Source organism: Cyclopterus lumpus, chromosome 4 (genome assembly GCF_009769545.1).
Source record: "Cyclopterus lumpus isolate fCycLum1 chromosome 4, fCycLum1.pri, whole genome shotgun sequence".
In the NCBI taxonomy this organism is placed as follows: Eukaryota; Metazoa; Chordata; class Actinopteri; order Perciformes; family Cyclopteridae; genus Cyclopterus; species Cyclopterus lumpus.
This window is the reverse complement of record NC_046969.1, coordinates 17,400,684-17,544,862: the sequence shown is the minus strand read 5'-3', so window position 1 is coordinate 17,544,862 and position 144,179 is coordinate 17,400,684. Positions and strand designations below refer to the sequence as shown.

At 40.9% G+C, this 144,179-nt stretch overlaps 1 protein-coding gene across 1 annotated transcript; it reads right to left on the bottom strand.

Moving 5' to 3' along the window:
• Positions 1 to 29,562: 29,562 nt before the first annotated feature.
• Positions 29,563 to 118,880, bottom strand: adgrl2a (adhesion G protein-coupled receptor L2a). The gene is made up of 23 exons (XM_034531389.1): positions 118,488 to 118,880; positions 98,784 to 98,968; positions 80,729 to 80,942; positions 70,466 to 70,575; positions 63,324 to 64,124; positions 52,629 to 52,925; positions 51,881 to 51,984; positions 51,168 to 51,353; positions 50,578 to 50,616; positions 48,488 to 48,671; positions 47,712 to 47,834; positions 47,070 to 47,275; positions 46,254 to 46,427; positions 45,638 to 45,847; positions 44,659 to 44,879; positions 43,978 to 44,044; positions 40,208 to 40,299; positions 37,674 to 37,842; positions 37,417 to 37,545; positions 36,602 to 36,698; positions 34,890 to 35,018; positions 34,166 to 34,183; positions 29,563 to 32,074 (listed from the first exon to the last, which is right to left on the bottom strand). The coding sequence occupies exons 2-23, from the start codon at positions 98,857 to 98,859 to the stop codon at positions 31,212 to 31,214; spliced, it is 4,509 nt and encodes a 1,502-aa protein (XP_034387280.1). The 5' UTR covers positions 98,860 to 98,968; positions 118,488 to 118,880; the 3' UTR covers positions 29,563 to 31,211.
• Positions 118,881 to 144,179: the final 25,299 nt, after the last annotated feature.

The window sequence follows — 144,179 nt, the reverse complement described above, 5'->3', positions numbered from 1 at the left end:
TGAATGTTATGGACACTAGAAACAGCTAGTTTGCTAAACAGCTAAAATGATGGTTGTAAGGACTTATGTCAATCTGATTTAAAAAATGGGGAAATGTTGGTTCCAATTTAAAGTGACATATTAAAGTATCAAACGTCAAAATTGAGGCTGACCTCAGTTAAAGTTCTTTGAGAAGGAACGAACAACAAAACTTTTGATTATTGTATGCTGGTATCGCATATCTAAAACCTAAGTATAAAGCAATGGAATCAGTTGAGGAAAGACAAGTAGATTTATGTTATGGGAATCCTATGATAATCTTGAAGTACACTGATGGATGTCTTCGGTAGAGACATTTTGAAGGAATCATTGGTGATTTTATTGCCCTATGGTACAGAAAACATGCAAATGAAATGCTATTGGTAAGCAAAAGTTTTGCATTTGGCTTTTATCTTATCTGTTCCAGCGTTTGAAAGGCAGAGGAGACACATGTGATCAAACAGCTGGAATCTGATCCCAGGCTAGTTAGGAAGCACATGTTTCTTCAGAGGTGGTAAACTGAAACATATCTCTTAATGCACAATATGCCTGATATCACATCATGCAGATGTGAACAATAAAGTAAACATCTGTAAGAGATATTCCTCCAACCTACATTTCCATGCTGCACACAGACTGTTGCTGTTTGACTGAACAAAAACTGAAGAACTTCCTGCCTTTTATTTTTCCATGGACCATTATCTTGTTTAAGTGCCCCTCCAATTGAGCCTGCAAGCTGTAAAACTGGATTCTATTTATATTTTCTGGGACTGATCATAGAAGCAGCATTCAAGTTTTCCATTAAAAACTATGTCTGCCAGTCCACCAAGGAGGACTGAGATGGAGCTCTCACGCATTGGAAAGGAGTTTAAAAAAAAGGGTTTGTCTGAAACTGTGTGATGAAAACATTATAACAAATAAACCAGATGACACAGTCAAAGACATACTTGTCTGTAATAACAGGAGAGTATTGCACGAACAAGTATCATATCAATGGGTGGCATTAATCCTCTGTCTAAGCCAAAATTAAATCCTCTGTTAAAATAATCCCCTAAAATTGTACTAAGCACACTTTTCTGATAGATTACGCCTCTTTATTCTACAAAGTCATAGTGTCCATAAGGAGCAGAGCGTTTGTACAGATATTGTCTCAACTTTAATTTTCTGTTATCAGTTACATTGGATGTGTAAGTTATCGTCCGACCCTGTATGGTCATGGTTATAAATAAATACATATATATATATATATATATATATATATATATATATATATATATATATATATATATATATATATATATATATATATATATATATATATATATATATATATATATATATATATATATTCTACCGTTTCCTAATATAACCATGACCATGCTCAGATAAGAGGGGCCCTTAACCTTGTAACCTTGTAGTTGTTTTAACCCAAACTATAAACTTTTTCCTAATCCTAAGTATTTTTTTAGCATACACTTAATCAAACCTTAATCATCTTGGTTTCAGAAGCAGGTTTGTTTTATTTAACAGTGATTTGTAATGTTTTTGGAAGGAACTGAAAAATGAAGTTCTGCTTATAGGGGAGTCAATTACAAATTATCAACCCTGTCTCCTAAAAAAATACCTTTTCATACAACTAAACTGCATTCTTAATTACCTTTGAAGGAAACCACTTATTCTCACAGATTGTAAATTGAAACAAAACAAAAAACGCTGAAAAACTACTCGGTTAGGTTTAGTACCAAACATCAGGGTTTGGTTTGAAATGACAAAAAACATTTAAACACAAAAAAAACACAACAAATCTACTCGGTTTATGTTTATTTAACCAAACTGCCACTTGATTATGTTTAGGCTTCAAAAGTACTGGTTTCACAAGGGACCCAGTCAGCTGCCTCCTCTGTTGTTTGTTTTCTTCACCACCCCAACCTTCTGCTTGCATGGACATTTGCAAACTGAGTTGAAACTTCAAAAACAATCATAAATCCCAACAAAATACCCTCGGAACGTAATTCACAATGCAGTTTAACGTCATTTCTAGGAGATTTGGTCATTTGACTTTAGGATTGCGATCCTCCAACATTGTCAGACTCATGTTTTAAACGTATGCAGCAGAAACAAATATATCATATTCTTATTCTAACTCTTCTGTATTTCTATCTAATGTAGCCTCGAGACGCTCAGAGATGAGGAGCGGACCATGGAGGTCTGGTAATTTAACTTATCCACATCCACATATTTGTTTCATTTTCAAACTTGTAGTCTTCAATAGCATAGTCAATTTACCAGACCTCACACAGCTCTTACTGGAGCCTCAAAAGGTTTTATACAACTTTCTCCAAGGACCTGTAAAACAAACTTTGATACACAGAATCGACCTTCTGCAGGGCCAAGAAATGATTGGTTACCTTATTTGGAATCTAACATAAAAAATTATCTCTTACTTTTGTTTTTAAGTATCAGGTAAGTGCTTATGGAAATACATTCTAACCCACTCGCATTCACTACCTTTTGTTTATCTGGCTTCTCGATTTGGGACCGAATTTATTTTATTGGCTGGCAAGGACTGTTGCACGTACAAGAACCAATTAAATCTCTAGCTATGTGGCTGAGCAAATACGGCATATAAAATTGACAACCCAGACTAAGTGGAAACAGAGCCAAAGAGTTAAATGAATCCCAGAGAATGGATTTGAGAAAGTGTCTCAGGAAAAACAGTCACAATATTGAACTCTGAGTGTCTGACAGAAGGGAGAAATTACAGATCTCTTTGTATCTCCCTGAATCTTTCTCAGACATTTCCTCGCTGGTATAGTGCTTAAATACAGTCGTGACACATGCAAATAGATTCCATGCCCGGAAGATTATGAGTTGAATTGAGGACATATTCTTGGCCATGTCATCAATGGGAAAACGCACAGTGGCGTCTTATAATTGTATAATGCCCCTTTTTGTAGATAAGGAATTAAATAAATCATTGGCCGAAGAGATAAATTAATTTGGATGATAGGAACAATTTATCTTCACTGCTTCACTGCACTTATTTACCAAATCTTTGCTTTTACAAAGGCCTCCAATGCTGGATTTAACCAAGAAGGACATGTCAGTGAGGCTTCTGCGGCAGGCGCGGTCATCAGTCATCTCAGCTGGATTTAAATACTCCAGAGAGACCCGTACATCTGAAACGGTTGAGGGCAGAGGCTTATGATGCCTTACAACTACTGTGCTATTTATGCACAGAGACGGGAGTAAACTCATGTCTCGTGACTGCATTTCCATTCACAGAACATTTACACATTTCTTTAAAAGGTTGGAAAAAAATAATTACAGTGAGAAACATACATTATGTGACAGAACCACAGATACATTTCTATTACTGCGGAACATTTTTGTTTCATAACAGGACTTTTAACACTCTCCTCACAATTTGTCCCGACGTATGGGCGGTGGATCATTTTACTCACTTTATCAAATGATTAGAAGCAGGCACTGGAACTGGCAGTGGAGACTATTTTGGCTTCTTGATTTAGAAATACACCCAGATGAAATATAGAGATGAAATGTGAACAGATACAGGTTTAAACATTAAAATAAAGTTGTTTCTACAGTACACAGTATTATTTTGTTGAATAATAGCATATGCTGCAACATGGAAGTATTTTCATTTGTATAGCCCTTGAAAAAGTTATATAAAATATGAGATCTCTAATAACTTAAATATTTGTGACTGACCAAGTACTTATCAAAGATAAAGTTTGGAATAACTGCTCATTGCTATTTAACCCTCAGCTAATGTGCTGTATCAGGACTGTGTGGTTGCGGTTTGATCAGATTTGATTGACAGCAAAGATAAGCAAAAGAGCCTACAGCGGTCATCACTTTTTAAAATGTAAGGGTCACTATTAGATAGTAAGAGCATTACTATAACTGTAAACAACTATTTGCGATGTCAATATATAGTGGAGTAATGTCTACCGGAGGAGAGAATGAAGTAAATGTTGTAATCCGAGCTTGTCCTTGCTTTGTTGATTTAGCCGGCGTGCATTTTAGTGCAGGGTAAAGCATGCGATTGGCCCCAGTTAGCTCACTGCCGCCGATCTACAAAACAATGTTAACTTTGTCAGCAGGTTTGCTGTTTTTTGCACTGTTACCGCTTTTTGGACTGTTTTGCAACTGGCTCAGCTGTCACTTTTCTAAAATCTGTGTGGAGGCACTAGATATGCTCTGAATCTCGTGTAGAGCACCTTTTAAATATTGCGTAATTCTGATTGGTGCACAGTATGTGACATCACTTAAAACAGTAAGAGAGGCACAAATAAGCAAATCAAATACAGAAATAGGTGATATGATATAACCAAACTATGACAGGATCTAACTTTGACAGAAAATGCTGAGTGAAAGGCTGATTCAGGGCATTTAAATATTCATTGTTAACTGTAAATGGATACAGTGCCTCAGTTGTCTTCACAACGGGGTCAGCTCACTGATGTGTGCCTTTGATGATAGGAGTGTGTGTCCGATGCATAACTTGAAAGAACAAGCACATGCCAGGGCATGTTAGCCTTATCAAAGATCTATTGATCACTTTGTGTGAACATTTTTCAGCCAAGAAACGGCAGCTTGCCAGGGCTTCACCTCCTGCTGACAACACAACCTTCGCAGCACTACCTCGTCTTAAATAGATGAAAATGTGTCTTCTTCTTTCTTTTACAGTCGATCGGGCTCCCGACATTCTCCAGCATGAAGAATCTGCACCCATTTGTTCAGAGGCCTCCCCGTAGCAGCGCTGGCAGAGGACCAAGTCCTGAGAGTTCGATTGGCCTGACCAGACAGATGGCCTTTGTGCTGCAATGGCAACGTTCTTTGCAGAGCTTTAAGCTTTCATCAACAAGGCCCTGACTGATGGAGTGTCTTCATCATTCTAGGTTAGGAGCAATTAGTCAAAGTTTGTGTCATTTATCTTATTCTTGAAATGCCTGCATTATTTTAGATGATGTCTTGTGTTTTCAAACTCAGAAAATTCAGCGTTCTTGGCAACTGCAGATAATCTTGCAAGTGAGATCATAGACTCTTACAGGATGCAGCCAAATCATCTACCTATTTATATGTTATACGTTAAGCAGAACTCTGTGCTTTCACTAAAAAGCACTTACTCAATGGAAACACTCTTTCCAGTTTAAGCAGCAGTTTGACATGATTTCACCACTGAAACATGCCGTTCAATAAAAAAAGCTTTTTCTGGCTTTAATGATAAAACCAGAAGTTTATTTTCTCCACACATCCACAGGGTATTTGCTGCAGTGTGTATTTACGATGTATGAGCCGTTCTGTCAGTGATTTGTGTTAAATTAAAGATGTTTTACTCATCCAAACTAAATAGCCACCTCTAAAACAAGACATTTACATTCATTCCTACTTGTCCACAATCCTTACTTTCGTATGTCCTCTTCGAAAGAATTCATAAATCAGCCCTAGAGTGGTCTAGGTCCTTTAAGATGTTGAAAAGACAGCATACTGTTTTTGTATTTGAGGTTTTTCTTGCTGAATTGAGTCAACTCTTGTCGAGACAAAGCAGATTAGAGTGAAACCCGACATTAATCTTGTTGAATGTCTGCAAGAGGAGTGGGCCAATGACGTCAGGTCAAAAGGTGAGATTAGTTGTTGGTTTCTGTGGGAGATGGGAGAGATTTAGTTAAATTTTAGAAGTGCAGGTTGTGGTCATGTTTAGTAAGTTATCTGACCTGCACACAAATTGAAATCATAATTCAGCTCAGCTTTTAGCTGTCATACTCACTCGAGGTTTAGATACAACAGCCTTACTTTGTGATATAACATGTAGCCAAGAATTACAACACAGAATACACCCTTCACATCAAAAATAGATTCAAAGAATGAAACCAAAGGCCTCGCAACCCCAGACTATGAACTTGTTAAGGAAACAAAGAAGCTGCACAATCAGTGAAACTTTGGAGTTGTCAATCTGTGACTACAACATAATTATCCAAAGATTACAAAGCAGCAAGTCAAGAGTTGATCATCGGGGGGTTATGGGCTAATTTCAGTCATCGACTGATGACTATCTTTCTAGATAGATTTTTTTTTAAAACACGCCTCTCTTGATCATTCTCAAACTTTTGGCAGAAGTTGAAAGTCTCAGTAAAAACTGCAGACTCCTCCTAATCACTGCGTGGTTTGCTTAGGGATGCCAATGTTTACAGAGAGGAGACTGATGAAAAACCTTTGATTGCACGATGAACATCCACTTACTCAGTCAATGTTTTGGCGCTTCACCATCGACTCAAATTTCATCAAAATGAATGTCCAAAATTAAACTTTAAATTCACGAGGGATTCCTTTTCTAATTTTTACACTTATAAGTGTTTGACAAATGCAAAAAAAAAGCAAACACCACCTTTTTGGGATAAAAGAAATCACAGTGAGCTGAGTTGGCAAGTTGTTTATCTTCCACTTCCTTTTGTGCCATGACATCACTGGAAGACACGCTAATCTTTTCCCAAAAAGCCTAATTACTTTCAAATTCAGATATTAACATACCACTACACATTCCAAATAAGCCTTCACTTCAAGGTGATGTACAACATTCATATTTGAAATGATAAACAGTGCGTTGACTGTAAATTGCCTGTTCACAAAGTTACAAGCCAGAAATATAAAAGATGAATGCACAGTCAATGCAAAAAGGACGAAAAGGTGGTCGCATATCTTAAAAAGTTGCTGCACCTCAGGGAGGGTGAAAAGAAGGGTCGGCTGCACAGCCATGGCGCTGCAGCGCAGAATCAAGAAAAACTAAACAACTTTGTACTTATTGGAAGTGGAAGTTTAGTATGACCTCTATACAACATTACAATTACAATAATAGGCTATAAAAAAGGAGGAATAGTGTAATTAGTTTAATTACTCAGACCTCACAATTTGCCACGATTGTTGCCTTTTCAGTTTACTCGAAATACAAACTCATGCACACTTTTATTTTCCTTTTATTGTAGTATTGTTTAGTATTGGAGTTAATGATTCTATCAAATCCCTTAGTGTTTTGTTGTGTAGGTGTGTTCTTTAAATTAAGCTAGCGTGAGATGCACGTCTTATTAACTTGAGGACACTAATGGGTTTTATCGGTCCTCCACACTTCTGCAGCATTTGTTCTAATTTCCCTTTGTTCCCGACGTTGTGTCCATATGTAGCATATGAGCAAATAACAACATGGGATGTACAGCTGAATTCACCAATAACTAAGGCTCAACAATAAGCCAACTAGTGACAATGCTCCTGGGGGGAGCAGATCTTACAGTTAAAACACCTTGTGTGATCATAACAACTAGCTAGCTAGCTGTTTCCAAAAGTGACAACCAAGAAAGTAAATGTAATTTAATTTACTTTGTATTCTTGTCGAGAGAAAGAGAGAGAGAGAGAGAGAGAGACAGAGAGAGTTGTAATTACTAAATCTATAAATTCAGTCATTGGCCCCCATATGTTTACTAATGGCAGTACTAATTAAGTCGATGTTCATTACCCATTTTGCAATAGTTCTTAATAAATAAATGCTGTGTATTAAATACAGACTTAGTACATTAGATTTAATGTCGATAAAGTATTTCTAGTGTTTCATCATAAAAGATAAAGTTTATATTCCGAGGCATTACATTCATTCTTAATAACAAATGTGACAAAAACAGTGATGACAATGTCTTAAATTGAGTGAAATAGATTGTGAAACAATTTTACATTTACAACTCTCAGCGGAGACATCTCAATAGCAACTGTAACAAGATATTCTTTAATGCATGAACGCTCCGATTCTTCAAAATGGAATATAAAGTGGTTGAAATGCCTGAACACAGCATTTGCTGTTCGCCAAAGTAGACACTCCTACCAATACCTGGACATTTACGGGTCACCTCCTAATCAGCCTCCATCGTCATTAAAGATCCCTTCATCTGAAATATCACTTCAAGACTTTGAAAGTGCGTGCACCAATTTTCAACACGTTATTATTGGGACTGTTGAAACAGAAACGTGGTTCTATCAAAGCAAATGGCATCGCAAGACACATTAGACTTGTGAGGCCCAAACGACTCGGTGAGTGACAGAAGGACCACAGGAGAGTCATTATTTCAAAGCTTCTGGATACGAGCCAAGATATTCTGAATTGTTGTCCACCAGGAGATTAGGACAGAATCTATCAAGGTCTTGTCATTTCACATAACTTTTTTGCGAGACTTTGTCCTCTATGATGAGTGATGAACAACTTTTGTTGTGGGCTGAGTGGATGTCAGACCGAACCACATCGTGTCGTAGCTTCAAAAGCACCTGCCAGCATACAGAGTTTGTGGACTGCCGTCTTGAAGCTTTAAGGTCAGCATTTTTGCTGTTGCCAGCTTTGCTTTTTTGTCCGTTCCCATCTTGGATTTTTGGCACAAGACATGAGAGGGTGGAGCTTCATTAACTGAAAACAGACATTAAGAAGTAGGTTCATTTTCTCATAGATTTCAATGCAATCAGACTTCTTTTTGCAACCAGAAGAGTCGCCCCCTGCAGGCTATTAAAAAGGTTTACGGCACAGCTGCATTAGCTTCACTTTTCAGAACCGGAGGTCATGTGACTTTGCATATTCATCTCTCCATATGTTCGGGGTCGTCGGCTCGCATCATCGGAGAGTTCTTAAAGAAGTGGCCAAGTTAGAAAAAGAGGGGTCAAATCTGTTAATGATTGGCCTACTTTGCTGCACGAGGTGTGGAACTGGCGCCCGTGCCCCCGTGCAGTCATCTGTTTGAACCGCTCAAAAGACTTCCCACCAGGAATGTGGCTTATACTTCTGTGAGAAACATAGTGGTTCATTGTTCAGTTCTCAACTGGAAATAATGTATTATTTATACATTAAATAAGCGTCTTTAGATGTTGTCATGTTAATGTAAATAATACTTAAAACACTTTGACATTTTTACCATCAAAGTACATACATGCTAACACATGTTGGCTTGAGTATTAACATTATATGCGACATATTCATTACATATAATCTATTTGACAGCCATGGTTAATTGTTACCATGTAGGTAACAACAGTGAATGAAGTAGTTCATATTACATTAAAAGGATGTTTACACAAAAGTGCACATGATATTACAATCATATAATAATATGGCGCTCTGGAAGGGGCCACTCTGCATAACGAATATTCTTGATACATTTTACTGCTTGCTAATAATACTGCCGTACTTTTTTCAAATTAAATTTGAAATAGAGGACAGAGAATACTTCTACATATGTCTACTTTTACGTAAGCAAAAGAGTCACATTTCATTTCCACCACTGCAAGAACTACACTAGATGATTCACAACAGAAAAACTAAAGAAACTAAAATAATCTTCGACCACAAAAGTCTGTCAAATCTGTGATCCATGAAAAGTGGAAACTCGAGGCACACTGAAGCTGCACAAACAGTCCTCCCTTTGACGAGGAAAACACAACTTTGAGTTTGATATGAATTATAATCCCTACCGTACTCCGTCCCTATTTTCAAGACAGATCCACCAATATTCACACACATGGATGGATCCAACATTGAACAAAATGAGACACAACAAAACCATGATGATTATGTTGTTTTCCCCCCCATCACATTGAATTACATCCTTCGTGCCTCCATTTCAGCTCTCAAATGTCTGCGATCCAAGATTTCTCCCCTCAAAGTTGTATATCCATAGACATTACATTACATTACATGTAATTTAGCTGACGCTTTTATCCAAAGCGACTTACACTAAGTGCATTAAACCATGAGTCCAAACTCAGAACAACAAGAATCAAGCAAGTACAATTTCTTCAATAACGTTAAACTACAAAGTGCTATCAGTAAGAGCCATTTAAGTGCTACTAAAGTGCTACTACGGCTCTACCTTCCCTATTCAAGGTATAGTCGAAAAAGATGTGTTTTTAGTTTGCGAACGAAGATGTAGAGACTTTCTGCTGTCCTGATGTCAATGGGGAGCTCGTTCCACCAATGAGGAGCCAGCACAGCAAACAGTCGTGACTTTGTTGAGTGTTTAGCTCGAAGTGAAGGAGCTACAAGCAGATTGGCAGAAGCCGAGCGAAGTGAACGGGCTGGGGTGTACGGTTTGACCATGTCCTGGATGTATACCGGACCCGATCTGTTCGCAGCACGGTACGCAAGTACCAATGTTTTGAAGCGGATGCGGGCGGCCACCGATAACCAGTGAAGGTCGCGGAGGAGCGGAGTAGTGTGGGTAAATTTCGGTAGGTTGAAGACCAGTCGAGCAGCTGCATTCTGGATGAGCTGTAGAGGTCGAATGACATTAGCAGGTAGACCTGCCATAGCTCTTCTCATGTGTGATGGACACTGTTTACCATGTCCATGATAAACTATTTCCTCATAAACGATGTTGTCACGGCCTTCTGCAGGCTGTCATGTGGGATACCGCCCGCAGACTAAAACAACCATAATTCACTGGGTGTATTTACCTCCTCAGAGGACAGAAGCTTGACAGATGATAAATGGCCACTGCTGACAATCATCAACACATAGCGCCCTGTGTTTGCCTTGAGTATAAGTGGCGCCAGGACATGGAAATAAGACTTTGACATATCACACATGGGGAGAGAGACATGGAGAGAGGAATAGGAATAGAGAAACAAGAAAAGAGAAGCTGTGGAGACTATTAGCGACTAGTCTAAATCTCTGATATGTATGTTTGTTTCTTTTTTTCCTCTTGTGTTGACTGTGTAATATTTCCCTACTGTGAATGGATTGATGCTGTGCATGCAGACCCAGCAGGGAAGACGCACAGCTGTAAATTGAAGAGCTTTTTTTCTCTCTGTTGCTTCTGTGTGGCATACTCTTTGAGCATATGAGCGTATGACTCAGAAGATAACACAGTCAGGATGATGAATGTGTGCCTTCTTACAGCATATTTTCATATAGAGACGTTTCCACATGGCCTAATGACATGTAGCAAAGTCACCTGATGCACAGCCAGTGAAATATTTTATGTTTTTTGTGTGCGTGTGTGTGTGCGTGTGTGTGTGTGTGTGTCTGACATTGCCATCCCTCTAGCCATTCTGCTGTAGCTTGGCTAATGACAGTAAGATAGAAAAAGTTGTCTTTGTGTCACAGTGGCTTCTAACTATGTAGTAACTGTAACCTCAGATGGGTGAAGCAAAGGAAGCACTTCTCAGCCATACTAAACTTGTGACAAAAAAATGTATAGGCAGTTCTACTCTCTTGGCCTTCAAACAGCTCCTTTTAAAACACAATAACCTATTTTATTCTTGGCTGTGCAACATGTCTTGAATCCCTCCTGTACATAAAACAAGGATAATTCCTCATCATCAAGCCTTTCATCCAGGTAAAGCACACCCCTGAACACAATATTAATTAGCACCGAGTCTTTGATCTTCTTCTAACAAGGAAGTGTGGAGTGTTGTGTCTTGAATAAAAAGTGTAGAAAAACACTGCATTCTTTGGATTGAGGTCTTATTTAGCCGCCTCATAGCAACTGTAGCTTCCTCAGTGTTGTTTTGAAGAGGTTCCGCAGTATCTCGGACAGACTAATGTGGCTTCGGGTGGCATTTAGCCTTTTGCAACAGAAAAAAAGACAATTATAGTTTTCATCTATGCAACACTTCAAGAAACACTACTAAAGCTATTGGAGTGTCTTTGTACTCTATCCTCCTTCTTCCCGCTTTGTGCCACACATTATCCACTTGTCAGAGAATTAGGAGATTAGTTGTGTCAGACCTTGTTTCCTTTGTGGGCTATCTGTGAATTAGGCGCAGTGAAGGACATTTTCACCAGCCGGCAGTGAAAGAATCCTTGGCATATATTTCACACACACATACTTTTCTTGCTAGTTGGGCACACATGGTGAGCTTAGAGCTGTTCCCTACCCTCAACTCTGCCAACTACCATTACCATGGATCTGAAACCTAACACTTGGTTGCATTAGGCTTACGCAAGAAAATGTATTCCTTGTTTATTTAAGTCTAACAATTACAGGGCCATTAACATGGTGTGATTTTAACGTTTAAACTTCAGACGAAAAGGCAATTCACCCACAAAATTGAACTTTTCCAACAAAATGAAACTCAATCTATCCCTTTAGACAGTTTCAATAGGGTCAAAGTCAACAGCATGACATGTGGAGGCACTTCTGCTAAAAGTTAGTGATGCATCTCATACCCAAATAGTTAGAAAAGGGCTCTGAGGATTTAGATCACTGTCGAGATACAGTATATTTGATTTGTTCAATATTCCCCCCCCTGTGAAAATCCACAGAACTGGCTGTTTTCAGAATGTCAATGTTCTGTATCATGGCCATCGTAATGCTTACATATCCTGCGTCTGGACTCTAAGGTCTCTTCAGAATCCCGTGGACACGGTGAAACGGATGATTCCCAGAGATATCCTGGGGATATTGGATTTCCCCCGGCAGATGAAACTATTTGTGACCAATATGTCAATTTTCTCTCGTCTGCTTGCGAGGGGCTGGGAAGGCAGGTTCTGACATCTCTCAGCCTAAGCAGACACATGTTCTGCTGACCAGCAAAAGCTTCACATCTAGATAAGGAGAGATTGCTCTGTGGCAATTTATTAACATCCTGTCCAGGTAACAGGGTCAGCTCAAGACCTGGCTCACATTTAGAGCAAATTTAACCGTGGCACTGCTCCCTGTCATCAGATTTGCAGCTCAAATCCACAGACGTATTTTTTGGGATGTTATAAAAGCTGTGATTAATATGCATGAGATTAAAAAAAAAAAAGAAAAGAAAAAAAAGACTGACTCACGAACTGAAATGCACTCTGCTATCTCGGGTCAGTGTTATATTTGCAAAAATTCAATTCAGACAGGAAAGATATGAAAGATCTTCCAGATTTCATTAAGGTATTAGAAAACTAATTTCGAAAAAATGCAGACAAATATAGCCGCCTCCAGATATATCACCCAAAGATAACATTTCCAGATCGATCAGTGCTGGCAGCAGCCCAGCCCTTGGGCTTATTTACCATTCACAAGGCATTTCTGTTCGGACCGATGCATATAGGAGCAGGCAGGCAGAGGCAGTCATTGTTGGCTCCTCTGTGTCCTTCTCTGTTCCTCTGTCAGACTTGAGAAAACAGGACTTATTGGCTACGGAAATGAAACCACTTGCTCGTGACACGAGTGTGCCTCCCAGAATTAGTTTATTGTGCCAAGTTTCATTAAATTCACTTTAAAATGAAGGGATACTTGCAGTGCTCCCTGTTTAGTCGCATCACTTGAAATGCTTAATGCTGAAAGGTGACACCTGCCGCCGTGACGTGCCTCTGAACCATTGTCGTGGTCCAGCTTTCTGTCAGCCTTAATTTTCCACACGTTTCTTATTTACTCTAAATCCAGACAGATCACCACCATTTAAAATGAGTTCTTGAGCATGCCACTATTTAGCATAGTAACATAAACATGTTTTATTCAAATGACGAGCGATAAGAGCACGGGAAGAAGCCACATCCCCTTCAGTGCCTGCCGGCAGGCACGGAGACAGATCTAGCCTCGCCGACTAAATTGTGCTTTTTTCCTGAAAATTGGCAAGCTCTGGCTCACTAGAGGCACACTATGGTGTTGTCAATAACAATGACTGCCTGTGGCTTATTTATTTTCTTATCGGCTTTAATCAGTCTGTGTTGACAGTGACATCTGCGCTCAGCAATATCCAAATGCTACCAGTTAAGATCCATGTACATATTTGTGTTGTTTTGTGTCATATGGCGGCAGTATATAATTGGAAATTTGTGTTTGAAGATACAATTGACCATCTAATTTGGGGTAAAGTCACATATGTTCTTTAAGAGCACGAGTTACACTCTATATGGACAGTGTGTTTTTAGGGATATGTCTTGAACCACAGCAACACAAAATACAGTGTTTGTCCTAGTCCATCAAATCCTGTCTTCCATGTTTTGGCCGGTCACCCTTAAACCAATAAGTCACCATTTAAATTTGTTTTACATTAACAAAAAAATCATCTTAAATCTTGAAGTGAGACTTATTCAATAAAACTATAGAGTGCAATTCAAGACCATGTATTTTCTATCCCTGAATGATAAAAGTACTTCATTTGAGATGATTTTCATAGCTGACAAATGAATGAAAGTTGAATAAAAAGACTGTGGCCTTTTGCCCTCTGAACAGATAGCTGCTGGTTTTGGACAGCTGGAGGACTGACTGCATCTCCACTGAGGAGCACATTTTCCCACTTTTCTGCCCGGCTCAACTGCCGGGTATGCCGAGAGGAGTTTGCCTGTCTGGAGAAGCTACGTTGCACTTGTGAGCAAATGTGTGTGTGTGTGTGTGTGTGTGTGTGTGTGTGTGTGTGTGTGTGTGTGTGTGTGTGTGCGTGCGTGTGTGTCGTCCATGTCTACCTCTCTCACTTGCTGAAACATATCCGTCCAAATTTGACAGCGCGAGGGCAGACAGCCATGTAGCAGAATTCTGATCATTTAAATGCTCAGAGGCCTGGTTGAATAGCAGAGGTGTTAAAAAAGAGAAAAAAAAACACATGAAGAGAAAGATAGAGAGCAGCCCTCCGCATGCCTCCACATCACATAAGGGACTGCCTGCCACTTTCCTGTGAAAAATAATGCTCACTTGTCAATCTTGCAAGAGCCAGTCTGATAGTCGGCAGTCCCATGGAGACCTATTGAGGTGTATGCTTTGTTTCATTTGGGGCACGCCTCAGAGGAGATCAGGACTCTTGTATCTACGAATTGCCTCCAAAATATAGGGTAGGAAGAGAAGGGCATTTTTGATACAACCCTTGAGCTGATGTGCTTTCTTGCTTCAAGTATAGTAAATGACATATTTACGTATTTACTTGAACAGAAAGAGACGAATATGTGATATGGATTTTAAACTATTTTTTGTTTTTCTTCTAATGATTACCACATTTGAAAACTTAAAATACAGTATACAGCATTTTCGTTCTGCAGTTACTGCTACGTTGTGTAAAACACTCCTTGAACGTCTATTCGATAGCACAGTATTGCCCCTAAACCTTTTAAAAAATTAGATTTAGCACTGCCCTAATTACTTAATTTACTGTCTGATGATAAATCGAGAAGTACACCAGTTATGTACACAAAGGTATTGCATTCTTCCAGAAAAAGCAATTCTCTGTAGTCCATAGCACAAACTATAAAGGTGTCAAGTGATTTATCTATGCGGCAATGCAAATAAAGAAAAACAGCAGCTTGAAGACGAGGTCTGCATATCTGTCCACACAAACATTTTCATGTCATTTTGAAATACACTTTCCTATTACAGTTTCATGATGCGTAGCACTGAAGCAAGCAAAAAAAAAACAAAAAAAACTCACTTGTATTACTGTTGGAAACATAACTTTACCACCAGAAAGGCTTTTTCCCTCTAAATAAAGTAAATAACTAATGACAATGCTCTTAACAAGCCCAGAGCAGCCGACCGTGCCTCCAGCCTGCAGCGACCGCATTGAAAGTGATTCTGTCCTGAACATCCCACGAGTCGCCTTAAATGAGGAGGTTTGTATCAGTGTATCTCGTACGGAGAGAGAGATTGAATGTTTTGCAAATTATTCACAGGGATTATAAATCACAGCGGTGTCAGTGTTTCCAATGATGGGAGAGGATGTTGCCTCATTCCTTAATACAAATGACATGGAAAACAACAGCTGCAGCAATAAAGCGCCGTGCCATAAAAGATGGATAAATAAATGTACAAAAAGGAAAAGCCAGGGCTCATCATTAAGCGTGTCTGCGCGTATCTCAATGTCATCTCAATGACTTGATGCCTGTTTTATTGTTGTATTTGCTGGTTTCAGTCTTGTCTATTCAATTGTCTAATTCATTTATCTATTTCATGTCTTCTTTATGTTTATCTTATTGGATTTTAATTGTTATTGTTTCCATGTCTGTAAAGCACATTCTCACACTCTCGAGAAGCCTTGTGGTGAAATGTAAAGGGAAAGAGGATGATTTCAGCATCTTGATATTGGTCAGTCAACAAAACACACTGCATTATGTGACAGATTCATATTTCGCAGGCATCCAGGTGTCGTAAAGTGACACATTTTAATAATACGTTTATATAAACAGCAGATTCCCAGAAACACATTTACAATAGTTGCTGGCAGATGGAAGACTGTTTATGTTCAATCCAGGTTTTAGAAAGAAATGTGGGCCGTCTAGATGTCACTTTCTCAGTATGAACAAATGATACGCAGCCTCAGCCTTTGTTTTGTAGTCAAATGTTCATTTCTGAATGACAAACTAACAGTAAATGTAACATCAAGTTTGTTGTTGCTCTAATGTGAAATGTGTTTTTGTGTCAGCTTGGCCAGTTTCCTCCATTTTGCATTAAAGGGAACAACAATGCCATAATTTACTCAGGGCAATCTTAGACTGTATTAAATAAGTGGACATAGTCACAATAATTTACTAATCGGGCCGTATTGGAGAAGACCTGGAACCTGAGAATGAGACTATAAACTCGTGCTTACAATGTTTACTGAGGTAATACATTAAATGGGAATAGGGTCATCCTCTCATGGACTTCTATACAATATAACTTGTTTTTGCAACCAGAGGAGTCGCCTCCGAATGGCCATTAGAAAGAATGCAAGTTTAAGGCACTTCTGCATTGGCTTCACCTATCAGAACTGCGAGTGAAATTGCAGTAATAGACTTTTTCCACTTCCAACATAGTCACCCATAACTCATTCATATTTTTTTCTACATATTTTTAGGGCAGTGGGCAGCTGACAGTGTAGACCAGGGCTGAAAACCGTAGAAGAACCGTCAGACCAGGGAGGTTGGCAATTGTATGCGTCTTAATCAAGGCCACTGAACGCACTAGGTTTTGCCAAGTTTATTTCTCTGTCATCTGATTTTTTTGATCTATTAATAGGTTTTACGCTCCACCAGCTCAGTATTGATTCTAAAGTACAATGTATTGCCTCCCAGAACGAGTCAAACATCAAACACAAATTATTATTTTTAAAATCTTAATCCAAACCAAGATTTATCTTAATTATTTTAACAAATGTGTTTCTGCAGCTAGTACACCGTGACCTTAATCCTCAAGTCTGAATCAGAACATTAAAAACTCTGAGAAACACAGCAGTGACAAAATGGCTAATAAATGAATGATGAGGGATGATATTCTTCAACAGTCACTCCCTCCCAAGGCCACTGTCACCCTGGGTCTCTCTCCATTTACTGCACTTAGTGATTATGCAAGGAGATGGTTAACTACACTAAGGCCAGGTGAGAATGTGTGGTGACTCTTGTTAATGAAGGTGAATCACAATGACACTTCATTTCCACATTAGCCACCCTCTTTCCTCTCACTTTACTCCGTGTGACACAAACCTCCCCATTCATCTGTGTCCTGTGACGGCTTAAACACAGGCTCACATGCACGCTCTGATGTTTTTTATTAATATACCTATAAGAACTTTCTATAGTCTTTTTCCAGCACCGTGCAGACATTTGCAGCTAAAATGAACCGCAAACAACAAGTAAAATCCTTCAACTGTCGATTACTTTCTCTTGTAACCTTTGTTTTCCAGTTGTGCTTTGGTTGACTTGTGGCTTTAATACAGACTTGTGTTCGCAGTAATCCAATTTAAAGTGGCAAAGCTTGGCAGGGCAAAGCTGCATGCTCTGTGGGATCATGGCATTAATGCTTTAATTGTGATTTGCTGTGTTTCAACTACAAATATCTGCAGTTTCTAACCCCGACATTAACCTCATGCTAAAAAGGGCTGTTTGGATTTTATGTAATGTTCCTACTTTGTGTGAAGTGCTTTGTTTTTATTGTCTTGGGATTGCTTGGAAGTGTTGTATTCCTTGAGTGGATGGATTCAATGGTTTAAATTGTGGTTTAGGGTCTATGATGAAGTAGACATGCTTTGAGTGTTGAGCAAAAGGTAGTTATTTGAAGAGTATAACAATATGCTCAGGAAGAGTTGAGTTTTCTACATTCCACATTTTCAACACATTTGTTTTTCTCCATTTTCAAAATAGACAATTCTTAAAAAAAAAAAAAGTTCAATATGTTGCGAGCTATAATTGAAATATCTATCTGTCTGCAATACCGCTCTTGGCCTCTACGCAACTCGGCGCTCTCACACTTGCCAGGCAAAGGAGGGCTGAAACGTTCAGACGCAACACTGATGACAAAGACGTTCAAAAACAACAGAATGTTTTATGTTTACGTTTCTGTTTCTGGCAGACAGTGTTCCCAACCAGCTGCATTCAGGGTCCAGCTGAGCTAGGCGTGCATAGTCTTGTTCTCAACTACATTTAAGTTCCCTGTTATATGCTCTTGCAAACAAGACTTTTTGAGGAATTTTTTTCAAAATTCCCCTAAATTCCCGAGCCCCTTTGCAACCCTAGTCCTGACCAATGAGCGTGCTGGGAGGACCGACTGGCAGCGACAGCGTGGTTTAAGGATGTGAGAGGAAATGGGGAGACTGTTTGTTCAAAACAACAACGGCGGATTTAAATGAGGTTAGCGTAGAAATAGCATCAGTTATATGAGAACTGTAGAGTGTTTCTTCATTGAGAGAAGAGCAAAGAATGGCACAAGAATAGAAAACGTGTTTTTTGCTATTCTACTGGCTGACCAGTGTTTGGAGACAGATGACAGATGGATGATTCATCAAATCAAGTGCAGAGTATTTTTTTTAAGTGCCTGCCCTTTTCAAAACAGTATCCAATGACATCTCATGTGATGGTTATGTGTAACAAACCATCTGGTGCATCAGGTTAAGTGCTTATGGCAGTAGGGCCATATGTGTGGGATTAAATAAATCAATAAACTACAGCACTCATCTGCATTACAATGAAGGAACTGACATTTTTGGAAAACAAACCACATTTAAGGCACAGAGAAGTAAACTATACTGTATCTGACTTTGGATACATACTTGTTACTAAATCAATTCATTGTTGGTTTGCCTTTGGAATTCTGCTTTGATACCTTATGAAGACATGACTTGGAGCATTCACATATAGCTACCCCAAGTTAGTGCCCAATCTGGAAACTGAATTGAAAAAGTCTGGTTTTATTGTTGTGTCAATGTTTAAGTTTAAATTGTGGTTTAGGGTCTATGATGAAGTAGACATGCTTTGAGTGTTGAGCAAAAGGTAGTTATTTGAAGAGTATAACAATATGCTCAGGAAGAGTTGAGTTTTCTACATTCCACATTTTCAACACATTTGTTTTTCTCCATTTTCAAAATAGACAATTCTTCCTCTTCTTTGGGTTTTCCAGACAATTTGTATTCTTTAAGTTTCATTACTGCCTCCTACTGGGTTCAATCATCCACTGTTATCCTATCATCTTACAACCAAGTAAATAGTCTGGCTGCTTTCCAAAACTTCCCTTTTCACCCCTTCACTGTGTCTCCGCTGTCAGTCACCTCCTTAATCTTGACCTCTCTTCATCCTCACCCCTATAGTCCTGCAATCAAAGCCCTTCTTTCCTCTTCAAACTTCCTGCTCGACATCCGGACGAGTTCCGACAGTCTCCTTCTCTTGACACAGACTACTATGACCAGGAGGAATACTACTAGTGTACTATCCAAGTTGCTGTGACCAATTTGTATGTACTCATGATTACTTGTTCTTTTCCGTTGGGTCCACTATACTTCTGACACCTCCTATTTTATTTTGTATTCCATCTAAGTACCTTCCTTTTATCCCAATACTGTGACCTGTGACCTGGCACACAGGTGAGTCAGATCAATTAGCAATCAACATAGAATCACAATCGATAGAGAGGCCATTCAAATAAATATAAAGAAAGTAAAACTTAACTCTCCTTAATTTGAACCCCTGTAGTTTTTGAGATAAAGTTAGATCATGTTGAGAAATGCAAAGTGAGGGCACACGGTCCTCACATCGAAACTTTTTAATGTACCACAAACTGTTTGTTGGTTTAAAACTCATCGGTCCCTCACAGAGCTAGAGCAGGCAAACACAGCCAAGTTTAATATATGCAACCCGTGGGAACAAGCTGTTATATTAGTCAAACTCTGAATTTATGTCTTCAAGTTGAGATGTTATTTGCCCCGTTGGTCAGAACATTTCCCCTGTGCCAGGTATTGATAATTCCCCATTCAGCCATCACATTGAAATGTAAAAATAAAACTCAACGAGGTTCTACAACAACAGTCAATGAGTGCTTACTCTAGAGATGGATACACAAACGTGGAAACCTTTGCCTTTCTTGTCCCTGTAACGTCTACCATACATTTGTGCATCACACGAAGGGCAAGTATGCTGAAACACAAATGTTGAATCCACTATGACCAGTTCAAATGCTCGAGGAATGAGTTGTGCGAGCACCCTGTCACCTGCTTGCACTGTTACAAGATTAATTTCCTAATCCCTGCTAATACTCTCACTTGCAAACATTTTTAAGTGGCGAGCACACGGCACGGCTGTTCTAATATTCATTGACTGCTGTCAACGTTTTCTAAATGATGTAATGGATTCTCCAAATTGACTCCGAGCCGACTACTGATACCATGTACATGATATTATAAAGGCTGGGGAATTAAGCATGGAGTATATGACCCCAATTAGCGCTTATCTCCATTACTCCGAGCGCTGCAATCCCGTGAGGCGGATTTTAAACGATCATTGTCAGTCAGTAAGAGACGTCAAGGAACTTTGAGAACGACACTGTCTCCCTCTGTCAACTTTATCTTGAAAGATTTGGCTTACTCGTCATAAAAGTCATTTTAGCATGCAGAGAAATGTGGTGTTACTATGAAAGGATAAGTCAGCAGTTTCTTTTACTGAGTTGTGGCTTAATAACACTGAGTTGCTGCTGAGGGTGTTGATTAGATGCAAAGGTGAAAATCTAAGATGCTGGAGAAACTAACCAACCAATATATATTCATGAGGTTAATTACAGGAAGTGCTAAAATGATACCTTTTCATTATCTTGCTCACTGTCAAACAGCAACTAGCATTGAAAGGTGTCAGATTACAAATCAGAGACAATTATAAAGATATTACGAGTCAATGCTTTTTCTTAGGTTGGCAGGTTTGTGCTGTCATTGAACTGTCGTGCTTTACAAGTACACTAAATTGTTTTGAGTCTGCTGTCAGAGAGTGTTTTTATTTACTGTTTGTTACTTTCACTGTGAATCAGCTTGCATTGGGTGTTAAAAGATCAAATGAGTTGTGGGGACAGCTGTTGGGTAAAGGTGAATACAGTCATTCAAAGTACTGACTGCCAACTGCAGATCGATTTTCAGTGGCTATCAGGAAAAAAAGAATAATAACAGCAATGGCAGGCATGAAATAATATACACAATGAGTACTTGGGGGGAAAAAAAGCATATTTCATAGAATCATGCAATGATAATCCTAATTTGTGGGGCAGAAAATTGTGTTTTTAGAGTTTATATATCAGCAACAATAATCAGACTAAATCAAAGTAAATGGCACAGCAAATTGGACATATTTGTGAAATAAAGTTAAAATTCAGCAAACAGTGAATCAAATGCTAAAATGTTGTTCTTTAGCTTCTTTTTGTCACCAATCTCTGATTTCTTGCAGGTGCTAAATAACGGCATTAATCAAATCATGTTATTATTAAAGGTGCACAATTCAAGGTAAACGTAGCACACTGATTGCTCACTGATTTACTATTGTGTTCCACAATTGGTGTTGTTATATCACTTTCAGCCAACAAGTGGCTTGTAAACCAGCTCTTGCCAAGAATCCCCAAAAAGAGCGGCATTTCCATGCTGTATAATCACCTCGCTTATTATTCAGAGTAGTCTATCCACTGTTGATTAATGCCTCAGAGCAAATGTGTACAGAGGGTCTGGTTAATCTGCTGTGCTGTTTTAATCAAGTGGACCTTTGTCTGGTCCAGCCGTCTAGTTTGCCCACCAGCCGTGCACTTTCACATGGCCATTATATATTGATCACAGCAGAGTTAGAAATTCGGTTGGACTTAACTGCTTTCTACCTCCTGCCTCACTCATCTGTCTCTGCATCTCTCCTCCGCCCAGACGCATTCAGAGTCACAAATCTCCTGAGCATTTTATCATGCAGCGGCGGCAGTGGGCACCCTTGTCAGCCGGCCTGACCCCAGCGGACCTCTGCCAGTATCGACCAAGTGACCCAGTGTACTGTTAAGGGAAAACATTTCCTGAAATCGCGGAGGGGTCCCTGAGCAGAGAGAGTGGAGGCAGCAATGTGACTGACACCGGGTGACAAACACTTTGAACTCAGACAACAGGAAATTAATGCAGGGAGCGCAGCTCAAGGCACAACACATTGCATGCGGCACACTTAAATTGACACGTCTATCTAGATGACACATGCTGATACCATGGCCGTGGCCTCAGTTCAACGTGTGAGTCTCTGCATCTGGTTGTCTTCCAGTGCTGCTGGCGCACCGGCCACATAAAGACAGGCCCTGCAGATACTGGAGCTTTCCCCACGAATACAAATGTAAGTGGCTTAGCTTTTCCATCCCACAACAAATCTCAGCATGGCATCAGCAGCTCTACAAACTTAATGCAAAAAGGTGCGTTGGCAGTTGTGCAATGAAATGGCCCCATTTAAAGCACAGATGGCAATCAGCCAGTGAACAGTCTATGCCCATCAGTCTTTACTTTAATACTAAAACACTTTTCAGTGTGGGCAGTGACAGCATGTGGTTTTTGGCCTCTGGAATTTAGGTGTTTAACCTTGCATGCCTGTTGGGCTAAAAAACTCTACGTTAGTCTTTTTCACTTGCCCAATTAACCCCTTCAAAAAGACCCACACTTGTTATATGAATGTTTAATTTCAAACTTAGTTCATCCCACAACAGCTCCAGAATTTAAAACACAAAAATATGGCCTCCCTATGGTCCTTCCAAATATCTAGTGAAGATCTAATTTCACTGATCTGCCAGCCACAGCTGTCAGCTATAACACCAAAGTGAGTCGTAACGTGGCTCCTACCTGATGTCTCCTTCAAGATGAAAAGCCCCCGATGTACTCAAGACAAAACAACCATTCAACATCTGTCGGCATCCCTCTGGCTCTGCTTTAATGCATTTTAACAGTGCATGTGCAGGGAGGAAATATTGTAGGTTCCCTCAAGACAGGGAGCACAATGAGCATTCCCCATAATGATTTCAGTGCACCGTAGGCTCATGCATCCAGTTGCAAAGTCAGGCCACAGCCCGTCATTAACATGCTATCCCAGGAAGGACATCTGCAGTAGCGGCCTGACTTGTGCTGTACATAAAGGGTGAAAATAATCAATCAGGTGGCAGCGCCTCCATAATCCATTACGCTCAACATTATTGAAATACATTCAAATTAAAAGTCTATTTCCAGGGTCTCTGCTAGAACATGTAATGGGCACCATTCATACCGCTGAGTGTCAATACTATGATTATCACAAATAAGCTCAAAGCAATTTACCCCTTCCGTATTAACAGGGAAATGTCTGGGAAGGTGGAAGCAAGCCTGACATTGGACCATCTGATCATTTAAATCTATTTTTGATTGTTGGAGATATGAAACCCCAGCTCAGATGTCATTAATTGCTTGTCCTTCCTTTTTCAGTCAACGGAATGCTTTTCCCCTCATCCTATCTGCAATGTGAGCCATTGATGTAATTTACATGATTGGCAAGACATCTTATTGTTATTTGTAAGACATCAGAAGTTTAAAGAGGTCATACCAGTAATTTCATTAGCTAAGAAGTGTACCGTGAATTGATTTCAGGTCTTGCCTCGGACAAGAATACAACGGCACTGCACTGTTGTTCTCTTCTGTAGCGACATCCCACTTACAAAAGGTCCTATTTATTTAGCATGTGATACACAAACTATGTTGGATTCAAGATCATACTTACCTTTCATGCCTCGGTTTAGAGGAACTTCTGTATATAATCAGTATTTAATCCTTACTTGAAGCTGCTTCTGTTTCTATATTCCAAATTGGTTATTTAAAATCAAATTTGCAGACCTTCAATTCGATCTATATTTACAAGTAGTTGTCAAGCGACAGAGTGGTGCCCCGCGCTGCGACTGCAGGCCGGCACAAAGGAGTGAAATGAACTGTTGATATGAATCAAGAAAAGTACAATGATTCCTCGAAATGCATTCTCATTTTAATAACAATGAAATCAGATTAGATCTCACAACACTTCACTCATGCTATATTGAAAGTGACCTGCAGTTCAGTAGACATTAAATTATACAGCATACAGTATATTTCTCTCTTTTTTTTTCCCAGATGAATTTATCCATCTCGGTTTTGTTGCTTTAGGTAGAGGAATAAATGCATTTCAGCACGTAAACTAGAGGATTATTCATTAATAAAAGACAAACTGAATCCAAATTAATTCCTAATCATGAGGAACACTTGTGGAATCCGTACCGATTCTAAAAATAATATCAGTTTCCAGAAGTGGAGCACGCTGTCTTAACCAATTATTTGACAAAGACAAACCACTCCACAAATAGGACAATGACAACACAAAGGCAATGGAAGCAATAAGACAAAGATCACCGACAAAAAAAAGAAGAAAAAAAAGTTCTTCGAGATGTATGCTTGGATGTATGCTTGCTCACAGTTGCCGGGACCCTCTGGGACCACTTGGTCAGGATTAGCATGACAAGGTTCCTCCTGCAAAGGCCTTCCTGAATCCTAATGAGAAACTGTCCAACAAAGACACTCATAATATATCTTATATCTTGTCTTTATAGTCTCTTTTCACCTTCGCCACCAGCAAGGAAACTCTGGATCAATATTCAGTTGCACTGCACACCTGTACTCAAGGTTACAACTGTGTTCCCCCTGCCTATCAATTATAAAGCGTACTGGGCTGCCTTCCGATCGTTTATGTCCCACTGTGAAGGCTTATGTTTCACAGGCGAGGTGGATTGATGCTTCGATTTCAGGGCCAAAGTCCAATCAATAGATCGGAATGCCATAATCATTTAAAATAGAAACTCAAATGCATCATGCATAATGTTTTGCATATAGATTGCACCAACAGTTACAGTTCACAAATTCATGTTTATAGTAAACATAATAATAGCATGCAGTTAAAATACTTTTGAGCATATTTTATGCTTTATTCCTGGATGCATAAGAGCAGGTTTGACCTATTATTGATTATATTTTATTTGACTAATGCATAAGACAAGATTCATTGTAGCAAACAGGGGAAATCTGAAGTGTCTCCTTGATGCTTTTGGAAGTGAGCCAAACCAAATGGTGGGCTAAAGATGGTCGTCAGAACTCTATATGGTTGCTGCATTCACATAATTCCCATATGATATTGAGTGGTATTTAATCTTTTTATGAATGTCTTAAACATTGCCTGCTCGTGTGAAGGAGATAACAGGCCGAGCCTCAGCATTGTGCTCAGCGTGTCTTTGATAGGACAAAGGGCTGCTGACATTGATTACCAATCCATTGATTTTCAAGATAAAAGACAGTCCCCTTAGATTTCATCTGTACTGCAACCGGAACAACCATATATTACTGCGAGAAAAAGTAACACACTTCTGTTGTGTCTGATGGTTTCGTTTAAATGTAGATATCTGAGATTGCTGGTCCACTCCAACTTTTCAAGTTAAAGTGCATTGTTCCATATGTCTGAACTTGCCTTCGACAATAACAACAGTGCTCTGAGTGTAAAGATGGACGTATTTACACTTAAGAAGCAAATAGTGTAGGTGAGCAGCCATTAGGTTGTTGCTGGATGATGAATGGAGATGCTGATGCCGTGTGATACAGCCGCATAATGGATGAGTGTGCATGAGTCTCAGCATATAGTAGGTGCATGCTGAGTTATCTCTATTGTTCTGCAGAAGCTCGTACACGGCAGGAGATCCCGTAGTTATCGCTCGAGGCTTCCCTCCAGCGAGTGCCAATGAGTTTATCAGACGCATGTTAGATTCACTGATAAGACAAAGTCTCTCACTACAAGTACAGAATGCATGGGGCCTATTTACTGAGAAAGAATGGGATAACTTGTTCCATTACGTAGGGAAAATGGTGTGATAGGCTATTTGATGTTTCTGATGCGTAATGTTCTGCGCCCAAGGAATGAGCACTAGAAATCTACACAACATATTTATTAGTAGTGTTTTATGTTTAGATAGATAGATAGATCATTTAACAGATTATCTCAGACTACCGATGTGATCTGAAAATAAATAAATTAAGTCACAACATTTCCTAAATATATCCTGATCGTCAGACAATACAGCCATGTTTGTCTTACAGGATGAATTAAATAGTTTATTTTCGTGTTTGGAGGTAAGCAGCATTTAATTGATAGTAGAGGAATTAATGATGCTTTTTTTTGTGCGCTACATAGCTCAAATGTAATGGCCGACGCTAAGGGCAAGGTAAGACACAGAAGCTCTTTGAAAAATATAGAAGTCCGTCGATGAATGGATAACGGTTTTGCAGGACTCGGTAGCAACCCTCACAACTATTTCTAAATGGACGAGCAAATAATGCATCAAACCGTATTTATTTTACTCCGCTGTTTGAATAATTTAAATGCAATAAAGAAACGTCATACATTGCTATATACTTTACCTCGGTGCTACTCATTAACGTGTTCTTGTTCTAGTTTCAACACCCTGAAGAATGCTGCAGGAAGCTTAAATGTGTAGGTGTTTTGATCTGTTTCATTTTTTCCTCTCAAATAAAAGGTTTTAATACTCACACTCAGAATACGTGCCTGCACCGGAGGTCCCAAAGCGCTCACAGTACCACAATTTGTCACTATATTTCGTTGGGTAGTCTAGACTTAAATGGTGTATTTATATACTGCCACTTCAAAGGTCTATGCACAACATGCACGAGTCTATCCATTAATCTCATTGTCTATTTCAAGATTGAACCATCCTCGGAGATGTCCTATTCGGATTACAAGGGCTTCTGCAGGTCTCACCTTCAAACCCAGTCAGAAGAATTAGCTGTTCCCCCTTGAGGTAAATTGGAACTCTGTATACTGGCTGAGAATGGTTTATTTCATCCTTTTTTTCTGAGCCAGTCGCTCTCATCCCTTTTTCATTTGAAATCCTGCATCTGGTAATTTCATAATTATGGGAGGGAATTATAACGAAGGCAGCTGGAGCTGCAGGTTAATTGGATTTTTCACCTCAACGAGACCGGATCTAAGTCGCCCACGGGCCGCAAATCTGCACATTTGAAGTTGGGGACAGTACAAAAGAGGCTGGGGAAAGAAAATAGTGAGCCGTTAAAGGGTCCCCTTTGACTACAAGAGTTTGGGAAGTTACTTTTGTGCTGCCAGTTACTGTTTGTGGCTAGAGAGCTTTTCCTTTGCTTGTACACAATCATTTTCATCCACGTTGATGGCATCTATAATTGCCACTGTGTTCCATTCACAGGCGCTATTGATAACCTCACAGAAATCCCCAAGGGTTTGAAAATGTAACTTCTTACACTCAACTTTCCACAAATACATGAAGTTAGACCTGTAAAGATGGCCAACCACCTCCACAATCTTTTATGAATGATCAAACTTGGACTAGACAATTTTCTTTTAATAAGCATTCATGTTTTCTTTTCTTATGCGAGGATGAAGTGGAGATGGTGTGCACATAATTATTATTTCATTAAAGTTGATGAAGCTTGTCATGGTTGATCTTGATGATTAGTTCATTATATGTTTGTTAAATCTCTTTGTGACTAAAATACCAAGTGCTTTTAGAAAAAGTCTCGTTGCTTTCCGTCCCCTAGAGGGGATGTGGGGGACCTTCAATGCATTCCGGATTAGTCAAAAATATTTCATCCAACAGGAAAACCTCATCTTTCATGCAATTGCATCATATCTTACAGAAATTCCTTGGATCCTTAAAATGACCTCTGACTTGACAATCACAAATATCCATGTTTGTTCACACGTTAGGCTCACGCCTGTTTAGTCGACAACACATCCGTCTTTAGCAGTTTCACCACGATTCTGCTGACAGCATTCTTTACCTCGGTTTCCAGGGGCCGACTCGCTCCTCTGTGGGAGCAGCCGAGCTCTCAGCCCCTCGGCTCCTGGCCTACTTCTGAATCAATGTTTGACAAAGGGCGAGTCTCTCCCCGAGCAAAAGACGGGGCATTAGAAAGGCTCTTGCGTGGTGAGAAGGCCTCCCGCAAAGCTAGAGGGTGCCGAGTCTACATTCCCTGTCACAGACAAATAGCCAACACAAGCTCATATTTCCCAGCCCTTAATAAGGAAAATAAACCTGCTTACCTGCCGCGTTTATCCTCGTCTAAGGTCACAGTGTTAGGATAAACAAACTGCAGTTAGAGAGTGGGGTGAGGAAAGGGCTGGCAATTATGTTTGTCTATATTTGAAGAGAGCAACTACCTACTCGTGGTGTAGAAATGTTAGATGCCGCTGTTAGTGCGGCCTTTACATTAATATCCTGCACTGAAGGTTTTTTTTCTATTTCAGTTAAATAGAAAATGAAAGGGAGAAGTAAGTATTGTGATTTGTGCTCTAAGAAACAATGGACACATATTTCCTTGTGTTAACTGCAGGAAGTGTAGCTTCACGAACAAAGGCAGGTTTTTCTACGACTCTCAGGGCCACTAACATGAATTGACACTTCAAATTTACAGTGCAATTTGTTCCCGTCAAACATATTTTCGTAATTATATATATATATATATATATTATAAGATTATTTTCTGGAGAAAAAAAAGAAGCATTTTCAAACTTTTGGGCTCTCACGCAGATAAAAAGCTGTTTAACGTTGAACAATTCAGATTGGAAATCAATATGATTTTTCCCCTCCATTGTTATGCATGTCATTACGTCTGCCATTTCAACAATGTCAACAATCACCTCAACACCTGATTCCTAACTGACATTCAAGGTGTCAGTTAGAAAAAAAGAAGATAATTTTTCTCCGACAATTTGTAGCCTCAGATAATTGCACATAATGTCCCGCAATTGTGGAAGAAGTCAAACCAACACACAGCCCACACAGCATTATGTGCACCGGCTCTGACAAAGTGCATTTTTTTTTTACAAAGTTCTGAGTCATTTCCTTCAATGCCAAATGGTAAATTTCCAGCTACCCTGCTGTCACTCCGCCTCAACTGGTGTTGTATTAAAACGCTTCGTAAATTAGCATTACCTGAGGCATAAACCGTACAGGAAGTGACTGTGGGCTTCAGCAGCAGACATTAATTAGAGCAAATACGTGGCATACTCGGACATATTATGTGTAATATATTTATACAACTGCAGCCAAGTGTAACATTGACCCCTTGTTAGGACCATGGATACATTTCCACATTAAAGCCAACATTTTCTTTGATTTTCTGTAGCGCTGGGTTTTTTAATGGTGCCAAGACTAGTGCTCATTCAATAATATACTAAGTGGACAATGCTGTGAACCAGTGTCATTTCCCAACCTTTATTAGTGTTACAACCACACAGAGGAACATATACAATGCAATTTTCCTACCTGAGTATCTCATCTTTGAATCACATGGAAAGATTTGGCTTCTCTAACACATACGGTGAAATGAGCTCTCTACTCTGCAGCGCTTGGAGAAAAAGCACAACAATAAGCAAATAAATCCCCCAGAAAACAATTCACCAATTTTACCTTTCAAGGTGCTCTGGACTTACTTATAACCTGAGTCAAAAGTATATTTTGTCCATAGCAAAACAATTAAACCTGTTTTTTTCCAATAGTAACAAAAACACAAACCATTAAAAAGCAACTGGCATTTGACAAAAAATCTCACATTTATTTTATTTGTTATACAAGTGTTGAACTTTACATCAGTCTTAAGTGATGAGCCCCTTGGTAACATGTTTACATAAAAAACATGAGCTACAGTACAGCATGTATACCAGTGCTGGAAAATATTCACACATTTCCCATTTCTTTTTTGGAAAGATTTTAATAAATAAAATGTCCAAACCCAGGCGGAAGAACTACATTTATGATAGAAACTTTATTTTCAAAAGTCCTTGCCCATTACTCTGCTATGACCGTTAAAAAGATATATTTCATTCAGAATTACACAACAAAATGTGCAATGCATAAATCACTTTAACTGGGTTTTTGCATTCCCATTCTACTGAAGTTAATGCCAATTTGGCAAAATCATATAGACATATTTCAATGGGCGATCAATTGAACTCAGTAAGCAAAAAACACTGTTCACAAGTGGAAAAAAAGTGATAATGCATCTTTGTAATTTGTTGAATCCTTTCTTTTCATAAGCCTTTACGTTCAAACATACTACCATGAATGAAGTGTTGAACCATAAACACACTGTATAACATATGTGCAACTTCTACACAATAGCTTCTCAAACGTTACATTTTGCAATTAAAAGGTTTCTTCATATTAACGTTTTCCCATGATTTTTTATTTTACACTAGCAATACAACAAAATATATATTTTAGCCATTTTCCTTGACAACAGTTCAATGTACAGCTGAGAAAATATAAGGCCAGGGGCTTGATTGCTAGTGGTTATACAATCCAAACTTCAAGGTGACGGAGAGCGACGCTGGGCAACCAGGACCTTATATTCCTATTCTGACAGTCTGGAACATTTTACAAAGTCCACATCCTGGTCCAGGGGTGTTGTTTTGTTTACAATAATTATAAAAAAACAGGCTTCGACAAGGATGTTGGGAAGTGTATATACAACCTTTTGACCGGGAAATTGCTGATATGATGGAGCCAGTAATGTTTCATTTTTTTGTCTTCTTTTTTTTTTTTTCGTACCTTAAATTTTTCTACATTTTTCAACAGCAGCAGCACATTTAAATACATAGTTGGCTTGTCTCTTAAAATTGAAATTTGACTCTGCATTTTATGTACAGTCTCATCTGAACCTTGCACTGCCATCTCTGTGCATCAAGTCTGTTGGTCTGCAGGGAAGGTAGGAAGAGTGGCGTGTCTGGGGGGAAAGGAGATTGCAACGCAGTTGGAGGAGGAGGGTTTGTAAATGGCTAGTGTGGATGACGGGATTTCTCAGCTCTCTTCAAAAATAAAACGATCACTTCCCTTCCTTTCACCGGGGTGTCCTTTATGATGTCAGGGCTGCAAAAGGGCAGGAAGAGGTTTGGGGATGATTTAAACAGCCTACATTTAAAGGCTTGTCACCAACTGCATCTGTCCTTCCCGTACGTCGCCTTCAGGGAAGCAGCCATCTTTAGTGATAGGAATAATGTAACCGTCACTGCCCCCTCGGCCTATCTGGTAATAGGCTTGGAGCTGGTGGCCGGCCCCTAAGTTAGGCATGCTCTTGTAGTAAACGTCCTCATTCTCGCTGCCCTTGCAGGGGGACAAGTCCTCCACCACGTCAGGGCTGCTCTCGGGGTATGGAGAGTCCCTTAGATTAGGCATACTAGTGTACAAGGAGTCTCTGTTTGGGGACTGCAGACTATCGTCGGGGTTGGTGGGCGTCAGCTGGCTGACAAAGGTTTCAACTCCCCCATCGGTCCTCACCTTCTTCTGGGGTGCGTACAGAAGCGAGTGAGTCCGCTGGGGGATGAGCGGCGCCTCCAACTCCTGCTGATGGTGCAGCTCAAGACCCACCGTGTCGCCCACATGCACCAAAGATGAAGCGTCGGCTACGATAGCGTCGTCTTCGCTGCTGCTGCCGCTGCCCACCACCGTCACCTTGGGCGGAGCCCGCTCCGTGTGGTGGTGATGGTGGTACTGCGGGGGCTGCTGGTGGTGGGGTGGATGATGTAAACTGTGGTGCTGTTGTTGCTGTTGTTGCTGCTGCTGATGGTGGCTTTTGTTACAGGCACGCAGGTTGTTGTGTACTAGCTCAGAGATGATCATTTTCTCAAAGGCAGCATCGTCCAGACTGAGGCCGCAGTCTACTACCTGCACGCTGTCGCCAAAATCCCCATTACGGAGTGAGTAGCTATTGTTAAAGTTACCGTTTAGCGGTAGAGTATCCATTGCACTTGTATCCCTCACCACATTGTTCAGTGAGTGCCCTGGAAAGAGGGGGAGATGTGAGGGGATGTTACATTAGTCAACAGCAATAACCATGATATAAAAGGAGCAAAAGTGAGTTTAATGCTGTTTAGGATGCAGTTTCACATAGAAACTCAAATCAAATCAAGCCATGCTGTAAATCCGTTAGTTAGGCACAATAGTTATATATATATATATATATATATATATATATACACATATGGATATACACAGATATACTGTATATATACTGTATATACACATATTTATATATATATATATATATATATATGTATATATATATATATATATACACACACATACATACAGTATGTACACACACATGTACATATATACATATATGTGCATGCATTATTTGCAATGAGAAATCATTTTACTTTCTCCCATATACATTTTGACTGTCCCTTTTAAAAATTGCCTCATAATAAGCAAAGCATTGTGTGTGTTTTAGTCCGCCACAAAAGTGACAAAGCAACGAAAAAGATCCCAAACAACATTAAGACACATACTGGAACAGTAATCACCATCACAACACACCGGGCAAAAGTAGATGTCCACAAGTATGAAGCCACAAACGGGCAAGCTACAACACTTACAGCTTGTCTAGCAACTAATAGGTTGGATGTGCCAACGGAAAGAAAAAGACAGAGATGGGAAAAGATGACATAGACAGAGAGGGGAAGTAGTCATGTATCAACAAGGGACAGCCATCTTTGTTCTCACTACAAGGGGAGCCCACAAGCAGCACTCCACCATCACCACACACAGCAGGTGAAAAGACTCACTTTAGACAACTCACATCATGTCTGTCTGCTCAGGCTATCTGGTCTAAGAGCAGCTGATGTACAAAAGAAAGTAAAATGATTTATTGTAACATGAAGAAGAATCACTCAAAAGAACAACAAAACGTAAAGTAAAAGTCCAAACTGCAAATTAGCAAGAGCAAGGGTTCAGCAAAGAAAACAAACAAGCATTGAATAGCTTTTACTTTTGTGAATTAGACGACAGCTACATTTTTGTGCATGAAGATTCTTTTTTAAAAAAATTAAAAAAAATGTTTTGCTCGTGTTGGTACACTTTCTGTCCATTATTTGGCAGCTTGTGTACCCAAAGCTGGCAAAGGTCAGAGCTTGCCCGCAGCCCAGCACTTGGCATCCGTCACAGTGACAGTTCCCAGTGAGACCCGGTCACTAGCAGAACAGCTCAAGAATAACACAGCCGCTGCAGAGGTCATGTTAGGAATTTCTGAAAGCATGGAGGTCATGGAAAACAGTAGAAATAAGGATAAATATTAGCCACGCCATGATGGAGAGAGCAGATACAGGAAAAATGTGCTCTGCTATGGCTAACATGCCTCCTTGAAGAACACAGATGTAAAACATTAAGATGAAGACAAATAGGAGATGTTAAAGCAACGTTTGTCTTTGTCTAAAATAAGGGGGGGAGTGTTTGTGATTGTAGAGGCATGTGAAAAGTGCAGCTTTCGCAGAGCCTATTGGAAATTAAGGGAAATGACAAGAAAGTTGTGGGGGAAAAAAAAAAGAAGGAGAATGAGGAAAAAATAAACAGCTGCTGCCATGACATCCATGTGCTTGTGCCTGCTAGAAGGCAATTTAGTGTCCAGACAGGTGCTGCTTGGAAAGGTGTGAGGGGAATACTACTGCACGCCGAGGCTGCGGAATGCCACGGGAGGACAGACATTTTGGGATGAAAAGAAAAAGGAAGAAAAAAAGAAAAGAAAATGAAACCTTTTGAATAAATGCTTCTTTCTGCCAGAAAAAAAAGCGACCATTTTTTTCGCTGGAGAAAAAAAAAAATAAATTCACAAATTAAGCAGAAGAGAGAAAAGCAGAGCGATAAAGCTGTCAGATCTGGAAGATTTCTTCAAATGACGAGATAAATCTTTTCATTTCTTTTTTCAGATTAGAGTAAAATTTGGGTGGGTAATTTTGTGAACCACTTGCTCACTGAGTGTGTGTTAATGGACTAAAAGTAAACCAAGTGATTGTGCCAGGGTTTTGGTTGTTTTTAATAAGCATGCTGAAAAAAAATTTACATTTGATAGGCAAAATTAAGTTTTACTCCCATACTTGTCTCTCTGAAGGTCACTAGAGGGGAGCACAGGGAAAAAGCACAAGAAATGACAAAAGATGCCATTTCAGTTTCAAAATAGAATAGCAGACATAATCGCAGCGGTCTTAACAGTGATATGCTTAAATGCCATGTGCAATTAAGATTTTGAGATTTGGTTTTACATATATCAGCTATTAGCAAATATATCTATACACAGACAACGTAATGCCAAAGTTGCATTAAGAGGATCTGCATTAAGCAGCATATAATTTGATTGCACTGTAACACGTTTTAATGGGAAAGCTCCCTCTTAAAACACACACAAAAATAACAAAGCACCTGACAAGTTTAGGAGCATAAATCTTAATAATCATGCAGTTTATACTACAGCTTCAGGTCAACACCACTGTTTACATTATCTCAAGGCAGAGCATGTAGTATCTCTTCCCCATCTTAATCATTATGTCCCGCTCAGAGTTTAGATAAGAGAAATATGAGAACAGAGAGAGTGGGTCGAGACGAGCCACGAAAATCTCTGTTCTACATGAAAACATGTGCGCACAGTATGGACTGTATCAAGTATTTGGGAGACAATGATTCAGAAGGAAAGGTGATACTGCAGAACATCCTGCTTTTCATTTGGCCTCTGTATACTCAACTAAAGAGACAAAGAGGGAGAGAAACAAAGGCGGCAGAGAGAAGAAAAGCCTGAATGCAGGTGAAAGTATTAAGTAAGCACACCTGGCGAGTTAAACACTGGAGCCGTGGGGGTGTTACACACGATTGTCTCGGCCAGTAAGGTGTTATAAGGGTTGTTAGTGCCTTGTGGTCGAAGAAGAGGATTTGTTAGTAGATAATTCCCGGTCATTCCTGGAGTGGCAAGACAGAAGAGGAGTTAAGTGTGGCGCAGTCAGCTGACAGTGATGGAAAAATAGATTTCAGCACGTTTGTCTTTCGCGTGTCGTGTCACCCGAGTTGAGAACGCAGATTAAAATTTGAGAAGCTACTTCTGCATGCGCAGAAAAACGTTTGCGGGCCTTCCCGACATTTAACAGCCACTAGGTGCATTTACTTACTGAGCATTTATTAATTTACGATGTGCGTTGCATGTCGTTCATTACCCATTCATTTAACATTCAAATCTATTGTGCTCATTACTGCATTTTCACAATTTTTCATCATATTTACTTAATTAATAATAGTACAAACCATTCACTGAAACCAAACCAAATATTTCACTGTTTGAACCAGGTCCAAGTATAAAATCAAAGAGCAGAATCCTTCCAAGTATTTAAAAAAAAAATCTAAATCTTTATTCATGCTCAATTTTGGCCAAATCCATGCAAACCTCATGTTACTTTCACTTTTTCCCCCCTTGTGTTTTAAGGATTCAAGGTATTTCCACTGCCATTTATCACCTGTGCTAAATGCCATCTGTCATGTTGGGAAGTCTCCAGGGATGTTTTTAATGACAGGGAAGTGCCTCCAGGAGATAGAGCCCTCCTTTAGTGCACTGACACTCCAGGGTAACTAGGCTACTACACCCCGGAGTGATCAATATCCAACCTTTACATTAACATCTCCAGGAAACGGGACTTTAGGGGATAAAAAAGAAAGCCCTATTTCTATATTGTTACAGTTGTATATTGGCGAGTCAAAACGTGCTTCAAAGCCCTGGGTGTAATGTTTTCCTTGTGTGAAGTGGTAGCAAATAAAGAAAGGAAAGGCAAAGAGCAGCGGCGACAGGAGTCGGTGGAGGGTAGAGAGGGGGGGCGGGGGGGGGGGGGGGGGGGGGGAGAGTTAAACCACCTCGGTGTAAACCCTCTCTTCCTTTGCATGCTTGGAAAGCCATTTCAGAGGCAGCAGAGAGCCTAACATCACACTAAGCACTCCAGGTCAGTCAGAGTTGAACATCATCTTCTCATCATCATGTTTGTGCTCAAGCTAAATAATAAATGGCAGTTTTTTTTCTTCTCCCTCCCTCATAAATCCCCCTGTAAAGTAACAGAGGTCACCTTACATGCCAGGCAACAAATGGCCTCTCACTGCATTTTAAGATTTTTCTGAAATAAAAGTCCCCCCCCCCCCCCCCCCTTGCCTTTTTAGTTTTGTCTACGTTTCCCCTGAGCCTGGTTATGAACTTTAGACAGCAAGCACTTACATTAAAAAAAAACGCTCCTCTAGTCTTGCCCCAATTTCAGACTGACGTTATCAGCCAGAATGATAGAGCGCGGAGTATTTGAGGACGGATTTTTTGTAATCCTTCGCTGGCAGAACAGGGAGACTACACTAAAGGTCTACATCTTTTTTTTTCAAAACTGAAAGCATTTATTACGATTAGGATCCTCTACCGCGTGTGTGATATCATTGGAACTTGGAAGGCGGTATTTTTAGGCGCATGATGAAATGTGTGCATAGGTGTGCATGTGGAGATACATGAGGTGTGAACTGACCTTGGTTAAGGGTGGAGGTGCTGTTGATGTCACCTGAGATAAAGGAGGACTCGGATTGCTTTCTTACGGTGTCATTCCACATTCTCCTGATACGACTCTGTCAGGTCAACAAGGGACAGTCATTAGGACTTTAAACAAGCCCGCTCACCTTTCAGACCAACTTTCATTAATTTTCTATGTACATACTTCGGACGTTGCCCATCCGCACATGCATACTCATATGCAGCGAGGCAAGGGCAGCACTAATGCTCACTTTCTCTGGATGTCTTTCAAACCTGATTAATGCGAGTCCACTTTTGAACGACTTCAGCTCCAGCCACAAGTACCTTAAATAAGGCTGGAGGTTAAAGTATAAAAGGGATTCTTCTCCATAAGCACTATACATCTGGAGGTATTGTCTAATAAGGACTATTGGCTTTTAACAAGAAAGGGATTTTGCTTGTTGCTATTTTGGCTCTCCCCGCAGTAAAATGTGCCTGCAATGCTCTTTAAACAGTGCAGTACTATTTCCCATGCACATGACGTTAGTGAGAAAAAAAGATAAAAGCAAGTGCTAAAGGGGGCAGAACAGAAGAAAAGTACTCATGCAGTACAGCAGATGCTGCTCGTATAACGTGGCATCATGTGTGTGTCACTTGATCTCCCTCTGAAGCTAAAATGCACGATGTGCATTTTCTTTTTTTGGTCACGCTAATGATGACAGGATACATTCTCGTGAGCAATTGTTTAAACTCGGGGGTTCATTAACAAAGTAAATGAGCTGCATGGTGAGAGTGCGTGTGCCGGTCTTTGACAGTATGAAGCTGCTGGTCTACCTGTGTACCAGAAGAGTAGCGTGCGCTGGTCCGTGTGGTGGAAGTCTTCGCAGAGCCGTGTGAGCTCTCGGTCGGCAGCCCTCCGCAGCAGTACGTGTGGCGGAAGCACTTGCTGTACTCTTTGCGGACCTGCATGAGCAAACGGCCGAGTGTTTACCTACAGTACGCTGTTGACTTTACATACGACTTAGCCGAGATCTTTCACCTTGAGAGAGAAATCACTCGTCTTTGAGCACTGTGGATGACGAGGAACTTACTTTCTTTTGGAGAAGACAGTGGAAGATGAAGATGAACATTCCCTGGAAGGTGTTGAATATGGTGAAGAGGTACGCCATGACAATCGAGGCCTCGTTGATGAAGAAGAGACCGAAGGACCAGGTGAGACCCAGCAGACACAGCAAAGCGAAGGCCCCCATGACCCAGGACCTGACGGACGGCAAAAGAAGAGAGCAGAAACAAAAAGGAGAGGACGAATCCAGCATGAGAGGCATTTAGTGATCCGACAGGAGGATGAGTGGGACTTGCAATCACCATAACTATGAGAAACTAGGAAAAAAGGCTGTAAACCAGGTGAGAGGAAAACAATAAAATGACAAACAACACCTATGCCATCCTCACAAACCCTTTCCCGACCGTCCCCACCCCTCCGTCCACACACACTCAGCCCAAACTGGAATGCAGTCGCTGCCTTCAAACAGACAAGAAGGTTTTCTGTAAATATCTTATGTGAACATACAGACCAGACCAGACACAGCGTGTTTAAAAATAAGCTACACAAAAAAATCATTTGATACTATTATGTACTAAATATTTATCTAGTGAGTGTGTTATCAGAGCTGGAGAACGAGGCAGATGTGGAAAGAGTTCAAGGAAAAAGAGGAGGTTCCCTGCCTTGTGTGTGAAGGTCCCGTGGACCTTCACACACAAGCAGCGGTCACAGGTCAGCGCTCAAACACACAACAACAACACTGAATTTCAAGATGATGGACACGGTGAAAGTAAGCAGTCACAAGGACAGTGGATGAGCAGCTTCGAAGCTGCAGTTTGGGAAAGTATGAACCGGCGGGGGAAAAAGGTAAAAGAAAGACAGAAGAAACGGGGAGAGAGAATAAACTACAAGCTGAAAACGAGACTTCTGGGCAACATGTCCTTACTTGATAAACCGTTTATTATCTTCATAGCTAGAGAGCATGATAAGCAGGAAGAGAGAAACACAATTAGATCAGAGCGCATAACAGTCTGTGTTAGTCGGCATTTGATTACGATATCTTTAACTTTGATCCAAGGGAAATCACGGGAGGCAAAAATGTAATTTGTGTTGCTGTTGATGATTCAATTACAAAAGTCAGAGCACGTTGTCTGTGGTCAAATTTGCATTTCTGCTATTGAATGTGTGGGTGGTGATGTGTGGGTGAAATAAATCATCTGAGGTATATATAGTAGAAGCTTACCCAGGCAAATCTGTATTATAGTAGCCATCACAAACGCGATAATTACTGGTGTGGATCGCAGAACAGAGAGAGGAGGAGAATGACAGGAGAAGAGAAAGGACAGGGTGTGCGTTAACTTTGCCTTCTCATGCAACATGCAGTGACACTGGTGCTGAACGGACATTCAGACCAAACATCAGCACAAAAAAATACACAAAGAAAAGAACCACAAGGAAACGGCTAATAATACACCATGTCTTTCTGCAGTAGGAGCATAAGAGCAATCATTTCATCCAAGTGCAAGTGGACACCATGTTGAGTGCCACCATGTTCAGGGCATGTGTTCTGTTGTGGTTTCCTTGATAGGGGAGTAGCCCTTCTCAAATAAGCCCAGCAGTCTAAATAAGAACTTTTCGAACTGTTCTCCCAGATTGCAGTTTAACCACAGTGCTGTAATGCTTCGCAGATTCATTAAGGAAAGATGAAAAATAACAAACACTGGATGAAAATAGAAACACCGCTGCTCCTTATGAAGTTGGAATATAAAAGTGTGCAGAATGACATGGGGCTGTGCTTCTGCGAGCATGAAAACCATACAACCCCAAATGAAAAAGGCCCTAATTGTCAGCCTGCAATAAAGAGCAATACATATAGTTTTCACAGAAAAGAAGAAAGAAAAAAGAAAAAGCGGAGAAAAAAGAGTGCTTTAGAAAATAAATTCCCGAAGCAGAAAACGTCATAATTGCTGAGGCGACTCAGAAAGCGGTGGAGGGGTGGCTGTCGGGTAGGGAAGATTTTTTTTCTGACGATGAGATCTTTAGAAAATAAAAAGGTTTGACATGTTCCAGCGGCAAACACACATGGTTACACTTCCACTGCACCCCACCCCGGCAGAGCTAACAGCGCATCGCTAAGTTGCAGCCGTCGAGTGATGAGTGCGTGTCATGCCCCTGTAATTCTGTGGCTAGTGGCTTAGAGCAAAACAACAAAAGGCTAAAAAGATGACTCAAGAGTACGTGTCGTCATCACGGCAGCTATTGCGTTCCAAAAGTCGTATGAAAAAACTGTGCAAATTTGAAATCTCGAGAGTGAAAATAATGCATTCGTCTGGTGGACCTTCTGATCTGGATAATTTCATATAAAAATGTCACTTGCTAGGACAGCACTGACATTTGGCTTGGAGGTCGGGAAGGTAAAGCCTTTAGAAAAAAAGTAGTAAGAAAAAAAAAAAATAGAAATTCATTACCTCAAGAGTAAGTTAGTTTTCCTGGAGCTGGTGGCATAATATCACAAGTATTATATGTCTGATAAGCAGGAGAATAGGTAAGAGGGGTGGGGTCAGCATATGACCCGTTACTTACTTTATATTCTCCAGTCGGCTGGAGTCTGGTTTCAGGGTGGTAGAGTGCTTGACCATTTTGTACATTGTGATGACCAGGAAGATGAGATTAAGCTGTCAAAACAGAGTAATGACAGTGTTAATACATGAAGATGTATGACGCAAGATACAGCCGGCAAAGAGAGAAACAACTGTTCATTTGTCTATAAGTATTAAAAGAGGAGAGCCTTCAAATTTCTGCATGTCCGCAGACTAATCCAATAAACATCCATCGTTCCAGCCAGGCTCAGACGGGGCCGACTGGCGCCAAATCTAGTGTCATTCTATATCAATAGGAGCAAGGAAATGCATTAAAATCCATCAGAGTAAAAAAAAAAAGAAAAAAGAGAAAGAATGAAACAGCCACACAGCAGCAGTCTGGCAGAAGGGGATGAAATGTAGCAGGAGAAATAAGAGACCCTCTTGTTGTACAAAACAACTGCATATCATTTTATGCACATAGTGAAATATTATAAGGTGTAACCAGCTACAAAAGGCTTAAGGGAACATGGTATATTTTGTTCGATTTTTGTGTGTGGACAGATGAAAAGAGAACAAGAGGGAGATGGAGCTCTCTTGTTTTAATGTATTAAATCTTGAGGGAGTCAGTGGCACATATCAGGTTGAGACAAGGATACTGTGTGCTGTGTTTCAGAGCGCATTTATTCAGTACCTTAAAAATCAATACCGTGATTTAGAGACACAAAGGCTGGATGGGCCAGCATGGAGCCGCTCCAAATAATGTACTTCAAAAAAAATGTATTTTGGGTTAAAGTAGTCCCTGACACAGCATGTACATGCACTCACTGCAGAGGAACCAGACTGTGTTTGTACTGCAAGCCAGGCATGTATAAATAATGCCATGGAATATCGAAGAAATGGAAGTCTGTAACGCCAATAGTGCACATCACAGAATCACAAACAGAAACACCGAAAAATACAGCAGCTACTATACCAGTGGCACGTGAATACAATTGTCTTATAAACAGTATATTTCAGTGGTATCTTGTTATCAGAAGAAAAAAGCAGACGCTTTGCCCGTATGAGAGCCTGAAATAAATGAATGACCTTTGTGTGCTGGACTCAGACCATTCACTCTTGAACATAAATTGTCTGTGTTATGGAGCACGCTGCTATCAAAAGACTGCCTGTGATCAATACATCACCCCTCCACATGCAATCAACTCACAGAGCGGCTCACAATAACCCGGGTAGTAAAAAGGACGAAGGGAGTGGGGTGGGAGGCAAAAATCCTGAATTGTGAACCTTCCTTTATATCACAGACAGCACTGAAACTATGTATTGTTTCGCAGGTATCAGCCACTCTTTCTATCAGCCGCCTGCGCGGGGAGGGGGGGAGGGCAGGAGGGCAGGAGGGCGAGGACTTCTGAAAAACCCTTTCACACAGCCTGAAGTGGTGACATGGATCCAATGAGACAGAGGAGGGACACTTTAAAGTAACACAGCAGTACGGCACATGTTCCCTCCCCCCACCGAGATGCTCTCGCAGCCCTTCCTGGGGGATTCCCTTGCTAGAGCGAAGTTGCCTTGCTTCTATCCTTCACTCTGTCTCTGAATCATCACTGCAAGCCATGCAGAAGCACCTCGCCACACTGGGACTGAGGAGAAAGCTTTTTTTTTTTGGGTACTGAAATGGATTGTGTGTGTACACACTGAACTCTAAATGAACTGCTGAGGGATAAAATATTAAAAGGTGCAGATGGAGCTGTCCAGATGATAAGAACTGCTCCCGACGTGTCATGATCCAAGAGGTCTTGTGTTGAAGCTATCTCAAGCATACTAATGGCTCCCCCCACCACTCATTACTTCCATGTTCCCCTTTCATGGAGCTAATACCCCCTGTGCCCAGAGACAGGGAAACCTCTGCCAAAGAACAATAATCTAAATGCCTTCCACCGGCTTTTGTGTTCAGTCAGTATTCAGGGCCTGTTTCAGCCACAAGCAAAAAAACAACAAAACAAACAGGAAAAATAAGAAAAAGGGGAGAAGAAACAAAAAGCATGAGAAAAAAGCATGACCACCCTAGGTCAAAACCGATGTTATTTGGCACAAACATGGCTTGGGAGGCGGGTGGGATCCACACACTGCAGCCCTGTTTTCTCCTCCTCTCCCTCATTGACAAGGACAAAGCCAATTTGTAGAGAAACCAGGGTCACGAATGGTGTAGACAAACCTTGCTCCTGCATGCTCCCCTGAGATGCCCCTTTCCACAGTACTTTGTCTTTTTGAGTCAATTGTTGCACAGAATCAGAGGAGCAGTGTGCGAAGCCCGAGCCAGGGCTGCACAACCTCATTCCTGTGACACATTAGCTCTGCTACAATACATTAGCTCCTCACAGGGTCATGATTCTATCTCTCCGGTCATCACCACCGGGATCCCGATCATCATTTCCACTGCAGATGCATTTTTCATGCAAATCGTTATGGAAGCAACACGCGATTGGAAAACAATGAGGGCCCAATTTAGGGAGAAGAAAACATATTCCGGTGTGGCTGACGGAGCATTTGCTGAGATAAGGAAGAAAAGGAGTATTTGTTTTAATGCAATGATAGCTTCCCCTCATTTATGAGCTCACACATACACATCGGGGTGCAAAGACCAATGAAAACCAAAGAGAAACAGGCATTTCAACATTTACTCAAAGACATTCTCATCCAGTCAGCTCTGTGCACTTCCTCCTCCATTTTTAAATGCTGCATCGATGGGGCAATGTCAAAACTGTGAAATGCAGTGCAGTGAGCAGATTCGTCTTTTATCTATTCTGTTCCAACACAGACAAAGAGACGTACTATGTCTTTACTTCAAAAAGGTGCTAGCGGTCTGCCAATGGTGTGCACAGACTTTCTGGAATTTGACATGGGTGCCCCCTCTCTGTGCTATGTTTTCACTGTCAGTTTGATGTTCAACAGAGGTCACTGCATCTGTAGATACAGTACTAACCATTATGCCGGATAATGAACATAGTGCTGAACAAATACCACCCGCTTCCTCATCCCTTCGTGTGCAGTAGGGCAAAGAAATACACGGCGCGGTGGGCTGAGAGGATATATATGAGGAATACCACCTGCTATTTTCTTCTTTTTTTTGCGCAGGAAGGGAAGACTCCCTAAGGTCTCATTCTTCTGAGCCTCTCTGATGGAGCGGGAGATAATAATGTCATGACCAGTAAATAATTGCATGGCTCAATGGGACATATGTCATTATGATATGCTATATGTCCTTCACCCCTGACGGTCCTTGACCAAACAGAGAAGTGCATTTGCTTTTCTTCTCCTCCCCAACGCTGTCACCTGCTATTTACTGGAGGTGGAAAAACACACATCGAGGCTGTTGCAGAGGAGGAAAAAATAAGCTACAGTATGGGCTGTAAAATGCACACCGCAAGGCAGTGTTTTGTTCCTTCATATCACAAAGAGTTTAAATGGAAGGCCATCAGGTGATGCCTGTAATGTGAGACTTCATGAGAATTGCGTGGAAGTGAGGTTAAAGTGGATAAACACATCCTGATCCTTGTTGGGCGGTTAGAGGCAGAGAGAATTGTTAGATGCCTCGAAATCTGTCTTTGGTGTAAAATTCATCACCGAGTCATCACCGAGGAGCAAAAATCCTGCTGACTTTTCCTTCAGTTCAAACATCTCACTTCCTTTATCTCTCTCCAGCATCTCTTTCATCTCAAACTCTGTCCATTCCTCACTCAGTCGCAGTATTCAAAGAAAAATGAAACGGCTTACCATGATGATGAAGGTGACAGGGCCTATAAAACTCCATATGAAGTGATTGTCCACACTTAGCCAGCACCTGTAACGAATAAGAAGCACACGCTTTAACTTGGGGCACCTAACACTTACACAAAAAAAATAATCATCCTGTGGCCAAATATTAATGTAAATAAATTCATTTTTGGGTTGCTTGGGCTGATGACATTGAATGTGTAATTTCTAGTCAATATTTAGCTTGGAGCGCTTTCAAATGCTTCTTTAAATTAAAACAGTTGTACAAAACACAGGGAAGACCCATCGTAGCTCGTCTTGATGGCCGGGGCTGAGATTAATCTACGTAAAAGCCTTTTTCCGCACAGTGCTCTTCTCTTTAAGAGAGCATTTACAAACAAGAGGTCACAGGAGGGTCTTTAAGCAGAAAGGCATTAACGCAGCCGCGGCCCCCCCTCCCTGAAACCACAGTGTTGAGTCTGTCAGCCACTTTCAAACGCCATAAAAAATTGAACAGCTGCCCATCCCTGGCAAAAAGGAGCTCAAATGTTTCAGTAGCTCCGGGGGTGCATGTGAAGCCCTGGCAGAAATGATGAGGAGATTTCTTTCAAAAGCTGCTACATACAGTCACAGCAGGTCCGCTGTAGCATCCAGCGTGTCCGCTCTGCATTTCCACGGATTTGTTCAGAAAGCTGCACTTACGCCTTCTTGGTCCCGTAGCTCCGGTAGTCGATAGCTGCGGAGACCCCGACCACAATGGCAGGGAAGAGGTAACCCGACACGTAGTAGTACTTCTTCCGGGAGTATTCGCTCTCAAAGACCTCTACGAGCATGAGGTACAGCTGGACCCCCTCGAGACACATCCAGGAGAAGGAAGCCAGGAAGAAGAAGTGGAGGATCCCCGCGATGATGGCGCATCCAATCTGAGTGATAACAATAACCAAATTAAACCATCAAAGAATAAAGGTTGAAGTAAAAAAAAAAAAAACGGAATAATCCCTAACGGTGTGAAAACAGTTTCTATAAAATGGGGAGATTTTTTTTAGATGAATTTGTAGTACAAAAATGATTTAAACATGACAAGATTAATCTCTACAGCACTTTCTTTATTGAAAATTGTATATCATATAACCTATCTTTTATTAAACCCACTGAAAAGACACCGCTGCCTCCTCAGCCATTCAGTGAAATTGATGAAAAAGGTAATGAATATTCATTCACCACATGGGCTCCGACTATGCACTGGTTTAGCGTTCCATCAGCATGGCGGAAATTTAAATACCATTTGTATTGTAAGGGTAGAGTAAGTAGATTTAATCATGTTCACATTCAGCTGAACGCAGAAAAAAAAATAGTTTCTTCTTCTACAGAAAATGTATGTGAATGAAAATAAATAAATGGAATGGATGCAGGGTCCACCGTGACACGGTGGATTTAAGTGAAAGAGGAAAAAAGAGCTGTCAAGTGGAAGACATGGCCCCTTAGTAATCTATATTAATGGTGCTGTCCCGCTCACGTCATGTCGCGGACAAGCAGAGAAGGTTACAAACAAACAATGCTTAACGTCTCATCCATTTCACTCTGAAAGGGTCTTTTGTTTTGTTTTTTGGGGAGGAAAGGAGATGAAGTGAGAGAGAATGATTCAAACTCAAATCAATAGGGTGCAATCGTTCCAGCTTACCCTGGGTTCCGTCATATCGATACCAATTAGGAATATTAACTCTGCGATGAAAAGATTAATGCACAGGTTCTTGTGGATGGTGTTGCGATCACTCTGCAGGCCCCGGAAGAAGCAGAAGGTGAAGATGCTGATGGTGAGGCAGACGAGGGACACCACGATCCCGACGCGAGTGATGACGGTCAGGAGCAGTTCATGCTCTCCGTCGTTAACCTGGAAGAAATAAAAGATAAACGGACAATTAAAAAATATGTTTGGCAAAAGAAAGACGTCAACAGCTCTGTGAGGAATGTTTGATCCTTTTCTTGTGACCTAATTAGAATCAGTAAATATTCCATTAAATGTTATCATTTAAGCTTGAAAAACTAAAATATAAATCTTCTACAACTGAGACTGAGAGCAAAAGCCTTCTAATGTGCGAGTAAAAAACAGGTGAACAAAGATATATATCAAGGGCGCCACAATGAAAATTATGAAATACTGTATACTTTCACCAGTTCAGGTCATTCTGGAAAATGGAAAAATCTAGGATTTTGGGTTTGCTTATGAAATAGGAAAATACTTCAGGTGAGTTTGAAAGAAAACTGGAGGATATAAATACAAAATCTACGTGACATACTGAGATTTCACGGTGCGCCATGAGGATGGCGAAGTTGGTGAGATGGCTGCAGGAGCAGGTGGTGTGTGTTCTATTGGAGTCCAGGAGTTTGCAGCCTTGGGTGGACCAGTGGCCCATCATACTCCTCTCAGAGTAATTCCAGAAGGAGCAATTGGAGTTGAAGTAGTGCTCCATCTGCAGATAACAAGAGATATGGTTAAGTGTCCAAATAATTGACTGCCTGAAATTGAAGTACATGTAGAACACAGGGGCCATTTACCCCCTACTCATAGAAAGTATTTTTCCGCATTGATATGGATGAGGATTTTTCCACTTCACAGCTCTTCTGAAACAATTCATATGTTGTTTATCATTTGGCACATGCTTGCCAAATCAACCGAAGCATAGTTGAGGCCTTAATAACAGAGACGCATAATTGTTTGACGGCATGTCTTTGGAATTGCACAATTTCTCTGATAAAGAATGGAGTCACGCGTCGCCCTCTGGGAACCCTAGTGACAACTTTAAAAGACGAAAGATAATTGGTGCTCCAGTAATTTCATCCTAGATTGTACGGCTAATCTAGGAGTTAATTTCCCCCACTATAAAAGAAAATGGGTATCATTTATATCCCAATGTTGATTAAAGAATTAGTTTTCATTAAGAATTCACTTAGGTTCTAAAGACTCCTTTAATTTGATGTTCAATGACTTAAATAAACTGCCGACTGACCTAGCCTGACATTCAATTCAAATTGTAGATCTCTGTCTACTCTGGATGTTCCCTCCTGGAGTTTTTTATTATGACCTCTTCATTCACACTAGAAGGGAGACTCACATCAATGTGCTCCAGGGTAAAAATCACTGGGTCATTGATGAATACACGGCTGGACTCCTTGTTGATTGAGGCAGCAATGATGTCAGAGTTGACGGCCACCGACACGTTGCGGCCGTAAGCCTCGTTGGCCATCTTGATCGTGGAGTTCTCTGCACTGAGGAACTGGCCCAGATTTTTGTAGAGCACAAAGACCAGCTTGGCAACTCCTGTAGAAAGTGCAAGAAAAGAAAATCAAGCTTCCGGAACAACTGTGACAGTCTATGAGGAGAAAAAAAAGCTGTGGTGACAAAAAGAGGACAACAAATATTTAAACAATCCAATTTATTCCAATGTAATTCCATTAAAAACATTCAACAAAAGGCACTGCAAGAATGAGTGAAAGATGAGCGGGCGATAAAGACACAACAAAATTAAAAATAAAATTCTCTTATTTTTCAGCCTAATTCACATCGCTTGGAGTTTTTGAGACAAACTCCTTTTGTTGTGCACCGACACTAAAACAGACTCTTTACTTTTTCACAGGAGCAAAAGTCATACACACATTGAACAAGCACTTTTTCAAAAAAAATTTTTTTAGAGTAAGCAGAACTATCTGGAGCAAGTTTTTCTTTATTTTCTTTCGGTATGTTGAAGAGAGCTTACCGTTGCGACTGTTGAGCTTGACGGTGTTGGCTGACAGCTGGATCGAGATACCGCTTTTGCTGGATTGGGGAAATTTAAAATCCTGGACCTGGCCATCGGTGCTGAGTACGTACACATCCAGGACTGCCGGGTGCAGAGAGGCAGAGGATGCATTGATGGTGAAAGGACGAGAAAATGAGATACTGGTCATCACACACTGTTGAAAGCTTTCTTCCTGATATTACAAATCTTAGCACAGACCGTCGAACATTGCAATGGCTCAAACGCTAAATCCACGCACTAAAAAGTGATCACTTCATCCTTGCAAGACTCTTATTAATATGAATGAAACAGAACTGCAGAGAAAGAAATGGCGAAGGAGAAGCCTTCCTTATTTGGTCTAACAGCAGAAGAAAATGAGAGACGGAGGCAGCGGATAAACAATGTGCTTTTCATGACTCCACAGCAGGCTAATGTTCACATTAATGTATAGAGTTACAAGGTCTAGACACATACATTTATAAACTAAACGTGCGCAATCAGAGAATCCAGTCTATTTAATTGTCTGATATTCATCACTTTGTCAGTAAGCGACTCGTTAAACCTAATATGCGTTGTGTTTCTTTTCCCCTGAGGTTTAAACGCTTATTATGAGAACAAAGTCCTTTTTTATGTGGCGGCCTTGTTTTCCCATCACAAGAGTTACTCTCTCAATGAATTGAAAGTAATCGAATTAAATGAGCTTGCATCAATCAAGAAGTCGTGTCATTTGCTCTCCACAAACATGGTTTACTTACTTATATTGTCGGCAGGAACTTTGACAACAGCCGGTTCCATGAGGTTGTCGGCAAGGACAAAGGCACCTTCCTCCAGGGTGTCGAGTAACATGGTGGCGGCGTGCGTTTGCTCCGTGCTGTTCATGTCCTGCCATGACTTCAAGGCCTCTGGTCGCAGAAGGTTATCTACCGTGTCCACAATGGCCTGTGTCAAAGCAGACAAACAAATACACAAACAAACAGAAACAAAGCTCCTTGAGTAAAAAAAAAAAGAAAAAAAAGAGAGTGTGTGTTCGCAAGCATAAGCAGAGACATGCAGACACTGAAATGGATGAAAGGCTGAGCCGAAGCGTCACATCTGTGAGGATTCACGTGAACGTGATGGGGAAAAAATGAATAATCTAAAGTGACATTTTGTCTTTGGTTGTATTTCTGTCAAGCTTAATTACAGACAGTTACAGAAGAAGAAAGACATAATTTTTGCAAGGGTATCTTTTTCAAGGACGTTGCATCAGGTCTGTCCAACAGCGGGATATTAAGACATGGCCTGATTAAAGTCAAATTGCAAAAATGCTGACCTCAATTAAAATTCTATAATTGCAAAGCGATTTTAACTTTTGACCTGCAGCCAACGTGTCCTCAAGTTCAAATACATAATTGTACAAAAAAAGTCACTCTGCAAAAATCACTTGCAACAGGACAAGGAAATGTGTGCAAAATTAAACAAAACAATTATATGTCACAGTTTAATTGAATTGTATCCTTTTTTTACGCAAAATGTTTTCCAGCCTCACACTTTCTGCCACATAAACAGCTCAGGACAGACAGAGGATAAATTGTGCGTGGGATCCAGACGACGCTGACTTTTCTGCAGGATATAATCAAATCAATATGTCTAATCTGGTAATCAATGCCGGCGACGGCTGGTGGTGGAAAGGTTGGGGGGGGGTGCTATAGTGATGTTGCGTCAAGTATGGCAGATGTCAGATACTGCCGACTCAACGATCTCTGTCCCAAATCCTCTCCCGCTGTCATTAGTCAAATAAATGCTGTCATTTACATGGAGACAACCTCTGTAACACTGGGTTTGGCACAAATCGGCTTTGACATTACTACGTGACGTTCAAAACTAAATGATGATGAGATGAGTTTTGGGGAGGTGGTGTAAGCACAAACATGTGCATCTTCGTCCATTCTTTTTATGAATATACGACTGTTGACTGGTTAATTAGCTCGATCCATTTTAACGCCCTCCCGGAGCAGAGATTTGGATCTCGAGGGGTGACTTTGTTGGCAGGTGGAGGACACTGATCCCCCTAACGGTTGGGGCATATATATGACCAAAATACTTGATGCATTAATCCAACCAGTATTCAAGAAGAGGAAGAAATGGTTTGACCTGACTAACCCTATTAAGCAGATAGAGCTGAAGATTTGCACCTATAATTTATGAGACAAATGACTTCTATGACCTAAAACCGATGTCCTTGTTAAACAAGAGACACCATTTTCACGGTGAAAGGCCAGGTGATCGAACCTTAGAAGTAGGCTGACATTGTGCCAGAAGCACGCGGGGGCTGCTTCTACAAATCACAAGTGAACTGTGTTCGATGCAATATTCAAGAGGGTTTTTATATTGAGTGGAGCTCTTGTATGAAAAGCAAAAACAATGCAGGAACTCCTTCAGCAAATGAATAATGAGAGGGATGTGAGAACAGGTTGTTTGTTTGAGTTGTGCGGTTATGCATCCAGACGTGCAATCTTGAGTAAACACTTAGAGAAAACATATAGGGAGAAATAGGGAGAAACAGAATGAATAACAAAATACACCATCGCTGTCAACGCATAGGAGGGGTGGGAGGAAAGACAGGGACACATCCATGTAAGGGAGCCACCTCGCTAATTGGACACGACTTCTCTTTGACTTTCGGAGGCACTTTGTGTACGATTGCGTCTGGTTGTAAGGCAATTAATCCACAAAAAAAAAAGCAGGAAGCACAGGGAGGAGGGAGTACATGACAGTGCAGAGGGTACATGCTGCTGAACTCGGACTGGGGCATATACAGTAGCACAGGAATGGAGGAGGGGGCGGCAGAGCATTGCTCCTGTACCTTCATGTACGCCCTGCATGTCCTTTCTCGTTTTTGAAGCTTTTTTATTAGAAAAGAAAAAGAAGAGATAAAAAATAGAGACACATAATTTGCACAGGTTCATGAGCTTGAGTAAAGGCTTCGTGGAAAAAAAAGGCCCCGACTGAGTGGTCGAGATACAAAGTGTCCCCATCTCATGTACCGCTGACCCACTTACCTGGAGGTCGAAGGGTAAAAGTGCTTGATGACATGCTGTATTTGCCCCCCAGAGACACCTTACACATAATAATAACAATAATAATAATAATAATAATAATACACATGTACAAACACTGCCATTAACACAGATCTCTGATTCATGCCAGCCTGGAATAACACAACTGCATATTTTGTCTGTCAGCATTCCTGAACTTGAAAGGAAAGAGATTGACGTGACAAAAAAAAACGTGTCCCACTTTTCATACTACTGCATCACTTTGGGGCACACTGTAATCCCGTCTGCATTTGTCCTTATTAACTTGTCAGTGCAGAGCGATGCAGCAAGTGAGAATTGGTGAATGATTTCAGTATTTCTGTTCCATTTGGCGTCTTAAGTGGCACACGATGTTTACCTTGTTGAAGCTGCGTCCTGCAGAATCCTTCTCGCTGGGTCTGAGCTCCTGCAGCTGAGCATCCAGGATGTCCACCAGCTGCTCCATCAGGCGCACCGAGGAGCTGACGTCCCCGGCAAAGATGGGGCCTTTGGTGTGCTTGGCTAACTCGTTGGCCAAGTTAGCTGCATTTTCACCGCTGCGGATCTGAAGGGGGGGTTGGGGGGGAGGAGGAGGAGGGGAGAGTGACACATGTTCACAAGAGTGCTAGATGACAGCCCAGTTTCTGACATCAAATCACATTTGAGTAGGTCCTCAAAATGGCAGTTATGAAGAGGGGTTTTGTGTTTTTATTCACGTTGGAAGAGCTGCCATCCCGGCAGTATTTTATTCTGTGGCAAATTAAAAAAAATAGGTGCTTGCTACAACTAATTCATACCCTTCATGCATGTCATATCTCCGTCTGACATCATTTTCCTTGACCTATCATTTAGCAATTATTTCGACTGATGCGTTATGACACATTCTTCACATTTGCACATTTTTTGTTGTTTTCTGAAAACACAGACTTAATTTTCAGACCTCTTTTATGACTGATAAATTTAGCTTTTTACCTCATCTCACAGACCTTTGCAGCCATCTTTGTAACAAGGGTTTATTTCCATTATTTTGTGTATCCCCCCTCTGTTTTTTTTTTAAGGAACACCTTCCACTTCCGCAGAGCACATACAAACCTTTTGTGCTACTTGGTTGACCCAGTGGGAGGTACAGTTGCTGAGATCAGGGCCCTTCGGGTGCCAGGCCCCAGTGGAAAGGACACATGAATAAGAGGCCGTGCCTGACAGGGAAAACAAGAACGGAATAGTCAACTTTAATCAAGTCAAGTCGGCCGTGGAGTATATATATATATATATATATATTTTTTTTTTTTTTTTTGTTGCTAATCTGGTAACACTGTCTGAATGCTGTCAAAGGACAAATTAAATGTATATTTTAGGATACAGTAAAATCCCAAATTTAAGTTATCAATTTTGTTTCTGAATATTTTTTCAACAGCTCTCTCCTGTTTTTGCAACAAAGTGGCAACAATTCTTCTCCTGCCCTGATTATCCCCCGCGCCTGTTGAAACTCTGAGCGCTAACACAATTTCACACGCAATCAAATGAGGGATGCTCATCTCCACGCGAGCTGCAGGAGAAGCAGCTGCGCCTCCTCCTCTGCAAAGCAGCCCTCACAGATTGCTGAATCATGTTTCGACCTGGAATGGCACAGCTAAAACCTAACACCATTATACACAGTCTGACACTGATTCTCTGAACAGCGACTTCAACTGATGCTCTTTATAGATTAAAAAAAAAAGTTGTATGCAAGATTATCAGACACATCTCACAAACTCTAACAAGGGCTGCTCTCTTGGGACGCCTCAGGTCATATTGAAAGCAGAAAGCACACGGCCCGGCGGTGAGAGGGAGCCCTGTTTACCTCGTGTTCCCTTGGGGCAAGGTCGCTCCACGAGCATGCCCCTCTGGGTCTGAGGCCACATTATGTCTCTTTTCTCGGTGGCCTCGCAGAAGCGCTCAGGTAAAGGGAAGGTCTCGAGGGGCGGCGGGGAAGTAGTCTGTGGAATTACAGGAGGCGGCTTGGGCGCTCCCCTGCTGCCCTCCTTGGGCCCTGTTGTGGTGGTAGTGTTGGCCACGCCCCAGTGCGCTGTCGTTGTTGTGGTGGTGGTTGTCGTTTTCTGAGGCTGAGGGGACGTAGTGACTTCTGACAGTGGCGGAGCTGTGAAGAGACAGAGGGTACAGAGGCGTCACATTTTGTGGAGTCATGTGATGGGTGTGCAGTCAAGTGAGGAAAACAGGATTTATGGAATTTGGTTCTCTCTCGGACACATTTGGTATCAGTCTTTATAAAAACATGATGCAGTTTGACCTGCGGTTGCTGTGTGAGGTCAGCTAGTTAGCGTGGCACGCCCGGGGGTGCATAATGTGGACTATAGGAAGTATTTCGCTTTGGCAGGTATTCAAACCATGACCTTCTAGTGGGCAGATGCCCTCATGTACCACGAAAGCTTAAATCTGTACCCTGTAACTAACATTAATATCTTTTTTTTTTTTTACCTCTACTTGTCATGCTTATAAATCCAAGGATCCTGTTGTGTAAATTGCTGCTAAGTGCTTTGTGCAACAAGCGTATTTGCATTCCCGTTGACTATGGCTTATCCAAGGCACTCAGTCTGCAGTGAACAAGACAATAATTACAGTAACACCCTCCTGCCTGACAATCATTCTTGCCTGGGAGATTTTGTTGCATGGCTGATTAAATTTCACTTACACAGAACCCATATATGTAGCCACAGTGCCTGAACATTCATTTTACAGTTCTTTCTTCCTACAACTCATGCTCTGATATAGCAGGTGTGCAGTAACTCATGCAATGCCTCGGGCAAAAGCAATATGTTTCAGTCCTGGAAACGAGAAAATAGTTCGGTCCTTATATTTGAGTCACTAAGGAAAAACTATGAAGACATTTTTCATGTGATACGCCATAGAAGTGTAGGTAGCAATGCAAATACATTTCATAAAAGTTGAACACAAGAGAATGTCCTAGATGAAACGTTGATAAACACTAACTATTTGATATGAATCTGCTCCACATCTATAAGTAAAGACTAACAAAAGATGACCCCGTCTGTTGGTTGAATTCAAAAGGATACGCCATATCAATCGAAAGAGCTCTGATTAGAATGCAATGTGAGGACTGAATCTAATCGCATTTGAGTTCTCTGATTTCCTCCATTAGGCTGCTGTAGAGCATGCACAGAATGTGAAGAGGTGCGGTTACACTGCTTGAGCCGAGCACAGTGGGCCTCAGTAGAACAACCGACATTGGAGAGACAGAGCGGGGAGTCAAGGGCCGGACAGGGGAAATGGAGAAAGAGAGAGGGGTGATGGAGGCCCACATAGACGACGATAACAGGAAGATTCAGGAACAATGGGGCTGAGCTGGAGACAGCTTCTGTCTTCCAGTGGATTGAAGCAGAGGCAGCCAGACCCCAGGCAGCAACGCCTCCATATCTATTGCCTCCATTGGATAATGGGTCTTGCTGATAGCGCACACAGTACACACACACACACACCACTACTACTACTATCGCTATAGGTCCCACGGTGTGGATGAGAGGCTACAGCACAGTTGAGCTGAAGGGAAATCACCTTTGAGGCTGGCTGCTACCTGTGGCGAATTAGGCTGTATTGACCAGAGGAGATGACTCTGCGCCCCCCCTGTAGGGGGCTTTAGAACCACACACACACGCACACACACACACGCGCACACACACACACACACACACAGGTGACAAGAAGGTGTACACAGCTGACTGGCTGTTTTGACACCGAGATGAAGGCAGATTTGGCTGGCTGGCTTCACCCCAGACTCCTCCGCTCTTGTCCCTCCTCCCCTGCCTTTATCCTTTTACTCAACACAGTGAAATTCTCGGCTGCACGGGCTGTCACAGCGGTTGTGCTTAGTGTCCTTTCAGCACCAGCATTTAGCTGGCTGGGAGAAATTCTCTATTCTGCACCAATACCATTGTATTGCTATACCCCTTATTTTTTCATGACTCACTGAGAAGACTCAGAGGTGAAAGTAATAGTCACGAGAAGGAAAAAAAAGAAAAAAGGCGTAGCAGATTTCCAGGTTCAGCATGTAATGTTGAAGCCCAGTCTAAAGAAAATGAATGTGTCGACATATTGTGTAAATAATTATCATCATTTCTTTTTAAACATCTGGGTCTGGGTTGCTTGGCAAACCTCCAGAAGATCGTGGGGCCCTTTATAGGTTTCTCTTTTCCAAAGTATGAAAGATGATGAGATAAGATACCGGTCTCTGTGAATGGGGAGTTTAGAATGACGACAGAAATAAAATGAAAATGAATTGCTGCTCGACAGCATGATTTAAGATAAAAGGCTCGCGATTCCAGACGATAAATCAAAGGGGCATCTGCTGTAATCCAAGCACATTCCTTGAGCATGTCAACTAACAACTGTATCTTGTCTACACCCCTCACTCAAGAGGGCTGCTTGTCATGGCTCGCTGGGATGTTGAGCTCCACGCTCTAGTTACAACGTGTACAACTAAACCTCTTTGAAGTTTGTATTTATTATTTTGCTACCTGCTATCAGCGGGGATGATTAATGTTGGTTAATACGAGGCTAGAACTAATGCGTTTGGCTCTCCTAAAGCCTTTCATTGGGGAGGGTTTGCCCCATAGATAACTGGAAGGGCTTGGCTTTGGGACAGTGGTGGGGGTGGGGGGGGGGGATTTGCTGAGCCAATGTCTGTGCTGCACGAGACAGAAAAGCTGTGTAGGTAGTGCTAAAAATTGTTTTGCTCAGTGAGCACCGTCATAGAATAAAGCTGAACGATAAAGAGCTTCATTAACGAGAACTAATATGAAAAGGACATCAGCAAAAGGGCTAAAATAATCCTGTCGGGAGTTTCATTCCATGTCTGTGATTCAAACTAATCCTCTTTCATGTGTGAAAAACAGGCTAATGTGAATGTGGGCTACACTTCCCAGGGATATTCGTGCATAAACAATGCGGCCCCTCTGACCACCGCTGTTCCTGTGTACATAGCGCGTCAGCCCGTAATCCTGCCAGCAACACACTAATCTTATTACCTTTATGCCATAGCTTGGTTAAATTTGATCCAATGAGAGCTGGGAGGAATCAACCCAAAGGTATTAAAAAGGACACTCCTCTCAGGTTGTCACTTCCTCACAGAGATGTCTAAGTGGATGAGTTTATAAGCAGCCACTGTGAGGGATGGTTATTGATCTGTTGGTAGTGCTGCCGCAGTCTTTTCCATCCTTTTTGTGATTCATAGCGTGGACCAAATATTTTAGTTTTCCACTGTGGCAACACATGCCTCCTAACACTTGGATGCCTTGCCTGTGCAATATTCCTTTGATAGCAACAAAAGAAGCAAATCCAAGGTTTGGGCTATATAGTGGAAACCAGGACAGGATCCTTGATTATTATGTCTCTGCTGCACTCAGCCCAAGGGGAACCTTCAATTAGCTGTCACAGAGTGTGAACACACCGAGTGATATTCTCCAAAGTACCGCCGATAGTCGGGACAGACTTATTCATAACCTCTTTGTGAGATTCGACGCCCACACTTTGTTGCACTTGAATGTATCTCAGTGGTTCTGTTATTACCGCTGGGGTTATAGGTCTGGGATTGATGACAGACAATGAGACAGGAATCCAGGGGAGGAAAAGGCGAGTGGAGCGCGGCTTGCCGAGTGTTGCCAGAACATATGCATACACATACTGTAAGCACTCAGGAACACCCACGCTCACACACGCACAGAGCCCAGATGAGACTTTACCAGGACTCAGTAGTCATGCCGGGGTGACAAATGAAAACCAACGGCGTGTGTGTCTTTTATATTATGCTTAATGACTTCACTTTCAGTAGGCACCGCATGGTTGTTCATCAGGGTAATGTTTCATACACATTACCAGGTGCTGTTTATCTTGCGAAGGATGGGGGTAGAAGAGGGGGGACGGGGAAGGGAACACACATTTAGCATTCGTTTCAGCTGATTTGCTGCGTAAAAAGTTACAAAAAATATTATTATTAGATCGCACTGCTCTGTTATGGAATACTCTCATAATGATGTGAAGCGAGGCTGCTTAGGAGATTTATGTCTGTGTTCCCATTTTGTCGGAGACTTGCTCCTTCCTATGGTTAAAAAAAAATAAATAATCATGTCTTTTGTACCCTAAGAAATGCTGCTCCTGGGTGGCAATCACGTCCTTGTGGAGGAGGAATCGTGAACGTTAACAAGTCAGTTGAAACTCAAACGATTCAAAGTCTGTTTCTGCCATCAGAAGGGGGCCAAGCTCAGGGAGCACAAAAGAATATAGTGGATGGAAAATAAATGAATAACCCATCTGCTTTAAAGTCATGCAGCACGGACCACAGGTTAATCGAAATAAGATGTTGAACTGCGGAAAACAAACAACATGTAAACTATTTCCTCCGCTAATGCTGCGGCTGAAATATCTCAATTTCAAACATGCAGATTTCACTCGGCCCTCTCTGGATGCGGCCTCGCTTCTGGGTTCATATGGAAATTGAGCTATTCTTAAGTATGAAATAGTGTGATGATTTATAATACGTTTGCGAAGCATTTTGATATCTACCAATAATAACAATAATACACAAAGGAAATTGGATTACACGTCTTTCAGTCTGCGTTGCATTTGTAGCTGTGCGGTGGAACGCGGTGGATGATTGCTTGTGTGCCAGCAGTAAATATCAAGAAAGCAGAGTGAAAATTCATATAATTTCCCATGAGTCATGTCCATGTGAGGGTGTGTACAGTATACGGCTATGTCTTAGCGAACAAAACCTAATAGCTGGCTTATGTTATTTACTGCTGTCGCCAAATATTTCGCGTTCCCTCAATACCAACACATTGATTCATTTGGACAACGGTAGGCAGAGTACTCTCCCACACAGGCGCGCGCTTGCACAGACAAGCTTATAAACACATGTACACATTCATATACACTCTCACACACAAAATGACACCAAAGTATAGAGAACAGACATAGCAGCTGCCAGACTACAGGCTGCTTTTCTTTTTTCTCCTTGCAGCCTTCTCTGTACTGTACGTGCCTCACATTTCAAGCATTAACTCCAAGTGTGCCGAGCAGACTGATATTTAATGCCCTGCGCACAAGAGGATGTCTATTTCAGAGGTGCTCATACACACACACACGCACGCACACACACACACACACACACGCATACAGATACACATACATAAGCACGCACACACACACACAAAAAGCATGCATTCCCACATAAACAGAGATTAAAACAAACAGACACAACAATCAGGCCTATGTAAAATAAATCTCCTCAAAGGCGTGTGTCAGGGAGTGATGGGGGACCATTGTGATGTCTAAGTAATAATTATTTTAATACGCCTTGTTTCTCAGTCAGACTGTAATCAAACAAGAGACTGTGGATCCCCTTGGCTATTGGGCTCAGTGTGTACCCATAATCATACCCCCTTCCTCTCTCTTTTATGTAAAACAACTCTTTGTGACATTCTAAATCATAACCCCGGGTTTGCTGTTGGCCACATACTTGTATGCCGTCAGCGCAACGTGGTACAGTAGTCGTACATCAGCGGGTAAGACTTTCCAAGAGAAGTAGTGGCTAGCAGCTTGGGAATACGAGAAAACATTTTCTTGAGGTGTGCTTTTGAATAGAGGGCGAAATGCTCCTGCTTGTCTGGCAACAACTGGCCCTCGTGTCTTATGAGGAGCGGCAGAGATCGCGATCAAATTTCAGAAGAAACAGGTGACCTCCTGACCTCATGTGCTTAACGGCCACCAGACACCGGGTGGTTAAGTAATAAACCACGATGTAATATCAGAGACGTTGCGAACAAGACTGTAAATCCCCATCGTGGGACTTTCCCCCTTTTTATCGCCCAAGTTAAATTCACCCTTATATCGTAACCAAGAATGAGACCAGTGGGTCACGAAGGAGACGGAATAACGTCAAAGCGTATCATAAACTTGTGGTTCAAAAAGCTACATGGGAGGCATAAAGAAAGGAAGCCGGCATGCAGAGAGATCCTGTAGTCCTGCAGTAAAGAAGGGGGCCTTTATATAAAGATACACCCCCCAATAGTGCCCTTCCAACCCAGAAATTCCACATTATCAGTAAAATGGACACATTTTTGGGATTTAGGGATGCCTTTTGAGTGATGTGACAACATAAGGGACATGCTGAGTTTACCCAACACAGCGACCAACCCACAGGTTTAAGACTATACGTCACTTCTGGGGACTTTGCTCAGCTGTTTTCTGCAGATTGTTGTGTACAGTGAGACGTTTGATGTTCAGTCAACATCGGTGTGATCCTGAAAACAGCCAACAGGAGTTTAGGTCAACAGGAAATAATGTGAGAAGGAACCAGAGAGAAGATGCTTCACTCAAATAGGTGGTTAATGCAATCACCACTCACGCTTCATGCTAAGTTGTTCAATGGAAGAATGTCACTTAAATCTAAACACTGTTATAAACTGTTCCCCAAGTGGGAACATGTTTCTGTGATCCCTGATCTTTGTGTACGTGAAGGCAATCTTTGTCCTGCCGTGTGTGTGTCTGTGTGTGTGTGTGTGTGTGTGTGTGTGTGTGTGTGTGTGTGTGTGTGTGTGGTTTCCCAGAGGGCACAGCAAAGGATTTACTCAAATCCTGTCATTTAGTGTGCACGGCTCTCGTCGGGCATGATTTGAACAGTCTTTAGCCTGACTTCTGGAGAGAAGCCAAACAGGCGCACATATGTGTTGACACGCACGCACACAAATGCAAATATCCAGATTTAAGGCACAGTTCACGGATGATCTACGAAAGGACTACGAAAAAACGGTGGCAGCCGAAAAGCAGAAGAAGTGTAAAAGGAAAATCTGAGACGGACTGAAACAGCGAGACCGAACGCAATAGAGAGATAATGAAAGAGAGAGACAATAAGATGGAAAAACAATGAGAATATGACAGGAGGACAGAAAAACAAAAAGCGTAATTTTTTTCACATCGATACAGTCTCCTTTCACACCGCTGCGTCCACTTGGGCAGCTGACAGGGGGTCGGGAGAGGGACTCGGGGTTATTGTCAAGGAAAACAAACAAATTGGCCGTTTCTAACACATCCTGCACCGCTGGAGAGCACGTAGCAGGAAAAGGTCTCGGCCATTTTACCTGTGCACCTCAGATGGCTGTGAACACTTGATGTTGACGTTTAAAGTATCCATCCATACCTTTCCTCCTCTCTCCGTTTTCCCTGCTTTCTCTCTAATTGTTGCCATGCACAAGTTGACCTCTATGTAAGCACAGCCGAAGACAGGGATGAATCATAGTGCTGCTTATTAGTGAGATGTATATTCATCAGACTATAAGAGGTAGGCTCTCTGGGGTGACTGCTAATGCATGTGACTCATAAGCATCTGTAACAGCCGAGCATTTCTGCATTGCAAAGCACTTTCATAACACACAAACGACAGGGCATTGCTTTGACCACATGCAGAGTTGTGTGAGCTAATTGGCAAGTCACGCCAGTGAGCCCTACCTTATAATTTCAAACAAATTGGGTCATTCTCTTCCTTACGACCCCCACTCGTAAATGTATAATTTGAGGGTGCAGCAAAGATTGAAATTGTATGCAAATGTATCGACGTTTCAACAATTAAAGAGGAGGTCTTGATTTGTGTGGGTGTTAACTGCAGCGCTGGGGTCTTTTATACGGAAGTGATTTAGAATCTAATTTTACGACGGGGGATAAATAAAAGGTTTCCGAGGCTCACCTGTGTCCCATTGAGGCAATGAATAGAGTCTGTTTGTGCATACTTCTGCAAAGAAATAGATTTTGATATGCTTACTCAGTGGTTTGAGGCCAAATATCAGAGCTCGGCATGAATAAACGTCCCACTGAAATGGGTGCATAATGACTTTTCTCTGGGAACACCTCATTTAAATCAATTTAATCATCTCACTTACATGATGCGACAAAGGAATATATCTTTTTATGAGTTTTTATATAAGCACAAAGGAAAACAGGCATGGAGTCATTGTTAAATGGGTGGATTATGGCGCTTTTGGTCAAAGCCAAGAGTGGGACTTACTGACCCATTTAATGTCCACTTCAAGTGAAGCCGCATGTTGGATGCGACTCCATCCACTCCCCCATAATCCTACAAGAGATGATCTTGCCTCGATTGGATTTGACAAGAACTCAACTGTCTGTCACACAGGATCCCAACATCTCTTTGATGTGATTGCGTTCCATGACGGAGTGAATCATGTAACAGAGTTGTTTGCCTCCTTGAGAAATTTGGGTAAAAGGGAGAAGGACACGCAATGGACACCGTGTGCAGGCTTTGAAATGATCTCTCGAGGAAGACAAATCTGTGGTTAAATTAAAAACCGAGAGATCCTTTTGTTTCCTTTGAAGAAAAAAGTAATTTGCAAGACAACAATTACCACAGCTCGAGCATCTAAATTAATAATAACCCATGTTGTACAAACACTGTGCTAAGCTTTCACGTGCGCTTGCGATTATTTGTGCAAATCTAAAAGGTTCTTTATTTATTTGTTTTTTAGCCTAGTGCTGCTCAAAACACGAACCTTCAACTTTTAACACTCCAAAAGCATTCTGATAGCTCGATTCGATGCCCAGTGAAGCAGGCACTGAAACGAGCATCAAGATGTCACAGAGAGGGCATCGAGTGACAGCCAGGAAAAAGTGCCATCATTTATGTGTCAACATCGGCCATGTGGGAGGACAAGTTTATTGACATCTTGATGATCATCCTGGACCATTCTCCCTCGCATTCATTGACTGCAACTAAACATACATTAGTCAGCAACAGGCCAGCCTCATGTCTCATTTGTCAAGAAGAGAGAAAGTAATATAAAATAAAGATGTGCGAATACAGAAGCCCTGAGGATAACATAATCTAAAGGAAGGGAAGTGGGTTTCTTCGGGTGCTTCAGGGGTCTGACAGTGTGAATAAACACATAAAACATTTTCGTAAGATATGTTTCTGAAACACACACACACACACACACACACACACGCATGCATGCAATAACCTAATGTTGTCTAATTTCAGGGCGGATCCCGTTGAAGCCTCTGATTTCAGTATCAGTAATCAGTGTCCATTCAGCAAATGAATAAATCAATTCAGCATGCAGCCTGTCTATACACAGATTATTCCAAGAATCCATGAAAGCTAAACTGAAAATAAATGCTGTCGTGGAGGCCGTTGCTTGACTGCTTAACAATCAGTTTACGGTGTATGAACACATGATTACATGTGAAGACATGCTCCAATTTGATTGATGTCAGAAAAGGTGATATCATATCATGACCACTTATAAAGCAGCTTTCTGCAAATACAAGGTACTGCTTCGAATCAGCTTATTTAAATTCTCTCTGTGTGACATTATGTTTTGTGCAAGAATAAAATAGGGGAACACGTTGGTTTTAGCGTATTCTACAACTGCTCCAAATGTACTTATAATATGCAAATATTACATTATATAAAATAAAAAAATTATGCTCTTGTTCCCCATGATTGTTGCAGTATTCTGCTCGATGCCACCGCTGCATGTTCATTTTGCTTTCCAACCTGGAGGAGCTTCTTTGTTACAGTAAAGCCTGCCCTGGTCTGGCTAGATGGATGCTGTTCCACTATGTGAACCCGATTTAGCAGCCCATTTCCTATCAATACAAAAGTGGATGAGCAAACACGTAATAAATATTGAGCTCTCGGATTATCTGTGGAAAAGTTGCTTGACCTCTGAGGCTCATCACTGACTGCATTGAGCATTACGTGGACTTAGGACTCTGGGTGTGGAGGGGATTAGGATAATTACTGTTATTATATTCTCCGGGTAAGGACTATCACAGGCCTAGGCTAGCCTCCCCTCAGCTCTTGACAGCTAAATTAAAAACATACGCTGCTGATGTGACCCTGGATGATTGATCCTTCTCCCTTGTGTCTAACATCTCCTTTTTCTCTTAGACAGAACCTTGAATCCTCACACTCCATCTACAGAGTGTAAAGTACTTTTTTTTTTTAATGACCGATGGAGATTTGCAGTTTCAGTACCACTTGGGGAATGATCTAACCTTGCCCCAGGACAGACTTTGCACCTGTCCAGGCTTGTATTTTTCCAGAGGTAAAAGTGTATCCCTCTCTTCCTAAAACAGGGGTTATATGCTAGCAGGGGTCCCTTGAGCCTTAGCACCAGACACTCAGGGAAGGCCGGGATGGTAAACCTCCCCAAATTCCCTAGATACTGATCCCTTATGATAGGGTAACTGGCTTCGAGGTGTTGTTTACCAAGGAGTCCCACTCACTTCACCCCTCGAGATGCTTTCTTACACTCCAAAGCTTCCGTAACATATCTAGCACATATTAGATTTTCTAAATTAAAAATCAGTCAGCTGTAACACTTGATACATAGATGGGAAATACCAGAGGAATATCAAAGAGCATGTGACATCGACTAAAATCAAGATTTCAACGATGCAATTTACCAATATTGTCTGGAAAAGAAATGATTGGGGTCTGGGTTCTTACCATGTGCTGGGTCAGGTGGGCCAAACACCAGGTTGTACCTCAGGATGTAAAAATTATTCCACACGTAGAGCTGGTTATCTCGCGGATTGTATTCCACAGCTGCAATGTACTGGTACTGGTTGGGAAAGTGGATATCAACGTATTCCCCACGGTTCTGTTTGGTATTGTAAATGTAGTCGATCAGGCTCTTGCTGACCTCACTTTCATTGTCTTCATAGGTAGAGCGGACCACATACAGTACTCCACAAACCATGAAGGCATTGGAGGCGGAACGCTTGTCATAGGTCGTGTCCCAGGTAGCCTCAAACCGTAGCGTGTAGGGGTTCAACTGGCTGATTACGATCATGCCGTTGTTCTGCTCGGTGGCATAGATCACCCACAGCCCATTCTCATCTACTGCCAGGTCAATGTCTGTTTTGCCCCCCCACTTGTAGGGCGACGTGTCGTGGTAGTTGGCATTATTGATGATCGCCTCACCACTTTTGATTCGAGTCCGCAGGTCAAACTTCACAATGTTGCGGGTTCGCTCTTTGTTGAAAAACACGGCGCCGTCGTAGACCACAAATCCCGTCCCATCCACCCGGTGGGGCAGCTTGTAGGTGATGGTTTGACGGGCGTTTTGGAAGTCATCCAGGGAGGAGTACTCAATGAGCGTGTCTGTCCTATAAGGAGTCCAAGGCATGAAGTAGATTTTGTCGGCAGCTTGCAGGGGGTCTTTGCACCAGGCACCCGCTTGTTGCTCCGCTTCAAATAGAAAGGAAGGTTCACCGACCGCTTTCAGAGTCCCAGGACAAAGAAAAACTAGCAATGGGAGAAGAGTAGAATAAGAAATAGACACAGGTTAACATATGAAAATTAAACCATACAAAACTATAAGTAATGTTCATATTATATTATACTCTAATATCTTGCATTTTGTTTTACAGGTTGTCCACGAGGAGTAAGGACAGACACACATTAAAGAGTGGCCAAAGCACAACTAACATCTATAGCCAATATTCACAAGCAGAATAAGGATTTTGGTGTTGTGCATAGAAAGAAAAAAAGGAATAGAAAAGTTATTATGCATTGTGTTTAAATATATAAAGTAGTCTGAAACAAAAAGAAGCGTGGCCTCATAGACATTTACTGTTGGGAGTAGAACACAAATGAGGGGAAAAAGAACAGAAACAAAACTTAACAAAACAATTGGTCCTGTGAACAAAAAAAAAATGCAGCCAACTAAAGTCACAACAGACGGGAGAGGTTATGAGAGAGCAGGAGTCGGCACAGTCTGCAAAATGTTTGCGTGTACTTAGATGCGTCTAGGTTACACCACCTATTCTACTGTATATAGCAGAGAGGCTTGTCATTACGAAGTGGTGCAAATGTCACAACCATTAAAATTTAGAGAAAAAATGTCAGTAAGGGTCTCTTGTGGTGTTTTGTCTGGTGCTCAGAGGCATAGGAGGCATACGAATACGAGAAAAGAGCAGCAAGTGGTCAGGTGAGAATAATGGGGAGAAGAGTGAACAAGGCGGGGGTGGCGGGGGGGGCTTGGAGAGAAAAAGGGACAGTAGAAAGCAATAGCTTGAAAGAAGGGCCAAGAAACACTGTTACCATGGCATGCTATGGAGAAGGGTTTGGAAGCCAGGCAATATGAGATTCTGCTGAGTAGCAAAAGCACCCAGAGAGAATGAGGAGAAGAAGCCCTTTATGGACGGCAGCCAATACGCATTTACATCTTTTGGCTGCTTGTGCGTCGTCTTTTTTATGGCCAACTCCACTTCCCTTGTTGCACTCCACTGGCCGTTAACATTACAGCGAGGGGGGGTTCGGACGTTAACGTTTGCGATGGGTTTCAAGGGGCCACCAAGGGAAAATAGGTAGTTTACAACCAGATGCCACAAAACAAGGAGCTAGGGTTTTGGATTGTGTCTGTTATTTACCTTTTTGCTCCACTTCTATTTTAAGCGTTGGAAGAGAGAATGAAAAGGGTGCAAGGGGAAAAAAAGAGATTAATATGAATTAACTGTCATAGCTATGATTACATAATGCAAAAACACGTTACGAGACATGGACAAAGACGGTCGGACCTATTCAGAGAAAGTATGAATGTTGTTAGAAAGTTGACAACACAGCCGTCATGGTCCTGTTTTATAAAAGGCTGGATTAGAACATTGACAATTATAAATTACACATTTGGTTCATGGCACAGTGGTGGATGGATTTTGTCTTTGCTAGACTGCCCACTCCCTGCAAGTATGAGCTATTGTAAAGGCATAACTTTTGACACTCAGAGATGAAACAAATAATTATTTTTTGTTAATAAGTAGGAAATTCTGAGATTCACATTGAAAAATACAAACAAATACAGAAAAGTATCACCATTTAATTATAGAAATTGTTGAAAAGATAATAAGTTAATAAAAACATTTTTGAGACTCAAAGGTTTTTATTGTCTGAGTCTGATTGTTTGTATAGTTAGCCGTTTTTCTTTTTGAGGGTAACATTTAGCGGGTAGTAACCTCATACACTGAAAATAAAATGATTGAAAGAGAGACTCAGAGCCATCCTGTGAATACTACATGATACAACTTTTTTTAATTGCATTATTTTATTAATTTATGTTTATAATTGACCGTATTGCTTTTCAAATTGTTGTGTAAATCCACCCACCACCATTAACCAAACCTAATGCCACCAAAAAGAATAAAAATGAAATTTGTCTGTATCTATCTGTTTCTATTTTTTAAAGAAAGTTAAATATTGTTGAGGCCGTATGTAAAAACTGTGGCCTTATCAAGGAGGCAGGTAATCCTTGAAGATAGCTTGTGTGCACTCACTATTGAAACATTCCACAATATAACACTAGACTTAATTTGTTATTGGTGTTTACCTCTGGCTGCCAAACATTAGCATATGTGCGCATTCAAACTAGTAACCAAAGAAGCATTACCCAGTCCATTCACCTGAATGATTGCAAAACATAAATCAAAATGCATTAGTATTGCATGAAAATGTCCAATTTAGTTTTAACTGCAATTTCTAAAAACACATTTCCAACGAATTGACAGAATTCTTGGGAAAAGACGTTTCTCAGGTTAGTCTGAAGCCGAGGTCAGACTACAAGAGATCCAAACACATGCAGGTTGTTGACTAAATGTGACTGGACGATGATGGGCATCACAGAAAAAAAATAATTCACTTCCTCTAACTGTGTCAAGAAAAGCTTGGTCAAATTATTTTAAAACAATTTCTCAAACACTTATTATTATTACATAGCTTTGGGCTTTCTTGGACCAAAATAAATTCTTAGTGGAATAAAACTCAATTTTGTCACCTAAATGATTATTTCAATTAATCAACAGATCTGTAAAACTGAGTTTCTCATCAAATGAAAACACTTTAAATATTTAAAACCACTTTTAGTTGGCTAATTGAGGGGTAGAAGCTACAGTTTACATTTAATCAGGAAATACAGTTTATTTGATTTTGTCATTACAAAACGTATTTATCTAAAAGAGTAATTTCTATAAACATGGACTTATTCAGGCAAATTGCTATCAGATATTATTTTAAATGAGTTTTTTACTGAGGGAGATGTTCATATCAAGAGCATGCGCCGGTTCTTTTGCCCTTACCTCTATTGGTTTTTGCCTGTCTCAGATTTCAGTCTCGAAAGGCTTCACAATACAAAGGCTCAACCACAGCAAAGATCAATGTTGAAGCAGTAAATGTACACATTTTGGGCCAGTTTGCACCGTGGGATAATGTTAGCAATTGCACACTAAGTTCCCGTTGAATCCTGCAACTATCCCGCTCCAATTAGTGCAGGTTCATATTGCAGCTTGGATCGGTTATAATTGTTGCGTCTGACCGAGGCTTCCGGGGCATAAAGAAACTAGAAGGTCCGTAAATGAATGCACGCCGTTCTGCGGAAGAAATCCAAGTGTGTTGGAGCTAACTAAGAGATCAAACACTGATAAGAGGCAAACAAATTAACAACGGTTGAGTTCTCAGCCTCGGCCATATAGAACAGCAGAGGACGGGCCGAGACGTCGTGAAGAAAACCTGGAAGGAAAAGGAGAACACGTGACGGAAGAGCCGATGGTGTTAGTAGAAATGGAAAATATAGAAATTGCAGTGGATGAAGAGAGAGAGTCAGATAGCCGAGGAAGTTTCCTGCAGATTGCACAGGGGAAGGGAAGAGAGTCAGTCACTTTAAGAATAGCAACATTAAAACAAAACAAACATGAGACACATGCCAACCCACACTAACCCCAAAGATCCTTAACTTTCTCTACTAGACATTGCAGATGTTCTAGGGAATTCCTGCTTTCTAAATCACAATTATAATGACTATTACTAATCAGGTGAACCGCCTTTATATGAATGGATGTCTGCTGTCAACTGCAGACTCTGCTAGTGGCTGTGCAGTGTTTAATTTAAATAAAAGCGTCATGTGAGCTAAACTGAAGGAAAAAGAAACGGGAAACAACTGAACACAAAAACACCAAAGGGGACCCAAAAATCATGCTGTTACAACTTTAATTTTCATAATCTCGCCATCGCTGTCACATGGAGCTGGGGGTGGGGGTGGGGTCCAGGCAGTAATTTTGAAAGATTTTTAAATTAGCATTAAGGACTGCTTATGCCCACTGGCAGCGTCTCTACATTTTGTTCAAGGGTACAATAGGAGTGGAAAACATTTTTTCTGTTTATCTCCCGGCATTTTTTTCGAAATGTCTCAATGAAGAAACGTCTCTGCTTTTATGGTGCCTTATTCAAGCAATTACGAGAGCCAATTCAGAGGGTGACTCGGTGCCAGGTGAAGGCAACATTTACATCCTTGGCTGTAAAATGAAGATAATGTTGCTAATGAGGAGTTCATGACAAGAACCACATTATGAAACCAAAGGGATAAAAATAGTAGAAATGTAGGCAACTTGTTTAAAAGGCCATTGCAGAGAAGTGAAACATACAACATTGCTTGTGTGATTATGCAAAGGCTTAGACAATAGAATTAATTAATTAAGTCTCTATGACTCAGTCAGTCATAGAGACAGAAAACAACCGTTTATCATATTATGTTATTAAACGGATGGCCATATTTCACGGCACAGACAGACTTTGAGGGGCGGCAGTTACAAGTCGAAATGAGGACACTTGTCCCGCCGTTGATCAGCTTAATGGGGATTTAATACATCGTCTTGCAAAACAACTTCTCAAGTCTTGTATCCCAGCAAATCCAGGGGATCCTAAGCTCCTGAACCACTGCAATGTTTTTAATCACAAATCTTGGTGTTTGGCACATGATCTATATTCCATCCGAAAACTAGAAGACTGTAGGAAGGTCTTGGCTATCCCGTGTGCAGACTGTCGAAAGGGTTGGCTCAGTAAATCTTCCCCTATGACTGCCTTCCTCTGCAAAATGATCCCGGGTATATGGATTGTATTATGGGGAAGAGGAGACAAAGGATTGGTAAGAGGGGGGGAAAAAAAAAAAACATAACACGAAACTTGCCTATGAATCACAATCTATCACAGTTTACAACAGGACTTGAGTGGGAAAGGCTGAACTGGGCGTGTGTGGACTGGGTCAGACTGGGAGAACACTAAGCACTTACCAGGGCAGTTGCGATAGGAAACATTCTGTGTTCTTGATCCTATTCTGGTTGAGCATGGACCTTGAGAAGCAAAAAGACGGGGCTACAGACATGCATTGTTTGAAACGGCTGAGAGTGAAATGAGGACCTGTATGGGTTTTTTTTTGTGAGAAAGATTTTTGCTAGGACTGAGAGTCCTTGGGCAGAAGTTTTTTTTTTCACCACATTACACCAGTCTTTCCTGGGCAAGGAGGAGGCACAAAAACAGTGGGTGGACATCAGTGCACCTTGAGGCTAATCCTACTATCACATTTTGAGGTAACACAGCAAGACATTAAATCAATGTTTCACGTAACTATGAGGTGTGCAAAAAAAAAAAAAGAAGAAGCTGTTCGGCATTTAAGGTAAAAGCTACATGATTTGGCTTTTGCTTAATAAGGTGGTCTCAAGTACTCATTTTATGCTTATTCCATTTTTAATTATGGATCCTCAAAGCCTTGGAGAGGTTAACCTTTAAGTTGTAATGAGTTTCACCATCTAATGATGATCACTAATGCATTCTGATTCCACACTGAGGGGAACAGCCCGGCCAGGTATATTGTTAATGAGCAATGTCAGAGAAGTGTGTTGAATATACCAAAAAATACTGTGGAGGACAGACGCTTTATTCATATTTGGGCACAACTTCTCCTTTGAGTTCATTCAAAAGTGAAACACATTTAAAGACAACAATTTACTAAATAGTCATTTGAATCTACAAGAGCTGCCAAATACTTCCCAGTCTAATTATTTCAGTTCCACATGATTTGTGATTCTGGCAATTGATCTAAATCTTTGTCATTAATCAGTTTGTAAAGGTTACCTGGGGGAACTTCCTTCACAAATTGCAAATGAACAGCATCTTAAAGGACAAAGGGGAATTTTAATTCAAAAGGGCAATCTAAAGATTGTTTGGGAGCAATGAATATTTTAGCATTCACGGAGGCAGACAAAATGTTAACACTATCTCTTTAGATGAAATATTACCTTGTTGACTTACGAGTGTAGCCATTCTGTTCCGTTACATAATGAAACATCTGTTAACATATTTCAACACCTGTTGTATGGATGTTTATTAAGCCATCAAGGTGAGCTGTGTTGTGCGCCTGATAGACTCTCCGTACAGGACTAGAGTAATGAAACACTTGCTTGCCATCACGGGGAATGCGCATGACTTCCTCTACCTCGCTCTATTTGGCTACCTCATAACCAGCATCGCCGGTCGGCTGGAAACACGGTGCGCACATCAATAATAAAGGCAGTACAGAAAGGAACCAAAGGGTTTTACAGGTCATACTTCATGAAAAGTTCATGGTGTGACACAGATGGAAGAAGAGACAGATGAAAATGGTGCTGGAAGGTGTTGCACACAAAGAGAGCAGAGTATCTGGAAAAGGCAGGAGGAAGAAATGATACAGGATATGATAGGATACAGAAGAGAGATAGAGAGGATGGGAGTGTGTGTGTGGGGGGGGGATGGAGGGTTTCAATTCAAGACAGAAGGGTCTAACTTACTGTAGGGCACACACTCATACTGGACCTCCAGGTACTTGTAGGTCCCTGGGCAGGGGTCAGGGAAGACATCTGACCCTGTGATCACAATGCACTGGGTCCGATTGTTGCACCTGGAAACAAGCAAATGGAAAAACACTTTAAATACATCGTAAACAGTGAAGGGAATTAAACATGTGTTGTTATACTCTCTGCTGTGTGTATGGTGTAAAAGAGTCTTTTTCAAGAGGGTAGATAATCTGACTGAATGCGTATGGGCCTATGAAAGAATACAAAAAAGGCATTGCAACATTTTTCCCCCTTTGCCATAATACAATATTACATATCTAGTCAATAACTTTCTGAATGAATCTTGCAGTTACACGCTCCATCTGTTCTTTAACATTGTCCCTGCAAGTGGTGATCAAATTGAATCAGAACTGGCTCCTGCCGTGTGTGTGTGTGCGTGTGCGTGTGCGTGTGCGTGTGCGTGTGCGGTTATATACATGAAATGTCCATGAACTGCACAAATGAATGCAACAAAATGTTGGTGAATAAAACGTGAAGACTTATCCGCACAGGACTAAAATTGCATCGGGACCTGATGTGATTTGTGGATATGATCCCCCACATCTGTGTTCGGAGGGGCGCATTTGCCAAGAATAAACAAAAGTCTGTGTTTCACTTCAATGTCCCGTCTTATTGATTTGAACTTGAATGGGTCTGCACACGCTGAGCAGCCAGATGAGGCTCTTGAATGTTCACTCAAAATGCCATCACGATCAACATTAATGATTTCCACTGCAGCCTCCATAATTCTCGAACCGGAAGAGCCCAAAAAGTTAAATAACCAGAATTAGATGTGTTTTGCAAAATGTATGAAATGTTTTACAATATTTCATGCATTAATAATTATGTATTTTATTTCATATATTTTTAAAGGGGGAAACACCGTATATATAATTATTAGAAATCACGCGGAGGACCTACGGTGTTTTTAGTTATCACACACATACATATTGTTTTTTATTTCACCAGCCATGCGAAGCAGTGTCAAAAGTTAATTTCGGTCGCTGCATTTAACATCTGGAGAGCAGGCATTCTAATTGAGCTCGTGGTGTGCTCTGAAGCCCGGGGAATTGCAGGTGACCGGCCTTTTGCTGTACTGAAATCATCATAATGACATCTATACTCCCAGCAAGCCCACTTTGCTACCAAGGGGACTAAAGATTCTATTGGCAACGTGAGGAGCCAGATCAATAACTCTGTTCTGCTGATTTAGCAGAGACCAGAGATAATATTTGTTTCTTCTTATCACAGACCAGTGAGCCCATTTACAGCAGATCATTGGAAATGTATTACTGGTTGCAGTGAATTGTGCTTGCTTTTTGGCCGCCGAGGTAATCGCCGCTCTGTGTCTAAATGTTAATAATATTATATTAGGTAGTGCAGTGGAACCGTTGAGAGCAGCTTCCTGTTGGGATGTTTGGCATTGAACATACGCAGAGAGGTGGAAATTGTTTAGCTGTCAGATTGAAAACAACCACATTTTAGCTGCATGCTATGAATGCGTGCAGTGCATTATGGTTTACGGCACACAAGAAAATTACTCAGCAACTTAAACAAACGGCTCCTGTGTTCAAATAAATTAAAGGAAAATACTAAATCACAATAACGGCAGGGAACGAGATTAGCCATTACTTTTTTCTCCTTTTTTTGAAAACAAGAAAAACAATTCATCACCCACTTCCTCCTGTTCTATTTATCCCAATCAGCATGTTATCCAATTAAAATAGTTCATGCATTTTTTCAAATACATTTTATAGAAAACATTTCGCTATAATAATACTTTTTTCTTTTTTTTTTTGCTTTTGGCAATGTTTAATCAGTATTTTATTTTTTTACACAGAGCCATAATGACACTATTTGTGTCAATATCTGTGTGTGTGCATCTGTGTTTATTGATGGTCTCAAGGGGCATTCCACTTTATTAATGACCCTCACATGTGGTAACAGATGACAATATCAGCATATTGCATTTGTTTTTATGGAAATGAATTCCATGAATTACTGTTTGGGAATTAAAACAGGCACCTCATGCTGGGCCCATAATACGCCGCTTGATTTTTGTGGGTAATATTTCATGACTCTGCAGCACTTTCCATATATTATATGGTCACTTTGATGATTCTGTCCCCTTGCTCATGCATAAGCATATCATGCAGGAGCAATATAAATTACAGTGCTTTATCTAACAGATTCCAATGAGACTGGGAAATGACTGCCTGGTTTATACTAGGCATATGAAACAGAATATCAAAAATAAAATGTGTGACACTAATGAGACATAGACCTGCCATCGTTTCTCAGGCAAATGTATTTAACAACGGGACATAAGCACTGGGGAAAAAAAACACCTCATATTTCTTTAGAAACAATGTTGACATAAGTGTTGATAGCTCTTTCTGATATATTGCCCTAATTTTAGAGCTGTGGAGCAGGAGTGCCCTGTTCTTTGGGATTGTGTGACTCGGATTCCTTCTCATCCGTGAAACTCTTGAGACCAACTGAAAAAATCCCTAATCACTTCGCCTACGCATTGTCCTAGCCCTCAATTTGAGAGAGAACATGTAATTGAAATTCCTACCATAAAAGGTTCAACATATGGGCCTGCCAGCGCACAGGTCTCAAAGTGCACACCAATTAAATACATGTAAAATATGATATCTCTGACAATCTTTTGATAGTCTGAGGCTATATAGTAATTAATCATGTACATAATGAATATTAAGTCAAAAGAAGATTTTCTCCACTTTCCTCCAGACTTAAATGTTCTATTTCTATAAATACCTCGACTGTTCAACAGGATTTTACTAAAGAAGAAAAAGTCAAGAGAGCATTTATTTGATCTCATAATGCAAGATAAATATATATGTATAAAGTGAAAAGATCTGTATAAAGTAAAAAGTTACCGTTTTAGGAGTGACATTATCAAGTTGTTTGGTGATATATTTACTTATATCATTAAATACACAATGCCATATTTTTATTATATTTTGACAAAACAGGTGTGACAATCCACATTGGCTAAAATCCTGAAGCTGTATCTATCTATGAATTACTTTATAATATATTTATACAAAAAATACAAAAAATAAAAATGTTTGTTGTCAAAAATAGGTGTGACATAATTTACATAAGCACGGAGTTACTTTCCGCTTTGATTGCCTCCATTTCCCCGACCAGCCTGTTAATCACACTGAAGTATTCCAAAAGTAATCCCATCACATCTCTGACCTTTTTGGAGAGGCAGACATCAGTACAATTAGAGTGTCACAGAAAATGCTGTTTGGATTTGATGCAAATCTCCTTTAAAATGAGCACTCCCTGCTGACAGCGGGAACGGGTGCGATAAGATGCCAACAAGGTGTAACCGATAGCACTCCTGATACCATGTATCCACATTTAATTTAACCTTTTCCAATGCCATCATAAAGCATGTCAGAAGGATAATTGGACTTGAATACAATGTGCCAAAAAAATTATAAATTGACAATAAAAGAAATCTACAAATTATATTTCCCCTTACAAACCATGCCACAAAAATACAAAAGACTGTAATCTAGATCTTTTTTCCCCACTAATCCCTCAACAGATACGATGCCATTTTAATGGATGCTGCTGTATCCGCTTGAGACGGTGTACTCAAAACTGTGTGAATTGAAGTTTAAACTATATTTAATTGACAATTTACTCGTATGCATTTTTAACAAAATGTACAAATGTAATTTATTTAGTGAAGAAGACACACTGGCCAATATTAGCTTATAAAATATGCAATGCAGAAATGCCAGACATGTTTGAAGTAAATGTCACAAATTGCCCACCAGAAAAACAAAATGTCTTTCTGCAAAATTGCACATTTTTGCAATTGGCAAATATTAACATTAAACAATTACATGTCTTTAAAGTCTCTGATCTATATTTTTAGAATGCAAAGGACTAAGCCTACCAAGTTGACAAAGTTTAATCGCATATATTAATATTCTCAGAAAAATCATCAGGAATAGTCTTGTGTATGCCTTTCAATAGAGGTTATGGAGGTCTCTCATGATGTGACGCGTCATGTGCTGCTCATGTGACACGGCTCGTTCAGACTAAAGACAAGATGCTCCTGGATTCCCGAATCCTCGTATGTTCTGTCCCTACTGTTAAATGTTCTATCCGTCAATACACCGGCGTTCAGGAAGCCTAAGCAGCCATTTGTAATTCAGAATATTAAAAAAAACAGCATCAGCAGTGAAAACAATCACTGTGTAACTGGAGGAGAAAAAGCGACATGAGTGAGGGGAGCACATTACAGAAAAGGGCACAATCTACTTCCTGGTGCTCCCAGTTTGAATTTCAATCAAATTAGCGTCTCTTAAACTCAAAGTGACCCGTCTAGCTCCATTTCATCTGAAATGCTGATGAGGTTCATGGCACAATTATCAAGGCAGACATCTCTCTAAAAAGGCACGTCTGTTTATAGCAGACAGGACGTTGACAAATTAAATCATTTCCAGGGCCACAAAATGGCAGCAAACAAAACAATCTGTTGCAAAAAGTACACAAAACAAACACCCACGCTTGATGTATAATCACCTCCAATATCAGTAAATTTAGCCCATTTTCTAAGGGGGTGGCCCAATAATGTTTCAGGAAATAGGTCGTTAGAAATTAACCATTAGCATCCTGCTTGCAACTTGAGGTCTGACCCAATATCTGGGTAAGACATCCCAGAAACGCGTAATTACTGTCATATGCTTTTGTTTACGCTATATTTGGAGCTGCCAATGGTGCTCAATGGGGGGATTCCAGGCATTTACCGACTCGGGAGGATGTGACTCATCCGTCCATCTTATCTATTGATTTTTAAACCAGCCACTAAAGTCAATGGAAATACTATTGTGACATTCTGCAGGTCTAAATGTGACCTTTATATGACAGCAGGATGCAATTTTAGCACACCTGCCCACGAAACCAAAGATACACAGGAATGGCATAAAAACAACGCTGATGTTCTGTCCAGAGTCCAGATTCAAGAACTTGTGACTGGACCTGATGATCCCTGTGCGACCCGACGGGGCTCGAGCAGTTTATCAAAGAAGAACGGGGAAGCGGTGCCGAGATGAGCAAAGCTGATAGAGACTCGAGGCAGTAGTGCTCTCGAGGTGCATCGATTGAGACGTGACTTGGAAAGGGTCAATACTTGTTCAAAAACACTTGTTTTTTATTTCATAATTGCAATCTATTCAGAACACTTTGTAATATATTTTTACTTTGATATGAAAGAGTATTTCTTTCTGTTGATCAGAAGTAAAAAAATAAATTCATGATTTCAAATCATAAAACATGACAATTTTGCGGGAGGGAGGGGGGTTAATACATTTTATCGACACTGTATTTGACTTTTGTGAAGAAAAGCAGAATGCAATGCTTTTTATTTTTTATTTTAGATGTCAGAGTCATCAAACTCTATGTACCATGACACATTCATATTCACAGATTGTTAGTTGTTGAAGAGTATCATTTAAAAACATTGGTGGAAAAAACTGTAACTCACAGATATTGTTAACACTAATAATATTGAAAAAATTGTCAGAAAACTCAAATGCGTTAAATGATTTTTTTTTTTAAAACAGACTTACAGGCGAATACAAATCTAGGTACATCATAACATTGACGCAAAAAAAATTCAATAAAAATCTAATTTGATCATAAATTTGTCCTGCACATCGATTTTGCCCTCAAGATGGTAAAAAAGATGGCAAAAATAGTTTGAACTGTCATAGTCAGTAATATAAGATGATATAACATGTGTGCCAATATAGTCTTGAGTTTCATGGCTCATGAACTTGTGTACACCCCAAGCTTAATCTGGATCTTCATGAAATCTTAATCTGCGGCGCTTTAAATAAACACTAACAGAGAGGAAGAACAAGGCTGTGTGCTGTCAGGCGGCAGCAATGGAGCTCCTTGGAGAGCCTCGCTAGCAGTCCTGTCACTGATATAAATAGTGGAAGCAGCATCATTTACTCTCCACAACTGCCTCACATGCATTGACAATTGCATGCTAATATTACTGGGTCATTTCAACATTGCATGTCAGATGCTAACAACCCTATTAACTTAATAATGTTTGTAAAAATCGGTCACATTCAAGCTGAGGATATCATTACAAGATGCAACCTTTCAAATACCCAACGGTGAATGGTAATGATCATTTGAATGATAATGATGAACTAACTAGCTGTCCTCTAAATCGCACAAATTAAATTTCACAATGTCTGTTTGAGAGCCATCAGCTTTGATCATACTTGTCAATGATATGCTCTTTGGAAAAGCCATGACCAACAGGCACGGCAGGACCCAGCCATGTTGTGTTACTGTAATCAATGACCTTGTTATCGAATACTTCAGATGACGCTCATTAGTCAGGGACAAATCAATGGATTTAAGCCATTAGTCAAGATGTGTCATTGTCATCTGTACTACTCCTCAAGCTACTAGATTTAAATAGTAAGGAAGCGCCAGATGGTTAGTGCATGCACCACTAAATGTATTACAAAACAATACATTTAAATTACAGTTTTAATTTTGAAGACGTATGGGCAAGAATGCGTTGTGGCTGCGATCATTATCATTATCATCAGTGCCGATGAGGAAATGTAATTATTAAGAACAAAAAAAATCCTGAAAAGGAGAACACAAAAAAAATCACCTCGCTGAATATTATTATCAATGAATTAATTATTTTAAGCTGTACTGCCATGCAGTTTCACATCTGCTGGGGAGGTGTCCACGTGAAAAATTCCTGCACAGATTATCACCCACTTGAGTCGACTAATTGCTTGCAGCTGAATGTTCTAATTGAGCCACAACCGTCCTAGGGCTATTTTCATAAAATCATTGTGCTCATGAATATAATATGCCAGCCAGATATAAAAACAACTTGGAGTGCCAACAGGATCTATCAAACTCAGTGATGCCTCAATCCAATTCTCCACACTTCAGGACCACATTAATTTCGGATGTTTAAAAAGTGAACACAGATTTCCACACAAGTGCTAATGTGATTTTTCCCACACACATTTAAATTTGTAGGCCAGGGTAATTATGGCGACAAATAATTTTGTCTCTTCAATCATTTCTTGATGGAGACTGTACAGTTGAAAATACTGTTTGTTTTTTTCGATACGCAGCAGTGTGTGTGCAGTGTGTGTGCAGTGTGTGTGCAGTGTGTGTGCAGTGTGTGTGCAGTGTGTGTGCAGTGTGTGTGTGTGCAGTGTGTGTGCAGTGTGTTGCCCCACATATGGAACATGTCAGCTGCGTGAGCCGCAGCAGGAGCCAGAGAGCAGACTGGTGGAGAAGTGAAGGGCTCAGACCTTGGAACAAACATTGCATTCCAAATAGGCAGAACACAAAAGAAATCACCACATTTCTTGTTTGATGATAATTATTTTTGGCAGCAGAGGCATTACATTTGCTTCTTATTTTAGTTGATTCCTGTAAATAAATAGACAAGAGATACTAAAATCCCTAATTAGTCCCATATGCAATCTTGGGTTTTTGTCAAGCTGTCCTTGAATCTATTTACATGACAGTAGAGCGTTTTGAGTTTCTGCACTGATTACGCAAACACTGCTTTTATGATATATACACCTTCATAGGAATTAAACTGGCTTCATTTCACGTACATTAACATAAATAACATAAATCGGGCTCACACACTTTCCACGGTGATATATCTCACAAGACTGTCACACTGACGAAGAAATGATCTATGTATGGCGCTTTATGGAAATATATGCCACTCACTTTTTGCCTTTACTCCTTTTGGATTTCTTCCCGCGGTATCAGATGTGAACCCTCATGAGGTTCTTTTAGTGTGATTTATTTGAACCCACGCGCCTGACACAGACCGTTTGTGTCACACGACACTTTCTTTGAACACACATATTTCTCTCCTTGCTCCCGAGTACGATATCACAGCGGTGACATTGAGATGCAAAACAAGACATTTTGAATAACGTCTGAACTATGTCCTCTGGCACCATAAGGATATGTATATGAGGAGAGAGCCAGAGTCCTCTGCAGACGCCGGTGGAGAGCCTTTCTACAACACTGTATGGGATTTGTTGTCAGGTGGCTCCTGCTGGGTCAGTGTTTGTGCTTCAGTGGACTGTTTTTGTACGAGCGAGGCTGAGGGCAGCGTAATACACGGGGCCACAAGCGGGGAGCAGGCAGGCTGCAGCTTTTCAAGACAGACAACGTGAGTCAGCTATCTGACTTCATCAAATACGGCTTGACAATAAACCCCCTGAATACAAGGGCTCCACTGTTTTATTTCTTCTTCTTTTTTTTGTTTTATATTTCCCAAGGCGGCTTGCCAGATTTGCTGACGGCCTCATACCGTCCAATTTCTCTCTCCGTGGCGCTCATATGTCATTCCATCCCGTGCACTTTGGCTCGGATGGCATCCCTATGTGACAACTGGTCTCGTGTATAGTGTGTTACCAGCGGAACCCTGCTGCGCAAGTCTTTGCAGCTCCGTGGGTACGTTTTCCACAATAAATCATCCTTCTTTGCACACGAGTGATAGCTACAGAGACAGTGGCTTTAAAGTGTGGGACACCCCTGAGGGTAGAGATCAATCTGCCAAAGGCATGCCCTTAATCTGACCAACAGGATTTACTAAAGAGCCAATACACAAGAGCAGTATCATAATGTTAAGGAAATGCCAGTGGTGGGAGATGTATTTAGATCATTTACTCAAGGAAAAGTAGCAATATAGCACTAAAAAAGTATCAGTAGTTGACATTTGAGTTGAGTCAGCGTACAGAGGTTTTATCAACATAATGCACTTACCGATTTCTTTTTTTACAATAATGATAAAATTGTATCATTACATATTATGATTTATGCATCAACATGTCAGCAGTAGTTTATTGTTGTAGTTGGTCAAGCTGGAGCAAGTTTTTACTATTTTATACATAATCTTTAATCATTTGCTTTGTATGTAAAAACAAAAATGTAAAGAGTACTACAGCTGTTAAATAATTGTCGTGTAGAAAAAGTAGTTGTTGTTTCTGAATTGTAGTATTTGAGTTAATGTACTTCGATATTTTTTTCACCACAGAGAAATGCTACGAATGAAGCACGTTTTGGACTAAACTGCAAGATGAAGGCAAATAATAATACTGCATCTGGAATCTAAATATTTGATATGTATTCAAATAATTGTTTTTAGACAATGTCTAAAATGTAGTCCTCAGTGTTTGATATATCAATAAAGGCTATATTGCCTACTATCCTTTCAACATCACCGCAATAAGTTAAATCAAATCAAGAGCCAGAGGGTAAGTTTGTGCTGCTGGCAAACCGTCATCAGATTCATGTGAAGTTGAGAAGATGGTACCCCTTTGCTAATTGTTTATAATTGGATTGACAAAATATTAACATATTTCCAAATTAAATATATTTTACATGGCAAAAGCGTGTTTTTCTTTTTATGTCACACACAGACACACACACACCCACACACACACACACACACACACAGTGATAGACCGATGTTACCATACTTAATCTGGAATGCACATTTGTAGCATAATGTATTCAACAGAGTAAATTACAATAGACACAATAATTACCTCTTGCAAGCCAGATCAGATCTGCAGTTTGTCAGTCATGTCAAACCAGGAAAACTTTGTTATTGTGAATATTGTTGGTTCATTTGTAACGTTGTAAAAAAAAATTGTGTGAATTAGGTGTCTATTGTGAGTTTATTAGTGTGGTTTCCATTTTTTTTTAATCTGTTCTCCATTTATCAGGCCTGGTTATGTTTCTAATTCTCTTTTGTTCAGGTGCAGCTGTCTTAGTAGATGCGAACATTAATGTCTTGTAGGTTATTGATGCTGACAGGCTACTGTTGTCTTTTTCTTTTTTTAACTACACACTTGCATTCACTCTTGATGGAGTCAATTTATCCGACGGCAACTGTGTTTTTCTCCATGGCGGACGACTGCAGAGGATTTTATTTAAGGACAGGGAAAATGGATGCCAACAGGGACAACCAGACAAAATGAAATGGTTGACATTGGTCCAAATCTGGTTGCTCAAGGCAACTAGGCAACCGTACCTGTTGAGCCCTGACAATTACTTTCCAAGGGCCCTGTAACTCCGGCAGATATCTCTTTTTGTGATAATGTGTTTCATACTGCACAGATATGTCTTCAGTCTTACCTTTGTGACATGATCTTGTAGGCATCTGGAAGATAGCAGTTGACGTTCTCCATCTGGAAAGGGTCGGCGTCGCATATCTTGTCATCTGTTCGGCCATAGTTGGCACTTTCAATCATTATGACATCACTTCCGGGACACCGCAGATCGATGGGGTAACCCTCGCAAGACAACTCTCTCCGTACTAAACCAAATGGCAGGGCAGCTCGGCTAAACCCTGAGGAAGGAGAGAGAGAAATAGAGAAGAGCTCTATTAGTACAAATAGAAAAAAGGGGTGTGTAGTTGAGGTGAAACAGACGAAGATGGCATGAGAGGCAGAAGATACAGCATATCAGAGCTGGATGTGCTGGATATACATTAAAAGCAGCATTTTGTGCATGTTCATTCCTTTTCAATCAAATGGCTGCAACTGTTTAGCAAGGTGAATCATGCTGGATTGGACTACGAGTCTGACATACATCAGAATATTGAGTGAACATTTCAGATATCAACCGCACCAGTGAGCTAATGGTGTTAGTATGTCATCCCCATGCCTGACTGGTCCTGGAGAAAATCGATAATTGTCATTAAAGTCTAGTTAGTCGGCTAAAATGTCTGGAGAATTGTAACCCCTTCCGACCATCTATGTACAGTAAGCACACGGATACGACACTAATGATCAAAACAAATATCATTAATAATTCATTTTAATTAATACCATTAGAATAGAATACTACATTTCTTAAGGGCATTTTGAACGTTTTTCTTTTCTGTCTTTTAAACAGTTTTCAATCAAATGTTCTTGACAATCCGATTGTTCAGTGTTTCATTTGAGTACGGGAACACACAGCCACCACACAGTCTACCACTGGAGACTTGTGGTTGACTTGCGAAGCTCTTTTTATCTACCTAAAATGAACAAAGTACGACAAGCATTTGTACAACATGGGTGTAATTGAATCCACTTTGCAGTGCTGAAAATTGAAGGGCGTGCAATTGACACACTGGGAAAAAAGAGGTTGTGTGTGTCAGTGAGGGTGTGTGGGTGGGACACATAGTAAATAAATCATTATTGTGGCTTTCTGCTCCGCAATCAAGAACAAAGCCAAAAGTCATACTGAAACTAAAAGTGAACTATACATATACTATAGCAATCCGAACATGGGATATATTTGGACCGGAGCAGCTTTCGAAGGTGGTGACATGTCAAGTATGAGAGGAGAGCGGCAGAGAGCTTAAAAAGATTGCCAGCTGCCCCTCTGTGGACTTTGACTAAACCACTGGCAGCACCGAATAATAACTACAGCCTCCTTCTGTGCAGTGCAGACTCCGTCACCTCTCAGCCTTTTAAATAATGGTGTGTTGCTACCTGCAACTTTGCAACTTGATGACTGTGTGTTGTTAGTGCTTTCAAAGCCTCTATTTCCCTAATGAGTTTTAGTTCACAGGATAAAGAAAAAGAAGAAGAAGAAACAAAGAGCTGTTACTACTACTCATGCACTTGTTTTGCACCTTGAAACATGGGACTGATCCATATGTGCAATTGTTTATAATTATAAAAGGACTTTCTTTTCATCAGTCATTATGCAAGATATTCTTTGTTTGGCAACAGTTTTGGAAATCCAGACTTACGCTTTGCTAAAGTAGCTGGGTTCATTTTACCCTATTGGATGCTTATCAATTAGCCACCTATAAAATGATCTTAGTCTATTTAAATGCAATGCTATAATGACAGGAGATTATTATTCTATATTGCGTCCCTTTCTAGGAAATACTACTGTGGTACTTTACAAAAGGAAGATCAATGTCAGTTGTTATTGCCTGATCCTCCGTGTATGCACTAATCAGGTGATAGTCCTTCTTTTCCCCTCGGGTAAGCAAAGGATATATCTGTATGGAGGAGGGCAGCTTACTATCTAACCGTTGTAAGACTTTATTTGTTTGGGGCATACAATCATCAGGGAAGGATCTTTTTTTCCTCTACATGCTCTTTTTGACAGCAAACCTTCTCATGTGACCAATAGGCATGGAAAAGTAAAGGCTTTCAGATATGATATGTTTCAGACATATTTCATTTCTGCAGCCCCTTTTCTCTCTGGAGTCAAAAAGAAACGCTTAAGGTGATAAACAATTTATCAGAGATGTTGGCTTGAGAGAAAAAGCCCAAGTGGGAAAAAATGAAAACACTGCATGTTAGGAAAAGGATTGGCAGCCAATCTTGAGGTCATGTCAATGCACTTCAGCATAGCTCCATCAAAAGTCAGCAATACACTGTGTAGCAACTATAGGAACCAATGTAAAAACACCAGTCAATGCCACATTACAATTTCTATACTCAAAACATGATATGATAATGACATAATGGAGACGTGTGTGTGTGTGTGTGTGTGTGTGTGTGTATATATACGTACACACACACACACACACATACATAAATATATATATATATATATATATATATATATATACACATACATACACACACACGCATATATATATATATATATATATATATATAAAAATCAACTGAATCCTAGTTCGTCTTCAGAGGTCAAAAAGACTTCACATGGATCAATTTGGCAGCAGTTACATATGGCTGGGTGGGATGCATTACATTGCTCTGGCCTATTTCGTGGCTGGAAGTGAACTGGTTCTTTGGCCATGTGCAAGACCTCTGAGTTTGTTCTCCAAATCCACAGCCAGAACCACTGATGCGCTGTGTCTCAGGAACACTGTTATAGCACTTAAATCTGCAGAGCCTTCATAGTTTCTGGTTTTATTATTAAGAACTGATGCAGACTCTCTGCTTAAGTAGGAAAACAGGGACTGGAGCAGTGACGAGATACATCTGTGCTCAGGAGTACTGTAGGACTCCTACTGACATACACTAGGAACTTCTCAACCATGCTGATAACAGACCCTGTAATAACGCTACATTTTCGTGTTCAAATCTCTGGAAATAAAACAAAATTGCCACCCGCTAAGTATACTGTATTTGCCGTCTGGGTTTGTGCATCGTGGACCAAAAGCGTGCTCGTAAACAACCTCCAAAAACCTCTCTCCATTGATTAGGCCCCAGGCTGAACTACTTTTCACTCTGGTGTCAGATGGTATTTTTGGTACATGGGGTGGATGAGTGACACAGACAAATCTATACAGGGACACCCAGTCCAGCATACAATAAAGTCTCCAATGAGTCTACAATGTCTCTACAATGAGTCTACAATGACTTTACATTTAGTCTACAATTAGTCTACAATGAGTCTACAATGTCTCTACAATGAGTCTACAATGACATTACATTTAGTCTACAATTAGTCTACAATTAGTCTACAATGTGTCTACAATTAAATCAGCAATACTTGGATGTCTTCTCTAATGCTTGGGTTAATTATTTAATTACATTTTAGAGATTCCTCAGAAAATATATTTTCCATGTTATATGGTGGATCTAGGAAAGTATATCTACAACTACAATATTCATATACAGAATTATCCATTGGTTACAAGAGTCGCTACTTAATACAAGTTTGCTCCTACGAAAATTCTGTTAAGTTATCGTACAGTATAATGGAGGGTTTATGTGACTTATCAGTTTTCATAGAGGTATTATGAAGACACCAAAACACTATCGATCATGTTCTGGCACGACAATGAATTACAATTATGACAGAATAATGTGATCATACTGGATCCAATACAAGCAAAATCCAATGCTTACTATCTCACTTAAATAATTTAAATGAGAAATAATCATTATTCTTTTTCATGGGGTTACCATAATGACTCACGGAAATGCATATGAAAAGTATTTACTTTCCATAAGGTAACAGTAAACTATATCAAGAATACAAATCTGTGGTGGATTCCTTTCCCTTCACACTCCTCCGGATAAGTCTTCTAAAGTCACAACTAGAACAATTTGAACCGTATATTGTAGCACTTGTGTTTTAGGGGCCTTTTTTTTCACAGATTTTGGCTATTGGATAAAAGGCCTGTTTGAGCAAACACCACACCTCGCGCACACCACTGGTGCATGGGTGCAAAAACAGAACCACAAAACTAATACTGACACTCTTTTTAGATTCACAGGGAAACTCAGCACCCTCCTCTTTGCAGGTAGCACAGACGTCAGACAACTCCTCGAAATACAAGATTTTATTTTACAAGCTTTGATGTACGTTCACTCTGTGATAGTGCATCCAATGACAAGTGCTGGAAAGAGAGGTGCTTATCAATCGAACACAAACAAATGAGGAGTTTTATATCCTATGCACTAATTAAACGCCAGGGAGCAAAGGATCAAGGCTTGGTCAATTAAATACTCTGTGGAAAACTCAACCTTGTGACCATGGCAACATGGTGCAGCAGAGACATTACTGGTCAGATACGTATCATGCTCATGCTAATCAGAAATTCTGATCACCCATCCCACCCACCATCACTACCGCGACTAGAAAAGCATTTGAATTCCTCTCCAGCTATGTAACAAACATTGGGCCGAGCAACGATCAGTTCCATTGAACAATAGAAGAAAAAGCACAATGAACGTTGGGGGTCCTAATTTGTTCTCTCCGCCCACACACCGAAATGTCATGTTAAGAAATAAAACTTGCATAATTAACAACCAACATGTCAGAATTAGAATTAACGCCAGTTTTGGTGTTGTCCACTAGAAAACAGCTGGTTGGTGTCATTAAAGCACATGATCACTCAACCTTTTGACAAATGCTTATTGTACAGGCTGTTTTCACATGCTAGTAATTGACATTGATTGGTGCACATGGCCTCTATTTCCATGGGTTATAGCACTTTATTACACCAATGAGGGACCTCTATTTAAAGCTTCCCAGACTGGCATTTACTACCATGTATAACCTTTGCAATAAGATTAGGCCGATACAGAGTCTGTAGCTGGAGAACTGCAAGAAGCCCCCGTCCATAAAGTGGACCCATTATGCTCCGCTCTCTAGGTGCTCTAATGTTTTAATTCATTTTTTCCACACAGATGAGCCAAATCAATTGGAAAGTGACCATCTGGTAGAATATGAGTGTCACTGAAGCAGAGGTAATGAACAAAATGTCTTCCTATTTCACACAAACGAGGAGTCATTAGGACCTTCATCAGCCATGTAGAGACCTTATCCCATGTCGTCCCATGAAATTAGAAATTACCACGATCAAACCAAAACGGCACAAACATACTACAGATATTAACAACATGTAGATTATACACAGCGTCTGAATCTGTTGTACGTTTAATCAGGGAAACAAACTTAATCAGGGAAATAAACTTTCTCAGTTATATCAAAGTATTCCACTATTTCATAGCGCTGATTATGCAGCATTAATGACAGAGGAACTATTCTGCTTTTCATCAGGACTCTCTTGCCTCCAGGAAATGGTTTTCATATTAAAATGACCCTTTGTAACTTGAGTTAAACATGCTTCCAGAGTTAGACCAGGGGCAAAGCAGAGGCTGATCAAAAGGCCTATTCAGCCACTCACGCTGCCATCATTGTGGCCAGAGCACAAAAGAGGCCTCTAGATTATTTTTGATGTGAAACCAGATAATTCTTCTGTCGAGAGCCCAATAAGAAATGTGACAGGGACGCTCCTGATGCTTGTCGTCCACCCTTTGATTCTCCTCGCTGTTCTGATGAGAGCTAAACAGCTGCTTGTAAATGAGCTAGCATTTCTGCTCGGCCCGCCATTATTCTGCACTCCTGAGCTGACAAGGTCGCTTGCTGGGGGGATTTGGGGTGAAAGAAAAGTGTGGCCTATGGCATTAGCTTGGAGCCACAGGAAACGCAGCTTGAGTCTAGCTGCCACCCCCTCCTCTCTATGGCACAAGCAAAGGAAGTCTGTGAAGGAAAGGAGACCTTTAAGTCAGGACTCTTCCAACAGTGCTGATTCTATAATCCAGAGATATCCTTTACAACAGCATGTATTCTTAAGAAGTCAGGTCCACACAGAGGAGGAGAAGAAAGAAAATATTGCATATATGCTCCAAACAGCAGGCTATGAGCTAGACTGCTGACTTTGTGTGGCCTTTCTGAAAAAGAATCACACTACTGGTTTGACAGATATTGTTCTTTTCAGTTCCTAAACATTAACTTGAACTAAAAACTATGTTTCTATTTTTTTCCACTCCGTCTGTTGAAAGCTGATGTCATTCATTGGTATTGGCTAACAGCAGACAACAGTCAGTTATGTCGAGGGTTTTTCAGTGCATAACATCTGTAGATTATTAAACTCTTTGACAACTGATGTTGAAATTATGACTTATGTGCCACAGATTTGCTCATGTTTATATCGGAGATGATCAGTGTAGCCAAAGCTATTCTTTAGGGGGGAAAAAAACATTGATTTTCCCATTCTTATTTCATCCATCCAACAGCATGATGCACAATGCCAACATAAATTTAGAAGAAAGCAATGGAGGTCTTGCCTAAAAAACGAATTTAAAGAAAAATTTGTAGCGTCAAAATATGTGGAATACTAGTTAATTTTAATGTGCCCTTTGAAACGTACTTTCACACAGAGAGAGAGGGAAACAGGAATAGTGAAAGATATCGGGAGGAGAAAAAGAGGCGAAGAGCAGCAGGAGAACGAGCATTTCAACCTCATTTGTATTCTCCACCATCCAATTCACTCCAGTTCATTTACATCTCCGCTACTTCCATAGCAACAGCAGGGGGGCTATCAGGAGCATCTTTGATATAGGTGCATGACTCAGAAAAAGATTTTGTCATTTCTCTCTGAATAGACGCCATGAAAAAAGACCACGATTTTTCCCCCTTTTGGGTGTTAAAGTGGGCTTCTTTCAGCAGGAAAGTACCCGATCATAAACTCTGTTTGCATTAACTCTATTCCTCATCCTCAACCAGCACATGTAGACACAGAAGCCTGTACAGGAAATGTCATCACTGCACAGAAAAGAAATGTGATCCTGTAGCTTCGAACTTAATGATTTTACTGCGTAAAAAAAACAAAAAAGATGGACAACAGCAAAGACAGCAAAAGCAAAGCTGTCTAATCTGAAAGAATTTGAATAAATACAAGGCATCAAGTGTTGACGCCAGACAAAATGATAATGCACTGCACCAGCAGGAAAACACAGCCTCATCAAATTCCATGTACACTTGTATGTAAATCAACCTTAAAGGCCTAATTAAGCTCTATGGGGCTCATCAAGGTCATAAATCCCCTTTTTTTCATAATGCATTATTGACTTCACATCATCTGCACATGTCGGCTGACTGCTCTCGCACAAGCACACAATGTCATCTCACTGTCTAATATCGGATAGCCCTGGGGCCAGGCGGCGTGTGTGTGTGCGAGTGTGTGTGTGTGTGTGTGTGAGAGAGAAAGGGGAGTGCTTTTTTTAGGTCACACAAAAACCAAGGACATCTTCTAGTGATGAAATGGCTGAGATGACCATCAAACAGTACATGTTGTCCTTAACAAATGACCACAGGTAGATTTAAGCCTTAAATTACAATACATTCTAAGATGAGCAAGGATCGGTCGAGGCTTTCTGCCAATTTCATTGTGAAAGTGTGAAGGTAAATTTCGTTAAATTAAACAGAATCTGGAATCGTACAGTTTAAAGTGTGCAAATTGAAATTAAGCTGACTACTGCTTCGTCCCTGCGTAGAGTCACAGTGTCTTTTAGCGGCAGCCAGCTCTTTGGACCTCATTACTCAGTTATCAGTGCTAACATTTCAGAAGACATCAAATGATACAGAGTTTAACCGTGATAAGGATCTAAGTCATTTTCTTAAAAATACCATATAAAATGAATGTGCTATGTGTTGGTCAACTTTTCCTCTGGTCTATATTATTTCCACGGTTTCCATTACAAATTATGAAAAAAAAAATGTACTCTGACACATTGGGTAGCCCAGACTTCCTTCTCTGCTCCAATGAAGCGCTTGATGCTCCTCGATTCAATAAGGAAGCATTTCCCAACGGGTCACCAGTGGCAGTACACACAAATGAGATGGGTCCATCTGCTTGGTTTGCATTCCCAAAGTGTACTTGCTCAAACAGACCCCAGCAGAGGTTCCTCTTTCCGAGACTCATGTGTATGCATTTGTGCCACATTATTCAGCTCGTGCTCAAACTGACCCCCACCTGGCATTTAAATTCCCTGACCAACCTCGCAGTCGTGCCCTGATGATACGACTGCTGCTCGAAATGAATTCTTTATGCAGCTCTTTTTCAGACTAGATTGCCGTCTTGCTAGCTTCTAAGTTCGGTGGATTGTTATGTGACCCAACGCTACTTTACTCAGATACACGAGCCTCCTCAGCTTTTGTCTCCTCACTGGACTCACTCATGGTTATGCTCATATTCTGCACAACTATGGAGCATTTAACTGACAAATGCCACACAAAAACTAGTATTTATTTGTATTTCATTTTACAATATATATATATATATATATATATATATATATATATATATATATATATATAATAATATTTTTTTTATTTGATCAAGGTACTATCATCCTTAGATTTCCTGCTGTTCAAGGATTCCATCTCATAATACTTGGAGAGAAAGCAGGCCAAGCGACAATTGAATTTTACTCTTGTTTCAATTCATCAAGGATTTTTTTTTTTTTGCCTGCTATTCATTATAATCTAGAGGCTGAATATTATCTTGGTGACCTTCCATCTCCCCTTCAGTGAACTGATTGTTATAACATTCAAAAGAAGGTTCCCCACAACATGTCTTTATAAGAAACTTTCAGATTTGGATCAACCTCTTTCAATCACTTCCATAGACTAAGCCTGCTTCACTCCTCCATCTGTTTCCAGCCCTCACATGTCACAGCATGAGCACTTTGAAGGACTCATTTAAGGAGTTATCAGATGTTTCGCGTGCTTATCGGCCTTAATTATTAGTCGTTAGCTATTTAAAATTCATTTGGGGACTTTGTGTGTGGGTGTGGGTGTGGGTGTGGGTTGAGGGTGAGGGTGTGTGTGTGTGTGTGTGTGCGTGTATGCATGTGTGCATGTGTGCATGTGTGCGTGTGTGCGTGTGTGCGTGTGTGTATGTGTGTGAGTGTGAGATGGAGATTAGGGCACAAGAGCAACTATTAAGCAAGAGGCAATGCTCCAGTTGGGCTGAGTCAGTGTTATAGGACGCCTTAATATAGTAAGAGGGTTTGATTAAAAATTACTTGTAATGTCTCAACAGTTGAAATCCATCTGACTATTGGTCATGCAGGCTTTGGACAATCGTCACGGCAAAGAAAAGCCTACCAAAACTTTGAACAACAGGAGAAGACCCTGAATGTATCAGTGAAACTCTGGAAGTTAACAAGCTTCATGAATGGGCACTCAGAGTTCCTTCAAAAGGCCCTGGTTCTAAATCCTTTATATTTATGGGCGTAGTTTCACCGCCCCTCGTTTACAGGAGCCTCTTTAGGATTTATAGCTGCTCTAAATCAGGACAGAAAGCAGGAGGACAAAGAGGATTCCACTAAGGGCAAGCAGGCATATCTAGAATCTGACTCTCAAGCATGAACTGTAAAATCTGTGAAATCTTAAGCCGTTGAAAATATGATGTTCCCTTAACAGAATCTGTCATTACCAGTTCCACAATCAGTTTTCATAGCATGGCATCCAAACCGATCTTTCCTGTGCTTCAGTGAACATGCCTTTCAACAGAATACACACAATGAAAACATGATTACATACCCCGTGAACACTTGTAGATTGTTGTTGTTTACATTGAGTATTTCAGCTGATATGGAATGGAAAACTCACAGGCATCAGTCAATGGTTTCATTAATATCGGTACACAAAAGACCACTTCAATGAACTCATCCCTCGGTGCTCTTGTTGCTTAAATCAGAGGGGACACAATTGTTAACATTGATAACAACATGTAAATCACAGTATGACACAGCAGGCACAGTGACAGTAAATTGATAGCAGTTGGCATCAGTCTCCAATCTATAGAAAAAGGTAAAGCCTATTTAGGTTACTAGTTAATATTGCAAGGCTGCACTCCATGTGACCTGAATGCTGCAGTCTAATCACCTTAGAATTCCACGGTATTACAGTAGCAAACAGGAAACCAGGCTTCATTTGCCCTTTGACCAGCTGAGCTGACTCATTAGTCTGGCGCGAGGTGTACTTGCTAGTTCCATCTACAGTGGTTAATCAAAAACATTCCCCTCATCTTCCCTTTCCAGACTTCACAAGCAGTCCTTGCGTGAGGTCTGTCTGCAGTCCTTGATGTCCTATACACAGGCTCTATCAACATAAAAAACATTACAGAACCTAAGAGCCTGTTGTAGTGTTTCCCATTAATCACTTAGACTGTGGCGGCCCACCAAAGTCTATTTTGTTCCGCACGCTTTTGGGCTGGCCGGATGGCTCTCTTTGGGCGCATCTACTCGAAAGCGGTGCGCAGTGAGCAGTGAGCGGCTGTTGTTTGGCTCGGAAAGTGAAATCAAGTGCTCTGTGCGCCCCTGACTCTCTACGGGGCGTGAGGGAGCGCCCTGTTCCCGGGCCCGGACAGACACAATGGACCCCCTCTAGACACAATGTTTTGTGAGTGTGACTTCTTTTCATATTTACACAACCAATGTTTTAATGATTGGATGATGATGAAGTAAAAAGTCCTGCAATAAAAAATGTCACTTAAGTAAAAGTACAAAAGTATTAAAGTACCAAGAATAAAAGTATACTCAATATGCAGAATGGCCCATTTCAAATGATGGGCATATAACATTGTACTATAATTATTAATGCATTATTGTTGCAGCTCGTAAAAGGTGGAGCTAATTCTAACTACGTTGCATATGTATTTATTAGGCCATATACTAATAATAAATAGCTCACAATTTATTAGTTGATTTATATTTTGCATAACTAATAAATAATACTGACAAATAAATGTAGTGAAGTTAAAAGTACTATATTTCCATCTGAAGTCTCTGTAGAAAAATTCCATGCATCCACCCCTATTCAGAGTTGCGGGGGTGCTGGAGCCGATCCCAGCTGGCATTGGGCGAAGGGTTCACCCTGGACCTGCCACATACAGACAGACAACCATTCACGCTCACGTTCACACCTACAGGAAATTTAGAGTTGTTGATTTAACTTAAGCTGCATGTCTTTACACTGTGGGAGAGAGAGAACCCACACTGCCACAGGAGAACATGCAAACGCCACAGAATTGTACATAAGTACAGTACTTGAGTTGCCAAAATGCACTTAGTTCCATTCTACCACTTCGAGAACAAGATAACAGATTCCTTTGTAAGAGCGCAACGTTCTTCATAGACTTAGCCTCCTAATTTGCTCTCAAAGTTCACCAGATTGATGCCTTAAACTTTAAAATGTAACACAATCTTTTGCTGGGGAGCATGCCCCATGAGCTCCCTCGTGGGTCTGCAGTCCACCCACCACAGTCTCACAAAATCCTGTGTTGTGATACGGGTATTTTCTCCATACGCATTCCCTTTTGAGCTAAAGACACTGTTTTCATTCTGCCACAACGAGTAACAAAAAAAGAACACAGGAGTCAACAAAAACTTTCAAACTAGAGGCATATCTCTGACAAATTGAAACCTGCTTATACAGAAATGCCCACATACTGGTAGTCATATCTGCCACGGCCCGATCAGAGACAACCAACAAAAGCACAACACAATAAATGTGCCATGAATAATAGGTCTTTGGTTATAGACCACTGCACTGGAGATTGATAAGTCATATTTGTATTTTCTGGATTTGGGATTCAGAGAGGAGACTCAATGGGTTATCAGAACATATTTTGTAGATTGTTTGGGATATACTTGTTAGGGGCCCACATATTTATACCTGAGCAAGAACAAAGTGAGACAAAGCATGACGGTAAAGCACGAGGCAGATAGGGACATGTGGGTATATGACTAATCTAGGGTGCCCAAGATCCCACCCACCGAGGGCCTTGTGAGACCCGTGTGAATGCCCATTATCCACAAAGATCACCAACCAGAATGGTGAGAGAAGGTAGGTTTCACACTAAGTCTGAGGCTCTGTCACGCTGAACTACTCTCCTAGACAAGTCTGAAACCCAATTAAGGACCATGTTAGAGGTTGAGCACAATGTCGAGCAACACAGTGCTGTTTGTGTGACAAGTCTGCAAGACTCATGACTTAATTAAACAAATGGCCACATCCTCGCAAAAGAAAAACACATACAGTTCAGGAACCTTGAAATAAGTGAGAAGTTAAGAGATAAATAGCCTCATAAAATACCCTTTACAGTGTCCGTGCTATAACTAACACGTGGAGAAGAGCACTCGGGAGTTGAAACAAGGCACTGTGTCTACTATCTGAACTGCTGCATCAGTGTCACGGCTGAGATCCCACCATGAGTTATGGACGGCGACAGCCCACAACAAACTAATGATGCTTTCCAAGGTTATCTTTGCATAAATAACCATTAAGAAGAATGCTGATGCAGCAGCCCTAACCCACAGACACCTAGAATAGGTCACTAGGAGGGAGTTAAAATATGTTGGCAAGGGCAATGAGTTAATAATCATGAGCTACATAAATTCTGGGTTAGTGGAACATCTTTTAACTGCCTCGGTGCCAGGTGAGGGGGGGGGGAGACACTTTGTTTGGGTAGGAGGGAGGAGTGTGGCATAATGTCAAGAGCTCCGCAATGGTCTTGCATGACAAACACCAACATGGAGCCACCAGTAACAAAGCCCTAATCCTGAAAATCCCTCCTTCCTTTGCTGAAAATCCTAATGAGGATTTGAAGTGCTCGGCAGGGAGGAGACCCGGGGGCTGTGGTTACACCTGGCCACTGCTTGCTCTCCCAGTCATTGTCTCCTTATCTCCTTAATGGCCAAGCATGGCTGGCGATGAAAGAGACATGACAGCATGGTGGGCCTTCGTACACAGGCCCCACGCCTGCCTGGCTCCACGGGAAGCCAGATTCCACAGTCTGCCGCAAACAACCAGGATGACATCAAGCGGGAGGTGGAAAGACAAAACCGACAGAAGTTGTTGAGTAAAGCACACGAGACAAAGGAAAGATTCACCCTTTAGCCTAAACTGTTTTAGTGCCGTCTCCAATAAAATCTTAACAGGCAAATAAGTGTTTCATAAAGTAATTAACTAAGAAATGATTGTTTCTTCTAACAAATTAGCTATGGGCCAGCCTTTTCAAAGCACCTTTAATACCAAGTTAAATGGCCAGGGATCAGGAGTGTGCCGCCGCAGCGGGGTACTATTCTTTTCCACGGACACAACTCTGGCACAAATTAGTCCTTCAAAGAACAGGCCTACAGCCCACGGTTCTGCACATTGACACTTGACAGTATTTGGATTTTTTTCCTTTTTCTCTCAAGATAACATGCACCTAGTGGAAAGAGTGAATAGCAGATTATTGGTATGCACAGATATATTATGTTTGCCCCTGAATAATAGGCTTATGATCTTTGGATGTTTACCTGATTGGATTTAGATGTTAGATACTAATCTGCATCCCATGACCACTATCGGCCTGCCCTAATACTGTTAAGTATGGAATGAGTGCTCCTGTTCTCAGAGCGGAACAAAAATTAAGGAATTGTCATTTTCAGGACTTTCTATAAATATGCTTTCATGGTTACAAGACAAGGCTAGTAGGAGCAAATAGGTGGTGCCACAGCACTGGGAGGTGCTGGATCCTGTTCTTGTGAGTTCGGACTCACAATAAGCCCTGGGCTTTTACTTCCAGTAATTACATTTCAGAACACCTTGATTGTCTATTTCACTCCATTCACTTTGAGATGAAGGCTTTTCGTCTCTTCTCTTTTCCTTTCACATGGTACAATAAGAGGACTTTTAAAGGTGCCCTTCCCTGTTGCCCTTGAGAAATATCAAGCACTTCAAACATGTCAAGCTTTGAGGAGAAACAATAGTGTGGTTTCAGGACATGGAGGGAACCGAAATTCTGTCAGACTTGTTGAAACAAGTTCTTCCTCTGAAAAGCAGCTTTTATATCACGACCAACTCTGAATGTGCCCATAACCTCAGTCCCCGCGGCCACGGAACGACAACATGGAATAGAGAAAACAATTAGTGTTGTGCTTGAATGGATCACGGTCGTTTACTTATTGTAAAGTGTGCATACTGTAACACCAGCGCTGCCAAATGATAAAGACGCTCGTCGCATTTCTTTGATCAGTGATCATTTCAAAACCGTGATCTTGATCACAGGAAGGTGGAGTGCATCAACACCGGTGTAACAACAGACACATTTTCTCCTGGTAAATTCTTGGCACTCAGTCTAGCATGTTGCCCTCCCAGCTCTCGACACAGAATCCTTGCTCTCTAATTCTGTCTCACTGTAATTCTAACAATCTTCTGGAGAGCCTTTGAAGAGAGCGTGTGGCTGAGCTAGGTGTGAATTGTTATTCTGTTGCTGATACAGACAAATCCCTTCAACCCCACCGGACTTGACTAAATTATTTCGGAAGACATGGGAGCCAATTTAACCATGGGTTGGCGGTGAAAATCATCTCGTTTTTTACATTTTGCAAAAAAACATTATTACTTCATAAATTACACCTTCATCTCATTTTTTTGGTGGGTTGCTATGGTGACATCCGCAGAGGACACCGGTAGGACAAAAGGAAATAAACCTGCAGCTTCAAAGAAGATCACTCTGAATGCCTGAGGGCAAACATGTATTGATGCAAAACAATATCAAAGCAGGTCAGAGTAAAGCATTCTGATTAAAGTGATAGACATAGATATCTTGTACCTCCTCACCTATCTCTCATCTACCATAAAGTGCTAACCTGGGTTGACAATTCCCCAATAAAGGAATGTTGTGTAATGAAATGTAAAGGGGCAATTGAGCAATTCAGTAGTTCACTACCATACATTTGAGAACCTGCGATATTTAAAAAAAGGTTCAAATCAATGCAGTAAAAGCCAATGCACCTTTAGTCCCTAGTAAAATACAATAGAAACCCTAATCCCTAATCCAACTCATTAATATATTTTGTTGGACCCTCCCTGCTTGTTAAATACCCCTTTTCCTGTCACTCAAACTCCACAACCCTAGTCTGTGATGCAGACTTAACTTTCTCAAAAATAAATTGCCAAGAAAAGAGTCTCAGGAAAAGAAAACCTTTCAAGTCCAAGCCGGGATAACCCCTGACGGCATTATCAGACTGTGAAAATATCCCTCTAGGAGGAGCAGACCACATGATGCAACGGTTTTAACAGGCTGGGTCGTGCTCCACGAGACGACTAAACTGAACTTGATGGGTAAAATCTGTGCCTCTGAATTTACACTTGATGACCCTTTAAAACTGGGAACATACCGGTATTTGAATTGTATGTAATAACCAAAGCCCAGATGACATTGAGTCTCATATCATAATGTCAATGCCGATCTTGATATTGATTACAGTACCTATGTCACAACAAGGCCCTCATGGGTTTTTGTAACATTACAGACATACTGCAACAGCGTTGGCTCAAAATTATGAACAATCACAGTACCTGTATTTGAACAAATAATGACTATAGTTTTAGCCGTTGTACCATGACTGTAAATAATACTGCCATAAAGAGAAGCTGCTCACAAGAGGGACGGAAAAAACAAACATATGATATCTCCAGTAAGGCATGGCTAATTCTATATCCATATCATTCGGTTCAAAAGCTATGGGTCCCCAGGGCTCCTTTGATATGTATAACACTATGCCACATATACTGTTTATGTATATATATATATATAGCATAATTAAAATGGTACGCCAAATCAATTTTAGAAAGTAATGTGACTAGGTTGCTAGGGTTGTGGATACATGCAAATAAAATAAGGAAAATGGGAGATGAAAGGCATGGGATGACAGGAAGTCAGAGCAAATACAGATCACAGTCGTGTGTAGATATGGAACTGATGCAGTAATATGGAGGATGGGACATGTATTGTACAGAGGGAGAACAGAGAGGAACACAATCACCAACAGTTATAGTTTCAATCTTGGCTGTGCATATCCCTTCCTTCAAATACTAAAAACGAGGGGGAAACAAAACCAAACGTGACTATTTAGAGCCTTGCACTAACCCATTTAATTAAATTGTAAAAAAAATGCATTAAAAAGATATTAGGGGTAGATGCAGTTTAATGGAGCATGTTTACTTGGGGATATTGTTTGTAATGAAGTGTTTCTGGACTGATCTCTATGGGCAGACGGGAATTAACAAGAAGAAGAAAGGGGAATGACAAATGTCAATAAAAGGGTTTATTCCGTTGTCACGTTTACTCATTATTTCCTTCTCATTTGGAATACGCCTTTTCTCATGCACCACCTACACCTGTACTCTGTGTTGTGAAAAGGAAGTTTAATCTAATCTACAGTCACCGCTTACTTTCTCTGTTTGCCTGGGGAGTGTCACCTCTGGATCACATGTCAGCAAGGAGTCTCATAAAATGTACAAATGCCACATTTCTACTGCATGGTATGATCAAGGCTGGACTCAACTGGACTCAGTTGGAACCGGTTCTTTTTGGGGTTTTCATTGAGCAAAGATTGTGGATACTACCTTGTACTTTTTCAGTACCGCCTAGGTTCAAAGCGAGCTGAGCCGATACTAGAATGTCGAGCTACAACACTGCGGACCACAGATTAGTCAGAGAGAGTCGTCACTGGCTCGGCGCAGGACATCATTCACAAACCAAGCTACGGTACATCAACGGTCGCAATTCTTTGATCAATTCATTTCACTCATATTTTAACGGCAGCCAGTAAAGTGATGGCGTACACTACACCGTACAACTGAGAAAGTGCAGACGCTCCTGTTTGGAACAGATTCAGCGAGTGTTGCGTTGAAGGTGGTCTTACAGCAGTGTGTCACACTATTTCTATTATCCATGGTAAAGGACCTGGTACCAAGAATAACCTTATTGCCTCCCATTTGGCAAATGCACCCTGACCAAGCTGTAGGAGTTAGTGGTGTAACGTCAAGATCCCTCACTGGCCTCCCACCTTTCAAACTCTACCAACTGAGTTCTATGAAGGGCTTGCTGAAACCAGAATTGCCGCAAGCGATTTATGCCCCTTAAATAGGTTTACTTCTTTATACCAAGGCCTCGAAATTGCAAACGGTTATCTAGACATACAGGATATGTGAATGCATATGATTATGTACAACCACTTTTATGTGATTTTCTTAATCCACTGAAGCCTATAGAGACCAGCACTTATTCTACAAAAGATCAAATCCAAGCCAGATGATACGTGAGAAACATATGGTGGGACTCACGACGGTGTATTAAGCATCTTGATAAATCAATACCTTCCAAACTTTAATCAATAACCTTACATTGCTCCATGTTTTAAAAATGAGTAAAGCAGGTATAGTGAACAGTTGGCTGGAGCTTCAACAGTTGGCACCAACAAACCCAATCTGCAGTGACGCTTTTGATACATTGCGCTGCAAAGATGGCAGTGTATTCTAAATCTAATCTTCAAACATCTAAAAGTAATGCAGCTCTATTCAAACACTATCATGTACAGGATACAGTTTATGAGATATGGTTTGGATGCATAAATCTCGCAATTACGAGACAGCTGAGTGATTTAATCAAAGCTAAATGCACTGTGATTAAAATACATTCAGGCTTTATATTTCTTGAGGTGTGAAATCTGTGTGCGTCTGCCATGAGACGAAACATCTTAGCGAGGAATCTGCAAATGGATCCAGCTCTGATGCCACTGGGAACAACTGACGCTTTCAAGCAGAAAATCTCAGGCAAATCACAATTTACCAACTAATGAAACCACTCAAGATGATCCCCCATCCGCCTGTGCCCACTGTCCTCAGAGCAGCATTACTTACACAAGCACCGCCTGCACTCAGAGGAGCAGCTTGAGCTTGAGTCACAATTTCCCTGCTCATGCTATATTCCATATTCTATCGCAAAGCACATTTTAGGGCACTACACTGAAACAAAACTCATTCTAAATAAGCTACAAGAACACTGGCACGAGAACATATCAGTATGTTTTTCAGAGAACACACAGACAACGGTTTCATATGTACTTACCCTCTGTGGAGTGCACTTGGGCCAGTGTGATGAGAAACCAGCAGAAGGTTTGTAGCTTCAGCAGGGAGCATGCCATGGCGCCCGGCGTTGATGGTTTGTGGCAGGTTCGTGTGTGACTAAAAAGGTTCTGATTAAAAAAGTCCAAGCCGACTGGTCTCAGAGATGCTCATCATTGATCCTCTCACCTGTGGAGCAAACCAAGAGAGTTGTTCAGTTCAGGGATGAAATTTATTCCACGTGGTGAGCTCTGTCCCTGTGTGATTTCACAGAGGAATTCACCCTGTCACACTCTTGCCACAAGGCACTTGATGCTGCATTTATATTCCGCTGTAGAAATGTGACAAACCTTAAGCTGTGAAATGCTACGAACCCACGGAAAGTAAGCCACTAAAATAAGCCCATAAGGTCAATAATCCCGAGAAGGGAAATCCCTTAATGGCTGCTGAATGCTAACCTATTCACAGGCAGAGAGAGGCGGGACCAGCGCAGTCATCAAACAGATAAGACCCGCCCGATCCATCTCCTCGTGATGCTACCCTCATCAAGGCTGTGTCAAATTATAGTTGCTGTACATTGCAGCAAAAGAGTATATTTATAGCTATTGTAGCATTTCTAAATCGTTCAATAAAGTACGATTTGTATTTTCCCACAACACAAATGAACATATCAGTAAGAATTTAAAAGTGATGTTCACCATGTGCTGAGACTTCTCATTTCCGCAATGCACTGTGGAACAAAAGCAATTTAAAATCAGCCCTGCAGTAACAATTCTTCTCCAGAAGAGCTGCGTCAGGAACTGACCAACTGTAAATTGACACGGAATCATAACAAAGGAAATGTTAAATTAACTAACAGTAACATTAAATGCTAAAAATAGCCATGGTAATTGCTTGGTGAACATTAGCCAAAAAGCTTTTCATCCCGCTCCAGTCATATCGGTTTGCATTAGCTTGGTCCTTGTCTGAGTAATACATGGAAAAAACTATTTTATAATAGAGGTGGGTGTATACGTTGTCTTGTGTGGTCAAATGCTGTTATTTTTAGAACGTCTACATGGCTAACTAAACATCCCCTTGTATAATGAGTTGCATTATAGTGCTTTTTAAGTAGAATTTCCTACTAATTGCATTTTCCTTCCACTTCAGCTGAGGTTCAAATGTAGCAGCACTTCTATTTGAGTTATGTTCAGCGACTCTTTCCACCCCCGCGCCCCTGCCAAACAAACAAATAAAGAAACACTACCGAGCAAATGGTCATTTCTCTCTGTTGTGACTGACCACAAACCACCTTATCTCTCCTTCCCTCACACCCCCCTCCCCCTCCCTTACATCTCCACAAACCAGAATTCCTCTCTCTCTCCCCAGCTCATCCATACCTGCCCCTCTAAGGCTAGTTTGTTTGAATGTTTGTTTTTGCTCTCTTTCGCTACAAAAGCAAATGGCCTCCTCCCTGCCATGGATAGTGCTGGAGCTGTGCAGGGTGAAACCTAAAGCCTACCTGCGTGCCCAGGCATGCGTTTCACACTCCTAACGGCTCCCTTTTGTCTGTGTGTTTACACTGCTGGGCTAAGCTCACTCCTCATCACTCCCATGAACCCTTAGGACATTCACCCAGGGATATGGCATCACTCTGGCAACAAGACACATAGGACCCCATTAGAAACGGTTTCTATTTTTTCCCTTTTTCTTTTCAAAAACAACATGCCATTTTATTGTATGTGTACAGCCTCCATTTGTTTGTTAAGATTCGAGGGACAGTGTGTTGTGTTGTCCATCATACTCAAACGAGAGAACTCGAGTGAAAAGACGGTGAGAAATTCTGTTTGTCATGTAGAGTCAGACCCACACAGATCCGCTTCGGATGGCTCCTCCACTCTGGAGAATATCCACGGCCTGAAGAGCCTTTGATCTGTTTTGTCTGAGTTCTCAGACGGCGCAATAATTCCTCACCGAGAAAACATGCGGAGCGCGCACATTAGCCAACAAAGTTGTAATTAAGCCTGCCATAATCAGCTCATCTAGTATGACATTACGTCTCACCTGAGACCTCTAATTTTAGAGCCATTTAAAAGAGGTTAACAAGAGCAGAGTACACGCAGCCACAGCGTATTCAGTTTCTATGGAATAATATGCAGTCTTGGGACTCGACAAATGAAAGATTATCACGGAGACCAAACATAGTGGATTTTATTGGATTCCAACTAAACCCAAAACCTGGTCTTTTAGCTGATCAGTGCATGTGGCACCAATTAAGTTTATTAGGCAAGTGGCTAAAAGTAATCTCCACTCAAGCTCCATACATGTATAACGAGGCCGTAAACAGATTGCGTCCACAATAAAGCTGCACGTCGTGAGCATATACTGTCGGCTGAAGGAGCTTCATCCGGTCAAACACAGTCTTACTCTTTTGTCCAATACTTGATGACACACACACATTTACCTGTGTGTGTCATGTGATAATAAACCCATTCAATTAACATTTTATCATGAACAAAATAGTTTACTGTGAAAACTCTGTTTAAAGTAACAGTTGACTTCAATGTTTTTGGGGTGCACAATTTCCCCGGTAATAAGTTGACAAGTTTTTTTGTATCTAACTTTATATACGAGCCAACACGAAATAGTAATATAATAGGAAAATGGAGAGGCATTGTTGGTGATGATTGTTTTTAACATTTTACAAAGCAGATTCCCAGCAGGCACAACTACCACTTGAGGTGTTAGTTGTGGCAATAAATTAGTTTAGCTGTCACTCAGAAATATTGGTTTTTATTTCCCCACCATCCCTTGTCACTTTTTTTTTTATCAAATATGGTTCCTTTTTGCATCTAGTTCCTTCTGTGGTGCGTGCACAGAATCCAAACACACACACTATGGGATACACCTGCCAAGTGAAAATACAAAGACTGAGGCTATGCGACCTTGACACAACGCTGTGTGACAAACCCAATTCCGATGAATTCAGTAGATTAAGTGTCCTATACCTAAAATCCGTTTAACGGATTACTATTACTATTAACTTAAAAGTCTTCTATTTAATCATATTGCCTCCTCAACCACAAATCTATGCAGTACTTTGCTCCTCAGTTTTGCTAATTAAATACAACGAGCATTACATCTGGAACAGGTTAAAAATGTGCAATTCAGTAAATGTGTGTCTCCTTGTGGGTTTGTGTTTACATATGTAAACTAACTATAATAAATATAAGATAACAGCATTGAATAACTATGATTATTCTTGCTTCCCCGTCATCGTTGCTGCGTGGGAAAGAGGCTCAACAGACCTCCTGTGTCAGAACAAAATGCCTTTACACAGCTTTGCCTCCAAGGCAGCCGAGACCCCCTGCCACGAAAACAAATGCAGAATGTAGATCCCAGTACACGGGGATGCGTGGACTGTAAATCGATGATAACAGTTATATACTTTAATATATTTTGTACCACGCTGTGAGTGTTTAACATGTTGAGACACCAAAGGCGCAGACCGAGGGGAGACTGACGTTCTCATTAAACGTGCTGAGGTCTTCCCTCTCAGCTGGGGGTTTCTTTTCCCTCCCCGCCTTGAAACAGAAACTGCCGGCGATCCTACCCTGGCTGTTTTCTTTAATAGCCCTCGACTTGGGTGTGATCTCAGAACAGGTTTTTTGCGTCTGCAAGAACGAGTTATTGCACTGGGGTTTGGATTATTTTGGGGTTGGGGGGTGCGGTGGAGGGTGGGGGTGGGATGGTCTTATGTAGAAGAGCATCGTGATCAACACTGCCGCTTCCACTGCGCCGGACACACAAAGGCTGCAATTTTCTGTGATTGTTAAGGAAAGATTGCTGAAATGTCAACAAGCATCTCACTGTTTTGGCTAAATATGAAGTCAATGCAGACATGTGTTTCAGTACTCTGAGAAAAGTAGAAGCCACAGGAGCGTAGGCCCAGAGGCTTTCAACATATGTGTGCTTCATACATTCCCAACGCAACAGAATGCTTTATAATAAACAACTGAGGGACAAAAATGTGAGTTGAAGGATCCAAGTTGGCCTCCTTAAGAAATGAATTAATAAAACGGCCAAAATAACTGGAAGGAAGGGGGTTATTAGTATGGAGGGGAGGGGGGCTGATTGAAAAGGACAGTTTGAAATTTGAATGCAGCGGGGGTCTGAAAACAAGAGGCAGATGTCAAAGAATGCCGGGATTCTTAGACAAAGCTCCTGGTTGTCCCTCTCGAGCTGTTAGAGGGCCACAGGAGAATAGAAGAAGAGTTGGGCCATTCTATAAAACGAGGTCTGGGAGAATGGAGGGGGGGACCAAGAATAAAGAACCTGAGTGGGGGAGGGGGCAGGGGGGTCTAGTTACAATGAAAGATTGACAGCTTGCAAGTCTTGCTTGACCCTTGAATTAGCCCCTGAGCTTTCAACAAACCTCAAGAAAGAGTTGGGATGTTAATTGTCACAGAACATCACAGGATGCAATGGAAGGGAAATATGGGGCTGGAGATTCACTGAAATGTAAATCAGGACCAACAGACCAACACATGTTGAATAGAGGGAACGCATTTGGTTTCTATTGGGTTTTCCCAACAGCATTCTCATACATGAATTCATACGTACTATAAGACTCCTCTTATCTCGGTTTCTTTTGCCCACTTTGGAGGGGAAAACCGAAATACCTGGGGACACGGGGCTCCGTCACAGAATACTCAGCCTCAGCTGTGGAGGAAATATATTCCCAAAAGAGATTGTGTTCCTGCTTTGACACTGCTGAAGATGTACAATTTGCAAGCGTAAATCAGAAAATGTGCACTCCAGAGGGGAGAGATTGGGCTGGTGATCGGATGAGTCTGGAGCCCCGCTGAGTCAGATGTGGAGCAGGGAGGAACCAGAGGCTGACCCCTCTGCTGAGGGAATGATTGAGAGCAGCACAGGGCCAGAGAAGCTGAGTGACACCCGACCAAACTCTGTGTGACTGCTGGTGCCCCAAACGCAGACCCCGACCCAGACAGGGGCTCAGCTAGAGGAATACCAGGTCAAACACGCATGATGCGCATCGTGTGTGTGTGTGTGTGTGTGTGTCTGTGTGTGTGTGTGTAAACAGAGCAAAGCATGAGGTTCTATTTTTAGGGCCGTCCTCGACCAAAGACACTAAATCGACTCACGCTCATACAATTCTGTCCCAAAAAAAAATCGATCAGTTGATTTGAACGGAGTTTCTCCGCAAAGAATGTTACAGCAATTTAAATATTGTGTTTACGTGCTGATTAGTTTCCTAAGAGATAAGTCATTAAAACATTTTGAACAAATTCAACTCAGCAACTAAAAAAAGGTTTATGCTGGCTGAAGTGAAGCTGCGTGAGGTGTGTTAGCCAGAAAATGACATCATCACTATTAACATGTCTGAGGATTTCACAAAGACAGACAATTCCTTGTTAGATGCTTTATAAAACAGGAGGTCTTGAAATCAAAACTTTATCAAATATTTTGCTATGTTATTTAACATAATTCATTCATTCATTACAAGTCATCCTCCGCATTGTGGGTATTGGTTTTATGGTGTTTTACCGGTAACACTTCTTCACAGTACATTTAGTTTGTATGCCCTCTGGCGTTATGGAGAATAATGCCAGTTAGAATACTTTACCTCCGTCAATGCTGTTATATAACATTCTATAAGAACACCAGAAGGAAATAACAATATCTCTAATAGTTCAGACACATTATGGCCAGAGGTCATCCCTTGTAGTTACGCTGTATTGCAGTCTCACAGTTACTTATCATTTTCACTTAACCCATCATCTGAGAGTCCATAAAAACAATTGTTTATGAATATGTGGATCAAAATGTTTGGATTAAATCTCTTTTGCAAGCCGCACTTCCTCAGAAAATACAGTAGGACGCGAGCGAGTCGGAGCGTGCAACATAAGCGTGGCGCTCGTCATGCTCATTGCTTTTAGAGTTTGCACCATAGATCATTTTTATGAGCAACTCAATTAATCGATTTGAGTACCCCCCACTGGTCAGGACATATGGCTTCTAAATACAGCAATCATGGGCCAAATGCTGGAACACTCCAACTCATCAATATATTCATGGAGACAAAAATGGAAGCATTGTCAAAAACAAAGGGCGCGAGATGGAAAAATAAATCTATTTCAGGTGCCGTTTTAAACGTGAAAACCCAATGTCTATCAGTGAGTATTCCCGAATTTAATGCCAATATACAATGTGTGTTTATTGTGAGTTTTACATGATATTTGTCTCTATCCCTGAGCGCAGAGTGCTACACTGCCCTCTGCCTGAATAGATATTAAATCCATAGCCTCATAATCACAATGCAACAAAAATCCTATTAGCGCTTAAAGATAACTACACCTGTCTGTCCACATGGATTATAGCCAGATGGTTTGCCACGGTAACAAAGTTTTAATACAGGTTCCATACATTTTTAGTTGTAATTTTGATGTTTTACTGGGAAGTGAAGTGGATTATCTCAAATGAAATTTCCAAATGTCATTTCCACTTGCCGATAGCACAAAACTATTCCTTTCAGGTCTGTTGAGATAAGAATGATTCAGCCAGGGCCGTTAAACGGTGTCTTTGCCAAATGTTCCTCCGCTTAGGAATTAATAGGCTGACATTAATACAGCTAGATAAATAGGAAGGTCGGAAATGGAAGCCCTGCCATTATATAGGCATCTCGTGGTGATAGTACCTGCCAATCAAGTCCAATAAGTCCTTGACACGGAACGATTCACCTTGGAGTACACAGAGCGCATGCAATATGTAGGGTATACTCTCCTGTCCAGAAACCCAATCCAAATATTATGTGCACATAAATACTTTGCAGGGTTTTTGGTCAGACAGCAATTTAGGACACCAGAAAAGAAAATTTGTTGTGTGATCCAGTTTGCCGTGACTAAATTAGTTAAAATAAAATCAGGGATTACACAAACTGAACTCGGCAGTTGGCTCAGACCCTCTGCCAAACTCATCTTCTCAATTCCAGAACGAGTACCACCGTTCAGCGGCCATGCAAAAAAATAATACAATGTGGCCGAGCAAAGTCAAGCAGTGGGACCAACTGCACAGTCACAGCGAAACAAACTAACGAGTGGCAGGTCAAAAGTGTCCGAGTCATCCATGTTGCTTGAAACTGAACTACGGTGAACAAATAAACAGTTGAGGTCAGCGATTTGCTCACTGAGGTCACGTTCCCTTAAACGTCTGTTATTGAGTTCGGCAGCTTGTGTCACGTATTTATTTTTAGTGTTGCCTCTCATTTAAAACAACGCGTTTGTTTGCAGAAAAGAGGCCGAGCCTTTTTGGATGCACGGGGCCTGGTTTTCGTCTATGATAATGATGTGCTGTATTTACTCGGATGCGCACCAGTAAGCAGATTTGGTGACCCCCCCCCCCCCCCCCCCCCCCCTCCTTCAAAATGAGCAGCTGAATGGTTGAAAAACCTGCTTTATCTTTCTATTAAGGACCTCGCCATCAATAATGCACTGTGATCGTGAGGCGTTGTTAAACAGGACGATTAATTTTTAAGGTAGTGGGCAGCAACAAAAAACATGGAGAATGTAACGGAGAAGATGACTTTTGAGCGGAGCAGGAAGGAAAATAAGCCATTTATCCATGTATTTACTCATTTTAGAAGCGGAGCACTTATCTCTGGGACCAAAAAAAAAGGGGGAATACGTTTAAACTTCACCTTGGAAGAAAGATCTGCCATGAAGTGAATCATCGACTTACATTGAATGTACAATCCTGATATTGATTTTGCACGATCCACATCCCAATGTCTAAAAGCTCCCAAATCCCTATCTTCTTTGTTTGCTTCATCTCCTCCTTTGTGACTGGATATATTTAACAATGGCTTAATACTAGCTTTTACCTGGATTCACCTCATCACAGCACCTGAGCACCCGTAATACATTTTTTCTCTCAGCACACGATTATTCAAGAAAGCATCGAGAAAGAAGGTCCGTCTTCAAATATTTCTAAACGCAAAAATGCACGAGCTTGGTATTTACATTTTTGAAGGGTGTTAATTCTATCACATTATAGGCATTGTGCATAATGTGGCCAACCGTGGCTCAGTGTCTAATTGAGGCTTTTAACCTCTCTGTGGCCCAGAGGAAGGACAAGCACAGCCAAAATAAGGGACACCACATAATCTCAGCTCTCACGAAAATAAAAAAAACAGCACAAGGAGCACAGAAGCAATACTACACATATTATTTTTCGGCAGTGGAGTGGGTCTCCTGTAGCCTACTTCATCCTGGCACACTTCTATGCCAGCACTGCCGTATCTATTTTCAATCTAAAACATGGAATGAATGCCTTTGTCAGACGAGGGAAGTGGCAGAAGTCGACCTAAACAAGGTGGAGCACCGTGGCTCGCCAGGAAGCTCAGACAAAAGAAGTGGGTGTACTCTTCTTGTGCAATGCAATCGGTTGTCAGCCCTAAATCTTCAATCAGTATACTGCCCTGACAAGTAATGGTGCTTGTTCAACCTGATGATGGTGAATTGGTGGGGGGGTTTTCTTTCAAAAAAGACAGAGGAAATGTCAAAAAGGCATTTAGCTCTTGCTCCGAAATGATCGCTTCACACGCTCGGCTGCACGATAACGTGAATTGTATCCTGAATGGAAATGTTGTGTTCTTTTTTCTTCTTTTTTTAAGATCTAATATACCACATTAAACCCGACAACATGACAAAATAGAGTAATTTAAATTGCTCTGAATTTCCAGGCTGCATCATTAGATTTCCTCATGCAGTTTCAGTGTCACTACTCCTTGCCCTCTACCCACTTTCAGCTGTGAAAGAGAGAGGACAGTTTGGGGGCTGCACCTTCTCCACTGAGTTCATTAGCATAACATCAGCACTGTGTCAGGGATTGTGATGCAAACAAGCCCAGATTGGCTCATTCCAACCTCCAAACCCCCGCCATTAATAACTATGGTGCTATTCCTCTCCTGCCTGCTCACTGTACAATGGAGCTGCCTCTCCAGAGAGAGAGAGAGAGAGAGAGAGAGAGAGAGAGAGAGAGAGAGAGAGAGAGAGAGAGAGACTTTTAAATACATTTAAACTTGAATGTGGATATGAGAGGGGACTTTCTTTTTTTGTTCTTTTCTCTCTCTGGATAGCTGAACCAAAGTCAAGGAATCTAAAGACACAAGGAGAGAGAGAGAGAGAGCCAGCAGACAGATACAGGAGACTGTCAAGCAGACCGCGATAAAACATTCACTAGGAAATTATCTCCCTGTCATAAGGCCCTCCTGTTTTGAATACCAAAGGGATTCAAATTCGCAAACAAACTGTGAAAGGTTGAACAATTTCGTGCTCTGCCAAACGATAGCGAATTGCAGGACGGGTCGCACCTTTGAACCGCCGCGCTGGAGGTAGTATGAAGCAGAGATTTTAATCTCTGTATCTCTGCATAGGTAATCCACTGAAGTGTAATTGCTACAGCTCTAAGTTACACAAAATAATGGCAGGAGAATAAGACTCACTATGAATATGAAGTGAGGGTGATAACATAGTCCCGCCTTGGGAGAGAAGGAAATAGCACACCTCGACGAGGGCTCTTGCTGGGGAGGAAAACATTCCTCTGAACGGCAACAAGCGTCTCAGTGAGGTGGTTTGCACCGTTCAGAGCCGTGTAGATGAAAGACGATGTGTTTTTCTTTTTACCCAAATAGCCAGTAGATTAGATTAATGACCTCTTTCTGTTAACACTATCACCAAGTATTGTCTTTGTGTAGAAGCTGTGGTGAGCTGACGAGTGCAAAACATCACGAAAGAGACGCATGAGATGGAGAAGCACTTTCTGATCTCAAAAAGAGTTTTACATGATTCATATTGTCTCGTTAAATTACAGTGCAATCTGATGCTTTAAAAGACACTTCCTTGAATTCACACATTCAGTCAGAGTTGAATCTTTTCACCATCTATATATTACAAAATAACAACAACAAAAAACCTAACTTTTCATGAAAAGCTCATCAACACTTCAAAAACTGTATGTGTTTTACAATACTCAGGTTAAAAGCTAAGTTATCCACTGGAACACCAAAGGAGATGTTATTGTCTCGCTAATACATATTCAGCCCCGTCCCATGAATATTTTCCATCTCTGTCATCCTTCTTTGTATTATACACCAAAATACCCTGATCGTCAATTAGCACTTTTGTTTGGGGCTATCGCTGCATGCTCCAGTTGTAGAATCGTGTTATGGAAGCTTCATTACACAAGTCTCTGTCTTGGCACAGAATGTTTAACTTCTGCTAAAAGTTGAAATATCACGTATGCAGCCGACCCTGGTGGCGGCGACTTCACAATATTGTCCCCGAGTGATGTCTGCACAGCCTCTCCCTTTGATACACTGCTTCCATTATGCATAGGAGCCTTTTCAGGTGAGAGCATAAAAGATCCCTCGTTTTGGCCCTCGCAGTAAAGTGTGTAGGCGTTGCCGTGTCTGCAATGTTCAGCATCTCGAGCCGATTGTTGGATTCTGCTTCAGCTTTTCTGGGAGCTACGTTTCAACACCACCATTTACAGAGCAAAAGTGTGTGGCGTTCATCGACAGAAAAATCTTTTAGGGTCGCGCTGAACACATTAGCACCTTCGACGGTGTGCTACATTGATGTTATCTACATGGCAGACTTGGCCATCCTTTAGGCAGGTCCCGGCCTCTAACCCCCGGGCCTGCTATTTCTGATGGTAAGATGGCTACGGGAGCCGCATCCTGTCAGCTCGCTCCAGGACTCACGACTAATCAGCTCGGGCTGATGAATGACGGAAATGCCACTGGCTCCACTTTTTCAGACGACAAAAATGCAGCCATTTCTGCCCACCCCCATTTGACTGTCCTCTTCACAATGCTTTTCTCCTATTTCCATCAACTAGTACAGAAGAGCACTCATCACATTGGTTCAGCTGCCGATGCTGAAGCTAAAAATGAAACATGTGTTGCCGGGCACAGATGCAGTACTTGATTTGTGCAGCTTGCTCAGAGCTTTCTGTCTGGTCATCATTAACCCTGCTTTGATCGCATCACTGGGAGGAAACATGTATGTTTTTAATGCTCCTATTTGTTGTTTCTTATGAAAGCATAGACAGGTATATTGTAGATTAAGATACAAAATGTTACATTTGCTATCAGTGCCATCTATCTCCAAATGAGGAAGGTTCTTCAAACAGTAATTGTGTTTTTATGTAATTGCAGGCGGCAAAAAAAAAACACACTGTAAAACATGATGTCTTTTCTTCTTTTAATTACAAATACACTTTCGCAGTCTGAGCAAATGAAAAAACGTTCTACTGCAGATCGATGGGTCCCGGCATAAAAAAATGAAAAAGCTGAAACCAAAGGTTGTGGAGATACGATGTCTTCATCGGACAGCGGACGCAATAATAAGTTTGAATACACTTTACATTCTTACCATTGCGTTTGTTAAATAAAAAACAACCAGCGATGGAAGAATACATATAATAACATCATGATATTAACACTGAAAAGCTGGAATCTATAATGAAGCTCATACTCAACTGGATTGTTATTTTGTGGCTAATTCCATCTTTCCCCACATCTATGTGACGCGCGTCCAGCGACAACCCACCAGGTGTGAAGTGGAAGCTGCAGTTCTCACACTCGTCTGAATAACTAAATCCCGCTCGCTGGGGACTGAGGAGCTGAATTAGACAAACAGGTCGGTCTAATGGATAAAGCAGTCAGGGTACATGTGATTTATGGCAGACTTCACACCAGCAGAGCCGCCCTCACACCTCATTTAGAAGGAGGCATGATTCATTATTAGGGCAGCCTGAAAATGTATTTTTCCTGTGTAAATGCCAAACAGATCCAATCATACAGACACACTGAGGTGTCAATAATAAGCATTCCAATTTTCATTATAAATAAATGAATAATTTGACGTCTCCATCGACACACGTTCAGGAGCTCAACTTATCTGCAGTATTTAAGATGCTCATTACCTAACCCCGCGGCAGTAGAGGAGGAGTTGGATCCAACAGGCAGCAGTGAATGCCAGGCCTGGCACAGCTGTTCAAGCAAAGCTGTAAAGAGACGTCGCCGGCCACTGTCGCTCAATCTTCCCCTATGTTAATCCCACACTATCTGCATTCACGTCAACCCCGCTCCTCGTGTTCCTGCATTGCTATTCACACTCCTAAGTTCAATTTGGCAGGAAAGTGGACATGTTGCATCACTTCTGCTGGCGGAAAATCCCGTCGGCATTGTTCCCCTCCAATAATCTTTTTTTCTGAGACAGCGTGATGATCCAATAGTCCTCTTTTTTTTCTTGCGAGATATTTATTGCCTCTTGTTTTCTCTTTCAGATATTCACTGAACCAAATAGTGTGCGCAAAAATGGAGGTTTATTAATTCCTATACAAGATCCAAGCTAGCAATGTGACATCTAACAGCAGCGTAGCAAATATGAGCGCATATGAGTTGTAAAAGCCTTTAATGCCCCCGAATCTCTTCTTAGCTGATCAGATCATCTTCTGAATGGCCTCAATACACAAGCAGGGGCGGTCTGTGTACAGAAGAGTCAGCTCCATTTATCTTTATTCATCATTTACAATATTAGGGAGACAAAAACCTTCTGTCATATCAAACCCCAGACTGTTAGTGTAGCTGGACAAATGTGCTGAAGAGTGAACACTCAAGTGATGGTCAGGCATTACTCCGCCAGCGCTCTTAAACCCCGCTATGTTCCACAGGCTGGAATTTAAAACTCAAGCTCCAACTCCTGGCCCTCGGGGCAGAAACATTATTTTAACATCTCTTTTCGCGGCTGACATTTTGTCCCTCTGTTTGCAAATGCTTTCCCAAGAAGCTTTTCTCCAGTTGACCCAAGCCAGAGACCATTGCCTCTGGCTTGTCACGGAGAAGAGAGTGGTGCGGTTCTACGGGCAGCAGAGAGAGGGAGGCTCTGTACTGAGACAGCAGCAGGTGCAGCCGTGACAGTTGCCGTGTTGTTGCTAGCCCCACACTGTAGTCAAGATGAGGTTCACAGATGTAGCCACTCAGTGCAGTGGTTTATTGGCTGCCTGAAACAATGCATCTCTGTCAAGAACAACTCCTCCTAAGGCCATTTCAGTTTAAGAGTGCTCCGTATGAAACAAGGCGTAGAAAAACCTCATTCTGACACACAAGGTCAGTTCTGCTCCACAGCAACACAATCAAAGTTCCCCTTACTCTGCCAAAAAACTAAACAAATTCCAACCTGGTGCAATCATGCTGAATTGCACCGGTTTGAGACATATTTTCAGGTAAAAGGGATTTGCCCATCGAAACCATTATCATATTAATAATACATCAGAATTACAATATAAATAGTTGTATGTAAATCCCGCACAAAAGTATTTATTTAAAATACTCACATTTTTAATTAGCACACATTTTTCTACTAATTATTGCTACAAGCAATGGCCCTGTTTTCTAATCAATTATTACCGAGCCCATCTATCGCGCATGCTTTTAAAGTCAACCACGTAGCACCCAGAGCTGCCCTTCACCCCAGGTGCATCTTGCAAGACACGCATTCCAATCGTACGACACTTTCAATACATCGCCCCACAGAAAATGAATGGCATCCATTTTTTTCTTTTTTCTTCTTAAGAAAAGAGAGCAAAACCTGGTTCCTTTCTTCAATTCAGACCCTCGAAGTAGTCCGCACAGTCAAATCCAAGGTAGTGTGTTGTTGACTCTCAGACTAGTGGAGATCTGAGATAATATGACTATTGTTTTCCTGTAAAGCACCCAGTCTCTGCTTGTTCAATTACTGGAAGGAGCCTCAACGAGGGCGGTTAAATCATTTGCAGAGACATTATCTACGCAGAGAGAGAAAGAGAAAGAGGGAGCGAGAGAGTGTGAGAGAGAGAAAGAGAGGGAAGGAGGGAGGGAGTGAAGAGAGCAGACATGGGGGCCAAACTTTAGTCTATAGAGGAAACAGAAACATTTTTTTTTGTGGACCACACATGGAGGGTACTTTGAGGATAAAAGCAGCAGGATTCATGATTCACTGCAGGAAATTAATAGACTAATACAGTTCTCTCTGTTTCACTGCCAAAAAACCACATCATAATATTGAATTGTTTTCATTACAGGTGGTGATGGATATCTATGCAGATTATGAGATGTACACAGAATTTACGAGCGAGCGACCTCAAAGTTCCTTCCTCACATATGTCGCCTACAAACAAAACCAACTCACAAGCACTCATCTGTCAGCGTGAGCAATCATTAAGAGATAATTTGATTGTTTTTTCAACCTCGGCTGTGTTCGAGGTCTCTGGCATGGTAGCAATTGAACAGACAATTATTTTGTTGATTAGTTTAGTTTTTAGCAAGTTACCATGCCTGTGATATTCCTCTGAAACTCCCAGACCAGACGCTCAACTCCATCTGACTTGGCAACTACATGACAAGAACAAAGCTTCCACACTCCCCAACTAAATACTGTACAATAGAATATCCTTTATCAAAGCCTCAGCCTTCCAAAGCAACTCGATAACCAAATAAGCATATAGATTGAAAACAGCTGCGATGCATACTCTTAAAAATTTAGCACAAACATTATATGCAATAGGCATCTGGCAGGATTTCAACTGCAAAGTAGCCAGAAAACATTGCATTTACTTGCATTTCTGGTATTATTTTTTCTTTCTGTTTGACTCGAATCTTTAATGTATTTGATCGTCCAGAATCAACGTTGCTTTGAAAACTGCATTTGAACGTAAAGAATTCATTCTATGTGAGTGACGAGCAAATCTTTCTGAATTAAAGTGCTCCTGATGTATCAATATGCACACGCATAAGAAGAACTGGCAAATCACAACCCGTTCTCTCTCACCCATTCAAAGACATTCTATTAGTGTTTTTTCTACTTTAGTTGGTTGTTGCCACACCTTTAGCAGTCGGTATTCTGGGAGAGTATCGCAGTGCCCTGAATTGCTAAATAGTACATAACGTAACTAAATTGTATGTAAATAATTAGAAAGACAAAACACAGCTAAATATTACAGCTCCAATAAAAATAAATAAAAACTGAAAATGCCATTTAAACAAAAAGCAAAATGATGTTCTAACGCTGAACACTGCTTCCCACGTTTGCACTTTGCTAGAACCATGTCAGTCTAAACATACTGAAACAAACAGCCTGACAATTATTATTGAAAAAGAAAAAAGGCACGGGGAATAAAACTTATCTCACTTGCATTCATTGAGTCACAATTGTCAAGGACAACAGCAGCCTATATAAAGGAAATATATTGCTATGGTGTGTTTACCCACACCATCCCTAAATAACAGGCCTGTCTTGTTGGAAAAAGGGGCTTTTAAGTGTGGAAGTGCTTCACTCTCCCATAATCCAGCCGAGACATTACTCCTTTCCCTGGCAGACGTCCGCAGATCCCCCCTCTCACCCAGCCAGGCCTTGCTCTCGGCTGCTATGGCAGAGCCGCAATAACTGCTGTTTGCTTAGAGCCTTGCCTCCAAGGTTCTCCTCCGTCACACAGAAATTGAATATTTTCCCAAATAGTGTTGCAGCTGTGCACAGATAAGGGCAAGTCCTGTTCACATAGCACAAAGAATGAGGCGGGGTCATTGTGTGTGCGTGTGCGTGTGTGTGTGTGTGTGTGTTGTCTATATTAAACATATCTAAATTATATAAAAGAAAACATTTACCAATTTAAATGAGCAAAAAAACTATCTGTGTATATATAATTTTATATATATATATATATATATATATATATATATATATATATATATATATATATATATATATATATATATAATTATATAATTCTGATGTTTTTTTAAATATAAATTACAAATATGTTTGCAATTTTCTTCTTATCTAACAATTACATAAGTGATACAAACTAGTCATAACATCAGTTTAAAATAATAATGCTTGAAAAAAATCCCACTAAAAAGGGAGGTATTCATGGGGTGGGGTGGTTTGCGCAACGCTTTATTGACAGACGTATTGGGAGTGACCTAAATACACACTGCTAATAGCACACAGCACATCTTATTCGAAACAGTTTTTACGTCCCAGTTTTGCACTTTGCCCTTCCTTTTCTTCTAAATATCTTTCAGAGAAGCACAAAATGGGTGACGCACAAAAACCGAGATGCCAGATAGGCTCAGGGAGGCTGCCACTTAACCAGTGCACAGAGAGCTATGTGAGAACCATCGGCTAATATCCATGTTGTTGCTTGTCACCAGAGTTTGAATTGACCCTTACGTTCCGCCGCCTATGTCCTCCCAGTGTAATGTTCTGCTTGGAAATTATTTAGGCAAGCATAAAGTTTCACCTGCCATTTCAGGGGCACCGAGTTCCCCGCCGCATCAGAGGCCTTTGGCAAGTGGAAACAAATGTGTGTTTTTTTACAAAATGGCAGGGAGGGGAACACACTGCCGCACAGCGTTTTACTGATTGCCGATCGTAAAATAAAATCAGTCATGAAAGGGGAGGATTTTTTGGCCCACCGAAGGCCTGCACATTACGTAGAATTTGTCACAGCTTTCTTTTACAGCCTTGTTTCTTCCCTCTAATGGGGAGCAGTTATTTGCACAGTATGACTCCATGTAGGTGGTTTAGCAACAGCAAAGATTGCATCAAAAAACACAAACCCACAATTTACACGGCAAATAAGCAATGGGATGTAAATCCAAATTATTTAACTCCCTGCAATCCTCTACTTCTGACGCATTCACAACCTCAATCATTTGCTGGATCTTTCTACGGAGTAGCTAAGGTGGTTGATCACCAGGAATAAAGGCACGGCGTCCCTCGTGCAACGCTAGCACAGACAATCCATTCAGCAGCAGTGCAACCTTTGCATCAGTCATATGGAGTTGCCCATCGCTGCTCAGACAAAGACAACGAGCAGATATGTGAGAGCGTGTGACACCAAAACCAAGTGAGCAAATGTTGCCACTGGTCAGTACGTGTGCACTCTTCATTAATTAAATCATTTACAAATTACAGATTTTTAAAAAATCTGCCGAGGCTATGACAGCTGCGTTACGTCTGTTTAGTGCGCCAGTCAGAGACCCACAGTTCTAGGGGTTAAAAAAAAATACGGCAGCAGTAAATGAAGCAACAATCGTGAATGTCACAAATGTTGATGCGTTCAACCCCACTCAACGAGCCTCTGGTCTCATGTGCTCCGAGAGTGTCACATAAAGAGAATAGAGTGATATTTTGCATGTTGTGTGCCCCAAACACACATAGAGGTGTGCTGTGCCGTATTGATCTGCAAGTAGAGATGAACGCCGAAAGCAAAGAGGGGCAATCTGGTGCTCTGGCAGATCAAGAGCAGACGCACTTTCACTGAAACAAGGCTACGGACCGAGAAAGGTGCTTTCTCTCACGCTGGACTCATCGGCGAAATGCTCATGATGGCATGCTCGAGCACCAGATATCAAACACCGGGACACCCGAGAAGACAAATTCCATTTTGAATCCGCGTTCGCAAGTAGTTAGTCGTATTTACAATGAGCACCTGTTTTTACAGGCGCTGACAAACAAAACAAAAAAATGCTACAGTATTAATTAAGAATTAATGCTTTCAATACATGTTGGAGATTTTAAATGTTATTTGTTCCCTCTATAACCAAATGCCCCCCCCCCCACATTACACTATTTATTACACTATTTATTCTTTATGATTTGCTGTACAATTGTCCTGTTGTGTGGAAGCTTTGACATATTCTCTCACACCAACGCACAAACACAAGTGAGATCATGTTATACACAACATGTCATGCGGACCTTCTTACAAGATAGAGGAGAGATACACAAGACTTTCAGTTTTACCAGCTCACACACACACTCACAAGCCTTTCAGGCTCAGCCAAAGACCAGTGGCAGAAAATACGACTCCCTCCATTGTGCAAGGGCTCTGACCACTTTGATATGCTAATATCTTCCTTCAGAACAGCTGGAATTTGCACTTGCATTAATTCAAAAAAATTGTTATGCACAAACATGTGAAAACCAAGTTCCCCAATAAATAGGCTTGGGTAAGAAGTGTTGCTCTTGGAGCCTGATTCAAGCGTGTATTGGCTTAAATCTTACACATTCCTGAAAACTGAAATAGGCTGCCTTTGTATTTAGCTGAATGTCACTTTGTTATGCATGGTGATGGAGATAAAGCCACTTCATCCTCCACACACACCATTCTTTTGATTTATATATTCTCAAGGAAAGTCTGTGAACAGGTTGTGCCCATTCAATAACGCTTGTATTAAAATGCAAAGTTGATTTAAACTTTTTTTTTTTAAACTCAACAAATGTCACATTTTACAGTAATTGTATATTCCTCTGTTGAAAAGCTATTATGAACGTGTTCTACCGAGATGTTTCAAACCAATGAGACACATTCATGGACTCTCATCGAGGCAGTAATTCGTAGCTCCCTTAAAATCTTAATATCAGAAAGATATATATATATATATATATATATATATATATATATATATATATATATATATATATATAAGCCTATATATATATAAGCCTATATATATATAAGCCTTGGGCACGTGAAGGCTGTGGCTCAACGTATCCCGGTCCGCTGATCGATCACTGAAGACTGCTGCTGAGCCCCGAGCTGCCATGCATCACCGGCTGGCCGCGGTGCGTTTCTCGGGCCAGGAGAGGCGCACACGCCGCACCGCATGTGCGCTCCTGCTGCCTCCTCTTTAACACATGGTTGACAAGACGCGTTCGGGATCGGTAGGCCTAAATAATACATGTGCAGTAAAAGGATCTAATTTTACAGCCACTCTGCGCGGACTGGGGTTGAGTTAAGTCTAAGCACCCACATATTCCCCCTATTTGTATTTTTTTTTTGATGTCTCCCTTTGATTGATTTCCATGACATTTCCTACGCTGTAGCACCATTGCGTCACACGCTCTGTCTTTAGCCAAAACTAATTATTACACTCGGCCTGATTTTCTTCTCTTTCTTTCCTTTCTTTGGACAAATAGCCTAACCCCAATTATAATGGATTAGCCTGTGAATGCTCAAGAATCACACCGACATCGCTTCGCAGGTCACAGCTTCCAGCATAAATCCCCTATTCAAACCAACAAGACCATCAGTGGATTACAAAAAAAGAAAAAAAAAAAAAAACAAAGCCTTGGTGACTAGCACCACCAACAAACTACACTTCAACTCTGGAGGCGCACATTCCAATTTAATGGTGCTTTACATGTTCTGGTTCACGTGAATGCGCTGCTCCCCCACTTTTTGAATAGTTTCCATTCAGCCAAACTCGGCAGCCGATAATCAATCCACATCTGGTTATGTTTTGATGAATCATTTTTCAATTGACCACGGTACCTCTCGGACCATGTAAATTACTACAAATAGGAGGTGTCCCGCTGTAAAGCCCTATTCATTGTTCAAACCAAATGGTGTTCCTCCCAATGAAATGAATACCGGCATGTTCTACTTCTTAACAAAGTACCTAAATGTTATGTTATTTAAAATCAGTCCCGAAAGCAAAAGCTCCGAAGTGACCGAACAAATGAAAGAAAAGTTCTCACACTCCACACCAACTTGTCACAATAGCCCAGGCTGCAGCTTAGGGGCTGATTTATAAACGTGGTGATGAGCCCAATAAGGTGCAAAAAAAGAGAGGAGAAAAAAAAACGACTCTTACCTTTTTTGAAAAGCAGTGGAGCCAAACAGGCTGAAATTAAGTCAGTTGGGGACGTGAAGTGTACAAATGTCAGATAGTGGAAAGGCAGTCTGATGGGAACTCCTCTGCAGCGAAGACAGTGAGTCTGCAGGTCTGAGGCATGCTCCCCTTATCTGGGACGGAGGCTGGCTATCAGGCGGCGGGTCCCCCTCTCAGCCCGTACATTCCCCCGCAGCAGACGCACGCTTCCATGGCCAGCAAGGTGTTGCTCTGCGCTCAGTCCGGACTCGTCAACACCTCGTGGACCTCTGAGCGGCTCATCTACTCTCGAGCTCTCGTGCGCGCCGTTCACTCCCGAAGCAGCGACAACAAACAAGAAGCAGAAGCAGAGCTCGGGGACCCACACACACGCACACACACACACTCACACACACGCGCGCGTGCGCACGCACACGGAGACAAAAAATAAAACCACCCCAGAAAGACAGAGTGACTGAGAGGGACAGAGTGTGGTGCTTTCAGTGTCTGTAGGAGAAGACCGATCTCCCGTTACTTTAACCGCCGACGCTGCTCTCTCGGCTCCCCCTGAATGAGACTGTGAAGAGACGGGGCAAGTTTCAGCGGGTCGCCTGTGGAAAAGATCCCGCTCACAGTGTTGAGACACTTGGTGGAAGCAGCGCGGAGCGGGCTTCCAGTCAACAGCGCCAGTGCAGTGGAGAGCAGGCTGCCGTCTGCGGGAGCTGTCTGAGCGGAGGGCTGCGCCAAAACCTGGCGTGGAGTCCACATCCGCGCGGACTCGGAGTCTGGTTTCTGTGCACGAGACTAATCACGTCAACTTTGTCATCATGCCCGACAGGAATCAGCTCACTTTTTATCCCTTCTCTTTTTCTTTTTGTTTCTTTTTTTTAAACCTCAGAGAAGATTATGTTACGTCATACAGAAATGACGGAGGTTATCAATAAATCCCCCGCCCTCATTTGAGTGCCTTTTTTGTCTGCTTAGAGAGCCTTCCTTTTGGGCATGAGAGGCCCACGCTGTAGGCAGTCCAGCCGATTCAACCAATGACAGAGGACTCCTTCTACTGTAATACTACCAAGCATCAACAGAAACATGGAAGTACAGACAGACCCCCCTCCCCCCCATTCCTGGCCCCACAGGATAGCGCACTGGACTCGGCAGCAGTGGTCAAGCCGCTGATGATGCTGCTGGTGTGTGTAGCCAAGCAGTTTTTCATATCCAGAGTCTCTCCTCAATTGTGGGTGCCTCCCCCCCCCCCTACTGCACTTTTCTTCTACATGATTCATGACGCCATTCCGCAGTTAAAGGGATTTTTTTTCAGGCCGCCGTTTCTTTGACCCTTTGACTCATTACAGTAAGGTGCGAGTTAATGTTGGTGGTCCACAATTCATAGTCACCGTAATGCAGTCGATCACAGTTTGATGTCCACGGGACATTCCCATGTTGTAATATATGATTTTTTTTTTTTTTTTTAAACCCTCGGAAAAAGTGAACTATATTTTTGTTCAAGTAAGAAGTCTAATTTCCAAGGCCACTGCTGTTTTTCATATTTTCATTAGGGCCTCTATCTTGAAATCAGAATATGTAAAATGAAGCAAAACAAGCAGGTTTCTCTCTGCATTTGGTGAAGACTTGGAGCATGTTATGATCTGGTTGAGGAATTCTGTCCAGAAACATTATCAGGCAGGACGTGGGTACACACCTGGCTTCAATAAAAACTGTCTTTCACCCACGATGTGGAAATGTGAAGTTGAGTCATGCTTGCCAGGTGAAGGTGAACACAGCATAGGGGCACACTTATGTTTTCATAAGCATAATTTTACATAATAATACAGATATTTTTTTTTGTTGCAAAGGACAAAAAAGAGAAAACAGATGTAATAAAAGGTCACCCAGTGGCAGGCATCCATATCTGGAGACATGTTTATTTATAAGCCAAGACTAAAAACACATGTGGTGTCTCTATGGCTGCAGTGTTGAACAGTTTAAACTGCCATTTTGCATGAATTCATTTGAATCTGCTTCCTCAGATTGTCAATAGAGGGCATTAGACCTGTGTCGCTATTCTTCTGAATGAACATAAATCATTGAACTGTAAGATTCACAGTCAGATTAAATAAAAACAAATGAAGACAGATACTTCATTTTGAATCACGCAGTAATTATAATTGTTTTGCTAATTATAGGCCACCAGCATTTGAAGTAAATACATACTCACTATCAAAACTGAACATGTATGTGTATGTGTGTGTGGAGGGTATACAGATGTAAACTCAGTTTTCATATCAGTTGAAAATGATGGCAAATGCATTAGCTAGACCTCAGTCATCCATGGTGAGAGTAAACATGTCCCCCATTTCCCATGTGGCTCTGAGTCTGCCTCTTAACCTTCAATTGTTCACCTAACAATGCTTATGGGTTCCTTCCCAAAATATTTGCACATGATTGACATTTCAGGCACACATGACCAGTCACAGGACTGCTTCTGACCCTCAATCAGTCATGCTGTTGCTTGATGACGGACAGAGATTTGGACAGGTTATAAGTTTCAGAGCACAATTAACAAAGCCACATCTAACTTTGACCACTCAATTATTTGTTCATTAAGTGTGTGTTGACCTTTATTTTGAAGTTTTACGACATTTAACTGGGCTTGACCTAGAGTCCAAGACATACACCAGCAGAGTTTGCTTGTGCCATGTACTTGTGCGATCAACGTGACCAAAATAATCAAAATGTGTTGAACTGCTGTAATGGAACTGCTCACAAAGCTCAGAGAATCAGCTTTAAGACACCGAAAGGCGGTCACATTTCTTATTTTCTTCTTGTCACACCTCTCCCAGCCATCAGAGAAAAAGTTCAAAGTGATGTGAACTGCGAACTAGTGATATGTTTCTTTGCCCGCTTCGTTTGCATGAAATCCAGCAGCTTGATAAGAGCAAACCAAGTGAAACTCCACCCCGTCACAACTACGCCGGCCAACTCGCTCTGTATTCTCTCATCAATTTAGTCAAGCTGGCTCTAGTGGTCTCCTTGGATATCAAACTCTCAGAGTAGACTCATAATCAAAGAAGGCCTCTCTACACAGTGCAAACTCGGTTAATATTTATGTAGTCATGGGCAACAATACAGAGGTGAGTTTTGACCTCACTCCTGCAGCCCCTCGAGGAGTGGCCCTGTTTCTGCACTGGTTGAACTGGGCCAAGAGCTTATTCAGGGAAGCAACAGGGCAAGCTTGCATAGGCTTATTACAATTCAGAGGCATCATTGTGTGTAATATGTTCATAAGTTTGAATACATACAAAGCTTTTCTGTAAATTGTGCATGAGGATGTTGAGTTTTTTCTGTTGCTGAAGTGGTAATTAATAATACAGAATATAAAAGCCTCTACTTGAAGTTGGTTCTTTATCTTGCTTGTCAAGATGTATTTTGACTAGACCTTGAATATACTGTTGTAATACAGATTTCCTGTTAAAAGTAATATCTTAAGATAGCTACCCATTCTATTATCACCTATCCTCATTATTTTCACAAGAATGTGAAATTAGACGTTACTTTGCTTTCACTATGCTGCTGGCGTTAATTAAAAATGAATGGATAACCATATGTTGATAAAAAGTGTTTTTTAGTTGCTTGCTAACTACTTGGTTACTCGTTTGAGGGTTTTTCTCAACAGGTTATTTACACTAGCAAGAACCTGACCCCAAAATCAATAATGGATGAAAGAATAAGATTGTATTGGTCCCTTTCCCTCATTAAACAGACTTAAGAAAGGCAGCCCAGGCAATCAACTTATGTCCAAACGTAAATCAGCATGTGTACGCTGTGAGCTGACACACCAAGTCAAATATTATCAAATCATGTCCCAATGAGTGATCTCATCATTCTGCTCAAATTTCAGTTATTTAATCACACCGTCTGTCCAAAAATGCCACGATAGCCAGTCCACCCCCACCACCCCCCCCTGTCCCCTCCCTCCTTAAAGCGCCCAGGACTTATAATTGACCCAGCAGACAGGAAGCAATTAAAAAGAAGTCAAACACATGAGGGGCTTCGAGATCAAATTTGAAAAAAGCAAGGTCCAGTGTGGGCATGTTGGGCTCTGGCTTGCACAACTGTCAAATAAGTTGAGTGTTAAAAGACCACACTACATAAACAAATACTTTCAAGAAAATGTAAACATTAAAAGATCTTCTAAACTGTGTTTTATATCCAAAGCTTTTCAGAAATACCCTTTCTGGTACAAAACAGCCTTTTTGCTCTTTCCAAGGTTTGATGTATGAAACGCATGTTGGTTTAAACAACCATAGGGGAGCGACGGATATAGGTGAAGAATCTCTATTCAAATGTTTTGTATGGAAACCGAGCCAAGTGGAAACAGATGTGTCTCACTTTTGACCTATAAAAAAATGATATATGGTCACAAGTAATAAGGTTCAGCAGAGGCCAACGGTTCCAATTTGCTTCACTTTGCCGTGTTGTGCTCTGTGTTGTGTAAATGTGGACATATTTTTCAAACAAAAGATGTGGCATCACTGTAAACCAAGTGAATGCTTCGTATACTTCAAAATGACCGAGTTGAAAGAAAGATCCATTTATTCACTAGTGCAACACGTTTAAAAAGGTTTTCTGTCAAGCACAATGTTATCACAATTATAATTCATCATGTTGATGTATTATAATAAGAAAACAGAGTTGTTCGGCAACGGAGAACATCTGGGATATTTTTCAGGGAACTCTGAAAATAATAAGCTAACATGTTTTTTTTTGCATCATTGTTATTTTTCAATTGTCTCCACCAGATTTAAAGTTAATTAATATATCCCCGTAATATTCCCATAGTGCTGAGGAAAGTGTAGGACTCCAGATGTGTTATGCCAGTTGCAATAATGCATCAATCAGATGCATTGAAAAATAAAATAATATGTCTGGTTCTTCCATTTAGTGAAAATAATAGCAAGATTACCTATCACATTATTTCAATAGAACCATACAATAACTCAATAGAGCTCTTCTAATGACTTTCTGACAGAACAAAAGAACAACTACACAGCGATCAAATCAAAAATGACCTTCATATGCCTGCTGAAAGAAAAGATGTCTCAAACGCACTGATGAAGAGGAGGAGCAGGTCAGTGTGAACGAGACAATGCTTCAAAAGCCACCTTTACCTGGACAGACAATAATAGAAATCAACTTTATTAGTGAAGTGTGCAGAGGATAATCTGTCTGCGTTAATACCCTCCAGTACGAGAGGAAAACGCCTTCAATTGTTCTCTCTAATGAAGATGAATACTATACTGCAAAGACAGAGGAAACTAGGTGACCTCACCAGTCCCTTTAGAGGTCAATAATCTTTAACAATAATTGCCTGAAATTTTAATTGAAGCAAAATCTTGCTGAAGCATTCATTATTGTGGACAGACATTCCTCCCTTCAATTTTGCATTCCGATTAATTCCACTAATTTAAAAGTAACTGCTTTGTGCCAGTATAAAGGAACACAATTATAAGTTTTAAATACATATAGCTTATTTCCATAAAACATAAGTGTTCTAAATACAGAGGCTGCTCACCAAGGCATAAAAATGACCAAATTCAGCCTGCCTATTGCTGCAGATACTTATTAACGAGGCAACAACAATCTTTGAAGGTCTTTCAACTTGACTAAACAACTTGTTCTTGAGGGCTGATTACTTTTCCAGAGGTGTGTTTCCAGCCAAATGTGTCAGGAAGCACGAGCCTTTGCAAATGTGCAAGGTCGTATGTAAATACTGCCAATAACGAAAGCACATTATTTAATACATCCTTTAATAGGTCTGTAATTGCACTCGTCCAAATCATTTGACACAACTGTTTATTAAGCCAAATTAGTCCGAATGAAATCTTTCCAAGCCAATCAAATAGTTTGCTTGATTAGTGATGTGCTCCTCCTGGCACACTGAGGAACAGAGGAATCCAACAGGGGAAAAAGACGAGCAAAGGAAGGGCAATTTCTGAGGACAATGAACTAAATTGTTCTGTCCCAATTTCTCAAGAGATACTTTGTAATCAGGGCTAATTATTGTTGCACGGTAAAGTGGGAAAGGAACAATCGTCGTTGTTCCAAACTTTCCACGAGTTTGCAAAATTGAGAGATATTTTGAAGATTTACAAGAGTTCCGTTACTGCACACCAGAGACATGATCAACCCTGCAGAGGACAACATAAAAAAACAATCGCTATTGATTTGATAACATTTCTCAACTTTTGATATTCTAAACACACTGCACACAGTTTTACCTCGGGTGTTTGTCAGACACTAATTCATTTACAGATTAAATATGTCTTTGTGTAATGGTGGTTTTAATATGATTAACATAAGAAATACTATCAATACTGCAATAGCAAAACATTGTGTTGCATGTAAAGGGGCTCCTTTGAAAATATCCACTAAGGACTGGGCGACTTTGGGTCAGTGGTTAGCAGGTCTGTCTTTCAATCAGGGGGTTGGTGGTTTGATCCCCACCCTAGTCGATGTGTCCTTGAGCAAGACACTTAACCCTGAATTGTTCCCTGTAGCTGTGTCTACAGTGTATGAATATAACATGATTGTAAGTCGCTTTGGATAAAAGCGTCAGCTAAATGACATGTAATGTAAAAGGAAAGGTATGCAAGTATTAGTAGAAAATGTATCAACAGTATTGATGTGTTACACTATCAATGGATTGTTATTACTGATACATGCATGTCTAAGTGGCATCTTTTCTTATAGCTGGTTGAGGTGTTGAATGTTATCCAAATGGATTATTTTATATTAAATAAAACATTACTATCTATAACAGTGGGTCATATTTTCTAAGAGCATATGTTGTGTGTAAAATCTGTAAAGTAGTTTAACTAGAAACTAAAGCAGTGGAATAGATGCAATGGGGTAAAATGAAGCATGAAATGGAAACACTCAGGTACTTCAAATGTGTTCTCAAATTGGTACTTGATGAGTTACATGACGTTTTTGGGACATCAGGCAAACAAGATCCTTTATTGTTATGAGTTTGTGTCAATCTGATGCAACAGAACAGCTATGCATTGAAGATGCATGTCTGAGTGTCTGTACAGTTTCTCATCTATCTGACCTGCTTGATACAATTCATTTTCTCTCGAGAGTTTGTGTGGGTGATTTCTCACAAAACATTCTCAAGAACAACCCTTCAAGAACCAAATAACCTTTACATAAATACCATATGGATTGGACTGCATTTGTCAATTCCTTCAAAGCTGGCAACCTCAAGGTCTTCTGCATCAGGGTTGACCAAAGAAAGGAAATGTGTCAGATATGTCTAGGATAAATACCTTCATGAAAGACTCAGAATAAATAGAGGTCAACATAATAAATGCAATAAATGTTCGTCAGGCAAAAGGGAATGGAAATGTGCAATGACTCCCATCCTTTTTTCAGATGATGGGATAGACTTGCCATGTTTAACCTAACGCTGGGATGTTTGATTAACTGTGTTAATCATTTCCCATCTGCACTGAGCCCTTGTCTCTGCCTTTTGATTAAATTCTGACTAGTCTTGCATTGTTCATTATGTGTACTTGTCAAATAATTGACTGCTTGAAGGCAAAAAAAGATTGTATGCCTTTCAATCTTGATGAGGAAGTGCTTTAATATCATGTCATTCACTTTGCATGGCATGTCTGGGAGACAGGGATAAGTACCTCACCAGCACAGCCTTCTCGGGGGGTTTGGGGGTTATCATGAACACGTCCCGTCTGGGTTTCAACAAGCCTTTTCTCCCGGAGGTTCATGTCCAGGGTCAAACACGAAGACGTTTGCCCCAGCTCATTCGGAGAACGTATGGACGACACATGACTGGAATTCAATTGATGGTAATTATGAATAGTGTTTAAATATGCTGTTAGGGGTAACAGAACAGGTTTCATGACTCCACAAATGTAAAAAGGTGTCTACTTTTCATTTTTGAGAGATTCAAATGCCGCCCTCCTTTTTAATTACTTCACAGGACAAGTGCATCAAATCATAAAGCTATCAGCCTTCACTAAGGACTCAGACCTTTAAGATACCAGCTCCATGCTATGTTATTCCAGGGGTTAAGGATGTGTAACTCCAGGCTTTTCAGCACCATCTTTGCTCACAGCTCTTAAAGCAGTCTTGTTTGTATAGTCTTTAATAAAGAAGCACACCACTATGTATGCATATGCGACAGACTGACAGGCGTGCTTTACCTCCTTAAGGATAAACGGGAACCAAACACTCAACGCGAGCTCAGCACAGCGGAAGTGGATGTGGAATAAAAGACAGTAAGCAGGGGCTACGGTCATGTAAGACACCGTTTTGGAATTCTATTATGAGCCATAATCACCAAATCTATGTGAATATTTCATTTGTACAAATGTTGTTTGCAGCAGTCCCAGTCAAATTGCTTTAATGTGGAAGCACAATTATTTTGCTTGCATGGTTCCACAAGAATTATGTACCGATGGACTTTTACTGTTGTGTCTGCTTCCCCTCGATTACTATGGCAACATCCTGACTTCCCTTGCTAGGCGGCAGGTTTGTACGACATCACATGTCTTGCTCCTTTTCAGCTTTCAAACAGCAGCCGCCGACATCACAGGGAACCCAGTTTCAGTTAGTGTTCATTTTTCAGATAATGATATTAAGTCGTTGACAGAAAAAGAGCCAAGAATCTCATCCTTGATATTTTGTTGAAAGAGGATGTTGAATTGTCCATTTCAAGCACTATTTGCTCTCAAAATGAAGGCAACAAACACAGTTTTTCAAAAGGCAGCAAAAAGTGAATCCCATCTGGAAGTGCCTATACTTGAATGCTTTCCATTGACCAGAGGGCGACTCCTCTTGTGCAAAAACAAATCAGATTGTAGATAAGTCTATGAGAAAATGACTCAACTTCTCACTTTTCAGCAAACTAAACATGAGTTTATGGTCTCAATCACTAGTTTAAATTATTTTTCAATCCAGCATGATGTTCATTTTGTAATTGATGGTTCTATTTAGAGTCAAAAAGACAGTAAAGCAGGGTATGCTTTGGGGTGTGGATACTTTGCGATTTACAGGTCGCTACCACAACGTTATCCGGTCTGGGTGTTGTCCATTCTGGGTTTTCGTCAAAGATCTTAAACCCGTTCACAGTACGTTTTCTTTAAAAAAGAAAGAAGAACAACTCCTTCTGTGCCACAATAGAGAGAGGATGAATCGTGTTTTAATTCTTTTCACTTTGATATTCTGTTGTATCTTAAGAGATTTGTAATTTGACATGGTATTGGCCAAAATGTTAAACTCAAGGCTTCAAAACCCTTGTAGACAAACCAATGGTTGACGTCAGAATGAATACGACCCCTGAGATATAGTCGACGGTTTTTAAGCCACAAGTCCGGAGTTCTCATTAGGATCCAGAGACAGAAACAAAGTGAGGTAGTTTAAAAGGATCTGCAGAGATCCAGAGAGATGGGTCAGTATGTCTGTTTTTGTGTCTGTGGGAGGTTATCTCCAAATTACTTGAGTGAACCCACAGGTCACTGGTTTGTCATGGTAAACGTAAGCTGTTGGAATTGAGTTCAGGAGCTTTCCCACCATCGCCTCGAGGTGGCAAAGGCTCAGCCACCGCTGCATTCTTGTATGTCTTACCATTAAGACCCAGTGAATGCCTTAGTGACAATGGTCATGTGGTCAATGAGGGTGCTGCGGTGGAAGCAGCCAAGATTTGGGCAAAGGGTGAGCACTCGGGAATGGACTCATTAAGTCACAGCTGTTGTGTTCAGAACAATGAGGCTGGGACTCTTCTCAAATCTCTCCAGCACCCAAACATTAAAACCTCAGCAGAAGGTGGTGGTGGGGGCTGACAACAAGTAGTTGTATCTTAACTTTGTCTCTGTGGACATAGTCAATATTTATGGGGTTTTGTGTCCAAGTTTGAGAGATATTAGACACAGGAAGGTTGAATTTAAATAGGCTTCCACTTGTCAAATACACCAACATGTTTCCGTGTGTTTCTTTCTTGTTTCACAAATTTACTCAAGGGAGAACAAATGTACTATTTCATTTTGTTTTATTTGTTAGTCTTATTTCCCATCTGTATATCCCAAGGGATTCAAGCTAACCGTGCCTTTGAATTCAGAAGCCCACTCTATCCCACGCCTCATGTCGACACAGTAAGAGGAAGCCAGAGAAGCAAAGCCAGTGACCTCTCTGTGGTTTGGGGGTGCCAGAGTCATACCGCCCTTCCTCTCTTCACAAAGCAGTCCCCTGCTGCTGCAGTCTTGCTACTGCAAGGCTAACAACATTGCACTAGATTGGATTAGAGAGACAACTGATTGTGAGATGCAGCCCAGGCTCACCACCAGTCCCATTTCTCATGTAAATGCCAAATCACTTCATGGTGTTCTCTATAATAGAATGGATACAACACAATTAAAGGTTCCTTTGTCTGCAAAATTACAGAAGGTGACCAGATCAGTTTGTGTTATCTTTTTTTGGCCACTTTTGTAAAACTCTCAGAGCACCTGGGAAATAACCAGCGGAGTGGGTCCCAGTCTCATGTCGTGGTGTATTACCCTGCAAGAGGTTTTCTTGGAGCGCTGAACTCTGGATTTTCTCTCAGTTTCTTTTTTCCTTTCCGTCCTCCAGTCTGCGGTGTTTGTTTTGGAGCTGACAGCTGACTTTTGAGGATTCTGGAAGCCGGCCCACCAGCAGGTATGAAATCTTATCCTGTAAAAACAAAGTTGCTACGATCAGAATTTATACTAATGGCAACAATGACAACCTGGCCCACGAATGCTCTAAACATGGTAAAGTGTAACACTGGTCTTTAATAGGATGCTCGTCAGGAAAGTATTTTGTAACAGAATATTTCCAGAATATTTCCAATGCATGGCTTTACAAATAGACATGGAATACAAATATTGCAACAACAAAAAAAAGCTAAATAAACAAACAAATGGGTGCAGGAAGAGCCAAAGAGGCTCACGCGCAGGTCATCAAATCCAAGAAGTCCCACTTCGTCACTTCAGAAGCCATAAGTCAAGAAACGTAGTCTCCAGCTGACAGAGGAGCTGACTCACACTTAAATATTTATTTGTGTCCTCGGATACGTCCTGTTTCTTTCCAGACGAGGTTTGTGTGATATCACGACTGCACATCTTCACATGACCCCTCGTCACTCAAGACCTTTCTCGCATTTTCATAACAAGGTCCACCTGGATCCCAACACCAGAAGTCTCCAGAGTGGTTTTGTCTGAGCAAAATATAATTAAAGTTAGTGGTTTCACATGTAATTATCACAACAGAAGTTAGGGCTTTGTGCTCCCTGAGTACTTTGTTGAAAAAAAGAAACCAATGTTTATGTTTATCTTTGTGAATTAGCTCAAACCGACTTTAAAATTAACTTGGATCTCTGAGGGTCTTTTTTTTAATCATCACAAATCCTCTCCAACACATGCATTCTTGCTTCGTCAAAATGCCCATGCCTCTCTAAATCCTCACAAACTTGTAGTTTGTTTAAAGTGAGGTGCAATATGATAAGACATCTCCTGAGAGGTGGGGGTCAGCTGCTTGGTCCCGTTTCAGTAAAGCGCAGTAGTGTGTATTGGTTAAACTGGTATTGGACCATCTCAAATTTGCCCCTCGGTAAGCATACGCCTCGCACCCCCCCCCCCCCCCCCCCGCCCCTCAACACACACACGCACACACACACACACACACACACACACACACACACACACACACACACACACACACACACACACACACACACACACAGCTAACCGTTCTCCAAACAGCACCCCCGCACAGCTGTCTCCTTCCCCTGGGAGACTGTGAAGGCCAACTGTGCAGCCACTGAAATGAGCTGCTAATCCCTGTACAGGCTCCCAAGCATATTACAATGCACAGAGCCGCTGGTCCATCAGCCACCGTTTGAGTGCGTGTGACTGTGTGTGCTATCAGTCTATGTGCATGCATGTGTGCGCTTAGACATGTGTCAATCTGTTTGAGTGTCAGCTGCATAAAGTAGTGTGTGTACATGAGAAGGTGAAAATGATTGTTGTTCCTGTCCTGCATGACCTCAGTAATAGCTATATATCCCCTTGCAGGTTTTTTTTAAGAGCACAATAAATTGCCATTGCATGAAGAAGATTCCACTTCTCCCTAACAAGTGTCCTAACAAGACTTCTCTCCCCCCCCCCCCTCCATTGGAGCAAAGTCATCACTGGTGCTTATGAAAGTGAAATGAATGAGAGCATAAGGGGAAGGATGAGAGGTCATGGCCTCAGGGCCACTGGGGAGTGAGGAGGCATAAACTCATCACCTGGTACTGATGAAGGGCCAGTCACCTTAACCGCCATCCCTATCTGTCCACCTTCACCTTCACTACCTCCACCAGTGTTTGCCCTTGCCATACAGGCGAGCACAAAGATGAGGCAGGAGCAATTTTCTACTCAAACGACATTCACAAACAGCCATAAATAACACATTATTAAAGGGCAACTCAGTGTGATCCCCTGAAATCAACATAAGTAAATGGAGATGTAGCCTGACTACAGAGGGCCAGCATCAGCATGCCCTCCCTTTGATATCACTCCTGATCGCTGTAATTGCAAAGGTGAGCCTTTGTTTGAATGGGTTAATATTGTTATCCCGAAGCTGTTATGAAAGCATGCATTTTTAACAAGGAGAGATGATTTTTTTTAAGTCTCCAAATACAAATTGAAATATTCATCAGTGTAACTCTGCCAGCCTTAAAAAAAAGCTGATCAAACCGATGTTTTGGACGAGGCGTGTAAGCAGCCACTGCTTCAATTCTACAGGAAAACCTGTTCTCCATCAACAGAGCTTGTTCTTTTTCAAAGTTACCGTCAGAATGGCACAGATAATCTATGTGCTTCTTCACTATGAAGGCCTTTGCCCCGTCCATATTTTGTTGTCCAAAATTGTGGCGAGTTTAAAATATGATACATTGTTTCAATCACGTTTACAAACCGACTCCAAAAATGTTGTCCGTCATAAAAGTTTTCAGAACAGGTTTGATGTTTTGGATCCGTCCGAGTTGTTTAACCACTCAAAGCCACTGAAATGCAGAGTCATCATCCAAAATGGCATATGATGAGCTGTATACGTCTCCCAGTACAAAGCACCTTATTACTAACAAAGAAAAGAATGCAGAGATTCATAACTTAAAGATGGATCAAAGCAGGTGATTGGAGAACAGGAATTGGGGATGGCCCGTAAAAAAAAAAAAGGATGTGCAAAAGAGTAGACAGGAGTGATTATGGTCTGGGCAGCTAAACGATAGCTTATTGCTAATGTCATTCATTAGCCCTGTTCAGGACCGGCACTATCCATTGCTCCCACGTAATTAATTCAGTTTTATCTGTAATGCGAATGTTTGCAACTAATAGAATAATAAAACCCATCAGACTCAGGTACTGTGCGTTTTGCAAGTGTCAGCCAGAAAATGTACATGAACTTTGATTTGATTGAACAAGGCCTCTCTGGTTAAGCAGACACTAAGACTCGCCAAATGTCTGATTTAAACATTTGAAATGGATTCAGGAAGGAAATTGTGATCCAAATAAAATCGTAATCTGACGAATTTTATTTAAGAGGTTTAAAAATCGGATTAATTTATAAACGGCCAGTTGTATGTATATCCTCTGACAGTAAAAATGCAGAGAGTGTGTAGATTATAGCCAAAACAGTAAACTGATTATATACTGTTATAACCTCTACTAATGAGGACAGACTGTCAAAAAAGCCTGCAAAGACTTTCACCGCCTTTGAATTCCACTGATACCTTGACTGTCTACAAGGATAACAAGGGCCATTTCTCACAGCTACCTGTCTGTGACACATTGTCCAGTTTTCCATCAGCAGGCCTCAAAAAGAAAGCATTTGCCATGAGTTTTCATATTGTGACGGTGACATCTGGCCACTCATATCTCACCTGACTGTTCAAACTGTAAGAGACAGAAGGGTGTACATATTACAATAAAACTGGTCTGAGTAAAGCTCTAATTTGTTAGAGAATGAACAAGTCAACATTCTGAACAATCTTCTTTCATTCTCGTCATTGCAAATGTAAGAAAACCTACTTGTGGATTGATGGACGTCTGGCAGAGTTGGCTGAGACAATTGTCCACGTAATCAGCAATTACCCTAATGACTGTGCTGACATACATTGTGGTGTAGGGTTCTGGCGTGTGTGTCAGGGGGCTGGTGTTGGGAGAAGGGCCAGGGAAGACGGGGGTCCGCTGAAAGCCCTGTTGGAGTCTCTGAGTGATGGCTTGTCAACGAAGCACTCCTGTTTCAGACAGAGTTAAGGCTCAGGTGGCTCCGGCGGGTCCTTCTACCTCCACATGGTGTTTCTCAGGTCGCGCCCGTCCGGAGCACTGCATGCCACTTTCCAAACTCCCCTCCATCTGCAGCACATTGCTCACTCTGTCTCCTTGTATTTACTAGCGTTTTAATCTGCTCATGTTACCTTCCTAAACCCCCTAGTTGAGCAACCGTAAATCTCAAATATGAATGCCGAAGGATTTCCTTGATCTTGTTGGTCACACCCAAAAATACCGTTCTCCCACTTAGTCAGGTAGAAAATACAGAATCTGCATTTTATATATGTGGTTTGATGTGTTCAGTGGTAGAAGAAGCATACGGATAATATTCTTGAATAAGAATACAGCAGTGTAAAAATATATATTACAATTGCCTTCAATTTCTTACTTTAGTAAAGGCACAGCCTTATTATCCGCAAACTGTATTCATATTGCACCTTTTATGTCAGTGCTTCACAGAGCACAGATCATTCTAGTGACTTATAAACAAGAAAGATACAAAATATTTTTTTTTAAAAACCAATGAAAACCAATGATTAAGACTTATGCTATGAGAGCGACAAATACACCAAAACGGCCAAAGAGACCAGCTACATTGTCGCATAGTCGCCGTTCAAGTGTTGCAAAAGCCCTCATTTTAGTTTTTCTTTTATCCATTTTTTAGACCTAATGCAAATGATTTGTGGGGTGAAAGGAGGGGACACGAGAGGGTGAGACAAAAACCCTTCACCGTGTCATTGGAGAGCTGAATTTAGTTGACGCCAGCTCAACAGATTTGGAGCGTGTCACTCAGCAACAAGCGTTGGATGTTGTTGCTCCATTTCACCGGCTTCCATTGACCGTCTTAGTTCCCACATAGGTCTCACAAAAAGATGTGTGGATTATCTTGAGGAACCGGGTCATGATTTCTGGTATTTTTTTGGGGGAACTTTGAGCACCACAAGACAAGTAAGTGCATTAAAAGTCCCATTATATTCAGGAGTAGACATACATCTCTACGGCCAATATCTCCAAAACTAGGAAGCTCACACCAAAATCATCTAGATTGATAAACACTGCTGGTAAAAGGAAAAACAAGCATTTTGGGGGATTTTGGGATGAACAGCCCGTTTAAGGAAAAGCCTGGATGAAAATATCTGCATTTCGGAGTCCCTCAGATTTTCAAGCAGACCCTTCCAGAGACTAGGGCCACAGTGGCCCCATTTATTTTGCCAGTCGGTTCAAGTCTGTGCGGTAGGATTACCAACGTCTGCACTAAGCTCTATGAGATCTAGCACTGAAAGCTCATTTGAATCTGTGTTAATTCTTATATTGTTCACTACCTTAATCAATGCAGTCTCTGTACGGCGCTGGGCTCTGAAACACGAGTCTGAATAATATTGTGTTTTTTAATGAAAGTATTTACCTGGGTCAGTATCCCAAAACCTGAGGATTCTAGATTGCTTTTTTTGAAAAGTGGTCTACCCATGGCAGTCTTTAAAGAAACAGATAAGGTGCTGAACTATACTTCATAATTCATCCGAGAGGCACTTCAAACAGTCTAAAAAAACAGGGTAGGTATGGCGTCAAGCAAGCACATCGAGGGTTTTAACTCAGAGAGCACATCAGTATCCACAAGCGAGCAAAGTATATTGATATAAAATCTTGTATGATTAATATTCACTCTGATTATCTTGTCTCTAAAATAGGTTGAACATTTGCTCCACTTAGTTTTCGAGAAAAAATGGGGTATGACGAAGGGGGATTTATCAGGCAGTCAATTGTTGTAAAAAGGATTGTTTTGGTTCTTACTTAGGAATTCAGAGAAGTGAGCCAGTCTGGTATATCTCAACGCCTTATTATAGTCTGAAAGGTGGTCACGTGGTAATGTACAATGCAATGCAATAGTGTGTGTGTGTGTGTGTGTTTGATTATAATTTTGTTCTTGTATTGTATTCTAAACATTTCCATTTGAATACATACTCTGTCCTCGTTAGAGTCATCACAAGGTTGACTTGACACTGAATTAGGTTTGTACTTGATGTTCTAAAAGAAACAGAGAAATTTGAAAGAAAAGCAACAACTTATTTGTGGCTCATATTTGCCATATGCTGCTTGCTAATCGAACGTCCCTTATTTTGACACATCATTTTAGCAATCATATAGTTAAGCACATACACATAAACCACCAAGTATGAGAGCTATATTTGCCTTCATATGTACTTGACAGCTTAAGCATAACTATTATCATCCGGGCGCGTGTGCAGCAGTACTTCCAATTAGTACATGTAAATGAAAGGGCCTAATAACCGCTGATGAATTATTCAGATGTAACACTGGTGTCACATTGATTTGTTCATACCAGGAGTTGTGATAAAAACAGCCTCTTCATTATAAATGACCACTGAATTACTCATTTGTGTCATGCCTGAAGAGTGATGTGGGTTTCAGCATCGTAAGTATTCATCAAATTAGATTCGGTGGGGCATAGACTTCGAATTGTATTCAACAGGGCAGAGGCTGGAGTTTATTTACTGACTGACAAGAACAAGTATTTGAATACCAAAAGAAAATAGATCCCTGAGTCTATATTTCCAGGAAGCTGCGGTGTGTTTTGTTGAACATACAAGCAGCCTTTTGAACTGTGTGTACTCATTAGCCCATCCTGCAGAGCAAGTATTCATGACATCTTTGGAAAGTAAGGATACATTTGCTGTTGCTTACCTTTATGCATTTCACAATTTCATATTGAATGTATCCTGCTGAGTTGGAGCCCGTTCACAACTGCAGTGTGCTGTGCTGCAACTAAATGAGGGGATCCTGAACCAAGCTTATGTGGATTTCTATTGGCATGCCAACGCACTGTTACAGTCTTTGACTTGATAAGATCACTCTTATGCGAAAGAAGTCTGCATGCATCAGAGGACCCAATCCAGGAACATCATTGTATAGAGACGACTTCAGCCAGGCAGAAGCTGACAATGAGTTGTTTAATAAAAATCATCACTAAATTCACCATTACTTATAAAAAAAAGAGAGTAATTATGCTGCTGATACTACTGTCACAGTATAAGTGAGTGTGTGTGTGTGTGTATGTGTGTGTGTGTGTGTGTGTGTGTGTGTGTGTGTGCGTGCGTGTGTGTGTGTGTGGGAGGGAAGTTGTCAAGTTTTGACTGTGACAGAATTTAAATAACAGATTGTTACTGACCTAATTATGGTACTTCTGCATTAGTGTCTAATGTGCCTGAACCAGCGGAATGATAAATTAGCAGTTTGTGTGCTGACTGATGAGACGGCTGAAACGCTATTTGATTTAAAGTCACACAAGGATAGTGACTTTGGCTGGAGCAGCATTCACTGGCCGGTGACTCCTCCCAGCTCACCACAGGGGAGGCGTGGCATAGTGGTTAATAGGTCTGTATATCAGATAAGAAGAAAAGTGCTTACTGGCTCATGTAGTGTATTGCATGCTACGAAGCCGCAACAACAGCACCAACGACAGGATGCTTGACTTGGCAACTTTCAAACTTGGAAAAAAGTGGAGGACAAGCAAAAAGAAGTAATAAAGGAAAAATAAAAGATCATCCATTTGGTGAAAAAAAAGAGAGATAGAACGGAGTTGAGAACTGAAGAGAGAGAAAGACAATAAGAAAAAGAGCGAGAGGAGTAAGCAAGAGCAAAAGCTTCCAGCATGAAAGACCCTCACCACTATATCTCCTCCCTGATAAGGCTCCAGAAGCTTATCAGCCAATGGGTATTTTCAATTAAAAGGGGTTTTGCAAGACAAGTGGTTAAATACCTCAGAGGGAACCACAGGAGAGGTAGCAGACTGCCTCCACAAGACAGAGGGAGAGAGGAGAGGAAGAAGAAAGCAGAGTGCTGCTTGAATGGCTGGACTTGGCCCCGGTAGCGGCACGTGATGAGCGTTATTGCATTAGCTCCTCGCCAATCATATAATGAACTCTCTGTCAGACGAGACAAAAGTCCGGCCACACCCCTGCAGGACGGCAAAAAGCTAGAAGAATGCGATCGGTAGGATTAACAATGAAGGAGCCCTGAAGAGAGGCAGAGAGAGGCCTTTTGCCAGAGCGAGATAGGAAGATTCAAGAGCTTAGCGTTGTCAAATGTTTTATTCAGCCATGACCGTGAGTGCAGCCAAACAGATTAGCCTGTTTACCACAGGTTCTCATTTAAGAGATAAATCTTTAAATGTTGGATTTGGCAGAGGAAGGTGGAAAGGGGCAGCATCTATGTCACACTAAGTAGGAGGGGGAGGTGAGGTGTGGGGCGGGGGCATCTAATGCCACTGAGTAACAAAGTATCTGAGATCCAAAAGTAAAACTTCTAATTAAGCTCAGAGTTGTCTGAATTAATGACAGCAGTCAGCAGACTATGATCAATATACCCCCGTGTATCTCTCATCCCAGGGTGAGTTGAGGATCGAGCTATCTTCACGTAGACGGTGTGATGGGGGGGGGGGGGGGGGGGGGGGGGGGGGTTCTTTGTTGTAGCTTAGTGGAATTCTTGCCTCTCTCCTCTCCTTCCCTCTCCACTCCTTTTGTTCTTGACTATTACAGCGGGGGTGATGAAGCTCCCCTGGGTGTTTTCAGCTACAGAAGCCCAATCTCAGTGGATAATCATCTTCAAGATACATCAACAGGGCAGTTGTAATTTTGACTCAAAGGGGAAAAAGAAAAATGACGTACGAAAAACAGCAAAGATACAGAAAAAAAAGTTACAAAAAACAATAGGACAATCAAAAACAACTAGCTACTGTATGCAGTATTACAGTTTTCCGAGCTAGCTTTCATCTAAAACCATTCTTCTTTTTCATAAAACATTGCACGTTCCCATCACATTTGCTTTCCTCCCCACTGTTGAACGCACCCACAGTTTGGCTGTGAAAACCTCCGTTCTCCGTCAACTTGTTAGAAAAGGACCAAGCCAAGCATTTCACACCATTTCCAATTAATGATGCTGCTCTTGGCAGCAAAGTAGTAAACGACTACCAAGAGAGTTGTTTTATTTCCCAAGATGAAGTACACACAGCTTCCGTTTCTCACTCAAGAATTGATAACTACTAGATCCTATACGACCCACTTTCTTACTAATGAGAGGTCGTCACACTGGGTGTAAATGTCAGGGGGAAATACTGTCATTTCTGTTGGCCAATTCTTTAGTGCTTCATTGACCTTAAGGGACAGAGCATGTATTCCTGGCAAGTGTCAGGTGTATGAGTTAGGCACAAAAAAGGACAAACTACTGTAGGGCAACTTTTAATGGAACCCCTGAGTGTTTGTGTGCGTGTGCACACACACAAACACTGCAATATAATAGAGATGGCAACTGGCAGATGATAACGACGTGGCGGACAATGATTGACAGGTGGATTGTAATGTTGATGAGCTGTGGGTCTAACTGATCATTGTATTTCAGAATATTCAAGTCTCAACTGTCATGTCTCCAGTGACACATGAGAATAGGAGCACAATCTATCTATGTGCAAAATAACAGCATTCTCTGGAAATCCCATTGGCCACATGGCTATCTTGTTCAAATCAATAACATCTCAAACTATCACAGATGTATCCTGAGTGACCCTTCAAAATGGCAGCCATATGTCTACTAAAGCTGAGAGATGACTTGCTTTAAATGTACACCAAACTTTGGCTGCTCGGCACATTTCTTCATGAGTCTTGTGCAGCACAATATTTTCTTTTCAGCGTGGCTAAGGTTGTCAAACCAGTTCTCAAAATCTGAGGTAATGAAGTTAAAGAGTTTCAGGCAGGCTCAAATGTGCAAATCTCAGAATTAACATAGGTCTTGACATGGAATAGCGGGGAGTTGTCATAGAGGATCATGAATATTCAAGCCTGTGACCTAGTTTGATACGCTAGAGCAGGACAGTGGGGTGCAGGGTAAAAGAAATCCATCTGTACTCAAATGTACTACAGCAACGTGGTAATATGAATCAATGTGGGAGGGATTTCATTTTAATTACTCAATCAACTGTGGAGCTGCCTTCTGCTTTGAAAAAGGGCTTCTCCATCTCCACACATCTTTATTATTTAACAATCGTGAGCAGTGAAGTAACAAACAAAAACAAAAAAAACATTTCTCAAATAGGATACAAATGCTGTGCCTCTCCACCCGATCCACCATGAGAGATGAGTCCCTAAGACAAAGTGTGAACACCCTTCCTCTGAATCATGAAGCAACATACTGAAGTACACAAATGAAAAGTGTTTCATTCTTGCCAGACCATAAGTTAATAAAAAATCCACTCTGTTGGCACCAGACTGTCTGACACAAACTCAAATTGATTCATAATTGAGTTTGTATAGATTTTTATCCAGCTTTTGCTGGTTACATTAGGGCTTGACTAGTCTCATTTTGCAGTGGAGTGTACAGCAAAATGCAACCTATGGTCCAGGCTCACCGTGCGCCGTGCATTGCAATAACTTGCTCAAATAATAACAGGCTGTGAAGGACAATTTTGCTTGCCACTCATCAATGTGCAAACACTGAAGGATGTATTTAGGGTCACCTTTTCCCACTGACTATTAGGACTTACATTTTGCAATTCAATGTTAAAATTTTTTTACAAATAGCATTTTCTGAAATTTCAAATTTCTAAGCAAACTCAGCCAGTGGCATTTTAAAGCGCAAGACTGCTGTTATAGTCGACCAATCTTGAAGAGTTGATAAGAGACCAAAACTAACAATGCATTAGCCCGTGTTTTAATACTCATCCGTGGGTCCACTCCTTCCTATTGAAGACACCAACATTACGTTTGATTTTAAAGAAATGTAATTTCCTGACAAATCTGGTGACTGTAGCTTATAGCAAGTATTACCCAAGCAGGAAAAGAACATTAATTTGTTTAGGACTATTTTCCCAGCGCTCACATTCGCGCTCCAAAGCATTTAATATTCTTTTTTTTCTAACAAGAAAGAGAAAATACCCTTTTGATGTCTCTTGGACTAATTTGATTTGGCCTATTTTTTTTTACACTTCTATAGTCTTAGTTAATTTGAAAGAACAATAAAAGAGTATTATGTAGGAGGTGCATCAGAAAGATATTAGACATGGATTAAAAGCATGTTCAGATTCTATAGATGTATAAGATTAGAATGTAATGTATGAACTTTTGACTGTAGATTTTAATTATAAAAAAAAGTAATCATATTTCTATTTTAATATTATTGTAATATTATTATTATTATTCAAATTATTTAAACAAAATGATAAAATGATAAAATAAAAAAATTAATGATCTGAAGACTCTTGCACCAAGGACCCCACATTGACAATCACTGCTCTCGTGAGCATTTACAGCAACAGGACGTGAATGCAGCAGTGTTATCCTTTTCTTTAAAAAAAAATATATATATATATTGATTTAACAATGGAGGCCTATAGGAATACAGCGAAATGATACTTATTGATTGGATCAATTGTTATTGAACTGACTGAACATGACCAGTTACGAAAGAGATACTGCATTCATATACCACAAAAAGTCAGTCTTTCACCAAAGTTAAATTGAGAAGCTTGGACTTGCCGAGTGCTGCCGCACATGCCTCGGTTGGTGTCTCACTTGGTGCGAGTGCTCTGTGATTAAGAAGGAGGCAGGCCATTCATCAGACACTGCTGTCCATTCAGTCCTCTGAGGGGCCTGTCATAAAGGTCTCCATCCAGCCCTGAGCCGTGGTCAATCTTCGGCCAGACAGCAACATCCCTTTGCGACAAACAGAAAGACTAAGTTTGGGATTTATGGTTGACTTGCAACAGGCCTCAACATCTCCTAAGGGAGCACATAAAACACTGAGGGAAACAGAGTGTGAGCAGTAACACACACATTTGTCTTTTATGGCTCCATGTACTGATAATGATGTTTGATTTTCCATTATGTTCCAATGAAAGGTGAGAGAAACCAAGCCTGGTGCTTCAATGTCCTGACCCATTGCTGTAAATGCCCATGTCTGTAATGTAAACTTTTCCTATTAGTTCCAACCGGATTAGACACCCTGTAAAAAAGATGGTTAACTCATGCCAGGGCCCCAAGGTGCTCATTAAGCCCACCTTGCGAACAATATCGTGATAATAAAAAGGATGCCGTGAATCTTGTCTGAATGCAATACGGTTGTTTTTCTTCTGGGGAAGGACCTGAGGCGGTTCAAAGCAGCTCTCTGGTTGTAAAAGGCCAGTCAGCTACCATCACTTACCCATCCTTTGTATAATATATCTTTGAAGGATCATATGCATATTTAAATAAGGGCATATGTGGTGCACATTGACAGTGCTTCATTAAAAGACTGAAATATTCCCATTTCATTTGGTGGAATCCCCAGTGCTGCATTTATTGGTTGTCCCTGGCAATACCGTGGAACATTAATAAAGCCCACCAATATCATTCAGCTTGTGGGATAATTAGGCAGCCTGTCCCTAAGAAGACGGTATATGGCACATAAATTCTATTAATAAGCTATATATTGGTTTAAGATCTAGAGGCCCTGGATCTAAACTTGTCATGAGAGTAGCAGAACATTATAGCACCTTAGTTCTGTGGGGACATAAATTTATGGATTTTGTCTACAATTAAAGTTGAAATAGGTAAACATTCCCTCCTTACTGTTTTATTTTACTGCTCAAATATATACAAATTATGAAATTATGACAGTATTGAATCTGTCTATAGTATTACTTTACCTTTAAAATGATTAGCTTGGTGTTCTCCAATTCGCTATGTAACTTAATCCAGTGACTGCTCGACCATAACGAGGCTGAATTTTCACACAATATTGAACTGCTACCGAGAGGCTTGTTGCAGCAATCATCTTCCTACTATTTCAGTTTATTCATATTATATATTTTTGTTTATTCCTATTATTGTATTGTCTGTGTTCATATAATACAGACTAAGGATGTCTCGCACATAGTGGAAGGATCCAGTATGTGCAAATTACATAACATTAATAATTTCACCTGCATATCTCCAGTTAATAAAAGCTTTTAATGTAGCTGTTTTAAACATCCAGGATGGTCTTTCTCAGGTAAACTGCACAATAATGCATTTTCATTTGTTTTACTTACATTACAAGAATACAAAGAAAGTATCAACCAAAAAGCCCCTGGTGCTGAGATAAATATTAAGTCGACTGCTGTTGACGAAGATGAACTTGTAAAGTGCCACTTTGGCTCACTTTTGCTCTGTTCGATTGTTTCTGAAATACCTGTGGCAGGGTTATTTCAAACGCTTTGCTGGCCAACTCAGAAGATGGGTATGGAGAAGGTGGTGTGGCTCAAAGGTCCGAGGCTCAGCTCCAGCGGTGACTCTGTCCCACCACTCTGGTTCTAATTACCTCACAGACAGAGAAGTACAGAGGGGCAGGATGCAGCATGGCACTGCAGCTGCAGCAGAGTGGCAGAGGAACTACAGGACGGCCTAAGTGGAGCTATAGGAGACACGCTGAGGTAGAGGGAATGAGTCTCCTTTTTCTGTTTCCCCTCCTAATTGTTATTCACTTATTTGCCATAACCAGACATTTGCATGCTGTTTCATCAGACTGGTACATTTGTCTTTGAGACAGCTTTATAAACCTCATTGTGGTTTGGACCAGTAACACTCCAATCCTGGGTCTAAGCTGATCCAGACCTATCACAGTAGCGACCATCTGCATTACTCACACAAGTGCATATAAGCATATAAACAGAGGCTGCCCACAAATAGTTAAGCAATCAAGGTGCTGATTTTCTAAATGCTTCAACTGCATCATCAAAGGAAACTACTGCCACTCCCATGAAAAATGGTAACATTCTATTGATTAGTGGTCAATGGTTGGAAATAAATGGAAATTAAAATGTACTTTTCTGGATAAAGGCTTTAAACCAGCAAACGGGTTCTGGACATGACACATTCTGCTTACCGTATGTATAAATATTTACCAAACACTATTTAAGTGTGTATAGTTTTTGTGTCTCTTTCTCTTGCTCACACACATGCATGCATGCACACACGCACGCACACACGCACACACACACACACACACACACACACACACACGCACGCACGCACGCACACACACACACACACACAAATTAATATAAAGCTATAAATAAAGAGGTCCTATTGTCTTTACCTGCCTGGATTGAGTCTTTCCCAGCACACACTGAACATCAGATGGTGCATGGTACAAACTGACATGACCTGTGTAAAAGAAAAGAAAATGTATTATAAACATAACATTAGATACTTTTTTTGTTTCACATTTGCAATGTTGGAAATTGGAAAATTGTGAGAAATTATCACTATTTTAAAGAAACTGAAACTGAAACCACAAATATCAAACAAGCACTGGTTCCAATTCTTACTATAGTTAAGATTCGCTATATTTCATTCACTTATGTGACATTTAATTGAATATCTTTAGGTTTTGGAGTCAAAGTAAGCTATTTTCATTTTGAAGAAGTTACTTTGTGCTTTGGGAAACTGTGATGAAACTGACATTATAAACTGACATTATATATATATATATATATATATATATATATATATATATATATATATATATATATATATATATATATATATATATATAAACTGACATTATACATATAAACTGACATTATACAGAACAAATGCAAATCAACAAAAGAAATCCATAGGTTCATTTAAAATCTTTGCTTCAATCTGAATATATGTACGTTGTATATCTGTACTCAGTAGATAACATAATATAGCTTTGAAAACAATGCAAATAAGTTTATTTGGGATAAACAAAAATGAACAAAACACCTATATTATATCCTGCTATTATGATACTGCACATTGTGACTGCAGATGTATTGCCCAACAGATGCTAAGATCCCTTAAGATACTAACAATATTTACATTTAAGTTTTATCCATCACATATTTACTGTACTTCAGATTCTAGTATAGTTTAGTAACTTAAATTAATGCATCTTTAGACAAGTAGATCATAGCTTTGAGGTAGAAGTACTCTAACTGGACAGTGACAGATCCCTGCAGAAGCAAAGGCCCCCTGTCACAGGTCAAAACTCCCTCGGTACTACAGGTGTGAAGGTTTCCGGCTAGCCATACCTTCTGACCCCTCTGTTGAAAAGCATAGCGCTTGGTACGAGAGATGTTTGCTATCTCTCTAAGAGGCGTAAAGTGGGAAACTCTTAGAAACCGTGTGAGTAATATGGTAAAAGGAGTGCTCTCAAAACATTCTTTGAATGACTGCAGAGAAGTTTAAAGTGACTGGATTTGCTTATTGCTTCCACCTCAGCCGTCCTCCAGGCAGCCAAGTTGTGTATGGCTGCCAAATGGGTTACTATCAGCAACGGTGGAGTA

Bases quoted from the DNA above. Each gene is read 5' to 3' on its own strand.
- adgrl2a (XM_034531389.1), bottom strand. From the start codon at position 98,859: ATGGCATGCTCCCTGCTGAAGCTACAAACCTTCTGCTGGTTTCTCATC. The intron at 70,576-80,728 runs GTAAGACTGAAG...GCTTGTTTCCAG, and splicing joins TACAAGATCATGTCACAAAG to GTGCAACAATCGGACCCAGT. The intron at 52,926-63,323 runs GTAAGAACCCAG...GTCTCTTCACAG, and splicing joins CCCACCTGACCCAGCACATG to CTCCGCCACTGTCAGAAGTC.